Below are 137,715 nucleotides of genomic sequence, written 5' to 3'. Positions count from 1 at the left end.
CCTGAAAACGCCCACCAGCTCCTGACCGCCTTGCGCGATATTCTCCAAGCGCTAGTGGCACTGCACGCAATTAATCTGATGCATCGGGACTTGAGGTGGGAAAATGTGCTGAAGTACCCAGGCGAAGGCGACAAGTGGTTTCTTATTGATTTTGACGAAGGAGCATCATCGCCGGCTGCGAAAGTAAAGCATTTGAAGGCGGAATCGCATGCTCCCGAGATATTGTTATCTTCGTCCCACACGGTCAAGGTTGACATTTGGAGCGTGGGCTTCCTTTTGATGACATCACCCTGTCAAGATCTCCCGCCTGAACTGGAAAGTGTTAAAGCGCAGTGTTTGCAGAAAAGTCCATCAAGCAGACCCACGGCTGAGTCACTCCTCAAGGTCGTCGAATCGCTAATAGAAAGTTGATCCCTTCGCCATGCAGGAGTGGAAGTTGTATGGGTGTTTAGGATTGTACGTTTTGCCTGAGCAATACCAAGCTAGCAAGGAACGTATCAAAGCAGCGCAGAAGCGCTACTCTTCATCAAGCAGGGGCTGACGTTTTAACTTTATATGTTTGGGAACCGAACAGACGATGTATGCCGCATGCATCATCGAGCTCGCCAATCTAGAGTGTAAACTATCATGACAAAACGTGTTTTCGAAGTTGTTTCGGCCTTGCAATCGTCATAATCAATCACAGGACCGATCGGCCTTGCCTTGACAAGCAGAGCCCTATTAAAAATACAAGCCGTGCACAAACTCGAGCATATTGCCGCCCACGCTTGGAGGCGGCTTCATCTTTTTTAAAAGGCTGGTTACCTGGCTTGGATTACCGCAGTTGGTAGCAACCTGCACCAATCGCTTCAACCAGAGTTCGGTGATGGTCGCACGCAGCTTGTGAGGAGTGCGGCGCACTAGATCACAAAACGAGTTCATGTCCTCGCTCGGCTTCTTGTGCTCGGATCCGCACGCGTACAGCTCGTCGTACTCGGCATCAGTTAAGACTCCAGTGTCCTTGAGTGTGTCGATTCCATCGCGACCGTGACAGTCGTGGAACACGATGGCAATATACAGAAACACCAGCCGCCGCAGCTCCGTGAAGAACGTGCACTTCTCCAGTATATCGGCTGGAGCCCCTTGAGGGCGAGATGTTTGGACTCGTCTTCATCCTTCAATGGTTCTTCAACGTGCGTGTTATCGTCTTCGGCATCGAGCTCCGTCGTTTCCTCTTTGATGGTTGTGCTCACGTAGGCGCAACCAGAGCCGACGATGTCCCGAGCCACTTCGGGCAGCGCCCCAATTGTCACCATCCCCGCTCGCCACTGCGTGAAAGCGGAGTTCAAGCGGAAGGAGATGATGAGACCCAGGAACGTGTTGAACACCGTCAGCGAGTCCGTGAACGCAATAGATTTACTGGCCGACACTACGAACGGGTGGAAGTGGTCCACGACCGCGACGGTAGTGGGCGACGATAGCACCCGCCAGGTCGGCTACGCGCTGACACGGTACCTGTTGAAGACGGCACCTCGCCCCGCACTCATCCGATTTTGCGAGCCCGGCGTGTACTTTGAGTCCCTAGTATAAACCGGCACCACGGCCCTCACGCATCATAGCAATGCTTTCGTTGACTTCGCTCATGGGCATCTGCTGAACAATGGCGCGCACGTTCAGCCACATCTTACAATTCAACAACGTTCTCGTCCTCGTTCTGCTCTCCCGGGGGGTTCATTTTCGTTTCTTCTTCCTCGTCGTCGTCCTCCTCTCTCAAGTAGCACATCGTTGCGTCCTCGCCTTCGTCCTGCTCTCCCGATGGGTACTTTGATTCGTCCTCGCCCTCCCTCAAGTACATGACGCAAGCAGTACGCCTCGAGGCCCATTGAAGCACCCGTCCTTCATCCCAAAGCTGCTCGAACTCGCGCAACCTTCTGCAAGCGCCTTCAGAATGGTCTCACCAATGCGATCATTCGTAATGGACATGTTGCAGATGTCCAGCGAACCATGTGGTCTGGCGGCCAAGCCAAGGTAGTACACGACCTTGTCCTCGGCGTCGGCGTCTCGAGAAAACCACCGCACTGACGAGACGTTTCGGGCAGCTGCATTCCGACTTTCCCATAATATCCCGGATAAAATCAAAATTATCCACATACACTCTTTCCTGTGAGACTTGATGAGGTCAACAAATTCAAAGCGAAAAGTTTACCAAACCTGTCAAACCATATGCCAATCAAACTTCCATTTCCACAGGTTTGGCAAACAATCGCTTTCAATTTGTCGATGTCACTATACTTTGTTCAAGTAATTCTGAAAACAAATTTTTGTTCCGCTCTGAATTTGTCCATTCCATCAAATCTCGAAGGCTACCTCGTTAAATGAATAGAATATTAAATTCTGGCAGAGGGCCTCTAGAAAATCATAGTGTTGCAGAATGAGAGCGCACGCGAAACCGCTCTGAATTTGAAACAGAGGCCTATTTTTCTGGATATGTACTGATATTTCTGGATATTTAATGGATCTGGACCGCGTATTTTGTAAATGACTAAGATATAAAGTCGATCCTGATACAAAAAGGACAAATAATTATAAAGTCATATCTACGGAGAATAATTTAGCCAAGAATATATAGGCAACATGTTTGCATATATACGAACTCGAAGGATTAAAGAGATTAAATATCCAACCTATCAAATGGGGTAGTAGCTACCGTGTTAAGGTGCGTGGTAGAACGGGCAAGATGGTTTATGTTAGCAACGTTTCGCGTCAAATCAACGAGAGATTAGTAGCTAAGCAGTACAATGTTTCGATTGAAACCCTTGAGAAACACTTGTCGCCCGACTACAAGGCTGATCCTAAGTACCGTTTTTACACTGGTAATCACATGGAATCACACCTATATGAGGGTATCGAGGCTACTGATTTCTATGATAAGCTCGAGAACGTTCTTTCAACTCAGACAAGTGCTTTTAAGGTAAATATTGCTCTCGGGTACGAGCTTGTGAGCAAGACTGATCCTGATGACACTCGCTACTTCTACCCGAACCTCGCCAACACTTATGTATTCAATAAGCCCGTCGCAATCAACAGCAAGGCGGATATTCGAAAGAAGATGATTTCGGAAATTCGGTCTATGGAGTTGGCTGACAAGCTGAACTATCCCAGCTCGGGATATAAGCTTAAGGCGATCACTGCATTCATTTTTTTTGTCTACCATCGCGACCATGCTCTTGGGGATAGCGACGCTGTTATTCCTAAGATTATTCGCGAAAACAAGCATGTAATCAACTTCCCTAAGACCAACAACAAGTGCGTCTTCCATTGTATCGCCTGGCATACATTCCAGAGCCCTAAGAAGGATCCTCGCAGAATTCAGGCTCAGGTGAAGGAGGCATTCAAGCGCTACTGTTCTTTCAAGGGGTGAAGTATACGTTGAGTCTATTTAGAAGCTTCAAGCCTATTGACCTACTACAGCTCGATGAGGTTGAGGACTGCTTCCAACTCGGTATTAACGTATACAGCATGGATGTAGCTACCGGAAATGTAGAATGCATTCGTAGGTCGGACAAGGGATATGAAACGATGGATATCCTATCACACGAGAATCACGCTCTCTGCATCAAGAGCATCGATATGCTTCAGTCTAAGTATCAGTGCCCCAAGTGTGAAATGATTTTCGTGAGCAGTGAAAGACTTGAAAATCACAAGAAATATCAGTGCGAGCTTGTGAATATTGAGAGCTTCCCTGCTGAGCCAACTATCTACAAGCCAGCTCCTAACGCGATTCGATCACTGCTTGCAAAGTATTCCATTAAGGATGCCAACCAGTACATCGACCACTTCATTGTCTATGACTTTGAGGCAATCCTTAAGCCTACCGCTACTCAACACGGGGAAAGTACTGTCTTCACGAACGAACACATTCCTGTGTCTGTATCCGTAGCTGATAGCTTAACCGAGGAGGTGCGCTGCTTTGTGAATGACGATCCGAAAATGCTGCTGACGGATATGTTCACATACATCGGTGATGTATCGCTGAAGATCCAACAGTACAATGTCGATAAGTATAAGTCGCTTCTGCAAAAAATCATCAACGCCCACGGTCTGACAGGTTTGGAAATTCCAGGCGTCAATCTGGGTAAGAAGTGCAAGATGTCTGATGTGGAGGGTTGGATTAAGGAAGGGAAGTATGATAGCTTCTTCCACTTTCATAGCAGTCTTGGCTTTGGTAAGCAGAGGTCCGGCTACGGGCGTCTTAAACAGCAGATTGATCAGGTGCCAGTGTTCGGCTTCAATTCGGGTCGATACGATATCAACTTGATTAAGCGCGACTTATTTGCCATCATTGGTACTGACAACATCAAATCTGTTATCAAGAACCCCAGCTACATGTGCATTGCTACATCGAACATGAAAATGCTCGACATTAGCAACTATGTACCGGCTGGTACCAGCTACGATAAGTATCTTACGACATATCTCGGTGGCTGCAAATGTGATGACAAAATTAGATGTGTCTGTGGTCTTGGCAAGGGTCTTTTCCCGTATGAGTACATCACCGCGTTCAATGTACTCAACCAGACTACTATTCCGCCTATGTCAGCTTTTGACAGCAAGCTCCGTGGAACAAGCATCAGCGATGATGAATACGAGCGAGTGAAGTTCGTGTGGAAGTACTATGAGATGAAATCCATCAAGGACCTACTGGTCTGGTACAGCAATCTGGATGTAGTTCCTTTCATCAAAGCTATCAAAGCCCAGCGCGAGCTATTCATGCGATTCGATTTGGATATGTTCGCGGATGGAGTGTCGCTACCTGGACTTTCGGAGAAGGTTATGTATCAGACCTGCTTCAACAATCTCCGATATCCGGATAAGACACCTGCTAACGCATTCCAATTTCCACCCCAGTGTATGGGTGGCTACAAGAGTCAGGATGCTAAGGCAAAGCAGGAATTTGGTACGACACTTGCTCACTTGAATGCATTGCTGCAAAAGCAAACGTATCTGTGTGGTTTATGCTACTGCCCGCTGACCGTCGATACTGCTTCAGCAGACCGTATCAACAACAAGCTTGGACACATCAATGGCAACGTATTGGTTAGCTGTATCAAGTGCAACACCGCCCGTAAGGACATGTTGCTCAAGGGATTCCGTTATAAGAAGTTGCTTGAGTTCAACTCGGACAGATTGGTGTATAGCATTGATAAGGAGGAAAAGGACATCTACGCTAAGATGAAGGCCAACATTGCTGGAGGTCCATCTATTATCTTTAATCGCTACGCTAAGCGCAACGAGACGAAGATTCGCGGAGGTAAGGTCTGTAAGAAAATTATCGGCTACGATGCCAACGCTCTATACTTATGGGCACTTGGTAATGAGATGCCATGCGGACGATTGACTACGATCGAGGCTTATGACGGCATTGTCGAGGACATCGCTGCTGAAAGATTTTCGGATTCCTCGAGTGTGATATTGAAACACCAGAGCACTTGAAATAGTATTTCAGTGAGATGACCCAAATTTTCAAAAACACGCTAATCGATTGTGCTGAGTGTGTCATTGGTCATCACATGTACACGTACAACGAGGCACGTAAGCAAAGCCGAGCAAAACCAGCTCGTAAGCTTATAGGTAGCTACTTTGGTGAAAAGATTATTATATACGCACCTTTGCTCAAGTGGTATCTTTCCCACGCTTTGGAGATTACCAAAACTTACTGCTTTATTAAGGCCAGCTCTCACAAGGCTTTTGATCCGTTTATGGAGGCTGTATCAAACGCTCGACGAGAGGGTGATGTTGATAATGCGAAGGCGATGATTGCTGAGATGATGAAACTTGTAGGCAGCAGTGCTTTCTGTCGATCTGGAATGGATATGAGCAAGCACAAAGTGGTCAAGTATGAATCGAACGACAAAGCTATTAAGAGCAAGATCGAACACTTTACGTTCCACGGGTTGGAGGAGCTTAATGATTCTTGTGAGATTACGATGAAAAGGCGTTGCCTCAATAACAAGAACCCGATCCATTTATCGATTGCTATCTATCAGCTCGCTAAGCTACGCATGCTTCAGTTTTACTATGACTGCATCGACTTTTACTTTGATCGTTCAGACTTTCAATATCAGGAGATGGACACGGATAGTGGCTATATTGCGTTCAGCTGCGAGAACCGGCATCAAGCCTGAACTACGTGATCACTTCGACGAGCATAAGTATGAGTGGTTCCCGCGAGACTACAATGCCGAGGTAGCCATGTTCGATCGCCGCACGCCTGGGCTATTCAAGGAAGAGTGGCGAGGTGATGCAATGGTCTCTTTATCCTCTAAGAACTATATCTGCTACCTACCAGACGAAGAGCACAAGGTCAAAGTCAGTGCTAAGTGTATCCAGCAGGGGCGTGGCCGCAATGTTGATGTACTTAACCCAGGCAGTTTTGAGACAGTTGTACGGGACCGTATCACGCTTCGGGGTACTAACAAGGGTTTCAGACTATCGAAAGAAACCAAATCGATCATTACCTATACTCAAACCAAAACAGCACTCAATTACTACTATGATAAGCGTCAGGTAATGTCGGACGGTATTTCAACGATTCCGCTTGATGTCTAAGAGGATATATCGAGCTGATGGTTATTTTTTTCCTTTAAATATAAGATCATGTCTTCTCAAGAGCTACTAAAACAACTCTACTATGATCCCAAAACCGGTTTTATCGGCACTCAAGCTCTGTATCAGAAGGCAAAGGAGTTAGACTATCAAAATCGTAAAGGGCTGGTATGCTAACCAGCCCGATATTCAGCGATTTGAGGATCAGAAGAAGCGATTTAATGGCTTCAAAATAGCTTCATACAACCCCAATTCGTGGCAAATGGATCTTGCGTTTTGGGAGAAACGACCAATTTTGACTGCTATCAACATCAACGCAAGGTTGGGGTACGCAAAGCTCTTATCAAATAAGACGGTAGCAACTGTGTTAGCAGCGCTTAAAGCATTTGTACTCCTTCACACAGTTGATACCCTAACAAGCGATAATGGAAGCGAGTTCATGAACTCACAGGCTCAAGAATTCTTCCAAAGTAAGAACATTGAGCACTACAACAACGAACCAGGTGATCACGGAACCATGGGTAAAATCGAACGATTCAACAGAACCTTGAAGCAGAGACTAATTAAAATGTCCCCCAAGAGGATTACGCAAAAGCTTATTAGCGACGTTATCGAAAACTATAATAGCACGTTCCATCGCTCTATAAAAATGACCCCAAACGAGGCCAAAGGTAAAGTCATTGGGTCGGAGCTGGAACATAATCAAGGCGAAGCAGAGAGAGTTGAGTTCGAAGTCGGAGCAAATGTGCTATATCGACTTAAGAAGACATTTGATAAAGAAGCTGCTCGATGGAGCAAAGCCGTCTATACAATCGTTGGAAGGTGATATTCTTGAGGGGGAGAAGATCTTAGATCATAAAAGATGCGAACCGGAAAGTACAAATATCTGGTGAAATGGCTTGGTAATGAACCTGATTCCTGGGAACCGCAAGATACTCTCCGCTTGATCAACAAAAATAAGAGATCTACCCTTGAAAAGGAGTATTGAAATTAAAATAAAAGAGTCATAATTAGCTTGTAAATAAAGTTGATAGAGACATCCTCTGTAAGCTTTTGACTCAAGTATATTGTTCGATCTATTTTTGCAAAAAAACAAAAATGGAATTATATGACTTAATATATATATACCAAGAAGATAATAATATGTTCCAGATGTTTAGAAAAGGACCGTGAGCTTGCTAAGCTACGACGAAAGTTATGGATCATCCAGGAGGTAAGCCGAATCAAGAACGAACTAATGAACCTTAATGCAGCAGCCAATTTCCGGGAAACGGTTGCAAATTCTAAGTATCGCAATGAGTTAGAAGAAATATTTGGCGTTCCATTTCACTGCATCAAGGATCGTTATCTAAGCCTTCTAAATGAGCGAAACCATATTTGTCATTCATACTCTCAATTTCGTCATGACTCGGTTATGCCAAGCTATTGGTAAGAGTATTTAAGACTTATCAAAAAAAATTATGATTTCCAAGATATAGACACAATGTTTCCAAATTTCACATCCCTCGCTCAGAGAGAGCAAAAACGACAGGAGCTTCTTGAAAGAGCACAACGACGTGTTCGACAAGTTAATGCTAAGCGTGATATGTATGAAGGCGCATGGTGGGCGACTGATGTCAGCAATGGTATCACTACTGTAGCAAAGAAATCAACTGAATCAACCCAGACTGATATGAGTGTTGGTCCTGATGGGCCTGTTCCGACAGAAGTTAAGCAAACCTTGAATGATATTATTGATCAGGCTGTGGCTCAGTCAGACTTAAAAAAAAAGACTGAGTGATGAATCCTCCCAAACAAACCCTGAGGTATCAACCGATGCTGAAGAAAATGTTCGTCCCGTTATGATGGATGCTGAAGTACAGGTACGCCCCGATACAACTGATAGAGGATTTCAAGCACGTCCTGATACAGTTGAAAAGGGATTTCAAGTACGTCCCGATTCAACTGATCGAAACGTTCAGGCCCGCCCAACGACATCAGATGTTGGGGTTGGTGAGGATAAGGTAACAGTCGATGATACAGATGATATTTTGCTCAGTGATGATCGCAATGATGAAATAGATGAGCAGGAACGATCAAAACAAGCAGTTGCAGAAATATTTGAGGTTTATCCTATTCTTGCAGATTTGGGTATTCATCCCATCGCTGCTAATGGACGTCAGCTAATGAAGTATTATATTGGAAATGGAGCAAAGACATACAGTGTTAGATTGAACAAGCTTGTTTTAGTTCCAAGCATCAATTGGTCAGAGACATATGACCATATCGGTGTGGTACTAACTAATGACGCTCGATTTCTCAATTACATCAATGAGAAACGAGAACGTAATGAAATGGGTAAATAGGATAAAAAGGCACCGTTTCAAGTATGGCAGCGTATTGGATCCAAAAGAGCCAACGGTTCTTCTGGTGAGGATTATAAGCAAAGCAAACAGAGACTTGAGGATATCTTTCTCTTCGATATTTCAACTTCCACCACTTCCGATCAGACTTATAACAAATTCAAAATGCACTCGATCATTGATAAAAATAAGGAACTACTTGAATCGAACGGTTTATTAAAGAAAATTGTTCCTATCCTTAAAGAAACCAACAAAGTAACTCCTTTTGATGCGAATGGTTATGTATGGATCGATGGTAGTACAATTGGCGTTTTCGGCAAGGAAAGTAATAAAATCGAGCCCTCTATAACTAAGAAAGTCAATTGGCAACTTACGCTTAAATCATTTGTAGATATGGTCAGATCGAAAGGACTTGACTTAAAATGATTGGTCATGTAGATAAAGAACTTGATGCGAGCGATTTCACAGAAGGTGTAGGAGAGGCACGTCAAGGTACAATGGCTGGAGTTGATGAAGACATGGATCAAAACCTATCCAATGCTGACAACGATGCTAAAAAAGCTTAACCGATTACTACAGTGGTCTTAATTCTAAAGGTGTTAAACTACCGTTCAGACTCAAACCAATCGTTGAGTGTTAAAATGCATCCTGAATACTATTTTAGTGAGCCATCTGAAACCAAACCCTTAAATATTAGAAATGGGAAGCACAAGCAAGTATCTGGAGAAGCGATGAAGGGGTTGATGAAGATATCAGATGGATGGATACATTCATATCGATGCTCGATGGATTTGAGGATTTAGATAAATATCACAAGAAAGTTGAGTATCCCTTCCCATCAAATGAAGAGGAAGCAGCAAAATTGGTTAAAGATAAGAAACTTGATCAGCAGAGGCGCAAAAATCGCGATGATAATCTTCAAATATTAAATGAAGCAATACTGAATACGGGACATGATATCAGGCGACAAAGTACTGAAGCATATATAAAAAATACATTTGCAAAAGCTTCATGATGACTCTGAACGGGCTTATCAGGAATACGGCGAGTCTCAAAAGCGATATTATGAGGCTAAGAACGCTGTCAAAGGAAATAGCTCAAAATCAGCTCGATCGGCACTACAGGCAGCAAAATCAGCTATGAGAGCTACTAAAGTGGTATTCAACTCGAAGTCCGTGGCTTATAGCGATGCGGTCAACGAAGACAACGGGTTGAAGGGTCGTGGCCTAAGAGGAGCTGGTGTGGCTCCACTGGAAGGTGTTGTCAGGCGTGGAAGAACCTACAATCTAAATGAGATTCAGGGCTTAGCTATGCCAAGTGCCTACGTATATCGCCAGCTTGGTAGCAAGTATATTCGTATTCCTGACCTCGATGCTAAGACTCTTGTGATTGTGCAACCAAATCGTCGAAAGTGCGGACCGAAGTGTCAGATCAGTGATAGTCTTCAAGACATGATCAGAACTCTTGTGTATAAGCAGCATATTGATCAGCCAACGTATGATAAGCTCAGCGTCGACGATAAAAAAAAATGTTCAAGGAGATCCTTGCAATCACCCATCTCCAGTACAATTTCCACGATAAGCTTACGGATCCATTGGAAACCCTTCATGCTGAGTATGAGAAGCTCAAAGGGGAGATTGAGTTAGGAAATGATAATCCAAGCATTATTAAGCAGCTCAAGTCTCTCACGGTGGATATGTACAGCAATCGACTGATTGACGATAAGGAATTCAAGCAAATTATCACTCGACTACTATAAACATCATGTTCTTCTTCAACCCCCGCATTATTTCCAGCTCAGCTGGTAGTTATGGTGATAACGCTGATAACAATGTCGCTGAACTCAAATCTATCATGAAGAATCTAATCATTCATGACCGACCTCAGAAAACTCAGGCTGTAGCGGGGCTACACATTCGGTTCACCTCCTACCTTAGTGCAACATGCACTAAGGAATACATTCAGGTGACCACTCCACAGGGTGGTCCACATTCATAGCAAAAGGCATATGACTGGTAGAAAGTAACACCTTTCTACCAATGAGAGTCATTCAATAGATAGGGGTTCTGCCAGCCATCCAATGGCAGAACCTCTCATTAGAAATATCAGTTTTAGGAGGAAACACCATTTACAATCAATACAGTTCTCATTTAGCACCAAAGCTATCGTTCGGTCCCTTTGTCTTAGTTTAAGTATACTTGCGGATACAAGTATACTGAACTTAAGTTAAATACACCTACGCTTCCTCATACACGTGCGCACACGTGTAAGCTTAAGTAGTGGGTCTAAGCAGACCCATTATACCTGGTAGCACTTTGTAGTCCGTCCAACGACCGACTAACACGTTCGTATGGAATACGAACGCGGAGCTGAGAACCTGCCCTCGGACAGTAACATGTCCGTGGGTAGCCCAAACACGTCTGTAACGCATGTGTTGCGCGTGCAGACTGCTCCCACCTGTCGGAACCAGAGTGGGAGGCCTTCCAACGACTGTCAACAGTCATTGGGGAAGCGGCGGTAGCAACGATGTTGCGAACGCTATCGCCGACGGAGCAACACGGTGTTGCTCTGGGTTTCATCGTGAAGGAACAGCGTGAAACCGCTGCTCGAACTTCGGTGTCGCCATCGGCCACACCGCGCGTGGAGTCATTGAAACTCCACGTAAGTAGCTACGTTGGAAGAGAGGGCGAACCTCTCCTCCGTTGGCTTGTCGAGGTCGACACTGCCATTGCGGCTCGACGTATCGTCGACCCGTTGTCGAAGGTTGCGTTCGCCATGTCATGTCTTGGCGGACGAGCGAGGAGTTGGGCGTACGGACGCCGACTCACAGACCCTACGTGCTTTAGCACGTACGAAGAGTTCAAGGAGGAGCTCAAACTAGCGTTTGAGCCCCCGCAAAACGAGTTCCGATCGAGGGCGGAGTTCCTCGATCTGCAACAGGGCAAGCATGACGTGCATGCTTACGCCCAAAGAGCACGGTACTTGGTCTCGAATATCGTGGCCAACCCGATTGACGAGGCGACAAAGGTCGTCACGTTCATGAAAGGCCTTAGAGATTGGCCTGTGAAGACCTATCTCTTCCGAGAGTATCCAAATACTCTCGAGGCTGCAATTGCGCTTGCAATGCAAGAAGAGTTTAGCCTGCGGCAGGCTAAACTGCATGTGAACGCCCCACGGCTAATGCCACGACCGGTGGCAAGGCCGTCGGGAGGTCCCGAACCAATGGACCTCTCGAGTGCGACGGCTGCTGGTTCCCAGCAGCGTCGTGGATCAACGAATGTGCGTTGTTTCCGCTGCGGAAACATCGGTCACTATGCCCGCGAGTGCACAGCACCTGTGCACGCGGCGAGGAGCCGTCGTGGCGATACTGGGTATCGTCACGGACAATAAAAAAACTAGAGGGACCAGCAGGCGCGGGGCGCCTTGCTGGTGATGCGGTCGAGCGTGTCGACATCAGACACGCTGCAATGAAGATCGCTGCGCCCAGTGAGAGTCAATCTCACTGCAAGAAGCAAGATGACAAGCCGAACCTTGTCATCCTGAAGGTAAGCTCGAATAGAAAGAAGTCTCTTCGTGCTCTAGTGGACTGTGGTGCGTCGAACAACTTTGATCGACTGCAGAGCCTTCCAAGGCTTGACTTCGAGGAGGATAAAACACCTCGAGGTCTATTGGAAGTGAGGCTAGCAACGGGTGTCGTTGTTAGAACCGAGAAGCGTATCGTACGCGTACGCTTCTCGTACCAAGAGAAGGAGTTCGACGACGAGCTTATCGTCCTGGAACTGGACGATAAGTTCGATATGGTGTTGGGCATGCCGTGGCTTGCACGGCATGATCCGGTGATCGACTGGACGAAGCGCACGATCGTGCGCTTCGGGAGTAGCAGCAGCGCGACAGAGAGCGATGGCCCTGTCGGCGCAGCACATGCACCACGTGGTGCATGCGGCCCTCCACCAGAGACAGCGCGGAATGCGGCTGTCTCCGGTCACCCCAAGCGAACGCCAACGACTGCGAGAGTCGTTGGAAGAAGATGTGAACCGAATCAGCAGGGCCTGATTCGATCGGATTCGAGAGGGTCTCGAAGCGTCCGGGGCGACGCGGTCATGTCGACAGATAATGTCGACACACAATTTGTCGAAAGACACTCCGCCGTTAGGCGTAGAGGTAAAGAAAGCGCGTCGGCTCTGGGAGCCGACGCTGCAAGCAGTGCGGACGGTTGCAAACGTCCCGCACCGGAAATGCTTGCGAGCTCGCGTGCAGCCGGGCTGCACGACGAAGCGGTGCGCGATCAAGCCGGGCTTGAACGCGTGCGCCCGCGGGTAAAACCCGCCGGCGAATACAAGGAACAACTGTCCACGGCCGGGCCTGGACAAGAGGAAACTCGCGGAGCCGGGCTCCGCACGAGAAGTGAACAGCGCAAGCGAGAAAAGCTGCGCAAGTCTCGGTCAGGGACCGAGACGCTACAAGCAGTGTCTGCCGGGCAGACACAGGAGTTGGAGACGACCGTCGAGACATTGAGTGTCTTGACGCGTACGAGTATTGGTCTCCAATACAAGAAGATGAGGCTGGATAATCCTCCGACGTTAGCGTCGGAGTTGATGTCGCTCCCAGTCACAAGATGAAAGCGTTTCGCTTGCGAACTGCACGATGGACGCATCGAGCAGATCTGCATCCTCTCGGACGTCGAGAGGATGACGTGTGAAGCAGAAGAGCTGAATCAGCTCATCTCTGAGGGCGCGGACGCCCTCAGCGCGAAGTCGAAGAAGGAACGCTTCGACGAGCAAGGCTGGGACTCGCTCAAGGCGAGCCCCTTTTACAAGGTCTTGCGTGAGTACAAGGATGTACTCCCGGACGACATTCCTGCGGAGTTACCACAGGACAAGGGTGTTCAGCACGAGATTGATCTCGTGCCGGGAACGAAGTACTGCGTCACGCGACAGTGGCCACTGCCGCGTGAGCAAGTCAAGGCAATCGACGACTTCTTTGAAAGTCGTCGCAATGCAGGACAAGTGCGGGAATCGAAGTCCCCGCACAGCGCGCCTACGTTCTGTGTGAAGAAACCACAGGGCGGGCGGCGCATCGTTCATGCGTACAACAAGCTGAACGATGCGACGGTACCGGCGCAGACGCCGATACCTCGAAAAGATGTGATCATCGATTCGATGACCTCGAGTACTGTCTTCAGTACTCTGGATCTGAGAGACGGGTTCTATCATATCCTCATGCATGAGAGTGATATTCCTCTCACAGCGGTAAGCACTCCGAGCGGCATGCTCTGGGAGTGGCTCGTGATGTCGCAGGGGCTGAAGAACGCCCCAGCGACGTTCAACAGGTGCGTCACGCACTTGTTGCGCTCGGTGCGCGACTTCGCACCGAGCTATTTCGATGATGTGTTCATTCACAGCCGGGCTGTGAATGGGAGATCGGATGTGGAGATGCATGCAGAGCATCTCCGCAAGTTTCTTGAGCTCATGCGAAAGCACAAGCTCTATGCGAACCTGAAGAAGTGTATCTTCGGGGCGACCGAGATACCCGTACTTGGGTGTCTCGTGGGGAAGAACGGCGTACGCCCTGACCCAGGAAAGGTCCGAGTGATCAATGAATGGCCTACGCCTTCAAACGTAAAGGAACTGCGGCAGTTCCTTGGACTCGCCACGTACTTGTGCAAGTACGTGAGCAACTACGCGGGCAAGATTCGCCCGCTGTCGCAGCTCTTAAAGAAAGAGGCTGCATGGGAATGGACTGCTGATTGTCAGCAGGCCCTTGAAGCAGTCACGCAGGGCTTGACTGAGGCGCCGATCTTGGCGGTGGCCGACCAAGATCGCCCATTCCACGTTGTGTGTGATGCATCCGATTTCGCGATCGGATGCGCACTGATGCAACTCGATCACGAAGGTCGTGATCGTGTGGTTTACTACCAATCGCGTCAGCTGAAGCCAGCTGAGCGCAATTACCCGGTACATGACAAGGAACTCCTTGCCATGAAGTATGCACTCGCAAAGTTTCGAGTGTATCTACTTGGGAGTAGACCATTCGTGGTCTACACCGACCACGCATCGTTGCGTACGGCGATCAAGTCGCCGCACATATCACAAAGAATGGCACGGTGGCTGTCATTCTTTGCTGAATACAACTTCCAGGTTGAGTACAAACCTGGAAGGTTGAATGTCGTGGCCGACGCGCTTTCGCGTCGACCAGATTATGCGGTGCAAGAGGCCAACTATTCCCTCGTCGTCCTTGTTGGATGACGTGAAGGCCGCATACGCACATGATGCGGATGCGAAGCAGTTGTTGGAGTACTTCTCCACACCTTCTGACAAGTCTCGTCAGAAGCTGGCCAAACACCTTCGTGCCCGTGTACACCGTTATCGTGTACACAATGGTCTGCTGCTTTACAGCGCAGTCGACGACAACGCAGATCACGTACGAGTACCACGATGCCCCGACATCGGGACATCCTGGCCGTGAGAAGACATACTTGCTTCTCACGCGTGACTTCTACTGGAGTCACCAGTACAAATGGGTACGCAAGTACGTTCGTGCTTGCGAGGTATGCCAGCGCGTGAAGCCTGCGCCCAACTCGCAGGCTCCGCTTCAATCACTACCGACTCCGTCGGAGTGCTGGCAGTCCATTTCAATGGACTTTGTTTTTGGTCTTCCGCAAGACAACAAGCGGAGGACTGGTATTGTGGTCTTTGTTGACCGCTTCAGCAAGATGGTGCATCTTGCTGCAGTACCAGCCGAGGTGACAGCCAAACAGACGGCATGTCTGTTTGTCGACATGGTGTTTAGACACCATGGTATGCCACTCGACATCGTGTCGGATCGGGATCCGCGCTTTACAGCGCGATTCTGGCAAGAAGTGTTTACACTTCTTGGGACGCAGTTGTCCATGTCGACTGCGGATCACCCGCAGACTGACAGACAAACAGAGCGTGTCAACCGCGTGTTGGTTGACACAATGAAGAGCTACGCGCACTCGTTCCATCAATGGAGCGACTGCTTGCCGATGGCGAAGTTCGCCATCAACAACTCGGTGCATGTCTCGACTGGACACACACCGTTCTACGTGAATGCCATGAGGCACCCACGCGTACCGAGCGTACTCGGTGCGGTAACTCCTTCCTTAAGTGGGGGAGGGTATCCGGTTAGTTCAAAACAACCGGATAAGCACGCTGATACAAGCAATGTATCAGCTGTGTCGACTCGCGCACGTACTGCGCGCAGTCATGGCGACGACAAGACAGTGTCTACGACGGGCGTAGACACTCCAAACGACAATGAACAACACGCGCAGGCCGGGCCTGCTGTGAACAAAGAGCACGAACTGAACCAGGGGTTCAGCTCGGATGCAATGGACTTTGTCAAGCGCCGACAAGCCGTAATTCGGTTTGTCCAGGACACAATAGCAGCTTCTGTCAATCGACAGAAGCTGAATGTCGATAACACCGGCAGGGGAAACACAAATGAATTCAAAGTTGGTTCATTAGTTCTGTTAGCTACGCAGAACCTAGCTAAACATGCAGTTTCCGATTTCGGAGCAAGCAAGCTTGTTCCGCGCTTCATTGGGCCATTCACCGTGTTGGCGAAGCATGGCAACGCGTACACACTGGACATACCGTCCAGCATGCGCTTGCACCCAACGTTTTACGTTGGGCGACTGAAGCCGTACGTGCAGCACGAGTCACCTACGTCTAGTGACTCGCCAAAGCGCTCTCGAGCGCGGCGACGCGCTTCAAGGCGGCAGATAGCCTCGTCCCGACCTCGACCTTTACGTTCGAGGTCGTCTGCGCAACCTCCGCGAGCTGAGCCTTCAACAAGCTCAGCTCCTGACGCAGAGCAGCGAACTGCGACGCTTGGAGACGTTCAACAGCCTCCAAGCGAGACTCAAGGTTTGGTTGACCAAACCCGGGGCGTCTTCCCCCCCCCCCCACCCCACCCCCGTTGCGAGACGCACGCGGGGCAACTCGCTGGATCGTCCAGCGAATTGTTGGTCATCGGAACCAGACCCGAGGTCCGGTTCATTTTCGTATTCGTTGGAGAGGATTTCCTCCCCAACACGATACGTGGGAATCACGGAATGTCCTGATGGAGGACATTCCGGAAATGGTGACGGCGTACGAAGGCCGCCACCACCACCTCCGCCGAAGGGCGTAAAACTTGGGCGAGCGCTGTAGTCGCCTACAGCACTAGAAGACGCCTGCGCCTGAAAACTGGCGCGCAGGGTCTTGAGGTCGTCAGGTACACACATGGACGTGTACCCGTTGACATCCCGCTCGGTGATGCGTACTGCTCCGGGGTAGCAGTACTCACAAGCAGTGTCGTAAGGCACTGCGCAAGGAAATCCGATACCGACTGCACCATGGTGCAGTCGTTCAAGTTTACCACGCTTCGAGAACTTCTCGTAGCGCTCCCGCACCTGGCTAATCCGGTCGCGATAGCCAGCGGGGTTCTTGTTGAAGTTTTCAACAAAGGCACTCCAACTCTGACAAAGTGCCTGCCACTCGGGCACTTTGCTTCTGCGAGAAGTCTTCTTGCTCGCAAACCATCGGAGCTCATGGAAGAGCCCGATGTAGTAGTCGCGCCTTTGATTCGTCAGCGGATCAAAGTGCAATCGCTTCGCGACGTCATCGTCAACGATGGCGTTGCACGAATACAGCGCGTACAGATTCGGTGGCACGGTCGCACCGAATCGGCTGCTGATCTCAAACTGAGATGGCATCCACGGCTCGCGCACTGGCTCAGTGCGCGAGGCTGCAACAACAGCGGATGCAGCGGAGTCATCTCCATCCCGCGGAGTCGTTAAGGCTCCAGCGGCAGCGATCGGTGTTCCACTGCCGCTGCGCGAACGCTTCGGGCTCGAAGCGTTCGAGTCGTCCTCGCGTGGACGACGCAGACCCACATTGGAGTCAGTGTGGCCCGGAGACAAGGTGTCCTTGTCTCCTTCGAGTTCCCCCTCCTCGACTTCGCTTCCGTAGTCGAGGGGAACTCCCTCTCCACCCGGAGAGTAGATACCCACTCCGGTTTCGATAGTAATGATCTTGCCTGTCTTGTTTCGGATGGCATGTTTCTCATGCCATCTCGAGTGGTATCCAGCGACAGAGAGGCGACTCTCTGTTGCCGCGCTTGTCGACATCGCCGTCGAGGCGATGTCAGTAGCGGTCGTGGCTGAGGCAGCGACCGTCGTCGCCTTGGAGGCGACGACAGCACTTGCTGTTGCCGAAGCGGCCGGCGTCTTAGACGAAGACGTCGTTGGCGTGCTCATTGGGAATGAGCGCGTGTTCTCCCGAAGAAAATACGGATTGACGTGTCGAGACCGGCACGTCAAATCCTAACGGGGGATGGTGTAGCGGGGCTACACATTCGGTTCACCTCCTACCTTAGTGCAACATGCACTAAGGAATACATTCAGGTGACCACTCCACAGGGTGGTCCACATTCATAGCAAAAGGCATATGACTGGTAGAAAGTAACACCTTTCTACCAATGAGAGTCATTCAATAGATAGGGGTTCTGCCAGCCATCCAATGGCAGAACCTCTCATTAGAAATATCAGTTTTAGGAGGAAACACCATTTACAATCAATACAGTTCTCATTTAGCACCAAAGCTATCGTTCGGTCCCTTTGTCTTAGTTTAAGTATACTTGCGGATACAAGTATACTGAACTTAAGTTCAATACACCTACGCTTCTTCATACACGTGCGCACACGTGTAAGCTTAGGTAGTGGGTCTAAGCAGACCCATTACACAACTGGACAGAAAAGTGTAGTTCCTGAATCGCTCCAAGACGCCGTAGACACAACCCTCCAGTCGCCTGACCATCACGTTAGACGTCAACAATACGAGTTCCCTCAGTGATGCTGCAAGTTGGTGGCATTCACTCCGGAGAGAGAGAGTTGGATAAAATCTAAACTTTATCGCCCTACCGGGATAGCATTCATTGTTGGACGTACCTGTCGGCAGCCGATGCGAGACAAGTTCGGCTCCCTGTTTGAAATTCGCTGGCTTGACTCGTAGTTCCAAAACGCGGTGGGGCACGTTAGTGTCGGCTGTGCTCAACGTGGTATCGACAATTGCGTATCCCTTATCCGATTGAAAGGCAACACCGACTGGCAAAATTCGTTACAAATGACGCCGATGATGATGACCACCTGCTAATTGCGGACAACTACGAAGAATATGATCCTGATGTGTTGCTTCCGATCAGTTTGGAAGAGGTCGAGGCACTTCAGAGTTTGCGATTTGAGCCTACGGGAGAAGTCGGCGTACCGGACGACCTCAACCAGTGCGCTGACGGCTTTAAAATGACGTCGCTGCTGCCTGAATCCGAGCACCTGTTTGAGCACTCGGCCACCTTCTGCCTTTTTTTGCGTACTTGACTCTGTACTTCTGGCGTCACGTGTGCTGTAGCTTACGAATCTAGGTTTCAACACCATTCACTAATGGATTTCCTAGATGTCATGTTCTAGACAGCTTTAAACGACAAGACGCGTATGCAAACTACTGGGGGCATCAACCAGAAGACATGGTAGTTGGCGGCAGCTCAATTTCGTTGGACAGTGTGATGACCCTCAATCGGTACAAACTGCTGCGACGCTGTTTCAATTTCAACGCGTTGCCAACTACGCTAAATCAGGACGATGCTGTCCGTATTAAACCTCTGCTGAATTTGCTGAAAGTGGCTGGCTGTCTATACATTAATGTTAGTAGGAATGTGGCTCTGGACGAAGCTAGTGTAGTCTGCAGATCTCGGCAAGGAAGACACATGATTGTATTCAACCCAATGAATCCAACAGGAGAGTATCACTTCAGATTCTACGCTGTCTGCTGTTCGTCTACGTGGATTGCACTCAACTACAAGTTGCACTGTAAAAGATGTAATGTTGGAGACTGCCTCAATGGTATTGTAGGTCAAGCAGAAGCGCAGTCGCTGCGGGATAAATTCGATTAGGTGTCGAAGATTCAACAGCACGTGCTAGAGGTCACGAGGCCATTTTTCAGAACCAAATGCATCGTCAATATGAAAATTACTATACGACAGTCCAATTGCTTCAGGAGCTCAAGCTCAAAGGTCTGCACGCTTGGGGCAGTCTTTAAAGTGGATATTTTGTGTATACTACATACTTAACGTAGACCACATATAATCCTTCCCTGAATAATATCAGTTAGGAGGATAGGGTTTATGTGTGGCTACATATGTGAGACCGTACCGTATAATACTTATTTGATCCGACAACTTCTTATATCCGACATCGCCCAGCAGCCAATTAAATCACAGCGAATTGCACTTGTGAAAACTACTTCTTTTATCTGACTGTACCACTAATGTACCAATATTGCGGCTGTCACCACCATTCACTGCGCTCTTGCAAGTGTAATGGCGAGCACAACTCTCTCACGATGAGGACAGCGACGCTGTACTGGGGACAAAGGAGCACTGATATGATAGATACGCAAGTAGGTCAAGTCTCAGATAGACAAGATGTGATCTCGTCGCTGCTTGGCACTAACTAAATATATGTAGCCACTCGTTTTCGCTTGACGCTATTTACTTGGGAACGCGCGTATGCATGTGCGTATGCACGCGTGCAAGCCCCTGTGCGTGGGTACTTTGTGGGCTCGGTGTTCGTTTTGGGAGTGTTCCACGGTATAACCCCTCCAGAACACGATTCTGACAACCATTTTTCATTTTGACGAGTTTTTTTTATCAAAACAGGCATATGGTACGAAGATTGCAATTTTGCCAACGTCCACTTGCCCTACACCTATCCGAAGATTTAGTGTCGGATCAAAGAAGTATTATACGGTACCCCCATGCATTATCTCAACAGAAGTGAATCACAATTCATATCGCGACATCCCGATTCGCGACGTTGGCGGTCGGTCGTTTGTAGATCAACTTCGATTTGCGTTCTTAAACATGCAAAAAGGATCGGCATAACTCGAGCAAACGGTGAAAACGACAAAATCATTGCAAAGCACATTAAGTATTGATCGATGCCAACATGCCCAAGCGACGCTTGGCAAGCGTGCCGCTCGTATCGCAGTTCTTGAGAATTTTCATATTCGTGATCCCGCGAGAGTGAAGTGCTCAAACATGACCATGAGGGGGCAACAAGGAACTGCTTGGAGGTATATTGCACATAAGTTCATCGGGAGACTTGAGTCTGTCTGCTGCAGTACGCAGCGCTAGATGCCGTCGCCATCCAGCAGAGAAGACATGAGGAAACAAACGAGTTCGCTCGAATTTGCGCTGGTCCTGGCCGCGCTATAACGTTATTAGTCTGGATCGATCAGAGCGTGAACTCGCGCTCGTCCGCCTTGCGGGTGCCTCCGGGCGCGCGGTCCGTATCCGGGTCGTACTTGTACTGAGCCGCTCCGAGGTAGCCGCTGTCGGGGGTCACTTCAAGTGTCTCGACGTCGCTCTTCGGGGCCAAGTTCTCCTGGTACGCGGCCTCCTTCTTCTTGCGGCCCTGCAGGAAGGCGCGCACCGAGATGATGATGGAGAAGAGTGCGGCGACGCCACCTCCGATCGTCACGAGCCACTTCCACACGGGCCACCGGTCGCACTCGGGCGGGTTGGTCCAGTCGGACACGCACACGCACGTCTGCGTGCCGTCCACGACCTGCACACTGGCGCGTTGCTGATTGCACTCGGCCACGGTGTCGTCCGCGGCCACGGAGCTGGTGGATCCCCCCGCGCTCGAAGAGGTGGTGACCGTTACGTCGCTCGCGTCACACGTGGTCGTGGTCGAGTCTCCAGCCTTGACGGTGACCGAGTGCTCCTGCGAGGCCTCGCGACACGTGTCGCTGCCCCAGCCGCGGAAGTAGATGGTGCCCGCCGCCTTGGCGCAGATAAGGAACGTGTCGGACTTTTTGGACGCCTGCGAGTCCGACACGGACGGGGTCACGGTCTTCTTCTGGCCGCTCTTGAGCGAGATGTACGTGACGTTCTCCACGCCGCTCCACGTGAACGACACGTAGTTGCCGGCCGTGACCTCGGCCGTGACGCCGTCGGACCCGTACGAGACCGTGTCGCCGTACTGGGGGTCGCCCAGGCTGCCGCAGTCGAAGCAGCAGATGCCGCCGGTCACGTTCGAGCACTGCGCGTAGATGACGGGGTCGTAGTCGTACACCGCGTCCGACGTCTTGCCGATGCAGGTGCTGCAGCATTCGGACGTGGAGCTGCCGCTCGCCTCCCAGCGGGCCTGGGTCGAGCCCAGACTGAGCGCCAGCAGGCACAAGGCGAGAATTCCACGCGCGGATCGGGACATGGGGGTCAGTAGTGGGTCTCTATCTACTGGGGAAATGAATCGCGGCGGGGGGCTGCAGTGCGAGAGCACGAATGCGAAACTACCACGAAAACCCCCAAAGAGAGGCGGAGGGGCCTGTCTTATCCAGAAGCAACAGACGATCTGGGCTTGGGCCTGGGCGCCCAGTTCGCGGATTATTAGGCCGCGGCTGGAAAGGACAAGTGGCTGCGGCATCTGGGGGCGAGTTTTTACTGTTTGCCGGTTGTGATACTCGCGGACTTCCAGCTGCTCTGCAGTCGCGGCATTGTGTGTGGTAGGCTTGAAGTGCGAGCACTCGACGAGCGCCGAGCGAAGAAGCTTTTTCATTTCAAAACGACAGTGGCTGGACACTCTGCTGGCCTCGGAAACCGTGGCGACAGGTTGGAAAATCCACGCGCCGGTAGTTTTAATGCAGTGGCGACTGCAAGACCGTGCGGCTCGGTTTTGATTGTCGGCCGCGGTGAGCGCGGCGGTGCCGGCTGTGGCTGTCCCTTTGCACTATCCACGCGTCCTGCGCATTCCATGGCGAAAGATGCGAGATCAAGAGGGCGACAGCTGTGAGGCGCAGCGTGTGGCTGTCCACTCCGAGTGTCGAGGTGTCACCGCCCTGCCTGTCACCCAACCTTGGCTGCGCAGTTTGTGGACTAAATAAATGAACCATGCATTTGTGTTTACTATTTGTCTGCAGCCATCGTCGTGGAGGACAATGCGCTGCGAGCTCTAGCTCCAGCCATCTATCACCTATAGTCTAGAGTCGAACGGACTGGGTCTCGGCGTGCAAATCGGCGTCCGGGTACTGCTGCGACTGCAAGAAGGTCACGGAGCGCGGCTGCCCGCGAGGGTAGCCGATCTGGCCCTGGCGCAAGTCCTCGACGTGCTCCGCTTCGAATTCGGCCTCAAAGTCGAAGGTGGACGACAACCGCGTCGCCATTTGCTGGCGTCGATCAAAGCCCGACATGTCGTTGGACGAGGCCTGCGAGCTCTCGTTCGCGCTCAGCCCCGTGCTCACGCTGTAGTTGAGCGCTCTCGCTGGGGACGTCTCCTCGACGCTCTCGAGACGGCGGAAGCTGAAGTGGTCCTTGTCGCTCCGGGACGTCGGGCCCGGGCGGGCGGAGCCGCCGTACTGGTCCACGCTGACGCCGCTAAAGCCGAACTGCGCGGCGTTGGCCTGGGCGTGCGACGCCGCGCTGCTAGCAGGCGGTCCGCTGTACCCGATGCCGCGTTTGCTCGCTCCCGAGAAGCCAAAGTTGACGTTCGCAGCCGACGCCGCCGGGTTGGACGCAGTGCCCGCCGAGCGGTTCATGGCGGCCGACGTCTGCGCGATGCGCGTCTGCTGCTTGTGCAGGTCGTCCACATCGTCCTCGTCTTCATCGGGTGCAGCCGCGAACTCGGGAGCCGACTCGCGCATGGATCTCTGGTACTTCTTCTCGGCCTTGGTCTGGATAGCACCCAACTTGGTGCTGGCGCAGAACATGAAGAGCACAAACGTGAGCGCGGAGCAGCAGCCGCACAGGATGAAGCTCGACAGCGCGAAGGACAGATCCAAGAAGTACACGACGTTCTGCACCATGTAGTACACGCACAGTGACAACGTCCAGTAGAGCGGACGACGAGATGCCGGGAACATCTCCAGCGCTGACAGCCACGTCACGCTCATGAGACTCAAGCCTGCCGATATGTACAGTAGGCACAGCAGCGCCTGCAGGAAGCCTCCATCAGCACTCGACACAGAGCCAATGACGCCGCAAGTGAAGGCCATCAACGACACGAAGGGCAAGAATTCCTTCAGGATGGTTTTGCGGCGTACGTTGTCCACCAAGAAGCTGCCGAACGCAAAGCCGGTAGCACAGCACAGGGCAAAGTACACCTCCCAGTAGTTGTTTGCGTTGCCGCTGTCGTCCGCGTTCACTTGGAGCGTCCGTCGGACCAATATCGACTGAGACATAACGAGCCCGTAGACGGCTTGCAGCGCGAACACAATGGACAGACGGAACAGGAGGTGGTTCTCCCTCGTCTTTTGAGCAAGCTCGGCCTGAATCAAGATGATCTCCGGATTCACATTCTGGCGCCGACGCAGCCGAATGAGCACAGCACGAGCCGGCTCCTCCTGCTTGTGCGCGAGAAGCCATACCGGGCTCTCAGGAACGAACCACAGGATGCCGTAGAACGCGAGGATCAATTCGGGCTGCACGAATAGTGGCTGGAATCGCCACATATTCGTGGGCTTATTGTCCCAGTCCTCAGTTATCGTCGTAGCGTTCGTGTTGGCCATCAACAGCGAGTGCGCAAACCAACCCACCATAGACCCCATCAAGAAAATAGTCACACTCTTACCGCGCCAGCCCTTCGTACAGATCTCGTAGCTCCAGAGCAGGTAGTTCATCGCCAGTATCGCCGCACCCATGGCCGCCAGGCCGCACGAGACAACAATGATAGACGTGCTTGGGATGAAGTTGAGACCAATCGAGATAAAGATCAGAGAGCCACCGATTGCCATGTTGATGCGTCTGCCGAGAACGCGGCCGATAAGCAGCGAAAGCAAGACGGCAACGATGCTCATAGTCGCGCAAATCATCTTCAGGTAGCCGTTTTCCATCAAGTTCAGCATCTCCGATCCATTGTTCGACAGCTTCGTGGTCACGAAGTAGTAGAACGACCGGTTCATGAAATTATCGTCCGGGCCGTTGATGTATCCGAGCGTGAACAGGAATGACGTCATGAAGCCGTGGATGAAGCCACCCAGCAAACCAAGCAGGATGACCAACGAAGCCGCCACCTCCGAGCCAGAGCTCAGTGCACGCGAGAAGCCTCCGTTGTACATGGCACGTGTCTGGAGGATACGCATGAACGGCAGCAGCGACAGCAGGAACAGCGGGATAACCAGGAACAGGCCGACAATCATGTCCATGAGGAAGCCGAGCGCCATGATGGGGCTCCACATAGCCACTTCCATTCCGAAAGCACCGTTGAACGCCATGGCGTACTGTACGACCGAGTTGAAGCCCAAGAACATCGAAATGGAGAACGTGAAGCACTTCTGCACAGACCAACCGCCCATGGCCCCAATAATCAGCGGCACCAGAAGGATGCCTCCAATGACGCAGATCATGTACAAGATTCCTTGGATCGCGAGCGAATTCAGCTTGCGGTGCTTCGAGACGCAGTGGTGCACGCGGTTTCCGAACCAGAGCAGCACCCACGTAGCACCCATCGCGCCGAACAGCAGTGCAAGCCACGGGAGTGTAAACTCCGTCAGGAAGACGTAGTACATAGCCAATGGGTGACGCAGCTCACGAATGCAATACGTAAGCCGGCCCATTCCACCCAGAGGCACCATTAAGTCCACGTCCGACTTCCACCAATCGTCCCATCCATCCTTCGGCTGCAAAGCAGCACTGCTTGCGTCCTTGCTAGTGTGTTCGTCGGTTCCGTCTTCCTTGTGGCGCGATCGCATCATCCACGCGAACCAGTTGGCGATATCCACCCTGGACTTTTGGAGAACCAGGCCATCCGTGTTGAAAACGAAGGGTGCCATCAACCAACACGCACCCAGGAACAACACAGCAAATGAGGCAATTCCGTAGCTCTGAGACGTGGTGCTGAAAGCTGCAAGCGACGTGATGTTGGCAGGGATCAAGTCCGGGTCGGTATCGCAATCGAAGTCCGCTGTCGCGCAGTACTCGTCACGCGCATCAGATCCGATGTTGAACGAGCCGTAGATTCCGAATAAAATCATCACACCGATTAGCTCGACAGCCTTGCGGAAGTGGGAAACACCATACTCCTTGAAGAAGTTCACCATCGGGTCACGCGTGATCGAAAAACCACGGCCAGTACCTCGATACTTCGAACCACCGCGAATAAGTGCCACGTCGTAGAAGTGAGCCTTCGTGCCCGTCAAGAAGACGTAAAACACAATGCCGAGAGTCGAAACCAACTCAATCACCTTCAGGGAGGCTTGTTTGAAGCCAAACTCAACAAACAGAGTCGCGAATAGAGGAAGCGTGGTCAGCATGCCGAACTGGAGCAGATACTGCGTCGTCATCACACTAGCAAGCGAGTCGAGACTGCCCGTTTTCATGATAGCCGTGATCTCCACCTCAGAGTGTGTTGCAACGTACAGCTTGCAGTACGCGTACACGTACACGCATAACACCGTGAGGGCATTGCAGATGTAGAAACCAAAGTGACCGTAGAACATCGAATTCAAGCGCGAGAAATCCAATGCGTTGGTCAGGCGGTGACCCTCACGACTCAGACAACTCTCAGCACAACCATTGGACAGCTTCGCTTCGAACGCATTGATCTGACTCAGCGTCACATCACGACCCTTGCCACACTGCATGAACTCAACATGAGTCACCAAGCCGCCACGAAGAGTGACGTTGTAGCCACTGAACACATCTTCCGACAAGTTGATACCCTTACTAGCCTTGGACACACCGCCGCTTGTAACAACGAAAGACTTCTCGAACACATCGGGGTGGCCGTAGTGCATGCGCGAACGAAGCGGCTTAGCCAGCACACGCTGGGTCAGCGTCACGAACACCAATTCCTGGAGCGTCATGAAACGCGCCAGCGATGAAGCACGGCCCGTGAAGACGTGCTCCTTCATACCGATCACAGTCACTTCCTCACCGGTGCTCGTAGCAGTCGCCAGGAAGTTGGGCATCTTTAGGCACTCCTCCAAGTAGTGCTCCTGGTTCATATCAATCGTTTGCAAGTACTCACCACGCGTAAATGGCAATGCCACGTTCTGGTTTTCGGGCTTACCCTCGCCCAGAATCGGGTTACCAGGCAGTTCGTAACGGTAGACTTCAACAATTTCTCCCTCTTCGGCCTTAACGAGCACACAGTCAAAGCGGTTGATTTCCTTGTCGCCGTCTTTTTCCGTTATAGAGTCCACAAAGCTGACGCGCCAGCTCGGGAACTTTTTCATCAAGTAGTCGATATCTGCCGCACGAGGGTCACCGTTCGCAACCTGCTTGGAGTAAATCTGGCAACCCGTGATGTAGGAGAATTTCAGTGCAGAAATGCGGTTCATCTCCTCCAGCTTATCTTGGATACTCATATCACGGAGAGAATACACCTCGAGCCAACGTAAAAGGCGGATGGCGTCTTCGTACAGCATCATGCCGTGAACTGTTCGGGCAAGCGTCTGGCCTCGCATCGAAGCCCACAGCCGCACTTCGGTCGGATTGATTTCAAGAGCCTCATCCAGCGAGGTAGCACCCATTCTTTCCAGAAAGTTACTCCACTCCTCAGCGTGGAACGTGATCAGATACTTCATGATCGTCAGCTCCGTCCAGCCCTTGGCCTTCTGCTTCTTCTCGAGCTCTGCGAACAGCGGGTTGGAGTGTACAGGGTCGTTCAGCTCGTCCAAAGTGAACAATACGGTTTCAGAGTAGTACGGAGTCATCACGGAGAATGATGGCATGGCTTCCATCGAGTCCACACGGGGCATCTCCATCGCCAGCGAGTGGAGGAAGAAACCCATGCGACGCTTGGCATCCTCACAACGAGGAAGCGAACTCGCAACATCCAAGCGGAGCAAGAAGAATAAGCGCGTGCAGCTAGAAATGAAATCCTCCGGGTTAAAGCGCTGTGGTGGCGTAGCAGGTCCCTCCCGTGGGTGAACAGCGATCAGACCAGTTTCAGCCATAGCATCAGCCTTGTAGAGGTATATCAATTGCTGGGTCTGGAACTCGAGGTCGGCCGTGGTCTGCAAGAAGCGGCAGTTGTGCACTTTGCGCGAGACGGTATCATCGTTCAGCATCAGCTCTAGTGTCAGCGCAATGGCGCGCAGGCGGTCAACCACTTGCGCGACTTGCACGTGGAGTTCCATGCGCAGTTCCTCGGGTGTAGACTCCAGTGTGTCGATCGCCGAAATATCTTCCGGCATATCCAAGATCACGGCAAGAAGCTCGACCATGTTATCCGCAAGCTGAGGCAAGTAGGTCATGTCGACCAGGCTCACGACGTCCGGCGACGAGTAGATATACTCGAGCACTTCTAGCGCACCCTTCTCGTCCTCACCAAGCAGCAAATAGAAGATATCTCGAACAAGCTCCAGCCCACTTTTCATGCCTTCCAGGGCGTCTGCAGTAGCGATGTTTTTGACTAAAGTTGCGGTGTCCCACTTGCTAGAACGCGACTTGGCTGCAACATCGACAGCCTTTGACAACTTGCCAGCCAGCAGGAAGATCGGCTCCTGGATCCGCTCACCCTTGTCCAGGATACGGTACTGCAAGATAACAGTCTCACGATCGTCGAGCAGATCATTCAAGCGGAAATTATCGACCACCTGGTTCCAAATGATCGCGAAACGAAGGCGCACAACGTCGCGGTGGCGGAGCTCTCCAGCATCACCACCGCCAGGGACAGGCGTCACTGCTTCCGGGTTGGGCGTCTTGGTTTTAAGAGACACCACCTTCTCATCAAAGAGCTTCGGTGCCCCCGACATTCCCTTCTTTAGTTGGGCCAATCCCACGTAGTGGCCAAGGTGCATGCGTTTTCCCATCACGAGCCCAACAAGGGACTGATACAGGATAAACCAAATCTGCGAGTCGTACATGTACACGACGAAGATGGGGGCCCACAGCGCGATGATGAATATGATGTTGTGCCCCGATTGGAAGACGCCATCGTCATCGACAGTGATATCATAAATCTCAATCGACGGCGCCATCAACGGCCGGATCATGAACTGCAGCGCGAACAGGAACTTGCAGAAGAAGATGATGTACCACGACATCGAGTACCTTGAGTAGTCCTTCCAGGGTTGCGCCGTGTCGCGTCCCACATACTGTCGGCTGGTACCATCCAGCGCGTTCACAATGCGAATTCCCCAAATCGCGTTCGGGAAGAACGCGCGGATCGTGGCCGCCAGCAACACCGGAATGCAGTAAATCAGTATGTACATCAGCCCCATGGACAAGTACGTTCCGGCAGTGCCTCCTCCTGGCAAAATGCTGCTCAGAGATCCCAGCACCGCCGACCCGTCCGGCGAAAAGTTGACCGCCATGAACAGCGCGAAGAAGAGCGTGTGCCAGAACAGCCTGCAGAAGACGCCGACGGCCATCCACACGTCCTTGTAGAGTCTCAGGCCGAAGAGCCAGATCTGCATCACCACCTTCATGGCCAGCAGGCCCGTGACGGTGATGAAAATGGTGTAGAACGCGTGTGCGCGGATCTTGTTCTGGCCGCTGTCAAAGATGCGGAAAAAGAAGCCCAGGCCTCCGTCGTCGTCGCCCTCGGCCATGTACGCCACGTACGTGACCACCACGAGGACGTGAAAGACCACAACCAAAAAGTACCAGACCCTAAAGAACGCCAACACGGGGTTGAACACGCTGCGCTTCTCCTTGAACGTCTTGGGGTCGTGCACTTCCAGCATTTTCGCGACGTTCATCTCGTCGCTTTCGAGGCATTTATCTGTCCAAAAGAACTCGTTGATATCGTCATAATTGGTCGTGTCTTGGTGGTCGAACGGACGCTCGCCCTTGGGTGCCGTGGCTGTACGCATCTTGGCAATCACGCCGTACACGGGGCGCACAATCTCGTTGAGGTAGAAACCCTCGTCCACGTCCTGCAGCGTGTCCAGGAAGTCCAACTTCTTGGCCATATTATGGTACAGGAAGCACACGCACTCGGGCATGAAGCGCAAATTGCCGGCCTCCCCCCAGAGCAGCAAGAACAACACCAGCTCCTTCTCCGTCTTGGCTGTGGCGTCCTTCTCTGGGTCGCAGCAGCGCGGTGGCGCGCGGAGGAACTTACACCAAGCCACGTAGTTCTTGAAGAACTTTTTGTGCACGCGGGCGAGCGCGGTGCGCGTCACGAAGTCGCTGCTCTCGGCGGCACCTTGCGGGGCCTCGGCGCGCACGCGCATCTGGTAGTTGGTGATCCAGCAGCCCAAATTCTCCTTCTGGTTGGCCACGCTGCTGCGCTGGAAGCCGAACTTCCCCTGCAGCAGCTCGAACGGGCCGCGCGCCGACGCGTGGAAGCTCTCGAGGCGATGCAGCCCCAGCTCACGGTCCACGTCCAGGTAGTTGCTCTCCGCCTGCCGCCGCGCGGGCGCGCGCGCGCCGTCGGGCCGATGTGCCATGAGTGATGGTCAACGGGTTTTGTGATCTGCGACTGCTGGAGGATTTTGGTGCGGGCTTGGACGGCGAAAGGTGGAATGAAGGATGCGGGTGGCGAGCGGGTGTTGGCCTTTTTGGCTGGCAAATCTTGGCAACAACTGATTTCTTGTGAAGAGACGGGAGGGTGTACCTATGTTGAGGATTTTGTAAGGTACATGGATGGATGGAGCCAATAACAGAGGGTGGGGGGAGGTTATAAGACAGTAAAGAGTACTGTGGTTGGAGGTTTATAACGGACATGTTGCTACCGAAAATCCATCGACTGAAGTGTCTAACGGTTTTGCTGGTCGCTGTTGAAGTCTGAAGCCATTCGCTGTTTGACTCGCTGGCTGGCAGTGCACGGCTATCCTGATCGGCAGGTGTCCCAAGGAGACCCATTACCAGTTGCTATCCTTACCGCTTCATTCTGCCGTGCACAGTCGCCGGCAGGGGCTTTGTCAGGCTCGCAAAATCTGATGGGTCGTTGCATGTATTAATACCTTATTATTGTCTGGCAACCTGCGCTCGCATTGCGCTCGCATTCCGCTCGAGCCTTGGTATCAGGTGACTGCGATTTTTGCTCGGAAATCCCGTTCGCGCTGAGTCAGCATCTGTGTCACACAGCAAAACTAGCATACTGTCGCACTGAAAACTTTATCTTCAGTTGCCAAGTGAGGTCCATTGCCATGGCAATGCAAATATCCACTGCAACCTTCTACATGCATTCGGCAATGTTGCTCGGTATTGTCGTAGCCATGAATGCTGGATAATATTCGCACACCGTGTGTGCCAGTTGAAGCCACCTGTGTTCACTATGATGCAACTTGCTGTCAGAAATGTTGCTATGCATGTATCCATGTGTATTGACGCATATGTGAATCTGCTGAGTGGATCCCAGGACCATCAATGATACTTCAGAAGTAGTTTGCAGTAGTCTAGCAACCGTCGCCGCCAGCGATCTTAAGGCAGGAGGTGGACGGGAAGATGGACATGATGTTGGTCATGATCGTCCACACGTACGTGAAGGCGATGATGATGACCACGAGGATGCCCACGAGTTTGCTCTTACCGCCGTTGCGACGCATCTCCTGCGTCTCGGCCTTTTGGCGCGGGATGAGCAGCACGAAGATCGTCGAGAAGATCTTGCACGCGTACGAGCACAGGTACGCGTACGTGACCTGCTGGCGGACTTCGGTGTCGTCACGCTGGAGATCGGCCGTGGCAATGTCGAAGTTGGCGTCGATGTTCTTGGTGATGACCGTGGCGAACGGCGACGCCAGACTCGACACAGCGACGACGAGACCGTAGAAAGCGGCTTCGTTGCCCTCCTCCATGATCTCGACCATGCAGTAGGTGGACACAATGAAGCCGATGTTGGTGGGCACCTGCTCCAGAAGCGGCACGCCCAGCCAGAACCACTGACTACGGACGACGTCCCAAATCGTGAGGAACGTCGGGAAGCAGTCCACGAACACGACAGCAAGCTCCGTGACCACGATCATCCAGCGCCAGTTCCAGTTGAGCCCCCACTGACGAACTGCCAGAAGCGACGCAATCGAGATAAAGGTCGAGATGATGGACGCGACGCTGCTGTTCACGGGCGTAATGGTCAGCCAAACGCTCTGCAGCGGGGTCGCAGCCGTCACACTCACGTAGGCGAACATGTTGCCGAAGAACTGGTAGGCCAGCACTTGGTACACGACGCGGTATTGGATCAGGTCGAACAACTTGCCGACCTCCACCCTCATGGAACGACGCTCCACGCGCTCTTCATCAATGCAGAACCACGCCACCGCGCCGGTGACGAACGAGGTGACGGCGCAGATGCCCATGAGGCCTCCCACGCGGATGGAGCCCGAGAAGGTGCCGCCGTACTCCTCCGAGTTGAGACCGAATCCGACAAGGGCTAAAGCGACGACACCGCCAACGTCACGAGCGACCCAGATCATGGTTTGCAAGTCGCCGCGCCTCTTCTCTCCTTCACGCTGCGAGAGCTCGACAAGTGTGCCACCCGCAGCCGTGAAGGACAGCACCATGCCCAAATTGGCGACGATCATGAGCAGGATGAACTTGATGCCGGCGTCGGGGGCGCCGTAGTTGATCTCCGCGAGTTGCTCCGCAGTGAGCTCCGACTCAGTGAGAGACGCCCATGCGTTGTCCGGGTAGTACGGGTCGCCCTCAGGCAGCACAGCCATGACGAACGAGCAAACCGTGCACACTGCCCAGCCAATGACCATGTACGGGCGACGGCGGTAACCGAAGATCGGGTAGCAATCCGTGATGATACCGAAGAAGGTCTTGAGTGACCAAGGCAGCGCGATCAGCACGCTGGCGGAAGCCGTCGCAATGCCCGACATGCGCAGGTAGTTGTTCAGGAACGGGTACGTGAGACTGTACAGCACGCTGTAGATCAGGCCAGCGCCCGCGTACTGGAACAGGAAGCCGAAGTAGGTCTTGCTGCGCGAGTCCGGCGGCGGACCTTCACGCAGGGCGCCCTCCTCGACCTTGGCCATCAGGTTGGGTGACTTGGCCTCGAGATAGTCGCCACCATCTTCAACCTGCAGCTTCTTGCTAAGCCGAGGCGTCGACAGATTCGACTCGCGTTGGGACATGGTCGCGGTCTTCACTCGTGCCCTTTTGGTGGTGCTGTGCCTCGATGAAGCAGATTCAGAAATGGCCTTGGGAGCTCACCAAGCAGTAGTGCTCGACGTTCGACTTATCGAGCCCATCCAAGCACACTGTCGCCTCATGCCGCCCCTCAGCCAGCCATTGACATAGAGACACATCGGTAGAAGTGTTTGAGGTCAAGTTGGCAAGCTCCTAAGCGGCAGCTTCGCGCCGCAGCGCACGCCTCGCACCAATCACGACATTTCGCGGCGGTGAACCGTCACAACTTGACCCGCGGTGGAGAGTTGCAGAGGATGGTGTCAACGTCAAGACAGGCCACTGCGGCACTAAGTCGCTGCAAACCCGGGAAAGCTCAACGCGAAAGCGCTGACTGATGTCCGGGAGCGCCGACAATTGGCGTCGCAACCGAGGCATCGGTGCATCGTTGATGCCGTGATGGCGGGGTGCGCGCCTCAGGCCAATCATACGTTCGAACACTGAGCGGCATGTGCGGGGCGCCAATCATGTGGACGTCAACTAGAAACGGCGTTGCAGTCGGTGATGGATCGACTGATCGAATCGATCCGCTGGTAATGTTAGCCGCCGGAACGACAAAGGAGGCTTTGCGGCCTGAGGCTATGAGTAGGCGCTACTGTAACGGCGCTGAGGCTTTGCGGCGGACGGGCGAGTCCAGCGTGAAGTGCTGGTCCTGATATCTCCGGGTCTCGATGATTGTAAGGAACAAGGGGCATTATTGTGACTGCGAGTGAATGCGCAAAAAGTGTAGACTCAAACAAGCGATGATCACTTGATCACAGTGATCGCCCTGGTTCGCGTGAGCAGTTTCCAACGGCGCGGTGATGCGTCTTCGCCTCAGGTAATTGTCTCCATTCGAGTCGAATGGTAGGGATTTCGCCACCGCCTGGTATTTATCACGTCTGGAAGCTCGCTTGGTCCCGATGCAGTAAATAGCAATTGGCGCGTGGCTGTTTATAAATCTGGCTGTGCATTGATCGCCATGGGCAGCAGCATGAGCACCACCTTCTCGCCGCCACCGTCGACTTCGCAATTACAAGTCAAAGACGCGTTGGCACTGTGTGAAGATGGCGACTTGCTGCTCGCCCGCGAAAAGCTCGCGGACGCGGCCTTGCGAGTAGGAGTGGACTTTGTCGTAGCTCGAGACATCCAGCGCATGCAGCGCGGTGAGTTCCCTGCCCAGCGCGTGACGTCCTTGCCCCGTACGTGTCTTTGAGAGCGTGGGCTTATCTGCTGTCGAAGCTAAAGCTTGGTTTATCGGTTGCTGCACTGCTTATTAGCCTGGACAAGGTGCGGTCGACCTCGTCAACAGCTTTAGCCGCGAAAATGGGCTGACCTCACTCCTCTCGTTTAGCTGCGAGGTTCTACTGCGGTACGAAGGAGCATTGCACGCTGTGACAGTTGGGGCGAATGGGCTCCAGTTGTTACCGTTCGAGGAGAGAATCGCGAGCAGGATGCCTCAGATTCACGACCGAGTAAGGGTACTGGCACCAATTGCTACTCGATACTCGCTCACTAACGTATTTGTGGTAGTTTGCTATCCGCCGACTTCGCCACGATGCACGCAACGAGAGTCTCTCAGCAGCTTTACGAGACTTGGTGCTTCAAATTGCATCGGTAGCTCCGGTTTCATGGCAAAGCTTGTTGCTTCCCATCACGAAGGCGAAAATCTCGCCTAGATCTCCACGACAGCAGCCGGTTGATCGTGAGGCCGAAGCAGGCGCACCGAAGGAACTCCCTCCACTGGTTCAGCACATGTTAAGGCGAATGCTAAAGGTAAGCAGCTACTTGCAAGAGCTCTGAAGGCAGGCTTGCTCAGTTGTGCAACGAACTCTAGCTCTTCTGTCAGGGATTGAAGCCATGTGAGGCCAGGGCGGATAAACTGCAGCAACAAAACCCAAGCATTAACTCGTCGGACCACACGAATGCTCCGTCCAAGGGTGAAGATGAAGCTTCCACTGCACTGCGTGCGGCTTTGGAGACGCTGGGGGTCGCTGAGGTTACTGCTCGTCTAAGTGCTGCGTTCGTGGCCGCTTTGTACGAGCATATTCACCTCGTGGACCGCATCAGCGCCACCAGGAACGATGCACTGCTCCCAGCTGCCTTTTGGTCAGGCTGCAACGAACATGAACGTCTGGTCTTCACTCCACCCACCGCCGTGGGCGCCGAGATGGCTCTCGCCAGACCAACACTTGAACAGAACACGTATTCATTAGCAAAATGAGTGGCCGAAGCTGCCAGCTAAGCGACTCGAGACCACATCCTATCCTAGTTTTCTATGCCTACCTACTACTACGTAGTACTACTACTCGCTATCGATTCCAAGGCTGCTTCCTTGCCTCTTTCTCTCTTCATAACGTGGGCGTCGGTGGGACTCAACACACTGACACTACCCACTACTCCACGACACCACGCGCACTCCACCCATCTGCTCGCCTACGAGGCCGCTGCGTCCTTGGTCTCCTCGCCGGTTGCAGGAGTCGTAGCAGCAGAGGCAGCCGCAGCAGTGGCGGCGTTCGCCATAGCCTGCTGCTGAGCCTGCAACTGCCGCGCGCGCTGGAGCTGCTGTTGACGAGCTTGAACCTGCGCCAAAAAGTGGCGGCGGATATCGGCACAACGAGGCACCTTGCACGACGCGTAGTCCTTGGTGCACTGGCGAGCGTGCGCGGACAGCAGTCCGATGATGCGCTTGCACAGCACACAGGGGCCTGCAAGGCGCTGCTCACAGATCGCTCCGTGCTTGAGCATGGCTTGCATGCGGTTGCAGTTGAAGAAGGTGCAGTTGGGCGCCGTACAGCTACTCGCGTGCTCTAGCTGAAGCAGGAGCTGGGGGTCGATATTGTGGATCCGTCGCTTCTTGGCTGCATCGCCATCGGAGGTGTTGCCGTTGGCGCCATTTGCTGCAGAATCAGCGCTAGCTGAGGCGGCGGCGGCGTCTGGAGCAGCGTTGGCTTCCGCACCTTCAGGCACGGTCGCAGGTGCTGCCGCTACCTCAGGCTTCACAGCTGGCGTAGTAGATGTCGGAGTCGCAATCAAAGAAGAAGGCTGATGCAACTTGCGCTTGCGAGAACCGCCAGCCTTCTTCCCAGCCCCCTTTGCGTGCTTCGCCCGCTTTAGATCAGAGCTGCCCGCCTCACGCTTAATGGCACGACCTGCTGCCCCGCCAGCAGTGGATACAACACCCTTGACCTTCGTACTCACCGTCTCGTTGGACACCTCGTTGCCAGGTCTCGGGATGGACACCACCTTGAACAAATGTAGCTGATGCTCGTGCTTTGTCTTCGTATGGCACGTATCGCAAAGGTTGAAAACCGGGCAGATAGAGCAGTTCCAGCGGTTTCCACTCAGCAACGTGGTCTTGCAGTTAGAGCAACTGAACGTGAAGCCAGTGGTGCCCTGGTTGAACAAGTGATACAGCACCATCATTGACGAGTGCTTTGCGCGCCGAATTTGGTCAAACTGGCAATGGTTGTTCTGGCAGTACAACAAGAAGGCCTCGCGCGTATCAAAGATTTCGCAAGGCATGATCAGGTCGTCCAGCTCGGCACCAATATGCTTGTGCTTCTTCGACACCGCAGCTGTTACTGCTATCGTCTCCTTGGTCTGCTCTGTCGCCTTGTGGTTTTCTTCCGTTTGCTTCTCTTTGTTCGAGGAAGCATCAGCTGCCTTCTCCGTGGCAGGTGCAGCTCGACTTTCCGCATTTTCGTCGGCGGGTTTGTTGCTAGCCTCAGTTGCTGCGGTGTCGCTCGCTTCTGTAGAAACATTAGCATCAACGTCACTTATCCTTGTCTTGTCCTCCGATTTCTCGGTTTTCAATTCCTCGGACTGCTTCGTTTCCGCCATCGATTTGTCATCGTCCTTGACCTGGGTCTCCTCTTCCACCTCTTGCTCGGTATCAACAAAATTCAGAACCGCCTCGAACTTAATCTCCTGCAGATCTAACTCTGCCAGCTCGGCCGCGGCTGCTTTCTCGTTCAACGGCAGAATGCGCTCGCTCAAGTCTCTGGCTCGCTTAGCGCAGTTGCTAGACACCTCAACGCGGTGCAACAACTGCGTTTTATTGGAGTCGTAGCACGAGCCGCAGTAGAAGTAGTGATAATGACGCGGCGGCGAATTGCGTGAGCTCGACGACGAAGAACGAGTCTTCTTGGTAGCCTCCAGCAAGTTGTTAACCGATGCAGGTGGGGGGATCGTTTTCAACTCCCAGTAGCCCTCGTGCACAATGGGCACCCCGCACTTGTGGCACTTCGGATACAAGTCCACCACGAAGAAGTCATCTTTTTGAGGCTCGAGGATGCCCTTCAGCTTTTGCATGAGTGGATCGTTATTGATCACGTTCTTGGAGCTGCTAGCGGAACGCGACGACTTATCCCCCTTCTTCGAACGCGCTTTCGAAGCACTACTCCGTGTCACTGACGGTTCAGTCGGGGCCCCCTTTTTACTGCGCTTGCTTTTGTTCTTCGAACCAGGAGTCATCGCTCCTTTTTTCGATGCTGTAGCCTTGACATCAGTTGCACTGTCAGTCGCGACGTCATTTTCATTGCTAGCGTCACTTGGCGAAGGCGATCGAGTAATCGGCGTTTTAGCGCCATTCGCTGGCGTGCTAGCGCCAGAGGCGCTTGCCATATTCCCAGCAGCATCGACTTGCCCCGGAGTACCAGTCTTAACTCGATTGCCGTTGTCTTTTTCTTCCAGTTGCTTAATAAGATCCTCAGCGAGCCGCGGCCAGTAATCGCCCTCGAAGTAGGGCAGCTCGTGGGCTGCTTTCTTCTTCATATAGTATTCAGCGTACAAGTTGGACATATTGGCTACAAGGCCGTCATGCTTCGCTTGCTGCAACAGCTTTTGGTACCACTGGCGCAGTCGCGCTGACTTCGGAATCTTTTGGTTTTCTGGCTTGCAGAAGAAAATGTAGTCGTCGCCCTTCAGTGGTGGACAAGACCAAATGTGGCACGTGTGAAAGCCACGATTCTTGCAATCCTCGAGAAAGCCCAGCATCACCTGCTGATGCATCAATGTGCGCAGCTTCTTCGGTTGGAAGTAGTTCACCGAATCCAAATATGACACGTACACACGCCCAGCGTTGGGCGATAGGGAGTCTGCACCATACTCCTGCACGTACAGTGTGAAGATCAGCACATCCACACCATCCAGTTCTTGAAAGACGCAAATGCATCGCGAGCGATACGTCAGTTGCAGCGACAAAGCTGACGAAGCTGAGGCAGATGCAGCAGCCTTTTTGTCGGCAGCAGACATTGTCGATCGTGGGCGTTTTAAGGACTTTGACTGAGTTGCCGTGGCGCCGGTTTCAGCCTTTTTGGTCTTCCCATACTTCGCCGCTAGTAGCTTAGCCATTCTGGGTTTGACTTGCACTTGTTTATCAATGCTGAGTACTTCGCGAATGGTAATTCCAAACTGTGTGTCAGACGCAGACTCCTTGACACCATTAGAAAAGCCGATACTGTCGGAATTGCCCATGCTACCCATGCGCACGGCCTCGTCCTTGCCTGCCTTTTCAATGGCCTCCATTACGCGAGTCTCAATCAACTTCGCCATGCGGGTGATCGGAAGCCGCTTAGCCTTAAGACCATTGTCTAATGACGGTTTGACGCCAGTAGCACGTTGCTTCTTCACACAGATGGGACACACAAATGGTTCTTGTTCGCCCGAGATCGCGTGGTTGCGTTCATTGAACAGAGCGCAAATTTGGTGGTACCACAATTTGCACGAGTCGCACTCTACCCATGGCTCTTCGGCGACCTCACTGTTTTTCCGCTTTACCAGCGACGACTTCTTCAACACTCCGTCGAACAGAGCAGCACCAGCACCAGGAGGAGGTGCCACTTCTGTAGCAGCGCTCGATAGTTGGGGAAGAAGTGACATGTCGATCGGGCCTTCTTTCATCTGCTTGTAGCAACTTGAACACCAATGATGCTCTCCCCGAGGATCACTGTAATAGTGCGTGTGTCTTCGAATCCGACCAGCACACGGACCGCTGCAGAACAGCATGCATGGAGCAAACTTGAACGAGTCCCCACCGCACAACTGACACATCTCCTCCCGGCGTTGCTCGCAACGCTTGAAAAGTTGTTTTTCCAGCTGGTTTTTGAGCGACGCCAAGGACTTGTTAAATGAGGCGAGTAGCTGCTTCGCTGCGATGTTGAACTTGTTCGTGCTGCTATTGTAGGCAATGCAGTTCTCGAAGACCAGACGCACATCACCTGCAAACGCCTCAACGCTGTTGTAGTGCTCGCTTTCCAGTCGCTTTTTGATTGTACCGAGGTCCATTGGACACTTGATGATATCAAAGTAATCTGGGATATTCCACTGCACGGGATCGACTGGATTATTGAACGTCCAGCCATATTCACTATCCATGAGCTTCGTTAGCAGCGGCATCAGCCGGCTCTTCAGCTCCGCAATCGAGATATGCCCACAGAAATTGAACCTGAGTGACCGAATGTGTTCATCCAGTTGGCCTTCTGTCATCGAGTCTAGGAACGAGATATCTTGGTGCGACACATGGTGGTCACCACGGAGTTCCGCCTGGGTACCACGAACCACAAGGCCGTTGTGCATAACGGGCTGAGCTGCTCCAGGCGTTGCCAAGGCTCCGGCGACAGGCCCCGTTAGCGCAGCTGCCGCCGCTGCCTTTGCCTGAGCACGGGCCTTTGCGATTTTTGCTTGCTCTTTCCGTCGCAGCTTTTTCTCTTTTTCAGTTTGCAGCTTCAGGGGCTTCTTCTTCATCTCGTCGAGCAGACTCGACTCCTTGGAGGCTGTCACGCTTGCCCCAGCACCAGACTTTTGACCCTGGTCACTGCCACCTACAGACACCCCCTCAGTCTTCACGCTCGCACCATTGTTTTGCTGCGCGCTGCCTGCCGGTGCCTGCTTAGCAGAAGCTGACCCACCTGCAGGAACCGCTGCAGTAGTAGTGTTCATAATCTTGATCAACCCACGCACACCTTCCGGGCACTGACTGACCGCCAATTGGAGTTGAGAAGGATTTCCTCGGCATGAATCGACCACTTTGATGGCTTTTCGCACTGGGCCACAAACTTCACAGATCATTTTGTTGCATTGCTTGAAGTGCGAAAGCACGTAACGTGACGAAATACAATGATCCGTTCGGCATTGGCGTTGATGACACTCGCAGATGTGCTTCCACAGAACCTTCATTCCAGCGCAATACGGAAGAATGCATTGCTGTGCTGTGCACGTACTGGCGTGCCGTAGCATGCAGAGCCGCTCTTGTTGCCGTCGAAGTACCAGTTGCTGCTCGTTCTCGTTCATCGGAGGCCGAATAGCGCTGCATACATCGCACTGCAAATTACGGCACTTGCGAAAGTGCGACAGCAGCTGCCGAGTCGACTTGCATCCAAGAGTTGAACACTGGGCATTTGCACATCGCGACACGTGCGAAAGCAACGCTTTCGTGCGGCTGCAGTAATCAATGGCACACTCGCCAGTCGTACATGTTCGCGCGTGCTTCAACTGAATCAGACGCCGTTTAAGCTCCTCCCGCTTTTGAGCAATTGACACCTCGTTCATCTGAATCATCCCAGGTGTAACTCCACTCCCACCCGCTGCAGACGTTGGTGTTGTTGAAACACCGCTGGTTGGCACAGTCGCACCAGCCTGCAATTGGGCAGCGCTAACTTTCCCGTTCAACTGTTGTTGTTGGAGTTGCTGCAGCTGCTGCATCCGCCTGAGCTGCTGCATTTGCTGGATTTGCTGAATTTGCTGGATCTGTGGGCCCGTCAGATTCATTCCGTTGTACATGGTATTTGTCCCGGCAGTAGCTGAGGCGGCACTAATCATCGCAGGAGTTAGTTGGGCCAGTCCTGCAGACGACGAAGTCGCAGGGGAAGCAACGCCAGAGCTAATGTCGGGTGGCATGCTCAGCGGAGCCGCACTAAACGAACCCGTTCCAGCAGCACCAACTATCGTCGGTGAAGCGGACGTGGGCGTCAAGTTCACAAAGTTGTTTCCAATTGCAGCATTCAGCGTCCCCGTCGGCGTTGTTGCAGCTTGAAGTTCCGATTCCGGCATGGATAGCGGCTGATCATTCACTCCATTAGCCATCTCATCTGCCTCACGTTCTAATTCATCCAGAATCGAATTTCCCGCGGCAGCTCCATTGCCGGAGGACAGCGCCACAGTTCCTGGGGCCGTACTCACAGCTGCAATTGACCCGGGGGTTTTCACGGCCACCTGCGACATATTGACCGGCATCTGCAACGGCTGACTAGCCAAAGCTGACTGGCTCATAGCACCAGATACTCCAGGGAACGGAACGGCCTGGAAATTAGCCCTCTGGTTGTGCAGCGCTGCTGCCATTTGCTGCTGCTGTTGTCTCTGAAGTAGCGCCATTTGCCGCTGTTGAAGTAGTTGGGCTTGCGTTTGTTGCTGAACAGCATCGGCAGACGCTCCTGGCGCCTGGAGTTGCTGTTGCAGCCTTGCCTGCTGCTGCTGCATTTGCCGCCTCCTCGAGTTGTCCAGCGCTTGTTGTAGCCGGGCTTTTAAAGTTTGCACATTACTGTACTCTTGCTTCGATGGTGCACCCATGTACAGTGTGTGCTCCAGTCTCCTTGCGATCTCTCGTGGATTATAGTTCGCGGAGGTCGGTCTATTCGCACTCTTCATTATCAGCGTCAAGCTGTACACGATCACCACCAATCCGGCAATGTTCAGTAAATCAAAATTCAACCGCCCACAGAGAACAAATTTCCTTCAAATACCCACATGATCCGAGCAATTTGCTGCCTCGCGCCTCGGTCGGCGTCTTTATCTCTCCAATCCACCGTCGTGCCCACGGTCGCACCTGCAACCCCTCCTCCGGTTCCTGGAACTGCGGCGGTGGCGGCGGCAGCTGCAACGGCAGCAGCGGTAGTGGTATTTGTTGCAGTCATGGAGCTCGTACTCGTTGTGGATGCTGTTTGCGAAACTGGAGCTCCCGAACTGCTTGTGTTCATGGCCTGTTGACACAAATAAAAGGAGAACAATCCACACCGAGTAGCATACAGACAGTCACACCCACAACAGCATTAGGATTGCAGCCCTCTTGCAAAGTAGTTGCAGCCACAACAGAGCAACGTACGTTGCTCGCTGGCGTAGTAGAAGTGGAATCAGAATGACCAGCTACTGTCGGCTTTGGTGCATACTGAGAAACAGGGGGCATAGATTGCTGGGGAACGGACATGGGCTAGTTAAACTGACTCGCGTGTGCCCTCCCAGTAGCTACAATGCTCTCAGCGTCTGCAGTTGCAGTTGCCTTGCTCCTGCGAAGGATTCCCTGGCGTTTCCAAGCTGCAGAGTCCGCTTGAGTCCTGGGCAGTTGATCAGTCTTCAGGTCTTCAGCTCTAGGGCGAACTCCTGCAGCACCAGCTACGAATCAAGCACAAGAGCACACTAGTTAGTTACCCCACGCACTGAGCATCATATATTCTCTACTTTTGGGGGCGCGGCACGTCTCCAAAGCTCATGTTCATCGCCCGCATAATAAATTACCGTATTTCAAGGTAATTTACTATGCGAGGAACTTCCATACGCCCACTTTGAGCCCGGGAAGCCGCCAAATGCGCCCCCGGCACTCAACTAGGATGACAGACCTGTTCCCAAGGCTCTGGAGAGCATAGGGGGCTGGGAAGTGCAGAGGCGGCAAGCCCCCCCCTCGGTAAATTACGGATTTCTTACCTAGGTCTTGTGGCAGCCAGAGAAGCGCGCGAGTTGTGGGCGTTGGCTGGGACGGAAATGAAACCACGCAGATGATAGTTTTCAGGGTCGCGGCGCAGAGCGCGGGCCGCGAACCGCCGAGCGAGCGCGCACAGGAAGCCGTGGAGCGACTGTTGCTGAGGGCGGGCGAGTCTTCCGCCCAGAGAATTGTAAAATTTTGTAAATGGCACCAAGGGAGCGGTGGGCCACACCAGTCTTAATCTTTTTGGTCTATCTTAGATTGCATGTTTGGGAACAAGCCATGCTACGGCCCATATTATCTACTCTGTGAATTTCCCAAGTCAAATTTCTTAGTTTTCAGTGGTCGGAAAGAAAAGGGCATTACGTGTGGTACACACGTGATAGACATAGGAGGCGTACTTAACCGGGAGTGAAATGTGAGCAGAAACGATTATCTCAATCATGGCGGTCAAGATGCGCGTTGTCCAGGGCGATGCGGACGTCTCGGAGGACGTCTCGGGGGACCGCGGCAGACGTGTCGAGGCGCAAACGGATTTAAACGCTGGCGACCTGGCACTGCAGGCGCAGGCACTGGCCGCTGTGCTGCTTCCCGAGCTCTGGGGCTCGCACTGCCACAAGTGCTTCAGCTCGGGAACGCGCCTCAGCCGCTGCGGACGCTGTCGCACCGCCTTTTACTGTGCGTGGCATTAAGAGCTGGTTCTGTTAGTTCAGATTAACTGATCGCCATTGTTGACAGGCTCGCGCGCGTGCCAACAAGCGGATTGGCAGCCGGACCATCGCCAGGAGTGCAAGAGCCTGGCGCAGTTAGCGTCGCTCGGGTTGCGCAGCGACCAAGTGGCGGACGTGCTGCTATTGGGGCGTGTCATGAGGCGCGAAGAAGCGGACGGAGTGAAGCCTCAGGAGCTCGTGTGGTACCAGGAGGACGTGGAGGACCAGGAGCTGCTGCTGCTGGCGGCGTTGGCGCAGAAATTGAAGCTGGTGGACGGTGCGACAGGACGAGATGTCGGTGCTGCGGTGAACGTGGAGCTAATGTGTTGGTCCTTTTTGGTGCAGATTCGTACTTGATGGAGGAGCTGCAGCGCATGCTGAGTCGATTCCGGAATAACAACTTCTCGATTTGTGACGAGTTGCTGTTAGAGCTGGGTGCGGGTTGTTTCCCATTGGGCGCGATGATCAACCACAGTTGCGATCCCAACTGTGCCGTCACGTACGTGGGTGTATGTTGAAGGTGTTTTAGCTGACACACACTTACGTTTTCTGCGTTTTCGTGGCTGTAGGTTTGTTCCCAGGACTCTTGTCATGGAGTTCCGAGCGATGACGCCTATCAAGGCTGGCCAAGAGATCACGCAGACTTACGGTGCGTCTACTGCGATATTTACATGTGATCCGTTTTAATGTTCTGCTAACGTGGATCGTCGTGCTCTGCGTGTGCAGTTGATATTGCACTCCCACGCCGAGAAAGGCATCAACGGCTTCAGCAAAAGTATCATTTCCTCTGTGAATGTGCTCGCTGCTCACTGCCTCTACAGAGACCAGGGAATGTGGATGCTTTCCTGGATGCTGACATTGACGGCGTTCCGCAAGAGCAGTGGACACAGGAGCGCCAGGAGGCTGTACAACGGGCTCTCAAGGAATTTAGTGATGATAAGGGCCGTTCTGCTGCTGGTGCAACTGACCCTGCCGGCCAGCAGCACATCGATGCGCTACAGAAACTGCTAGAGCAGCAAAGTGGTATCCTCCACCGCGATAACATTGCGCTGTTGCAGACCTTATCGACGCTTTTTAGTGCTGAGATGGAACGTGGCAGCGTTGAAGAGGCGATTCAATACGGAGAGCGCGTCTTGGAGTTCTATCGACGGGTGTATCACTCCAACCACCCGATGACAGGGCTTCATGTGTTTACCCTGGGCGATCTGTACGGCCAACTGGCACAAACCGGGACTGGATCTGAAAACAGCAAGGCTAAATCGTCGGAGTATCTGGCTGAAGCACAGCGTATTCTTCGCATTACGCACGGCAAGAACCATCGGTTTGCAGAAATGCTAGCAGATAGATTGCATAACGCACCAGTACCAGTTTGAGCCACGTGCAATCGATTATGAAGTAGGAACATGATATAGTGTTGTTTCATCAGTTTTAAGCTACAGCAGTTCTCTTTGTGCTGTCCGAGCCACTGGCGCGGGTTGTTAGCAACAACCAATAATGCATTCGTTGTGTCGGTAGAATCACAATGCGGACGGCTTCAGGACATTCAGGTGTGCTGGTGTCGATTCAACCACACGCAGTCGGCCCTCCTCTGTTGAATAGTCAATTCGATTCCGCTGCCTGATGAAATCTTCAACCAGGTCACGTACCATCGGTCCAGAGCGTAATTGCCGAGCTTTACCAAAGAAGTGCCACCCGTCCATGCTGCTCAGCAGCGGCATCGCAACGGTTATCGATTGATCCATGCTTGTCTCCTCCAGCTCTTGGTGGAATTCTCCTCCTGTAGTATCCTCACTAGCTTCATACTCTTCCGCTGACAACCGAATCGAGGAGATGTCGGGCTTTGTGGTGTCTGTGAGGTCGTAGACGACACGAAGGCCGGAGAAGTGCGGCTGCGACGAGCTCATAGCGGGGTATCGGCGCAGCCAGTACGTAAGCGCATCCTTCAGTTCGCGCAGGGATAATTCCACGACGATAGTAGGCTTCACTAGCGGTAAATATTTCTCAAGCCACTTGCGTGTGATAACAAGCCCAGGAGCATTCAGCTGGTCACCTTTAATGTACCCCGCGTTCACGAGCCCGACGTTCGCTCCCAGCCCACAACGTAGTGCGTCTGCCACGAGATTTCCCATGTTGCTTTCTTGTGTGCGGCACGTGACACGTCGTCCATCCAAGGCCGTGAGAGACATCCCCAGCGGCTCAAGCTTTCCTTGCGCAATTTCGTCCTGCTCTACGTGGTGAATGTACTTGTCCAGGATTGCCAGACACCCTGGATCTGCATCATATCCGCGGTTTAATAGCATATGCCATTGATACCCCACTTGGACCTTTATTGCTTCATCTCTCACTGCTTGGGGCGCCGTTGTTGGCGAGGTCAAAGTCATCTCAACAGCACCCAGCCAGAGTGCATCCATGCCTGACTTGTGGATGAGCGTCTCGCTGCCAGCTGCGCATGTCACCGGAAAGTGGTCATGGCCTCCCAAAATGAGGTTGATGCCCGGAGCTTGCATAGCAAGACGCACATCATCCGCCACCTTGAAGTGCGTGAGTGCCACGACAGCGTCTGCTCCTTGTGCCTTCAGTTCCTCAATACAGCGACGCGCATGGGGTCGCTCGTCGTCAAAGACGACACTGAGTCCAGCAAAGGGGTCCTCACCAGTGACGGTTGTCACGGCCCCGAACAATCCAAGCCGCAACCCGTTACTTAGCGGGATCACGCACGTATCCACTAGCCCAGGATATAGTTCTCCATTGCTAGCAGACCGCACATTTGACCCGAAACATGTAAACTTGGCGTCCGCGAGCAAGTCGCGCATGTGCTCGGCCCCAAAGTCAAACTCGTGGTTGCCCAGCACCACAAACTCGATGCCCAAGTAGTTTAATATCTCCACCATCATAGCTCTATCACCACAAGGACAGAAAATGTTAAACTGCTGAGAACAGTGCAGCATTTAGTGCTAGTGACGCACCCTTTGTCTTTGCGATCCAGTTCTGAGCGCCACAAAAAGTCTCCGTTCAGCGTGACAATCACATGGGTATCTCGTGATATCCTCTTCTTGGTCACCTTGAGCATCGTAGCGAGCTCTGCGAGTCCTCCGACGCCATTCGCGGCTGGAAAAAGCTCGTACACGTCGTTCACAGTAAGGAACACCACCTTCGTCGTTGAGCCGTGTGCAGTAGGAGCCGACCCAGACGCTGTACTCTCGCGAGGGAACAGCTCATTATCTATACAAGATACTGATGCATTCGCATTCAACACAGCAGCCTCCACTTCGTCGCCCTGCAGCTCCGCCTCCTTCTTCGTCTCCATCTCCAAATAACTTGATAATAACAATTTTGCCACAAAACCTTCCTTGCGTAACCAGGTGAACACTTTCGGCTCTCACACTACTACCCAAAAGTCCTATCGTCACTTTACAATAATGAACGTGGTGGCGGAGATCCAGCGCTTGAACGAGCGCGAGCTGGAGCTCAACGTGCCGCTCTCGGGCTCGTGGCACCACAAGTACAGCGAGTCGGCGTGGGCCTTCGTGGGCGGGCTGCCCTTCGAGCTGTCCGAGGGCGACGTGCTGTGCGTGCTGAGCCAGTTCGGCGAGATTGAGGACATTCACCTGGTGCGCGACGGCAAGACGGGCAAGTCCAAGGGCTTCGCGTTCCTCAAATTCCAGGACCAGCGCAGTACCGTGCTGGCTGTGGACAATCTCAACGGCTTCAAACTGCTGGACCGAGTGCTGCGCGTGGACCACGTGCTCAAGTACAAGCTGCCCAAGGAGCTGCAGGAGGACAGTGACTCGGAGGACGAAGGCGCGGACAGGAGGCCGCGAGGGCTGCCGGGCCACGCCTACGAGGGCAAAGAGCTGGCATCAGGCTTCGACCTGCACAAGGGCGTGGACGTGTTCGCAGCGCCCCAGGAGACGCGCAAGGACAAAAAGTCGCGCAAGCGCGCGGAGAAGAAGAGCAAGAAGGAAGCCAAGAAGTTGAAGAAGATCGAGAAGAAGCAGCTCAAGATCTTTGAACAGGTGCAGAAGAGGAGACATGAGCAGAGAGAAGCTACGCAGAAGGAGGAGGACGCAGCGGCGCCGCAGCCGAGTGCGACCGGATGGCGAGGCAGGTTGGAACCGTCGGCTCCTAGGCCGACACGGGATGGAGATAGCAGGAGGCAAGATGAGGGGCGAGAGAAGCAAAAGGATAAGAGCTACGGAGGTATGGGTCGTGTACGCTAGGACGGAGGATGGGCATGCTGGATTAGATGTTCAAAGCTTCTGCATCATGGGCTCCAGGCAATTGATAGCCCCACTCTTCAGAAGATGACGGTTACCTACCTCAGCTTGAATGCGCTCGCACCCCGATCAAGCTGGATATGACTGGCAACGCGAAACTCGCTTATTTCATCTCAATAATTCGAGAGTTCTTGGCCGTGTTTGGGCTAATTCGCGAATATGGCTGCCTAGAACGAGTTCAATCGACTTGAAAATTTGCGTTATTCCTGCACCACGGCTACACGCGATCGTTGCTCAATGGATGCTATTCATTGTTTGAGCTACTTGAGTGTTGGGCCGCACCGTGGCTTCTTGCTCCGTGCTGAATTAACTAAGTGCGGCGTGTACCAAAAGGAGACTTCAGCGGACAGCACAAATTTATATAACAGCCGCAGATGCACTGTCAGGCTTGTTATTGATCTCATCGTGTTGAGGCACTTGAAAGTCATATACCTGCAGCAAATTCGCTGCGCTCTTGGCCCTCTCAACCCCGTTGACAATGCCCTCCTCTTCCTCCATCATGTCTTCCGGTAAGTCGTAGTGCCGCTGGCCACTGGAAACAGCAACCATTGCTCTGGTCGGGTCAGGGAAGAACGATACGCCATTGGCACAATCCGGTAGCTGGATGCTCTCATCCAACAGGGCACCCGTCAGCACGTCGTACAACATCACACGACCGGTACGATTGCCTGTCGCTAGATACCTTCCTCCACAATGTAAATCAAACTCCACGCGCTGGTTCGAGTCAGCGACGCGGTTGAAAGAGTGCAGAATCTCGTTCGTCGCACGAATATCCCAGCAGTGGATACGAGCATCACGACGTGCAGCGGTAAAGAGAAACCTCCCACACGGCGAAAACTTAACCTGAGAAATCCCTCGACCGTCATGATCCCGCAGTGCCAGCAGTTCTTCCCCTTCATCCTCCGTGTACACACACGTAGTCCCTCCATATGACCCCGCCGCATAAATCTTGGAATGATCCGGGTTAAAGTGCAGTGTACTAATGAGACCTCGCTGTCCTTTACGAGCGCGTCGTGTCTTGGTCAACGGCCTCGCCCTGAAGTCTCTGCTGGGCTGCGAGAGGTCGAAGAACCGGATCATCCGGTCGAAACCTGCGAAGAGTTTGGTACCCGTGGAATTGAAGGCCAGACTCTGCGCGCTTGCCAGCTCGTCTAAGTGGTCGTAAGCTCGATAGGAAGCTCGGAGTTCGCCTGTGTAGGCGTCCCACAGATGCACCGGCTGGTCTCGACTGGTGCTCACGAAGATGCAGGAGTTGGGGTCTGCGGACGTCATGAACGGGTACCACTGGTAGTCGTAGACTGTGCCGCCTTCTTTGGCCTGTAAAATGCTGGTATCGCAGCCAGAATCGTCGCTGTTCGTCTCAAAGAGGCGGAGGATGTGGTCGTCGCTGTTGGTCAGCAGGCAGAGACCGTCGGGTGAAACCTTGACGCCTTTCGTGAAATTGTTGCTACAGGATGCGGACACGGCAGAGAATTCCTTGCAGGCGCTGAACTGGAGCTGCGGACGCATGGCGGCGCTGTGGGTGAAGACCGGGGCGGACGTGGCATCCGTGGACACCGACGGCGGACTCATTTTGGTTGGTGATATGAATATTGAACGCGATTATCGCAATAGAGCGCCTATGCACAAAACGATTGTATGATAAAAGTCGAGGGCTTGGCAACCAAAATTGTACACTCCTGGCCAAATTAATCCGGCCACCCACATTTTTGCGCGTAACTCACTCAATTTTAAAGCTCTAGCGCTGCGCTTTAGATATACTGTTCATGGCGTGTGGAATAGCACGGTGTTTGTGCTAACAACGCAGGTTTTGCGGTTTGAGGGGTAGCTCCCATATACGTCCTCCACATCGTTTTGATTGTTACAATCGACTTCAACCAGCTCTTAAGAAAAAAGTACTGTACGACACGCTCATCTGATTGGATAAAATTAATTCCCATCGCTTCCGCTATTCGTTGATATTCGATTGCTTGCAGGCGGAGTCTAGAAGCAAAGCTACTGGCTGTGAGAGCTCGTCAATTCGGCCGTCGACCACCAGCTCGACCCGCTGCACCTGCCACCGTCATTCTCTCACTTCGCAACCTACCCTGCACCACCCTCATGCCCATCTTAGATGATTCAACACGCCGTACCATCGTCAATGCTGTTCTTCTTCAAACGGTAGGCGGTAATGTACACCACGTCCAATATGGAGTTTTTTCTGAGCTTGGTTGCCAATATGAGTGTCATGAGCGAACGATAGCTCGTGTTTGGAAGCGTTTTAAGGATACGGTAGCCGCCGGAGTCGTGGGAGGCGACGTTTCCAGCAGAATCAAAGGGAATTCCGGCCGTCGAGGGTACGACAGAGACGAGCTAGTTCTTAAGATTCGGGCAATCCCGTTGCAAGAACGACGGACGATAAAGACGACGGCGAAGGCAGTTGGGATCTCCACAGGCGTTCTACAGCGTCTTCTGAGCGGAAAGGTTGTGAGCCGCATCACGTCTAGGATCAAGCCTGCCTTGACACCGCAGAATATGGCCCGTCGGGTTGAATACGTGTTGTCGTTTATTGACGAAATAGGTTCGTCTTCGAGCCCATGTACGACATCGTACACGTGGACGAGAAGTGGTTCTACGAGGATGTGGATAAGCACTCACACTACGCCGTAGAAGGCGAAGAAGCGCCACCGCGCCGGCGCCGCAGCAAGCGGTTCATTCCCAAGACAATGTTTCTCGCGGCTGTGGCCAAGCCCTGGTAACCTGTCATATTTTGTGTTTACTTATGTGTCATTAACATTTTTTCCCGTATATTATGCAGGTACGATTACCATACAAAGTACATGTTTGACGGCAAGATTGGTATCTGGCCGTTCACGGTGGACTCTGTTGCACAGCGCTCAAGTGTGAACCGGCTCAAGGGTGACCCCATCACCAAGAATATCGAGTCTATCGACAGGAACGTCTACAAGGACTACCTCATTGGTAAAGTTATCCCCGCCATCAAGGCAAAGTGGCCCAGGGGTGAGAAGTGGAAGGTGAGTTTCATCCAACAGGACAACGCAAGACCACACCTCTCGCCATTTGATCCTGACGTTCTTGCTGCTGGTACGTCTGGAGGCTGGAACGTCCGACTGCACTTCCAGCCGCCGAATTCGCCCGATTTCAACGTGCTTGATCTCGTTTTTTGCCTCGATACAATCGTTGCAGTTGACGAAGGGGAGCCGAGGCATTGCGCAGCTGGTTAATGCTGTTGCTAGCGCGTACAACGACATCAGGATCGAGACTCTGGAGAATGTATTTTTGTCGCTGCAGGCAGTCATGATGTGTGCACTTGCGTGCAATGGAGGAAACGAGTACAAGCTTCCTCACTACAACAAGGCGCGGCTCAGACGAGAACACAAGCTACCCGAGTCGCTGCCCTGCGCTAAAGATCTGTACGACCGTGCAGCGAAGGAGGTTAACTGGCCGTTCTTGGATAGTTAATTCCCCTCTAAATAGATGATACTAATACACTGTGACTATCATAAAAATATCCTATCATTCTTCATGGTAACAATCAAAACGATGTGGAGGAAGTAATAAACCATTTGGCTAAGTGATCCAAAATTCTGACCACTTTTAACATAGTAAAATCAAGACAAATGTATTGAAATGATCACAGCTAATTTGCCATTTTGCAGTCTAACCACGGAATTGATGGACGACAGCGTTGTTGTTATTAGCTTATTCAGGTCAGTCGCATTTGCGGTTATCCCAGGGTATGCCAGCTTGGCTAAGCGACGAGGAGAGGGGGCGTATCCGCGGGCTTAAGCAAGAAGGGCTCTCAATTAGAGCCATTGCAAGGACTGTCAAGCGATCGCGCGACGCGGTCGAGTGTGGAATAGCAGCACCACGTCGAAACTGCCGCCACCCAGGCCGCAAACAAATCGGCCGGCTCGGCTGCTGCTGCGCAAGAGGGCTAGCGGCGACTACAACGCTGCCCAGCTGAAGGTCGAGTGCAAGTGTGAGTGCTCGGCTCGCACGATCCGACGTCTCCTCTCTGGTATAGACTGGCTAGTCTACACCAAATGGAGAACACGCTGGCGCTCACGGCGTGCATCGGCTCGCGTGGGCCATACACATGGCTGCCACGCCGCAGGCGGAGTGGGAAAGAATCATTTTTTCTGATGAGAAAAGTTCAACCTAGACGGACCTGATGGGCTTCAGAGCTATTGGCGCGACGTGCGACGGCCTCCAAGGACGACAATGAGGCGGGAAAATGGCGGCGGTTCGGTGATGGTTTGAGGCGCCTTTAGCGCCAAGGGCAAGTCTCATCTGGCGGTTCTTGGTGGGCCGGCAAGTTTCAGCACACTACACCTACACGCTATCAGAGTTTTTGCTGCCATAAGCTCACCTAAACTACGATGTAGACTTTGTCTACCAACAAAACAACGCATCGACACATACGTCTAAGGAGACTGTAGCGTTTTTTTTTTACAAGCAGGAGATCAAATTGCTCGACTGGCCTGCCCGCTCACCCGACCTTAACCCAATAGAACATCTATGGGCGTTATTGACTCGGAAGGTCGGAAGGTATGCCTAAATGAACGGCAGTACGCTAATATAGTTGAGTTGACTGCTGCTGTATTAGCTGCGTGGAATATCATCGATCATACGACGCTGGTAAAGTTGATTACGTCGATGCCACGACGCTGCATTGAAGTGATTGAGAAGAAGGGTACTATTAATACAATCATTTCAGTACAGTTTCTTGATTTTACTATGGTAAAAGGACCGGAAGTTTAAACCACTCAGCCAAATCGGTTTATTGTTTTAGAGCTACCCCTCAAACCACAAAACATGCGTTGTTAGCACATACACAGTGCTACTCCACACGCCAGGAACGGTACCGACTTCCTCGGACACCTATGTTGGAGTCCTGCTTCCGTCTGCTGTCGGTGACAGCCTCTGGACTGTAACCAGACCCATGCTGAACTCATGCTGGCCACACGTGTGCATGGACCAACCAGTATTCCGTACTGAAGGCAGAAGTCAACTTGATAGATTATGCAAGTGAAGGTTGTTGAAGTGCACCGGAGTGATTGCTAAGGGTCCTGGCGCCAAGCCGCTCCTCTGCCCATAATCGGCTGAGCAAAAATGTAGGTAGAAGTAGGTAGCGCTTTGGGTAGCTCGGTTAGCACGAGAAGAGATCGCTCACTCCAAATGCACTCACTTTCCAAAACATCTCAAACATCACCAGCGTCCTACAACAAACACCTCATTAGTACCTACATATAAGATCGTCCTACATTTTACAGTATTTACCCCCTCTCAACGCCACGGTTTATAAGTTAGTAGCAATTATTCCGATACAAAAGTACTGGTATATATACCGGTATGCAAATTTCCGTTCGTCACCGATTCAGAGATGCACTCGGCGTCCAGCAAACCGTCTTGCCGTAAACGGCGGACGTCCTTCCCCGCACGCGAGAAGCTAGAAGTGGCCCGAGCCTTAGAGGAGTCCAAGGACGTTGCAAAGGTTATTAATGAGTATTATCCTGACCTTAGTAAATTAACTTATTAGTCTAGGCGCAAACAAGTGCTGCGGTGGCTATTTGAGAAGGGAAAACTTGAGGAGCAATGCTCTGCCAAGAACGGCAGCAGCAAAAGGAAGGCACGACCGATAGGCGTCGAAACAAAGCTCCCCCTGGATGCTGAAATGACGTTAGTGAAGTGGGTCAATGACCTTCGGATAGAAGGTGTACCGATTTCTACGTTAATGCTGACGCTAGAGGCCAAGGAGGTAAATGACCGGTACAACATCAAGGACTTTGATGCGTCCTGGAGTTAGCAAAACGCATTTAAGGCTCACAACAAGTTGTCCATACGAGCAAGAACACACGCAGGGCAAAAACCGCCGCATGAGCTTGACAAATTGCTGCTGCTTTTGCACTAAAAGTTCGCGAGGTCATGATTGATCCCGGCGTGACCAAACAGGTGCATTTTATATTAAATCATTATTTTGTGTGACAGTGTATATGTGACCTAATTGTTTTTTTGTAGCTGCCTTTTTCGATCTCCTTCCTACCAGAACAATAAATGCGAAGAGACCGAAGACTGTCTGGGTGCGTTGTTCAAACAAGACCAAGGAGCGCGCGACTGTAATGCTTTTGGGAGACTCGGACGGCGTCAAGTACCACCTTTTTGTCGTTTTCAAAACTCAGACGTCAAAGATTCCAGAAACAGCAGTCGAAAGTACGCGTCAGCCTTCACGGTTATGGCAAAACGGTATGGGAAGATGTCAGTGTTGTACATCAGGAGCAGCTGCTTGAAATCTACGGAAATCTGAAAGGTATGTTTATCTTTGTTCTGATTTAAAACACTGATTCTAACTTTATTCTTGGCATTTCAGCTTGGTGGAATGGCTACCTTTCAGTGCAGTTTCTACAATTTCATTTTAGTGTTTGAAAGGAAATGCACGTCCTGATATTATTGCTGTGGGACGACTTCTCGGGCCACTAGACCGATGATGTCGTCTCATACGCCAAGTCCATCAACGTTGTGCTCATGAAAGTGCCCCAAACTGCAACATCAGTCTGTCAACTAGCTGATGTTGCATGGAACTACCCGTTTAAGGCACGGCTGCGCGACCGTTGGGTGGCAAGCTTGCGCCAGCAGCTTCGCGCTCACACGATCTGCAAGAAGTTCGAACGGCACGCCCCAAACAAAGCTACGATAGCGCGATGGATACGATCAGCATGGGACGGTTTGTCCGCAGCGACTATTGCTAATGGTTAAAAGAAAGCTTATGGCACGCTCCTACACGAGGCAGATATGGTAGCAGCAGATCTGATCGAAACACTATTGAGAAAATTGAATGTTACCGGTTTGGTATCGATCGTTGACCGTGAACCGGTTAGCCCGATCCGAGCCCACGCCGATTACGCCATCGACGATTACTCCACTTTCGATTACGCCACCTATGGTACAAGATTGTAGGTACAAGATGGGCATCGACGTGGATCTCTATGATTGGCTGAAGTAACTCAGTATTTAGTAAAGAATCAAGTAGGGTGTATCCAGTAGGTCTAGAGGAGCGAGAAGGCTAGCGAGCTAAAGACCTCAATCAATCACTTTTCGAATCTTCGTTCTACCCCTCAAGTGGTTTCCAGTCTCCGCTCCGGTCTCGCACAGAGTGCTGCCCTCGTCAAGCTTACGGTGTCAAGATCCATACCTTCCATCACGCATCTACAATGACCACGCAAAGGACGTCAAAGCCCTCCGCACACAACGCAACCACTTACTTCACCAGATCCGTGAGCGCTGTAAAGCACTCGCTAACGCCTTCATTGATGAGAAACTAACCGCCATCGAGCAGTCGAGCCCATCGGCTCGACCGTTTGAGGCAACTCGGGCACGTTTCCGAGAGCGCTCGACTCTAACCTCTCTATGTGATTCTACAGGAAAATACATCCTCAGCCGCAAACAAACAGGTATCAAGATCAAACAACACTTCCAAGAACAATTCGCTGACCCAACTCGACAACCGATCGCAGACGACGGGCTCAAACAACCCCTGACCAACCCGATTACCGCTGCAGAGTTCGCCCCCTCCTTCAAACTCCTACGCAACGGGCGACGGGCCCTGACGCATTTCCCGCCGAGTTAATATGGTATGGATCGAATATTTTAGCCCAACCACTCGCCGACATCCTGAACCATGGTTTTTCAATCGGAGAAAATATCCATCTGGGCGACGGGATCCTGCTAGGACTCCTGAAGTCAAACAAGCCGGCTGGCCAATGCGCCAGTCTTTGACCTATCGTTCTACTCAACAGCATCCGCAGGGCGATTTCACTCGTGGTGCTCCATCGCATATCACCGAAGGTCGAACGCTTCCTGTCCCCACACCAATGTGGGTTCAGGTCTAGTCGCAGTTCTGCTGATGCAGTATGGGCCCACAGATGGATTGCAGCACGTGCGCAGAGATACAAAGAACGGTTCCACATCCTTGGAATTGACCTCTCCCTCGCTTTTGACACCATCAACCGCGACAAACTCCTAACCGTGCTCAAGGACATCGTCGACGAAGATGAACTCCGCTTAATCCGATTCCTCCTGAGAGACACAAATATATATCTCCGACTCGGCAATCGCTTGCTCTCTCCATTTGAGAGCAACACAGGTACTCCCCAAGATGACTCATTATCCTCTGTTCTCTTCGTTGTTTATCTTGAAGCAGCTTTACGCGACCTAGCCAGCCAACTCGACGTCCCCCACGACCTTTTAGCAGACATGATCGTATACGCCGACGACGCTGATTTCATCTGCAACCACGCTGACATTGCCTCTCTGATCGAAACGCATGCCCCAGCCATTCTGGCCAAATGATCACTCCAGATGAACACTTCCAAGACCGAGCATACTATCGTACATCGCAGCCCAACGGCATAATCAAACCGGATCTCCCGCGACAATCATGAAAACTGGCGCAACACGCGCAAACTAGGCTTCCTTCTAGGTGACACAGAAGACCTATCCCGACGCAAGAACCTCGCCACTGCAGCGCTACACCGAATGTGGAAGATAATCGAAGACCTCTGAAGCAACACGACTTCGTCTCTACAACAGCTACGTCCTGCCAATGCTGCTCTAAAATAGCGGAACCTGGGCCCTAACACAGACCGACCTTCTTGCCTGGAAAGCTTCCACCGCCAACATCTACGGAAGGTGATAGGTGTGACCTACCCGGACATAATTCCCAACGACAAGCTCTACGACCGCACAGAGACGGAACCGCTCCGTTACCACTTATTACGCAACCGATGGAGGCTGTTTGGTTACATCCTTCACCGCCCAGAAGGGATCCCAACCAACCGCTTCATGGACGCTTATTTCAGACCCAGCGAACACGGCACATGGCAAGGCAGACGAAGACTCACGCTTCCTTTGGTACTCGATGCCGACCTCCAGACTCTTTCCTCAGGACACAGACTTCGAAGGGCCCCCGACCTCTACCTGCTCCGCATGTGTGCCCAGGACCGTGACGGCTGGAAACACCTAATCGAAGGGCTACTCGCGTACGCGCCGCTAGACGGACTCTGGCCCAGAGAAGAGAGAACAGTAGAAATTGAGAGATAACCCGACGCATGCGGAAGTTGAACTACTACGGTGGCTAGACGGCTCGCGAAACGCGTTCACAATACAAAATACAAAAGGAAAACATAACTTTGGACCTGTTACGAAAAGTGGTATGGTTTCCTCGAAATGTTATTGTTAATAGAACTTATAAGCTCTACTGTAAATACTGTAGTACTAAAGCTTCCTGATAACGTTACAGCAGAGCTGATGTGGAATAACTTTTGTTTGAAAGCCTAGCCCCTCCGAGCTGGACTGGTACACCGTTGTATTTTCCCCCACCAAAGTCTAGTTTCAGCGAATCACAGCGAAGTGTTGTACGCACCAAATTAGGAATCAATTAACTCGGCCCAAATTCACCATTGAATCGTCGGGACCACGTGCGATTCGATGGCTTCAACATCCGAGCTCCATGCAGCCTCCAGCGGCGAGCAGGATGTGGGCATGACGCTGTCGATAGAGTCCAAGGACGAGGAGGAGGAAGCGCTCGCCCTGCCATCCGAGATGATGGCTTCAGCGGCCAGTAGCAGCAATTCCCACCCGTCGGCTCCAACCGCTGCACGGTCCAACCCCGGCGGCTCCAACAACGTGTCGGCCGTGTATCGCTGGTACGAAGTGGAGGAGAGCATCAGCGCCAAGAAGCGCGAGGAATCCTCCATCGCCAAGTGCAAATTGTGCCGCCAACAAGGCAAACTCGAGCGCAAGACGTGCGTGCGCTTCAGCAAGAGCGTCACGTCCAATCTGTGGCGCCACCTCAAGGAGAACCACCCGGACGTGTACGAGAAGCACGCGGGCGAGAAGAAGAGCGTGCAGATGCATCGTGTCGTGGGCATCAAGAAGAGAGGACGCAAGAAGAAAGTGGTGGCGCCCACGCCCCCAGCCACAGTCGCTGCAGTGCTCGCAGATGCGGCCGCTGGGTCGATAGATGAGACGACCGGTGATAAGGTGCAGACTCAGGTGCAGGGTGATAAAGGACGCTCGGCGACGGCAGTGAAGAAAGCCAAGCGAGGGGACCACCCTACGCATTCGTTCCCAGACTACCCGCTGGGCAGTGCCTTGCACCATCAGCTTCAAGCGGCTAGTCGACAGATGGCTCCGACTGTAGCTGAGGCAAACGCTCGGGCTTCTACTGCCGCAGCGAATTTCAATCCGGAAAAGGTGCGCGAGGCGATGGGGTACCTCTGCCTGTACGAAATGCTGCCGTTCGAGCTAGGTTCCAGTCACGCGTTCCGGAGTTTGATGGTGGAGTGCTCGGGTGGCCTTAGTGGGCTCATAGATGACTCCAACAGCTTTGCGCTGTTTGCAACGGAGATAACGCTTGGATACGCCAAGAAGATGGCTGCGGAGGTCAAAGTGCGCACAGTGATGCAGATGAAGATGACGGACTTCTCGCACCTCATGATTTCTGAATGGTGTTCTTCAAATTACGGGGACACAAATGAAATGAATGTGTCGGCATCTACTGCATCTGTGGGCTGCTGCGTTCCTTCCAGCAATAATGACGTGGTTTTCCTCGCGCTTTTTGCGGTTGGGCTGGACCAGGAATTCAATCCATTCCGTCGGTGTCTGCACGTCTCGTTGATTGGTAGCTATCGCGCAGGGCGAGGTGATTCAATTGCAGCTGAGCTCACAAGAGACAAAGAGCTGAAGAAGGCAATGGAACGCGTTGCTCCTTCCAGGTACATGCCGGAGATAATCGCAGTGGAGCCACCCTGCAGCAAGTATCAGTCTTTCTGTTCGGATCACAAGCTCCACTTCTTGGAGAGTGTGCCGACGCTGCTGCAAAACATCATGATTGCCACCATTAATGGGGTCGGTATAACCGACTGCTACTGCCTCGGTAGTGAGGCGATAACAGACACTGGTGCCTCCGATTTTCTTGGGTTCCGGAACAGGCGATTGGATAAGGGGGAATATGTCGAGAGCAGTTCTGCTGCAGTTGCAGCGGGCTCGTCTAGTGATGCCTTTTACGGCTTATCGGCGGTGGAGATTGCTTCCAGTGTTCTCGAGGAATTGCCGACCAGTCTTACGGGACACACGTATCGAGACCTTATGAACAAAGTGATGTATCTGCTAGCACACTTTAAGCAATCACCAAGGTCTCGACGGGTGTTACGGAGGCTAGCATTGGAGCAGTGCGGTTTGAACGCAGAATCATATGAACGCTTGTTTATCGACCGCCTTCGAGATATGGTGATATCGGTGAGCGGGATCTGCTCAGTGCTCTCAGTCGTCGAGAACATGATGCTGACTCTCAAGAAGTACTTCTTGTTGCACAAAGACAGCGACTCCGATTTCTCCAAGTTAATCCAGTTGTCATCCCTATCGCGGTATGAGTGGTCTCGCGTTCGCTATCTCACAGTGATACTGAAGCCTTTCGCCGAAGCCACCGCCAAGCTGGATGGTGAGCAATATGTCGTATCGTCACTAATCGTGCCCTCGGTGTTTACTTTGATCGATAAACTGCGCGAATTACATCCGGCCAATGCTGGATTCACCGATGGATCGTCCAGCAGCACGGGGGTGGCGGAAGGTCTGCCAGAGGATATCGAGGCACTTAGAGAATTAGCTTTCACGAACTTGTCGGCGTGTTTTGGGCATCTGTTTTCAGCCCCGGGGGCTACCTGGAGCATGGAGAAACGTCAAACGTTCAACCTGCTGTGGTCTGCTACAATATTGGACCCTCGAACGCGATCGTTCATTATCAAAGGTTCTTTGCCGCAACACGACTTCTGGGAAATTGTCAAGTCGGAGGCAGCGAACATCGCTGGCACCAAGGTGAAGGATAAAGATAGCGGAAATGATCTCGGTGAAAGCTCAATTTCTCTTGAAGACAGCAGCCACCTTGACGGAAACGTGGGCAAGACCTTGTGGGACGACCTTCAAGCTAACCTGGCATCTTGCGCACAAGAGGAAATGCTGCTGAGTTCTGCCAAATCTTCGTTGGAAATCAACAAGTCCAGCAACTTGCTCGAAGTCGAGGTATCATTCTTCCAGGAAGAAGGGCGTATCGCACTGCGAGCTAACCCCTTAGAGTGGTGGCAAAATATGCGCATGAAGTATCCTTTCCTAGCGCGATTAGCACGCTACGTGCTATCGATCCCGTGCAACGTGAAGGTGGACGACAACCCAGTTCTGTGCGATGGCGGACTTGTGAAGCGTGCGCCGTCCCAAATGACTGTGGCAGATTTGTGCGACCTCCTGGCGGCATCGATGAACCTTCGCACAGAGAAGAATCCCCACTTTGAGGCTGCTAGCAAGCAAATGTGGTCGACCGTTTGAGCTACCGCGCAGCCTGAATTTATTACTGCCGTCTTCTGGCTGCCATTTTCGCGCGCAGACGTTCTTTTTGAGCCACCAACAACTGCTTCTTTGCGTCGAATGGGTTTGGTGTCTTCTTCTCATCGTCCCGAGTGTTAGGGGCCTGTGATGAAGGTATCACTGTGTTTTCGCGGTGTACATATGAGAGTAGCTCAACAGGAACTGGTACGCTGCCTACAAGGTCTTGAGGAGGCAATAATTGCGGTGTCTGCGGTGGTTGTGGTAGCTGTGGTAGCTGAGACTGGACAGGCAGCACGCGTTGACTTGGCGACTGCACAACATTTGCCTCCGCCGGACGAGGAGCTCGATCGCGCGAGGGCTTTGCAGTAGCTATTGCCGTCCTGAAAGCATGCTTCGTTTTAGAGCGAGGCCCGTCCTGCCAGACTCCGCCAAAGTTTGGCAGCCAACCTGGGCCATTGTCCGATTTCGATTGAAGCTCCGAGAAGATATCTCGCCTCTTCTTGACTTTCTTGTGGTTTGTTTCATTCGATGGTGCCGAGACTGTTGCAGCCTGATCTCGACGGTTGCACTTCTTGTACTCCTCTTCCGTCTGCACCATCCAAGGAGGCACTGCCGATGTGTGTACGTTTCCCACGTTAGCACCCCAGGACACCAACGCAATGGAGCTGAGTCCTTCACCACGGGCGAGCTCCGTCACACGATGCGAGAAAGCGGCGCCCTCTGTACCAGTCTGCTGCATTTCAGGGTGCTCCGCCTGTTCCTCCTTTACCAATTGATCTATCGTCCATGGTACCCACTCGGCCTTGCGCAGCTTCACAATGCCGCCGCCCCACACGCGCTCGCCTTCATGCCGACCCAGCGGGTTCTGCAGTACTCCTTCCGCGGACGTAACCGTCTTGCAGCGTCTCGAGCCCGTCGCCACCTGCGGGCCCAGCAGAACCTCCTGTTGCTGCTCCCTCGTCATCCCCACTGGTGCTTCCTCCACAGCTCGCCTCCTGTCCGCCTGCACCTCTTGCAACCTCGTCGCAGCAGACGTCAGGAACGCCTCCACGCGCTCACTCGCTACCTTGTCAACGTCCGTCACCTCCTGCTGCCCCGCATCTTCATGCTGCCCTTGCTCCGCTGTATGTGTCTTGCTCAGCGCCGCCTCAAGCTGCTCCACGTAAGGCAAACGCCGTGAGATCGCGCCGCCTCACGCCCCTCCGTAGCAAATAGCGTACCTCTCGCCGCCGCGCCGCCCGCAGCCACAGCTGGGGCCTCATCTGGCGGTCCGCATCGCAGCGGTTGTGTCGGCAGAATGCCTCCACTCTCGCCTTGTGTTGCTCGCCGCCGAAATGCGCCAGTGCGTCGGCTGCTGCCCCCGCGACGTCGCAGAACACGCAGCGCCACCAGTTCTCAGCGTCGCAGAGGTCCTGGAGCCGAGTCGCCTGCGAGAGCAGGAACTGCTGCGCCGCCTGCTGGTGGCTGCGCGAGAAGACGTGCTTGCGCCACTTGACAGCGCTGGAGCGGCGGCACACGGCGCAGAACGGCGCCTCGATCACGGCGTCGTCGGCCATGAACGGAGGTGCTCAGCGATCAGGTTTGGCGGGGTTACGTGTCGATTGTGTACAATGCGCGACTAGTCTTTCAGCATACGTTGGGCGAGTATGATGTGCGGAATTGACTGCGCCAGTTGCTCGTCGTCTGGGGGTGCTGTCCAGATCATGGCTACATGCGTTGCACCATGGCCTGTCTAGCCGGAGCAGCAGAGAGTGCTCTTGTCTTGGTGTGGAGGCGTCGATCGCGGCGGTCGACAGCGCTGGCGGTCAGTGAGCAACCAACGGACGCGTCCGTCCAGCATGGCATTTGACCACACGAATACGGTACGAGGAGGGTCCACCTCGGCGTTGTTGATTACTTGTACACCATCGATCGGCAGTTCTAGTCTGCAACGGACACCGTCACGGTGACGGCAGCCGAGACGCCGCGCAGTGCAGCATCTCGCCTCACTTCAAGCCGCGACCGCTCCTTGCGTCTCCAGCTGAGCTCGAACACCGCCGCACCGCACGCTTTGAGACGTGCCTGTCGGCAGTTCAGAGCGCCGGCCGCGTTACAGCCCCCGCCCCGAATGACCATCTCGTTGACGCCGAGAATATCCAGTCGTTTTCGATCGGTCAGCGACCAAAATGCTAGCGAAATGAACGAGCAGATTTGGAAGAGCTGTCCGGCACGACAGGAGATTGCGCCCCGTCGGGCGCATCGGGCATTTCGGCTGCCACAAGCATCTTGGCGAGGCGGGGACGTCATGCTCTGACCGCCAACGTAGCAAGACTGTCCAAGCCTTGGTCTCTGCAGCTAGGGGGGGTTGTGGCATCATAACCACCGGCTGTTTCGTCAGTCAATGTTCCTGAAAAAGTAGTTTCCAAACTTGAGTTCACTATGAAACACTTAATTTGGACTCGCGTCTATTTCTGGTCGTCCCATCCCCCTTTTGAAAGTTGACTCGACTAAAGTATAGTCCGAACCTCGACATGTTGCTTTCACTATGCCGACGCCAGAGAGCGGAACTCTTTGCGCAGACGGGCGTGGCCCAGAAATGACACAACGCGCACACAACAACGGGCCAAAGCCAGATCAGCCCGAAGCGAGGGAGAAGCTGCTCCGCTGTCACTCGCCTGCTTCCCAGTAGGCCGAGTACTCCTCGCTCCCGCCCATTGTGGGCTCCTCAGCTTCCTCGGCGATGGACGCCGCATACGAGCGGCCGGCGTCCTCTTCGTCGTACTTTGCGCGGCCGCCGCAGGTGCACCGCCTGCTCCTGCGCGTGTACGCGGCCGAGGGGCTGCGGCACGTGTCCAGCCACGGCACGTACTGCAAGCTCTACGTGGGGGGCACCGAGATGGTCCGCGGCAGCGGCGCCTTCGCGCGCCGCACGCAGAAATTGGCGTCCTCGTCGTCCACGCACAGTCTCGGAGGGTTGCTACACTCGCCCTTCAGCAGTCGCGGCAATACAGCGCAGCCCCCGAACTCGGCGCTGCCCCCCACGTCGTCGTCCGAGGGGGACCTCGGCGGTCCCAGCTCCAAGATGCGCGTGCTCAAGACGCAGGTGCAGACGGGCAAACGTCCCGACCCCGTGTGGAACGAGAAATTTGACATCCCCGTGCTGGACCCGAACGAAGACATGCTGAGCATCCGCGTCAAGTCGGCGAGGCTCATGTCGTCCCCCGCCATTGGCGCGTGCTCCATCCGGTTGAAGCACTTGACGCTGCAAGGAGGGTCGACTGTGGATCGGTGGGTCGATTTGCGGCACGGCAAGAAAGACGCAGGCAGGATTCGACTGCAGCTGAGACTCGTGGATCCCAGTGCGAGGATACCGAATCCACGGCCGGAGCAGGACGACGACCCGGCGGGCACGCCCACATCGACCACCCGACCACGTAACCACCAGAACAGCGACACGTACTTGAGTCTCCCTGCGGAGGAATCGCCTGAAGAAATTGCGGCGCGGACAAACGCATTCAAGAAGACGTCGCGACGAGACCACAAGTACCACAGATCGGCAAGACGCTTCGACGGCAGGCCGGTCACTTCGACTGTGTTGGGCAGCAGTGACGGCAGCAACCGCTCGGCTAGTGACAAGGAGGAGGACGAGAAGCGGGCGGCGACGACCCCGATGACACCTCGGGACAATAGTGCTAGCGCAACATCGAACGAGTCCATCGACGACTCGGAGCCTGCCAGTGATGTGTCCGTCTCCCCAGCGGCCTCTCCATTGTCCAAGCGGACGTCGAACGCAGACGCCTACCCAGAATCGACTTCTGCAGTGGCCAGACCGCCCCGGGCGTCTCCTCCAGAAGTAGCCGCTACAAATGGGGAACTAGACGCATCGTACGCACATCGTGGCACGATGAGGAGATCAGAACTTGGTACGTGGTGATTGTGATAGTGTCTCAACTTGTGCTGTGAAAAGAAACTAACGCTGTTTCTTCTGTACAGAACGCTCACGGATGAAAATGGCCGAGATCTCGCGGACGTCAAGAGCAGCAAGGAAGTCGCATCGCGAGGTGCCTCAGGAAGAAGATGACGATGATTCAGACCTGGACGAGTATGACCACCAGCATAACACGACCAAGCGATGGACTGGTAACCACACAAAGCTGAGCGTGCTGTCGAGCACCCTGGATCCGCGCGAGAGTTCACTTGTGGATTTTGACGATGATGACGTCGAGGACTCGCTGGACGACAGAAAAAAGTCGCTGAACCACGGGTCCGCATCGGTTGGGCTGTCGAGCACTGCCACCAGCACCCTTGACCCGCGTGACAGCTCTCGATTCTACTTCAGCGACAGTGAAAGCGACGAAGAGGAGGAAGAAGAAGAGGATGACGAGGTGAAATCGGAGAAGGCGCGTGAGCAGCAGCGACAACGGTGGCAGATGGAGCAGCGACAGATGCAGCTCGCGGGTGTGAAAGAAGAGTCTCAGTCGATGTCGGATGACGATAGCGATGATGACTCAGTTGATGAGGACGAGTATGACGAGGAGCTGGAACGGGAGTCGTCGCGCATACAGTTCACCCCGACAATCGCGACACTCTTGTGCCGCGAGAGCATGAACGTCCTGATCGAGGAGGAAGATGATGAAGAGGAAGACCTCGAGTCCTTCAAAATGAGCGAGGAGTTCGTGCCCATCCTCGAGGCGACATCTCCGATGTCTGTCGCGTCCGTGGACTGCGCAATGCGTCGGTCAAGTTTTGACTGAGCTCGTTCTCAGCCTTATTTACCAGCACAACACCCTGACGAGAGCAGCTCAGTCTCACTCATGGAGTACTTAATAGCGTTGCTAGTCCGTGCTGCTGTGCAGCATCCCCCCAGAACCCAGCCAGCTAGTTGTCGAAGTCCGGTGCGTCAATTTTGATGTATGTGTGTCGCCTGGCGGACGACGGTGAGCTCGCGAGAAGATAAGCTTCTCGCCCACTTATTATTTCGTAGATAGTATCTAACAGCCACCCCAGCCAGCAAGTGTGCATGCTTGGGCTGCAATTGCCAGTCGAGTCGGTCCGAATAATATTATGATGACCTTTGCCCAAAGATGTAGCCATCTCGCTCCAGCGGTCGCGTCGTTTCGAGGCCAGAGTTCAGCTGGCATTGTGCTGGCAAGGAGACTATGTCGACGGAAGACCGGGCAGCCACTTGTATTCAGGCGGGATTTCGTGGCTTCCAGTGGCGGAAGAACCAGCGGCGAGGCATCGTGAGAAATTATTGATCGGCCCAGGTGCTTGCTGTGGAGTGAGCTCACCAAATTTATGTGTTGCATTGCGTGTGACAGAGAGCAGTAACTAAGCTTCAGGCTCTGCAGCGTGGACGTTTCACAAGACGCGAGTTTGTTGAGCTGCGTGATTTTTCAAGAGAACAGGCAATGCCAAGTCTTGACGTATTTGTGCTTGTGGCTCCGTGGCTAACTGAATTGGTCAACTTGTAGGAGAGCTTTCAACAAGCTACACGACGTCGACAAAATCGCATCTGGCGAAATGAGCAAGAGCTTTACTTCCTTCAGCACACGAATGCAGCGGATCTCGAGAGAGTCCGTGCTTTTCAGCGGCAGCACTCTGCTAGGGTGATTCAACGGGCTTGGCGTCCCACGAACCAGTCGACAGCGCCGAGGAAAGAGGTTAAGACAGCGATTCTCGACCCGAACGACCGGATCTACCTGTTTGACCCTTTTGGGTTGGTACATGCTGAATCCAAAGCACAGTCAGCTCGATTCGATCATTGGAGTCGCGATAAACAGCACGCCAAGGCCTCTCAGCTTTCTCCGTCGCTACTTCTGAACAAAGACGAAATTCGTGCTTCTGCTTCAACCCTGAAGCCTCCGTCTGCAACTGTTGACGACGAATCGTTTGCCACAAGACGAAAGGCGATTCAAGAACGGTTCGTGCATTGCAACGAGTCTACTTATTGGCGCTATTGTGCTCAACTAATGATGGCTCCGGTGATGCGTGCAAACAGAATCAAGCGTTTGGCGGCGCAGGAGAAAGCCAAATCGGAGTCTGTTAAAATGCCCAAGACTCCAGTTGACAACAATGCGACGGAAGGGTCAAAGCCACAAGTGAACCGGCGGCGTGAGCTGTATGAAAAAGTTATGGCGATGAAGTATACCACCGCGCAACGCGTACGTCGCTACGAGCGTGGAGCGCGTGCTTCACGGCCAGATAGAGAGCTCTTGTCAACGCAGCTCATCGTTAGTTGCGAGAACAGACTCAAGCACCTCCAAGCGGAGACAACTGAGGGCATGACACCATCTGAGGAAGACAACCAGCAAGATCACGATATGGAAAAATGGGATCCGGCGAGACGCGTTCGCGCATGGAATCACCATCGTCGGGCTGTGTGCTCAGTGCTGGACAAGCGTCATTGGTGGCAAACGCAACTTGCTGGTGAACAGCGAGATATTCGTCGCGTGATAGTAGCGAAAAGCCCGTGGGAGGACGAGAACAAGATTTGGATTTGGCCTCGAGATGAAAGTAGCAACCAAGAGGCTAGTGGTGCCACCGATCGAGTCTGCAATCCGTCCTCGGTTTCTCCGTGGCCTTCAATGGAGATTCACACCTTCTTAGTTGGTGGCAATGGCTCAAAGGGGCAGCAGAGCCAGTCAGTGAAGCCTCTTAATGACGACGAGGCATCGGACTGGTGGCGAGCTCATTGCACACAATCGCACTTGGCGACCAACGGGGCACTACTGATTCTAAATCCTTACAGCGCCGAGTTCAGCAACAATGTCACCAACGAAGGCGACATCTACCCGGTCTGCACATCGGAGGTGGTGGCAAATCGAGACTTGTACGAGCTTCAACGGCGCGCTAAGAGTGCCGCGCGTACGAAGAGCCTAGAACGCGATGTTGAGCAGCGGATGAAAGCCTTGACAGCACAAGTTGAGCGCCGTGTGCATGAGATGGAAGTTCAAGTCGAGGCCAACACGCAGTTAGCACTGGAAAATGTGAGGCGCAAGGAGGAACAGCGAGCTCGCATTTCACGCGAGCAGCTAGCAGCGATGACGCTTCAGCGGCATGCGCGTGGAATGCAAGGACGGCAGTGTGCTCGTGAACGACGTGCCGAGTTCTTCGTGATGGTTCGTGGACGTGCTATTCGCCGTGGCAGGTGCGAGGAGTGTGGCGATGAACGTGCTGTGCTCGAGTGCCAGCAGTGTGAGGAGAGTGTGCATTTTTGCCCCCTGTGCTGGGTGCACGTGCACTCGACAAGGAGACGGAAGACTCACGTGGCGATGCCGATGGCGACTGTGGTTGCTCCAGCACCCGTACAGGAGAACAAAAGTGCTAAACCTCAAATCTTGGAGACAGTCACTAAAGTTGAAGAGAATGCTGCTCCCAGGCTGCGACCACTTCCGATGCCACACAAGCAGAGCTACACCCGATCAGCCGAACGTGCTCCAGCCGAATTGAAAGGCTCCTTGATTGACACCAACAAGCGCAATGCAATGGTCTCGAAAGAGGACGCTGTTCGAAGTACAACAACAACAACAAAAGCTACCGACGTGCGAAAGAGTACGACGCCTGAGCTAGCTGAGGCTTGTGCGTTAGCACGTCGAGTGAGGGCGAAAGTAGGACACTCTACAGACAAAACGGGGGTTGTTCCTGTGCGAAGATGTGATGCGGTGGCAGCGACGGAAAGCGGTCCAGACTTCCCGGCTCAAGAAAGCTCAGAAGACAACAACGAAATAGACTTCTCATCTATGGATGGCGATGGCGCAGCGATGATCGAATCCGAAGTTCCCTTGGAAGAGCAGCAGATACCCATCGAGTCAACGGAAGGCGTCGAGGCACCAGTTGAGGCAGTGCAACCGATAGAACCAGAACCAGTGAAGTTATCGTCAGAGCCGTGCTCTGTGCATGCTCCAGAGGAGAAATTACACGCTGATGAGTTGCTACCAGATACGTCAATATCAGTTGCGGCCCATGCATCCACGACGAACTCGGAACAGCAGGAAGCAGAGGCTATCGAAGTAGGCCCGGACAACCGTCCCAGTTTGGAGAGCAACAAGTCTCCCGGTGGAGATCAATGCGTAGGGAGAACCACGGAGGCTTCGTTCACTGAAGTGACCGGGCCCGAGAACGGCCCCGCAATTTTTGAAGCTGCAGCAGAAGCTGACACCATACCGAGCGTTGAACGACCCACCTCAACTCAACCAAGCGAGGCTCAGGAGATACCAGTGACGGCAATACAGGTCAATGATGTGAGCTCTACCGATGCAGGGGCAGCCCATGACGATATGCCTCCTTCCGAGGGGTCAACTGGAGAAGTCGATCACAACCAAGCAGTTGAAGAAGCCGTGACGGAAACCTGAAGACCAATAGACTAGATCAATATTGGGTCAGAATGCGTGTGAGATGGCTGGGCCGGTCAGCTAAATATCTACGTTAACCGTTGATCACCCTCGCTGCCTCCTCCTCCTCGACAGCACCACTGCGTCTAACACTTCTTCACCGCCGTCTACCCTTCCCACGCTCAATTAGGCAGAAGCCTCCTTAGCAGCCTTCTCCGCGTCCTTCTCCGCCAGCACCTTCTTGAAGCGGTTCACCTGCGAGGCAAATGCCTGGTTGCACTTCTCCGTAAAGGGCATACGCATGTCGTAGGCGTCTTCTCCATCGGCGTAGTATCCCTTCTCAATGTCGTACACCCTGTCACGCAGTAGCACATGCACTTAATAACTTACCAACCACAACACCCACCACAGGGCGGCACATACTGGTACTTGAGCGTCTTGCGGTACAAGTGAATCGCCGCCACATTGCCCTCACGGACGTGCAGCGAGACGTACTCGGCGCGAAAGCTCTCCACCATAGCGCGTTCTGCACCAGCAACACAACACCAAGAAGTCAGCATCTCCTCTCTCAACAAGACGGAAACGGGCGACGCACGGGCAGCCTTCATGAGCTTGGTGGCGAGGCCGCACTTGCGGTGCGTGCGCAGCACCGCAAGCGACGTGATGTGGCCGTGCGGCACGGACGCCTCCTCCTCCCTGCAGTCACACAACGTATATCAGCACCGTGAAAGTTAACAGGAAATGCCTCTCGTGAGCGTACATCTTGGCCAGCACGTAGCCGACGATCTTGCCGCCGCGCTCTTCGGCCACGTAGAGCAGCTGGGGCCACGTCATGATGTGGTAGTAGTAGTACTTCATCTGGTAGTTCTCCGGCAGGCACCAGAGGTTGGAGTTCTGCACCTGGAGCAGGTCATCCGCCTACAAAGGAGGGAGGAAACACAACCACTCCAATCAGTCTTGACGATCTCATTACGCAGCCTCCAGCGCCCATTCCAGCTCGCCACGCCGCGTAGCTGTAGAATCGCGTGTGTTGAATCCAGACACGTTGGACGCATCTCCTGGGAATCCTCACAGATCACGCACCGTCGCATTCCGGATCGACACCATGGCGCCTCGCGTTTCTTCTTGATCGCTTTGGATTGTGGATGGCCTGGAAGGAGGTTCACTAATGCGGAAGCCACTAAGTACGAGTTTCACCCCTTCCTACAAACATCAAGTCAAAACCATTCCGCACTCGCGAGCGTCGCTTTAGTTTTGAATTTCCCCTTTCGAGCACAAGCCAGTCTGCGGTCCAAGCCAAGTCCCCCACCCAGCCGCAGCATGAGCGAGGCAGCAGGCGACGCCATGAAGCTGCGGCTCAAGCTCAAGCTGCCGCGCTCCATGTCCACGTCCTCCGTGGCCGAGGAGATGCACAAGAACCTGCTGATCGGCGCGCGGGGCGGCGCCGCCGTCAAGGAGCTTCTGAGCACGGCGCCCAACATCGAAGTAGCCATCCGGGACTTCCAGGCGGCCCACGGCGTCGCGGAGGCTCACGCGCAGCTCTTTGTACGCAAGAAGGAGAGCAAGCGGCAGATGGAGAAGCCCACGACCTTCACTCCTGCCGTGCAGCTGCTGGATCTGCTCCAAGTGCCACGCTCGAACGTGTATCATTCGCTGTTGGAGCAGATGAAGAAAGAGATGCTGCTGCGCATCGCCGACTTGCCGCAGAGCGAGCTGCCCCGGGTACTGGAGCAGACCTTCCCGTACATTGAGTTCCGAGAGCTGCGCGCGATTCCGATTGCGGTGCTGGCCAGACAGGAAGACACGCCCGAGCTGTATCTGCGCGAGTTGACGGAGAACCGACGCATTCTGGCGGAGCTGCCCGTGCATGTGAGGAGGAAAATATTACAGGTCGATAGAAGAGAACTGCAGCTCCTGGTTGAGGAGTGCACGCGCGAGTATGTGAGTGAGCAGCTGGAGTGGTATCTCAACCACCCGACGTCGACGTCGGCGACTACCCACCGTTCCTTGTCGAGGAGAAACAGCCACAGCAGCGTGCGCGCTGGCAACCAGAACAGGAAGCGTAGTCTGGATGAGTCGGCAGGTGGGAGTCTCTGGAACGTCTCAAGTCACGTGCCATCGTCCGCTGATTCTGCCAGCCCGTCAGCGTCATCATCCGGATTTAGTAGCGAGCGACGCCCATCATACTCACCAGATGAGCGCCGGCGCAATAACCCAGCGCTAATGAAGCTGGTGGAGATGCTGGGTGACTCCGAGTCGCTGTACTTGTCGACACTGGAGATCTGGCGCAGCTACGTGGTGGCTGCGAATATTCCTGGTAGTGCTACGAACAATCACCCGAAAGAGTATGTGGACTATGTATCGCTTCTTGGTGCTATGCGCAGTGATCTCGCCAATCTTCAGCGTGACAAGACTACACCACTTCTGCGAACGGACCCACTGCATAAGTTCATCTGGTTTTTGGATCGTGCACTGAAGAATCAGACGCTAGAGATCGCTCAGCTTCACGAGCTGCTAGGATTTATTGGTCGGCTACGGACGTCGGACCTGCCTGCCAACAAAAAGTTCAGGAAGAAAAGTGGCGCCGAGGAGGAAGAGGAGAGTTTTGAAGTCGTATTTGGCCCCCCGACTGTGGATGAGCTGCTCGCTGTGCTGGACAAGATCGCTAAAATCGATGCCCGCTTAATTTTCGCTGAACCCGTGCCTGATGATGTACCGAAGTATCGAGATATTATCAAGGATCCGATGGACCTGTCAATGATGCGGAGAAAAGCCAAACGCGGCAAGTACAAGACCCTAGACGCTTTTGTGTCAGATTTCAACCTTATGATCCGCAACTGTATGACGTTCAACCCCGACACGACTATTTTCTACAAGGAAGGAAAGCGCATTGGCAAGCGCGGCAACGAGTTGATCGAGCGAAATGCTGCAGCGTTGCGTGGAGAGCCACAACGAATTCGCACCAAGAAGCGCCGCAAAACCGGAAGCGGTCCTATCAGCGAAGCTCTTAGCATGCTCACCAGCACAGGTGTCGTGACGATTAAGGACTTCGGTGATGTGGACCAATCCGGAATGATTCCGGAAGGTATGTGCGACGAGCTGTTGGCGGACGTGTCACTGGTTTTGTCGGACCCGCTGGTGAAGCAGCTTATCTGTGACGCTCTTATGAAGAATCTGGTGGTGTGCTGGCAAAGGCAAGAGCTACCCACGGACAACCTGATCTGTCGCGCTCTCGTGCAACTTCTTCAAATTGGGAATCCATCTAGTGTGCGTCGCATGATCCGCAAGCAAGACTTCGTTTTGCGCGCTCCACAGGTGGTCACTATGCGTGTCGTGCTGCCGCTTCTCTTGCGTACGATGGTTGGTTTCCGCGTGTACTATGCCTTTCCAGCAGGATTACAGCACGACGTCAAGGCAAAAGCTAAGGAAGATGTATTGGGTGCTATGCTTTGGGACAACGTTCTGCGTGCAAGCTCGGCAATTCGGGCCATGGCCAAATCGTTTGCTGTGCAATGTCTGGTAGACCACCAGATCGAGGCAGGAGCCCAGTTGCTGCATCATTTACTCTCAGCTGAGGACGAGGCATTGTTACGTGATCGTGTGCTACTCCATGCAGTTGCCGAAGTTGTGTTGGAGCAGGTGAAGATGGCTGCTGCGTCTAGTATCATCAGCAATGGCGGTGGTGGTGGGTCCGGTTCTGCTGAAAATGGTGAAGTGACCATGACACTCAGCGAACAACTGCAGGCCCTGGCAGTGTGGAAGCAGATTTTCGATATATTCTTCGTAGACGCTTTGGCAATGCGTATTCAAGGGGCCAAGGAGGCAACTGGGCGTGTTGTGCATTTTACTGATGATGTATTTGAGCCGGTGGATGAAGAGCACGGCGGCGACATGTCTGGTGAAACCTCGTCGAAAAAGCGCAAGCGCCATCATTTGGTTAAGAGCTTTCCGACCCCAGTCTTCCACGAAAAAACAGTGATGGTGCTATCGTCGCTGTTCGCTATTATTGAGAAGGGAGGTTCTACGTCTGGTGCCGGTGCAATGCTTATCTCGTACCTCAAGAAAACCTTAGGCATACTGCGCAGCTGCTGCTCCACGTTGGAGGAATTTGAAGCACTGTGGAATAGCCCGGTGTTCGCAAGCTGCCGGCAGTTGTATGAGCCGATGTTGTCCAAGTGCTCTGCGGTGCAGAAAGAGTTGTTCGCTGCCTTACCATCGGATATGAAACCTGAAGATGTCATTGCACAAAATAAGAAGGCCGAACAGGTTACCGCTGACGTTGATATGAAAGATGTCAGCACCGATGTGAAAGCTGAGTCTACAACTGTGGCAAACAAAACTGAAGGAGTTGTTTCCGTTACCAAGCCGGAAAGTATCACCAAGAGTGGAGACAGCAACGGCTCCGCTGCCAGCGTAGAAGATGTCGCTGCAGCTGCCGATGCTGAAGTTGCAACCGGAGCCACGGAAGGGGAAGTCATCAGCCCCGCTGCCAAAACAGAAAAGGGTGATGCAAAAATCGAAGACCCAGGGACAGACTCGCAGGCCACTGTGGAAGGTAGCCATTCTGCTTTGAAAGCGGCCGACATGAGTCCAAACGCTGGGGCAGAAAGCAACGACGTTGCTGCCAAAGCTGAAAACGCTGAAACAGATGCAGAATCGGTTGCTACTGCTGGGGAGTCCAACGGGGAAAGCAACGACAGGGATGTCAAGATGGAAGATGTCGAAGCGAAGCCGTCCAGTGCTGCTGAGGCTAATGACGATACCAGCGGCGCTGATTCAGAGCCAGTTGCTGCTGCTGCTGCAGACTCTGCCCCTGCAACAGCAACGGCTGAGTCCAACGGAGACTCTACGGCTGAAGTTACAGCGCAAAATGGCGAGACGATGAACGCGGAGGGCGGAGTAGATGATGCTGTGAATTCTTGTGGAAAGGAGGAGGAAGTCGTAGAGACGTCCGTGAAGGAAGGAATTGTGGAAACACAAGCGCTTGTAGAGAAGAATAAGGAGGTGGCTGAGACGTAAAGAGCAGAATATCAAGCTCCCCCTTATGTTCGACATGCGTGAATTACTATTGCTGCGGTCGCGTGTACTTTACATTGTAGTTCGGTTTGCTGGCTTACACTGAGGCCGCTGCAGGCCTGTCCGATTGACCACATGCAAAGTTACTGGTGTAGGCGCCGACAACACCTGAAAAAGCGTGTACTGGCGCAAAATGAGAAGACGCTGAAGCAGAAGTGAATACGACAGCTAATCGATGACAAATCGGCGAAGCATGCGGTGGCTCAACACTAATCTGACACGCGGGTCGAAAACTTCAGTGCCAGCGCCGTCCAACCGGATTAGTGCAGCTAGATCCTAGAGCGCATCGCACGTGAGGTCTGTAGCCGAGTAGAATGGAAAAGAGCATACATTATCAACAACTAACGAACAAGCTAGGAAAGCTGGCATACGCGTCTTTCTCGACGCCAATGTGTACGCGCCAGCCATGCGTTTCAAGCCGCCTACAAGCTGTACATCTTGATCTTGAGGAAGATAGCGGACACGAAGAAGCCCAGAGCCGACATGACACCGCCCAGGAACACCGGCAGTTTGTAGCCGAGCGAGGTGTTCACAATGGCTGCGCCAATAGCGTAGTTGAGTAGCTGGCCGAAGCAGTTGGCCGAGTTCAAGGCACCAACGTACATGCCGATCTCGATGTCCTCGCCCATCACGTGGATGATGACTGGCACAATGCAGGAGAACCAGATCGAAGAGGTCATACCCGTGATGGCCACGACGAACACGTCGAAGCCCTTGTTGCTGACCCAGGCCATGATGAGCAGGAACATCTGCGGGATGGTGGACAGCGTGAGCACCCACTTGAGACCGAACTTGCTCACGAGGAACGGGATGCACCACGAGTAGATGTAGCCGACAATGTTGTACAGCAGGTCAGCAGTTCCGCCGGCAAGGCTGACACCGTCGTTGTAGGCGGTCTGTTCAGCCGTGCAAGGGTCGCAGCTATCGGCGTTAGCGGAGGTTCCGCCGTACACTTCAAGGCCGAAGAACTGTCCCTTGTTGCCGTTGTAGGCTGTGTAGCCGTACTGCACGAAGAAGAAGCCGATACCGTAGATGACCAGCACCTTCGGCAACGTCTTAATGCCGAGGTAGACCGAGTAGAAGGCACTCTTGACCTGGGCGACGGCCGACACCTTCTCCACCGTGTTGGGGTCGAGAGGGGTCTCGTGCGCGAAGATGCAGGCAACAGCCACACAGATGATCATAATGACAGAAAGCGTTCCCATGAACCAGTGCATCGAGCGGTAAGCAGCACCAAAGGCGTCGATGTACACAGCGATGACGATAGATCCGAGCGTCGACCAAGCCTGGCCAAGAGCAGCGCCAGTCGTCTGACGGTCGCCGGCAAAGTCGGCAACAAGAAGCATGGCCGGCGTCTGGACGACGTTGACGGTGATGTCCATCCAGGCGTAGAAGATGATCGTGAATACCGACGTCCACGTACGGTCGGTCTCTCCGTTGGTTCCGTCACCGTGGTCACCCAGGGCTTCACCAATTTCGCTCGTGTAGCCCATGGCAATCCAGCAGACGACACTGAGGACACCAGCGGTGATGAGGTACGGGCGACGACGTCCGAGACGGGAGGTGGTGCGGTCGCTGAAGACTCCGATGCTGGGTCCGACAATGACGCCGACGATGGGGCCGATGAACTGCGTGAGCTGGACAGCGGAGTTGGGCAGCATCGTCGACAGGTACGGGCCCAGAGCAGCCCATTGAGCCGACCAGGCCATCTGAATGGCCATACGCGGCATCGACACGGCGAGCAACAGCCAGATTGACGGGTGCGGCAGCGGTTCCTTGCCCGTGTCAGCTACGGAGCCAGGCTTGGGCGACGCGTGCAAGTCGTAACCGGGGGTTCCGGCCTCGATGTCCTTCATGGTGTTGTACTAGCAGTCGTTGAAAAGCTTAGACGATTGAAGGAGGAGGCGGTTGCTGTGGAAAGCAAATTGAAGAATGAGAAGTGATGTCCAGCTTCAGACGCGCCGGCGGTGTTGCAGCGGCAACCGAGCGCAAGACACTCGCTTGCAAAAGCCAGGCGACGTTGACAGAGCGGAGACAGTGGAGACCTTGATGTTGTCCAGCTGGGGAGTAGATTTATGTGCAACGTCGAATAGGTTCTCTGCAGATGGTGTCTGCGGTGCTGGCGGACGAGCGTCGCGACGCAGACGCTTACTGACGCACTTTTGGGGAACTAAATGTTCGGCTAATTCAAAAACGGCGACCAGCGGCTTCGACTTGGAGCTTTCAAGCTGCGACTCGCGTTTGCTGCTTGGGAGCTTTAACTTCAGCTTTGCGAGAGGAGCTGAGGGGGGCTCCCATTTCTGAACCATGTGGGCTTCTGCTTGGGCTCCGCCGCGAAAGCTCAGCTTTCTCATTAGATAGTTCAACCACGGCAGATTAGGCTCGGGTTTCCAGCTGTGCCGACGTAGGGCTCCTATTTCCCAGCCCAAATCCACCGATTGTAACGCAGACAATCGCCAGCAGGCATCTTTTATTTTGCTGGCAATCACGTTTGAGTGGAAGCGCTTTCGGCGCTTCAACTTGAAGTACTCGGCCGCGTTCAAGCAAATCCGGCGGGCAAGCGAGACTGAACTATTTGATGTCGTTGTAGACCTTGGCGGAGGCCTACCCAAATCAGTCGTGCTCTCCGGCGGTCTTGCCTGCGTGCAACTGCAGTGAGATCCCCACCCACCCGAGTCTCCGGCGGTGCTGAATTTGCCGGGCAGCGTGTTCGTCGGGCAGCAGCGGCATTTGTGTGAACTCGTTCGTCGATGCTGGCGCTATTAAGCAGGATAGGCGCGGTGAAAGTCCTTCCTGCGGTCACAACGTTCCGCTGGATTTAACATCTTCGCAGGAACCATGATGGCTGATGAACAGCGAGCAGCGCACTGCACCGGCGACAACGCAGGTTGAAGTGATCTGTTCCAGCCTCGCCGTTGATGCATCAACGAATGGATACCCAATAAGGTGGTCTCACTCAACGGCACGGCACGTCTTCTTCTTCAGCGCCGTTTTTTGCAGAACTGGGGATCCAACGGATAGGCAGGTGGACATATTCCTTCGTCATCCCGGAAATGAATGGACACAGGCATCAGCAAGCGAAACTTCGACGGTGGGCAATTACCATACTGCTCAGCTCGCCGCCGATAGAAATCGGTAAGGGATTGCAGGTGGACGCCGAGATGCAACTCAGGCACCAACCCAAACTGAAGCACACCTACAGATGGGAATGCATAGCACCCGGAAGAGCCAAAGGCGTACGGTGGGACCAGCCTGATCAGAAGAAGGCCGCTATAGAAGTCGCACAAACCGCCAACGGGATTAGTTGGACGGTAGTGGAGACAGGAGCAGAAGACAACGCCACAGAGGCAGATCGAGCCAAGTTGCGGAGATTCCAGGATACGGGGAGCATTGTGTTCTACGCGCACCCTAGCGTGCATAGTATTCAATGGAGCGTACCGGACAACATAGCGAACAAGCACGTACTCACAGCCCTCAAGCAACAACCATTCCGCAGATGCAAGGAAGCCCAAGCCGGACTAGCAGCCCAAATTGACAAGTTGCACGCGCTAGCAAGAAGTAGTCCTTGGCAAGCGGCGACGCTCCACCAGTCTCCGAAGAAACTATGGACTCACAGGCGGGAGCTTACAGCTTACCAGGTCTGGGTCTCTTATAGAGTCGCAACAGCGCAGTTGAACCTCTATCACAACGGGCGCCAAGATGACAACAGTTGCCGCAAGCTGCAGGCATGCAAAGGAACAAAAGAAACGTTAGTCCACGTGATGTGGGGCTGTCCGTGCGCTAAAGCGTGTTGGCAGAAGCTCCTCAGTAACTGGACGGGCAAGCACTGGGCAGGAAAAGACATCGAGCGATTCGTCACTAACTGTGCAAGTCGGACAGCACCGGAGCTCGCACAAGGCATAGCAGACCGCTTCAACCGCGAACATCCAGATGATGCACAGAAGTATGCGGCGATCTGGAAAAGGATATGGCACATACTTTGCAGCGTATGCATCACAACGCTATGGATCCAGCGGAACCGCGTCGTGTTCCAACAAGAGGATGTCACAGAGGAAAGCAGTGTCCAGGAATTCTGGACCACAGGAATGAGGCAGCTCAAGGCGCTTGCTAAACGCGAGCGCCGAAACCCAGACACAGTCATTCAAGGAACTCGGTTGTTTGTGTGCCAGCAAGCACTAGAAGAACAACCACGAGAGCAGTCAGCAAAGACGATAAGCCCCGTACAACCACCGGATCTCCAGGAGACACCGGCGTTGCTAACCAGGCTTAGGCTGTACCAGACATCTAGAAGCTGATAAGGTTAAATAGACCAGTCTGTCTCTCTCTCTTCAGCGCCGTTTTGTGCATATTGTGCAGCGCGTTGAAGTCTCAGCGCTGCCGAGTCAAGTCGGCAGGCTCAAACCTATCGCCTACTGTATCATGCAGGAGATTTGCGGTGGAAATTAGTCGTCCTATGGCCCTTTTGCGGCTCAGGTCAATTGTCGAGTCGACCAGAAGGTCAACTTCACTTACTGACGGTCTGCAGAACAGTACAGGGGTAAGGTGGCCTCTTTCGGCGCGGATGTCACGAAGGTGCTCGGTGTATAGTGCACCAGATCTGTAGTACGTACATGACATGTATTATCGAGAGAACTTGGCGCGATGATTATCTAGTTTTCCGGTAAAAGCTGTTTCCTGGCGAAAAGGATAATCACGCATAAAGCGTGCATTTCCAACTTCAAGGGCGCGGTACTCTCAGTACACGCAAAGCGCGTCGGCATTCAGCGAAGAGTGAAAAGCTAGATTACAATATAATTATGTATCCCCGGGTTTGATGATCAGAATTGGAAACTTGGAGTCAGGTCTTCATTCCCCACATGGAGGCTCAAAATTGTGCCGAGCGAAGTAAAGCTCGGTGTTGCAGCATTTCATTTCGAAGCTCATATGTATTTGAAAATGCCCTGGATTTCTGATCACTGCTGCTGGTCCACGGTATGGGTTTCTGGGAACGATAATCGTTGCGATTGCGTTTTGAATCATTCAGTAGTGATGTGGTCCGGATGTCGACTGCCTGGGATCGAATTGGGTGCAGCGTTTGTTTAGGATTTCGGATGCGAATGCTCGAGACGCTGGGCAATGCTCTATGGTGCCAACGATACGATGAGGCTTCGTTTGCGCTGGACTGCAGAAGATATTGACTGCGGTGATCGAGTATGCGTGGAGTCGTTTTGGGGGTAAAGTTGAAGTTGAAGCGAACTTGATTGTTGTTTAACGCTCGAAGGCAAGAAGTCTGTGGACGTGTAGTGCACATGTACATCGAGCCCAATTGCTTCGGCCGTGGGGCTGCAATGAGGACTGCAATGCACTTGCTGCATGTGTAGGGAAGCGCCAACAACCTGAACAAAAGTTATCCCGAGCGAGCTGGTGCCACCTCTTCCTGAGGATGGCCTTCCGCTAGTCGATTGCCTATGCGTTGAAGCACACAGTCGGCGCCAGCTTGACATCACTACTGGCGATATATAAAGGTGAGCCGGCTCAATCGCAGCCCAGATGGAGTCGACCATCTCACCTGCAGGTGCTAACTCGAGAAGAGAGCGCGGGTATTCCAGAGGTCTGCACAGGCAGCAGACCGGCTGGAGACCCCCCCTGTATCCCCGACTTGGGCCCTCAACGATGACCGTTGCTCCGAACGGCTTTTCATGATCCAAGTCGAGCTTCGAGGTGTCGACCAAAACATCACGCCATCCATCGAGGTTTGCGCGCGCAACCGAGTTGATGCTCCACTTGTGCAGAGAGCAAGGAGCCGCGCGGCACCGCAATGCGGTCCGATACAAGCTTCAAGCCTAACTGCAAGTGCAAGGCGTGTGCGGCCTCCACAAAACAATGATTGTCCGTCGACGACAACCCGTCTGTCTGCGCGTAGTCCCACTGCGCGTTAATCGCTTGTATCATGGCTAACGTGGTTCCGAGTGCAAGTGGCTCTGGTCTCGTGCTCTAGGCTCGGACTTTCCGAGTCGGTCGCCCGGAAATGGCCAGCTCCTCGGCACGGCTTCAATGATGTGCACGACCGCATCGCTGCCTTGCTTCCTGCAGGGTCCTACAGCAGGACGCGGGACGCATCGGACGAATCCGGCGATCTAGTTGACCTACACTTGGGTGAACAGTCTTAGCGACTTACTGTAGGAACTCGGCTGTTTAGCCTGAAATTCAACTGAGTTGGGCCTGTTTGATTGCCAGGAACGCTCCTCTTTAGTCCTTTAGTGATCTGCCGATCGATCGAGCCGCCTTCCAATTGACGCATGCTGGCGCTCATTCCTCAACTTGCTTCGTTCAAAGCACACCGCTCCGCTTTCAACTGATCAACTTTTGCTGAGCTTGGGGCCATGGTGAAGGACATTGAAGCCGCCACGCCAGGCTACGACCTGCACGCCTCGCCCAAACCCGGCTCGATCAATGGGGACGAGCAGCCTCTCGGCCACCCGTCCATCTGGTTGCTGCTCGCCGTGTCGATGCCGCGGATGGCTATCAACATGGCTTGGTCCGCGCAATGGGCCGCTCTGGGGCCCTACCTGTCGACCATGCTGTCCAACTCAGCCGTGCAAGCCACGCAGTTCATCGGTCCCATCGTCGGTGTCATTGTCGGCCCCAGTATCGGCGTCTTCAGTGACCGCACCACGTCTCGATTCGGCCGCCGTCGCCCCTACCTGGTGGTCGCCGGTATCCTCAGTGTCATCTGCTGGATTGCCATGGGCTACACGCGTGAAATTGGCGACCTCCTCGGAGACACGGGCGATGGATCGAGCGCCGACAGCGATCGCATGTGGACGACCGTGTTCACCATTTTATTCTACGCGTGGATGGACATCACCGTCAACATTGTCCAGACGCCGGCCATGCTTCTAGTCGCCGACTTTGCCGGTGACCGCCAAACTACCGGCGCTGCTCTCGGTCAGGCTTGGTCGACACTGGGCTCGATTGTGGTGGCCGTCTACATTGACGCGTTCGGCGCGGCTTACCTCACCATGCACTGGTTCATGGGAACGCTTTCTGTCATTATGATCGTGTGCGTTGCTGTCGCGACGGTTTTCGCCCACGAGACCCCTCTCGACCCCAGCAAGGTGGAGCAGGTCTCCGCTTGGACACAGGTCAAGGGCGCCTTCTACTCTGTCTGGCTCGGTATCAAGACGTTGCCGAAGGTGCTGGTCATCTACGGCGTCGGCTTCTTCTTCGTGCAGTACGGCTACACAGCCTACAACGGCAACAAGGGACAGTTCTTCGGCCTTGAAGTGTACGGCGGAACCTCCGCGAACGCCGATAGCTGCGACCCCTGCACGGCCGAGCAAGACGCCTACAACGACGGTGTCAGCCTTGCCGGCGGAACTGCTGACCTGCTGTACAACATTGTCGGCTACATCTACTCGTGGTGTCTGCCTTTCCTGGTGAGCAAGCTCGGTCTCAAGTGGGTGCTCACGATGTCCACCGTTCCGCAGATGTTCCTGCTCGTCATGGCCTGGGTCAGCAACAAGGGCTTCGACGTGTTCGTCGTGGCTATCTGCGGCATGACCTCCTCCGTGTGGTTCTCTTGCATTGTGCCAGTCATCATCCACGTGATGGGCGACGATGTAGAGATCGGCATGTACGTTGGTGCCTTGAACTCGGCCAACTGCTTCGGCCAGCTACTCAACTTTGCCATCGGTACAGCCATTGTGAACACCTCGCTCGGCTACAAACTGCCGGTGTTCCTGGGCGGAATTATGACCGCTTTGGGCTTCCTCACGTCTGCGATCTTCATGAAGATCAAGATGTACAGCTTGTAAGGTGTCGATGCAAACCCAGCTACTTTGTATGCGTAGTGAACAGCCTTCCTGTCTTTGAAGTTCCTTTTTAAAGCGATAACTGAGTAGGCTTGCACCTTACGCTGCGTGTTCAATTCCTGCCGCTACCATCCCACCGGGGAAAAGTTCGATACTTTTTAGTCTATGTGGGATCGTGTGGAGACCTCGGACTTGATTTATTAGACTGAACCACTCTGGTAACTTCTGATGCATGAGCTTCAACCAGAGCGCCGATAGCGGCTTTCCAAGCTCAAGGAAACTCGCAAACGCTCGCATGATGTCTTTTCAGTTCTTCAGTGATGTCAGAGCTAACATCACACATGAGCCGAGTGGTGCATCCTCTTTGATATCACGGTGGTGTCAAAAGGTATAGCTGGCTGGCATCTGTTTCACTAATGTCGGTTTTGTGCGATAGTACTCTGTTAGGGGTTCCCTTAGAAATGATAAGAGCACGACGTAAAAGTCCCCGAACGAAATTCTACAAGACTAAACGCAGATGGCGTGTCGTTAACCACTTATCTTCATTGTCATGCTTTAATAACGTTTACGGTGGCTGGAGCAGCGGGCTAGACTTATTGGCTTCAAACTCCATTGATAATTCTGCCACGATAATTCTGTCGTAATTTCACTCATCTCACCTTAATGCTGCCTTCTCTTTGCTAACTCTACGCTTAATTATGGATAAGCAGACTTTGGACAATTTTAAGCTCTCGAGAAGCAGGGTCGATTGGCGGTTGATTATCCGCCATTATATCTCTACACTGCCTTATTTATACTGATCACAGCTATTGTGCCTTTCTATAATTTTGGCTAATCAGACCATAAAAAATATGTTTTTAGCTCGCCCTCACTGTCACTGTCCGTGACGGTTGAAAATATTTAGAGTCCGTTTTACAGTAAAACACTCTATTTTACCTAATATCTCATGTTAACGCTGAGGCTTTGTCAGCCAGCGAAATGACATTCTTGCTTGATCTGAGGTGACGTGGATTGTTTAGTGTATCGAGTCTTGTGGGGACTTTACTTGGGATTTCTGATCGTAGTACTACAAGATGGTACCAAAGGTTTGATCTGATAGAAAATGTAGACACGAAACCACAAGCCCAGAAGAGCTCGACGTGGCCTGAGACTTTGTTTCTGCATATGTAGAGTCATCCATGCTTTTATTTCGAAGAGCTGCGTGCCGCTATACTAGAGGAGTTTCCCATAGGGAGTATCTCACTGATGCAACCATATGTAGAGATTTACGGTTTGTTGATTCGAAAAGTTCTAAGAAAGCGTGCCGCTAAACGTTCGCCACATGAACGTAAGGAGTTCATTTCTCATCTTTTATCGTTCTACTGCGGTCCAGATCAGCTTGTCTTTATCGACGAAACTTCGAAAGACGGAAGGCAATGTGTGGATTGTTTTTGTTTTTTTATAATGGAGCCGATGGAATCACAAGCTGAGGCGTTAACAAAATTCCGATGTAGATATGTATTGGAACGTCATGGCTGGTCTGCACGCAACATGGCCGCCAATGTTCGTGTCCCATTTTCAAGAGGCAAGTGGATATCGGTACTTGCTGTAATGGGTGTTACTGCCTTATTTGCCTGGGACTACGTGGACGATACCTTTCACGACAAAACTTTCACGAGATGAAGATTACTCCATTTCGTTACCCGTGGCCACTACCTCGCTTAATTGTCGTGCTCGACAATGCCAAGATCCACATGTACAATGAGTTGCAAGCCCTCATACATACCGCTGGTTCGCTACTTTTTTTTCCTGTTGTCATACAGCCCCGACCTAAACCCGATTGAAGTGGGGTTTTGCTATTGAAGCAGTGGATGCAACGCCATGCCAACATGGCTTTTCGAGAATGCCCGAAAGCAGTACTAGATGTTGCCATGCGTCAATGCACACAAGCTAGTGAAGATGTTGGATTGAATTTGCATGGTCACAGCGGATACAGTATTAGCGAAATCAACCTACGTAGTCGTTAATGCGCTTCATGGTCCATCATCCGGCTCCGATGCATGCTCAACGTTATCTATATAGACTGCTGGAGCCGGCGTGTCCATTCTCTTAGCGAGCGAAATGGAGGGCGGAGTCTGTAGAGGGGAAGACCGAAGGCGCCGGGCATGTCCACATGCAAAAGTATTGGCACGATAGCCCCATGCAACATCGCACGGACGCGATGATACCCTTGCATTCCATCTTCTTGTTGATGGAGCTCTTGTTGGACGGCTGCTGCTTGGTGATCGATGTGCTGCAATTGTCGAAACGTTATGTTGTATAGTACCTCAACGGGTGTCGTCTGGTAGCCTGGCCTGGTTACTAGTAGCGTACCGTTGAGTAGAAACTCCTTCATCAATTTGATGTTTTTGCATGTAGGAAATAGCACGACGGATCTGCTCACGGATGCGGCTGTCTGTATCTCGTCTTCGCGACGTTTGTCTTTGGGTTCGACGCCTCGGCAAGTAGATGAATAGAAGCAGAACAAATCCTGCGTGACCGTGTTTCCGCAGCCTTGCCTTGTGCCAGATTGCCTCCAGCTGTAGCCGCATGTCAGCAGTGTCACTTATCAGAAGCACATATTTTCTTTGAGGTGCATAGTTGGTAGGCTTCGCGTTGATCTCAAATCGCCCTGCCACGGAAGTTCATCCGTGCTCGCGACGGCGATAACCTCCAGAAGGGGTCATATACGGTACAGATCTGCTTTTGGGACATATGACATTTTTGCGCGGATCGGCTTTGAGATCTGAAAATGCACGGTAGCACGTAGGCAACGTGGAGCCTTGGCCGGCGAAGCGCTTGTGTCGGGGAGGGTTCATTTGGTAACATGCAGACGCCAGCGCATTCTCTCCCGGGCACTGCAGGATCTCCAGGCAACGTCGGCCCTCTGGGCAGCGCCATACCCGGCCGTACAAGGGGTTCAGTGCGGCAAGAGGTCAGCACGTGCTATATAAGTACACAAGTGCTTGGGCATCCTCCAGGAAAATCTCCTACCGCTGCAGCCATTGGCGCCAGGGCTGTCCCGGCACGATGGCGTTCTTCATTGCCACCATGGGGTACACCGCTGGCCGCCCCCACACTTGCCGCAATGTCGATGCTGCTGGCACGAGTCTCGTCGACGTCTCCAGCGCTATGAAGGACAGAGTCGACACCCTGGCCGTCGAACAAGTCGCGCTCCCTGCACGTCGCATATGGGAAGCTGTCCGGAGCGAGTTTTACGGAGCTGACAACGAGCATGTCGTCCGCGGGCTATCTGAGCCTCAAGTGCTTCGCTGTGTGTACCAAGCAAGGAGCCAGCACTTTAGCGGAAACGTGCACGGGGCCATTGAAATCCCGCCACTTTCAACGGCACTGAACGAAGCTGTCTACTTCTTCCAGTTTCATTACGTCACGGTGAACCGCGTGAACCTCAGCAAGCCTACCTGACTCATTGGCTGGGCACACCCCTCCCTCATCAACCTACTTCGCTACAACGGGACTACCATTTTTGTCGATGATACATTTCGCTGTGTACCCCCTGGGTACAAGCAGTGTGTCATCTTTATGGTGCACGACCGAGCCTCCGGACTATATGTACCTGTCTACTATGTATTGAGCATTGGCGATTCATTCTGGGACATGGTGCATTTCGTCGTGCAAAGCACTGACCAACAGCTTGAGCCGGCGGAAGTCGTGTGCGACTTCGAGAGCGCCATAATTGATGCCGTGCAGACTCAGTTCCCCAACGCAATCGTTATTGGGTGTCTGTTTCACCTGAAGCAGGCGCTCAGGCGTGCGATGAAGCGGTTCCTGATCCCGGAGGAAGAATGCGGCATTGCGATGACCCGTGGGGTCCTCGACATGCTAACGGTGGTTGACCACAGCCTGATTGAGCGATGCATCAAGTGGGTTAAGCGCGAGATCCGACAGCGCTGCGACGTCGCTGGGATTGCGAGCTCTAAAGCTAAATGGCGAGGATTTTGGGGTTATTTTCAATGGACATGGCTGGATCAGTACGACGTGAGCGTGTGGAACGTGGCCGACCTGAACAACGAGCTCGTAGCGCGCACGAACAACCCTCTAGAGAGGTTTAATCGCGAGCTCAACGACCGTTTTCCGAAGCCTCGCCCTAGTATGGCGACTTTCGTGGGTGTCATCAAGACACTTTCAGCTGAATACATTCAGCGTTTGGACGACGTTCCACGCGGGCGCGCGCGACGTCCTACACGCGAACGTATTCAGCTGCCCGTACCCGTTGATCTACCGGACGACATCCTCGATGACTCGAACGACGACGCGCCTGCGGTTATCGAGCTGCCGTCGGACAGCTCGTCGGATGAGGAGGACGAAGAAGCCGAGCAAGAGCTTTAAAAGGGGAAGCCTTGGCCGGATAAAATATTCACGAAGAAACAGATAGCTTAGTGATAACAAGATCTTACCGGGAGAGATTAATACACGTCTGCTTACCTTACTATTCTACTGCATCATGCTGGTTTGATCTACTGATCACTGTCAGAGTAAGTTAGTCTGATCCAATACCAGATCTGTACCGTATATGATCCCAACGAGGTTTTACCGCGAAGGCATCCTTGGCATGGGCAACCAGAACCTTGTCGCCGTCTGCAACCATGAACGCGAAGTCGTGACCAGAAACATGATCGTGATAAGGGGTCAAATGTTTCCCAGACTTCACGCTCAAACGGCAATGCAATTGTGCAGGTAATGGTAGCTCACTTCTATTGAGTATTGCTACTTCGTTCATGATGTAATACTGTATCAATTCATGCACACGTAGACACAATAGTTAATGGGACATGGTCAAAACAAATTGGGAAGCGAATATGTCTAGTATACCGCTCATTACCTACAAGTCACGCATACTCCCCGATCAGCTGCCGCTCTGCGCCGTTAACTGAACTAGCTGTTGCAGCAATACACACACGAAGGACAGTAGTTAGCAAGATACAGACACATTTATGGGGGCAATTTAATTTTATTTTGGCAGCATGACGCCGGCGTACCTCTCTTCGCCCACAAGCCACACACACACTCCAGTCACCTGCCGCTCTGTATATTTGTCCTGTACACCTGTTGCACCAACACACACATCATGAGCCATCGTAGTTGGCGAGGTTAGAAGACCGTGCGAGCAGGTATAATGCTGCTTACCCTGAGTGTTCTTCTCTGACTGGCGGTCAACGACTCGTCTCCTTAGACGGATGATAAGTCAATAAAGTGCGCTTTATTTTAGATCACGCGCGGCACAATTTTAAACTGCTCATCACAGAGACCACAAACCCGATTATTAATACGAACTCCAATTAGGCAGTCAAAAAAGGTGAAAGGCACAATAAATGCTGATCGAAGGAGTTAGCGGAAGAGCTCACAGTCCTAGGCATAATTAGCCCTAAAAAGAGGTAGATTGACTTTTCATAGATCGAATTAGACCTGAATTAGCAACCCATCCGCCAAAATGGGTGCAAGGTATAATACAACTTGTATTATTGTGCTTCATTCTGTTAGTGCAACGGGTACGCTATACCGTCAGCACAATAGGGATTAATTCACACTGTGTGCACAGATAGTATGTATTGGTTCATTACAATGTTCAAGTGGTCAATCCTTATATAAATTTTCTATTTTGAATCGACTCTACAAAGCGTGCTATTTTTCGACGGATAATACATCGTTTTTTTAATTTTTAAATTAAAAAAAGAGGATTTGGAAGCTTAAGCGGTTTCTTATGTTAGGGACAAGTGTTGTTCGCACACGCGGCATGACCCCTTACGTTCAAGTCAATATTACGACCTACATTATCTAAGAATTGCATGGTGTTTGTAGTTCACGGCACCCAAGATCCTACTTGGTCGTAGAGAAGGCTTTTCAAATACCCGTGCGATTGCGCCCAATGATTCATTTGAAATGGCGAAGAGAAATTTTGTGCGGCTGTGACTAGCTGTACTAAGATATCCGTCGTAAGGATCTTGTCGACGGCGTGCGCATCCACGAAGTAGACTACCAATAAGTTGGAGGACAACCACAATGAGGAGCTTGTCAAAATGGTACCAGCGGACTTCGAGGTGACCAAAACTACGTGGGCAAATTCTAACTCGATTTGCTAGACCAGCGTGCACACCGTCACCACCTTACTTCGAAGATGCATGAGATAAATCAACACAGCTGTATTCAGGAGCTAAATATAACCATGGTAGCGAACTAAGATTCATATCTCTTTGAATTCATTCTACAGATTTTCACCGTGAACACAACTCCTCTTCCTGCTCCCTGTTTTCCAACCCTACTAGTCACATCGTCCTCTATCAACTTCCTCTCGACGTGCTACCAAGTTGGGATCGAACCGTGCAACTCAATCTCAACATTTGGTATCACTTGTTGACCAAGCGTCCGAAAAAGTGTGGTACACACTATTTTTGGTAATTTTGACAATAACTTGTGCGACATCACCGGTTTCGGTAGTGATGATGACTGGGCGCCGTGTCTTTGTGTCCGCCTAATGAAAAAGTTTTGTGCCGTCATGCCCACTGTGAGAATCTAACAAGTGGTGGATGCAGAAATGGGCACCCACATGCAAAATCAAAGGCACTCCACTGCACATTATCGGCATCCATCACGACAAATTGAATTGTTGGTGCACGCACTACTAAACGACGACACATCTGTAGCATGGAGCGAAAAGCAGATTCCCATTGTGGCTGTTGTAAATCCGACACGAGAAGAAAGCAGATAAAATGGAACTGCCGCCAAGTCAAACGCTATAACCGGGTACCCTCGACTATTCAGCTTGAAAGCAGCATCAATATGCAAAACAAAATTGCTTGCGTCGTCCAGTCTCCGAAGGGTAGACTTGGTAGCAAAACCAACAAACAGTGGGTTATTTCCATCCACACGACCGAGAATAGGCTCGTTGTTTTCATTAAAGTCGAAGCCTAAGGCAAATGATGTAGTGTCATTCATGTTTTCACGATAGCGATGTGTTGATGCGAAGCTTATCATTTCGTCCATGTAGTCGTTATCATGCAACGCTGTACGACGGTACGTGCGAACGCAGTTCTTGACACTGTAGAGCAACTTATATCCGTCAACATTTTGCAGGTCAAACGCGAGGTCATTCATAACCCTGGCAGGCTTCGTTCCTGATTCAGCTCCTTCACAACATACCGCTGGATCATGAGGTTCAGCTTACCCAGTCTCGGGAACGACGACACGCCAAGATATGCAAATTGTGCTGATAAATTCTGCTTTCATCGGTAACTTGGTATGCTAGAATTTTGAGACGTCAGGAGCACTTGCAACCAGATTGGATCGCCTTACAGGTTGTCGCACACATCTTCGCGCTGCAAAGGAAAACAATTTTGCGCATATGATGAATGGCGAGGTTGACCAGACACACCTGACAACGTCTAGCTGCTTTTCCGCCATTTCTGCCCATCGCAGAAGACATCGGACTGTTCTTCGATATGGCACGCGAGTACGAAGTTCCACGCGTACTCGATCTTCATCAGCTTGTCGACGATGTCTTTAATGGTATGCTGCCGCAAAATAGCTGTCTCTATTTAATATATTGTGGCGTGCAACCAATCCCCGTCGATCGCTATGATGTCATCACGCTGTTTCTGGATTTAGCGCTGTACTTCTGTATATAGGCACGACTGCTCTGTACATGTGGAGCTGCTTGTGTAGACTGCCGCCCCCCTTTGTAGATTTGCACCACGTTTTGTATTTTTAGAGCACTTTATGTAGAAACCCAAACATTATCTGTATATCCTACCCTCTCTCATCAAAGAGGAGCTCCAAGCTCTTTCCAAACGTAACGCCGTAATTAGGCATATAATTGCCGCCCACTCGCTTTCCCGCTGGCGGACGATCCACCAACATATCCATGAGTTCTTGTTGCTGACGAAACAGCGTGTTGTACAGGAGCTCTTGGATCCTCAACCAACGTTTCTCATGTGTTTTTTTCATGTGATGACTAACGGTCGAAAACATAACACGAATTTTGCTACTGAAAACAAGCAATTGGCGTACCGCCATATTTACTGGATTCATTATGCATAAACTGAATTCGACAAACAGGCACGTATCACCGATGCGCGAAAAGCCTGGAAGTACAACAATGAATGCAAAGCATTCAGTACGTACTTTGTAAAGCAGTGGTTGACAGGAAGATACGTGAATGGCAGTGCGTTGAAACTAGCACGGGTGTGGCAACAACGAGCAATCCTGTTGAAAAGTTTAATCGGCAGCTCAAAATTCAGCACACCATGCGACCATTGTTGCGTTTGAATCCCTTGTTTTTCAACTTCTTGAACGTTTGCATCATTCGAGCAGCGTTGACAACGTCGTACGCGACTTCTACAAGAGCTGCACCACACGCCATTCGTGTATTTCGAAAGCTATATCAAAACCTACTCAGCGTAGTGACCGTCAAACACAACTTGTTCGCTACACGTGCTGCTCCATCTACTCGAAATCCAATCGCTTTCCTGTACGCTTCTTCTTCAGTCTCCCTCGAACGCAGTGCAGACTCGATGACCCCGGCTAATAGCATATGAGACGGCGTGAAACAAAATAATGCTAGTTAACCATTTAGAAAATTACGAGCTGGGCACACCATCGTAAAGAGGAGAGTCTCAGCTACACGTAGAGCTCCCCAGCACCAAAATCCACGCAGTCGTCGCTGAGTGGGGGTCTCTGAAAAAATGTGTTGCCTCGAGATCTGGCCGAACTCGATTTTTTTTTATTGATTGACTGGGGGTAAACTGAACCAACGGAGCCGTTGCGCCTATTCCGAGCTCCTAATTCGACTTCTTCTTTGTTTTAGACGCAGTATTATGAGCACCAAATTCAGAAAATCAAAAATCGAGGTGTATATTTAGGATTTTGATAGCGATGGAAACAAGAATCATTTTGATTTACCGAGAACAAAACACTGCCCGGGCTAGGAAATCGCATCAGTCACGACGTTTCCTTACGTGGTCTTTTCTTCACATGTGACGGCTCCTTCGCCATGGATGCTTCGTCTCGACCACTGCGATCTCCTTCTGCTGGCTGCTGCTCGGTTTGCATTGCCTCGGCTTCATTACCGGCACTGTTCCCTGCAGCTTCACTTAGTGGATCACGCTTCGTTGCTGCTTCTCTTTCTAGCTTCTTTCTCTTGGCGGATGCCTTTTGACGTGCAGCTCGAGCCCTCTTGATCTCGTTTGCTTTCCGTTCGTCTTCGTCGTTCGGCGGAGCGTACAGTGCATCGTTCACAAACTCTTCTGGAACGTACGGACGCACTTTGTTGTACAGTTGCTGGATCTTCTCGGAGTTTGGCGGGGGGGGAGGGGGGGGGGGGGGGGGGGTTGGGCAGCAACTCCAAGTGGCTAGTGAACAGTACACGCACGCGATCCGCATCCACGACAATTCCATCGTATTTGCGCCGCAGATCTTGAAGAACTGGTGAGGACCTTGGACCTCTCTGGCAAGCCACAACCCCGGGGGAATCGCTCTTCATGACGAATATCTGAAACTTCTGGATATCCTTCAGGTCCTTGTAAGCCTCCTTCACTACCTCGCGGTACTCTCTGATCGTATTGTTCTTATTCGGCACGTGCACGAGTGCTGACGTAGCCGATGCGTCGTTGACCGCTTCTAGGAGGCGATCCATCGTCCATACATCCACCCGACTCAAGCGCTTTCGCACGTGCCCGAACCCGCGGTCGACTGCGTTCTTGGTGTGCCCCTTAACGAAGAATTTCAGCTCCACAGTCTTCAAGTCACCCATGTGTGCCAGTGCGAGCAGCGCCTTCAGCACGTAGTTGTTTTTGTTCTGACCGCCACAATTATCAGCGTAGATCGTTAGCTTCCGGTGGCCGCCTGGTAACACGATCTTGTGGATGAAGTGATGCAGCAAGGAGTTCACCTCGTCTGTACCCTTGCCAGCTACCGTCTCGTCGTAGATGTAGTTGTATTGGATGGTCTTGTTCGCGTAGTAAATACCAAACATGTTGACACTCCGCAGCGACAGGAAGTACCACTGCGACGGCGTGCTGGTCACACTTGGTAATGTGAGGTTCTGACTGTAGTCTATAATGAGCACCGCGTGGTCTTCGCTTGCAGAAGACAGATCCTGTTGTACGCTTCCCTTAAGTCCCGAGTAAATCAAAATGATGTTAGTTTCCATTAGTCTAAATCAAAATGATGCTTGTATCCCGCAGGTACAACGAACCTCATGTGTCGAGCTGCTTCGGTGTGTCGCCCCAGTTCTTCTGTCAGCTCAGCAGTAACCCCGCTCCGCATCCGCGCGCAGTAGATGCTACAAACGTCGCAAACGTTGCTGCGCTGGGACCTGATGCGAATTGTCGGACAATGCTTCTTCAACAGCTGCCTGAAAGTACTCGGTCTTGGCTGGCGTACTCGCAGCCGAATCTCCTCGACATAGTTGTGCATCTCCATGTAGAGCTGCCCCCACGTGAAGTACGCTGGTAGCAGGGTGTAGTCAGCCGAGGAATACTGCAGCTTCACCACACCGTCCACAGTCGATTGTTTTCTCACCCGGACGGGCACCACCTCCCCCACGCTCTTCGCGAAGTCCTTGAACCAGGAGATCAACAGCACTGGTGTTCTGGTTCAGCCGATTGCCGTGTGCCTTCACAGAGAAGATGCCGTTATTGATGCGGTTCCTGAAGCGTGTTACTGTTGGGGTTGATACCCCGTACGCCGCGCACCAAGCCGCACGACAGACATGCCCGACGAGAGGAAGGTAGTAGTGATACTGATCCCGTACACCGGTGCCACGATGGCGCTGCACTGTATCCGTCTCCTTGAGCACCGCTAGCGCCGTCATAATGCTCTGCTTTCGCTCGCCACCAGTCATCTGGGACAGCGAGCATAGGAACTGTTCCAGCTTAGCTGCTTTTCCCTCAAGACACCTCTTCGTGCAAACGTCTTCGCGAATCAGACGAGTAACCTCGGATGTCAAGTCGCAGTCAATCAAAATTATGCTTGTGTCCATGTCTTCGCCCCCGCCTTGATCCTCTTCGCGCTCGTCCTCGTTTTCCGCAGAGCTTGCGTCGTCTGGGTCAGGCTCCCAGCTGCTGTCTGCACTACCGTCACTGCTGTAGCCACTAGAGCTGCTGGCGGTCTGGTCTCCCCCTGCGGCGGCAAATGCGGCGAGCTCTTCCATGCTTCGTTGCTGATACACTCCAGTCAAATTTAGAGATTTTGAAAAACCTCCCTCCTGAAAAATTTCACTTAAGTGCGGAAAGAGAAGCGCCAACTTCCAAGCCATTTATCTCGAAAACGTTTAAAGGTTAACTAGCATCGTTTTGTTTGGCGCAGTCTCATATACAGTATGTATCAACCCATACCAACTGAAATTAACTCAACAGTGAAGGAATCAAGTGGGGAAGCACAAAATACGACAAACACATCAAAATCCCTGATCAACACCATAAAGACCAGTTCACCACACTATCAGAAAACGGTCCGCGTTGTGAGGACACAACAGCGCATGCGACACTTGATTTTACCTGCCCCTCACTGGGAGTCGCTGGCATTCAAGATTTAGCTCGGCGCGGACACGGTGGCGGCGGACACACGGCGGCGGACACAGTGGCCGAGGGCCCTCGGGGCCGGCAGCTAGGCGGGAAGGGCGTGGTGGCCCACTTGGCGGCCGGTGGCAGCTGCGCGCTCGGAGCACTGGTCGATGGGACTCGGCGGCGGACTCGGCAGAGGACTTGACAAAGGACTCGGCAGCAGACCTGCAGGACTCACCCTCGGCTCAGTGGCTGGCAGGACTCGGCGCTCGGCTCGGCGGCTAGCAGGACACGGCCCTCAGCTCGGCGGCTGGCTGGACTCGGTAGCCGGCATGACTACGTGATCGGCTGTGTGGTGGATGGCAGGACTCGGTGATGTACTTCATGATGCGTATTGAGAGGAAGGAAGCTTACCTCAAGAGCTAATGCCTTGTGTTTTTACGGTTGTAATGTATGTAGATAATATGGAAAGAATGACATATGTGAGCATTATCATTATCATCTCGTTCATGTTGGATCATTGGACGATGTTGTTCCTGTATCAGGTACTACGACGCGCTGAGCTGTGGTGTTGCACCACGTTTGTTGCCGTGGCAAGCGCCAATGAATCACAGATGCTCAAGGGCATGGCCAGCTTTCTGGGGACGACCAGCCTTCGTGAGCCGCTTGTGGTTCACGAGTATCTCGTCACCGGCTTCGTCCACCACCATGCGCGTCTGCTGGACGAAGAGCAAATGACAGCAATACTCCATCTTCAGGTAGTAGCGGCACGGGCAGTACACGGTACGCCGATTGACAGGCCAGCGCGTGCGCGGCTGACCTTCAATCTCCATGCGTGCATACAGCACCCCAAACTGGGCCGATGTTTCCATCTCTGCGCGCGCGCGGTTCAGCTCAGGAATGAAGGACCGGGGAGGACCGACAGCTCGGACATGCACGAGCTCTAGGTCAGCGTCCCCGAGAAGGAAGTCAATGCTGCTGCGCGTCACGCCGTTTTCCTGCAGCAAACCTCGGCGTCGGAGGCCAGTCGTGCGCGTCCGTAGCGTCACCGGGCACGTCACAGGGCACGTCAGTTTCTGTGAGAATTTCGGCAGGGCCATGGATCGGTGGTTGCAGCATTCAAGCAGCTGAACGAGCAGCAGCCCCATCTTGAGCTGCCGGTGTGCGTGTAGTCGCGCTTAAGTGCCCTATTGAACTGCTCGACGGGGTAGTTGGTTGTGGCTAATCCCGTCGGCGTGTGGTAGCACTGCTACTTCGCGATGTGGCCTTGCAACCATTGCGCTTGCACGTAGGTGCTAAAGGACAATAAGTCCGTGTGCGCAGCCCACGTCTTGAGCATTGCCGCCTTTCGGTCCTCGTATTCAGCGTCACTGCCAGAGAAGTGGAGATCGTAGATCCCCCCTACAAACTAACGCCGAGAGCTCTCCATTCAGACCCCGTGACTTCTCACGTAGCTTAGCAACGACGTGGTAGAAGCACATAAAGTAGTCAAAGTCATAGTCAGCACCAAAACCTTCAACAAACGCGTCGCGCTGCGCCTTCTCAGCATCCCCAAGGATATACTTTACGATCATCTCAGCGCCGTTCACGCGCGCATACATGCGTCGCAGCGCTACCAGCGCTGCAACAAAATGAACTTCCTGCAGCTGCGACGTGATGAATAAAGCCACAGGATGAAATGTTCGCGCAGCATCGGTAATGCCGCACACAAAGACCGGGTAGCTGACTGCATTCAGCTTGAATGTTGTATCCAGATGCAGCACAGAAGTACCCGGGTCGCGGGCGGCATTCTGGAGGAGTGTCTTGGTCGTCATGCCCACCAAGAGCGAGCGAGCATCCGATCCATTGCCCACCTCGGGCAACCCAGCCTCATCGTAATCGCTAGTGAACGTGTAGGCGTCATGCTCACCTTCACGTCCACTAAATACGAGACGGCGGACGGTCTCTATGATCGCCAGGTGCTTGTCGTTCCTCCCCAGACGGGTACAGCGGTAGTGATGCTCAACGTTTTGCACCGTTCGCAGGGATGGTAACGCAGCGGGCCGGAGGTTGAATTTGCGCCCCAGAGCGTGCGGAATACGCTGAGGCATGAGATTATCACGTGCGAGCTCCTTGATGTAAGCACGCTGCAGCGGAGTGAGACCACGCTTTGACGTGGTTCTGGCTTGCGAAAGATGCTGGCCGAGCTCGTATATATCAAATCGTATCGGTTCCTTGGCACACCAACACCTTCAATCGCCATGGACATTGCATGTAGGGGGGCGCGTCCTTGCAGTGCTTGCAGGCGCAGCGCAGCAGCTTATAGCGCATCGAGTGCGGAGCGCTGCTGCTGCAAGAAATGCACGGCATAAGTTGACTCTTCACAGCCTTCCACTTTTTCATGTCTTGCAGCAGCAGTGCTGCGTCCTCGTGCGAAAAGCTGCCGCAGAGCAGACTCCAGGGGCGAGGGCTTGGCATTCTGAGAGCAGGGGGGAAGGGCTTTGTTTCAAAGTGAGTGGCGGCAGGCACTCGAGCAAGCACTGCCTGTTGATCGACCCCTAAACCGAATTCTGATTGGCCAATAATGGCTAGATATCGATCACGGATTGGCTAGTATTGCCCATGTGGTGCTCACTCAACGTTCTTTTGTGGTTCCCCACAAGTTCGTGTGGTCACTTGGAGGTTCCTTGTGTTTGTCTTTGCGATGTTGTAGCAAAATCACACTATTTTGTGTTTGTCAGGTGCCATAGTGTTTTTCAGGGATTTTGTAATGGGTCTGCTTAGACCCACTACTTAAGCTTACACGTGTGCGCACGTGTATGAGGAAGCGTAGGAGTATTTAACTTAAGTTCAGTATACTTGTATCCGCAAGTATATTTAAACTAAGATAAAGGAACCGAACGATAGATTTGGTGCCAAATGAGAACTGTATTGATTGTAAATGGGGTTTCCTCCTAAAACTGATATTTCTAATGAGAGGTTCTGCCATTGGATGGCTGGCAGAACCCCTATCTATTGAATGACTCTCATTGGTAGAAAGATGTTGCTTTCTACCAGTCATATGCTTTTGCTATGAATGTGGACCACCCTGTGGAGTGGTCACCTGAATGTATCCATTAGTGCATGTTGCACTAAGGTAGGAGGTGAACCGACTGTGTAGCCCCGCTACACCGTTGTTGACTTGTGTTTTAGCTCGTTTGTCGCATCCGCATTGTCCTTTTGCCATTACCCCCTCCCTAGTATAACCAGCCACTTTTCCACTGGGGCTCCATCATCACCAGGAGGGTTGGAGCCCATGCTCTGACAGTCGTCCGTGTCTGCCGCATTCTATGTCCTCTGAGTGGCTGTATATTTTGTATAACTCTGTATTTGTTGGTTAGTCGGAAGAAGATCTGTCTGTGGTCTGCCATTCAGTTGTATATCTTCTTCCCGTTTTCAGTTGGTCTGGACGAAGCTCGGTATTCATTTTGTATTCAATTTGTGTAACTAACAACTCGTTTTCAAGCGGTGAAAGTCCGGGATACCCGAAGGTAAAAGATACATGTAGGGATTGCCGTAAGGACACACATCACACTAGGTGAGAACCTCATTCAGTACCCCATTGTGGTGTGGCTGGGAGCATTATACACCTCTGGATGAAAAAGGCGTTCACCCTCTTCGCCTCACTTGTATGTATTTGATTTTATGTTGGCGTACATTAGGCGGGTTACGTTTGTGTTCTGTAGCCTATTGGTGTGGGTCCTCTGGAGCCTAATGGTGTGGGTCTTTTGTAACATGTTGACGTGGGACTTGTAGCCTGGTGGTGTTGGTCCTGTAGCCTGTTGGCATTGAATGCTAACCTACTATGCATATATGACACTCGCATTTTAAGTTGCATGACAGAAGAGTTGAGCAATTAGACCAAAGGTACACACAAGTTTATTTGTGTTCGCCTTTAGAATAGCCGCGTATACACTTAGTAAGTGCCTAGATTGCCTTGGGAAGCGCTGAGCGCAAAGTTCGATCTGCAATGCTGCAACATCAGCTTTACTCAGGTTAACGACGGGCTCCAAAGTTGATGCCCTGGATCTGCACTTCGATCTACCTTCGACGAAATGCTGTCCCAAAAGCGCCGTGAACGGGTATGTCTCTTCACCATTTGCAGGGAAACACTGGGCCTCGAACTGTCGCGTTTGCGTCGGTGGTCGAGGCCCGGTGGAGTGCTTGGATACGTAGCTGGTGGGGTTGAAGGCACCGGTGGGATTCTTGGGCTTGTCACATTGGTTTCGATATGTAGCTGGTGGGGCTGCATCTTTGGGTCGGTTTGGGTATCTTCCGCATCTTGAGCTTCTTGGGGTCCTCGCAAAACCTGGGGATTTAGAAAGCGTTTTAACGAGTGTAATGTGCCGTAGAGGAATTTGGTCGAGAATCGCTCTTGCCGACCCAAGAAGCTCACTATTGTTGGTAGTATTATCAAGCTCTCGTAGAAGCCTGCTCCGCAGGTATCGACTACCTTAGTCAGTCATTTAATGGCCTTGTGACCAAAGGCGCTGGACGCAAGCTTGCCGGGATGCCTTTCAATCTGACATGAGCAGACGGGCGGGCTAAAGGCGAATGTGTAGTTTCCGCGACCAGCAAAGTCTGCGTAGTGCAGAAATGGGTGGATCAGAAAAGTCAAATTTATATAGGATTTAATTATACTGCAACGCAAAGATATATTTTAAGGCCGCAGCTGTTATAATTGAGTATAGTCTACTGTATATTCCTGGCCAATGGTAAACTGTATATTAAGGGCGCTGATTTTATATTTGATTATTTTATACTATATATTTCGGGCCTGTGCCCGTCCCTCTCGACGTGAGACACGACATTTCAGTCCATCAGCAGCGTGAGCCCGAGGGTTACAGATTTGGGTCACCCAGTCCGCAGTTCGACTATCTCACCCACCTTGTCCGGTATTATGCATTTTTTGTGGCTGCTGGCGCCGATTTCCAGTGCGGACATCCACAAATTCGCATGATTCTGAAGGGCATCCGCCGCATTGGTACTCCTGCTCAGCACAAGGCGTCGGTCTCCATCCACCAAATCGAGCTGCGCTTCACTTCGCTCAACCTGGCGTGTCCTTCTGACCAACCTCTTGGGGGGGGGGGTCTGGCCTTCTTCTCCGTCGATCGGAGATCGCGTCATTAGGAAGGGTAAACTGTGTTTGGTTTACCTTGAAGGCCGAAGATATCGCAATTCTCGATGTCGCGCACCTTGTCGGGAGCTGGGCGTGCCTGGAGGTCAAGTCAAGCATTCGCCGGTTGCCGCACCCGTTGGGGCCTTCGGGACCATTGCAGTGTTACTCGACGGGATGAGCAGCCCCAAATGATGACTTAATACGTGATGAGCTGATTCCGAGAGCGGGATAGGAGTCCGCACGCTCCACTGGAAGGGGAAGACCAGAACAGAGGACACGGCGGGGGCGTTCAGCGAGGAGGGGTGTCATTACTAAGGACGGGGAACACGCAACGGCGCCAGGTGAGTGTACAAGGAGTGGTACCATGCATTTGGGGGTGCTCGACGTGGAGCCGGTACCTGAGAACATTGCTCAGTCGCGATTCTTCCTTACAGCAAACAAGTGAAAAACAAAACAGAGCTTTACCCTTGTAACACTTATTGGTACAGCCTCAGCACTCGTCCTACTCAAGCCCATACTCCGCTCCAAACAGCAAAGCGGTTGGCCAAAACTCCACTGGAGAGGGAGGTGCGCGACACTGGCAACCGCCAGAGACCGACTTCAACGTCAAGCACCGCATCGTCGGTGCACACTCACCTGATCGGGTCTAAGGTTAGCCAACGCTCCATCCCAACGCAACGAATGTTGAACTGCTCCGGCCATCACTTTGCGTGCCCAGTGTTCGGAGCGGTATGCCTACTCAAAGCAAGGAAGTCGCTGCCCCATAACATTCCAGCAGCCGTGTATCTCAGTGAACACAGCATCCCCGAATGTGTGTCACTTCAAGAGTATCCAACGCGATTCAGCGTGCGGCAGCTCGTGTTGGCACCAACCCGGAAGCATACAGCTCACGCTCTCTTAGATCTGGAGATCAACACACATGTATCGCGCAGGTGTCGATACCTTGACCATCCAACTCCATGGTCGATGGGTGTCGATACATTCAAGCAGTACTCGCGATTCTGTCCGGAATCCATGTCGACACTCGCAACTCGAATCACCAGCGGCTCAAACCGCCTGAACAATCTTACAATTTCGGCCTACTCTTCGGGGTCATTCAACTTATCCCCACCGGGAAGGCGAACACTGGGACCCTGAAAGGTTGGCGGGATCAGGGATGCCTACATGTACTAAGAACGGCTATTAGAGTTCGGGTCCGAGTGCAGGATCTGTAACACAATACATCATTTTAATAATAAGTTACTAATAATAATTTCGATAACTCTCTTCGCAATTTTTTCTTAAATATGCGAAGAGAGTTGGTGTCTGGAAATCGCTCAAAACTGGAGTCGCTTGACCAGCATACTTATTATGGCCCTAAAACGGTACGAGCTCAGCACAAAACAGGCCTAGAAAAGCTGCCAAATCGCTTACAAAACTGCACTGACCAGATCCTTCCCACACGTATTACAGGGCTTACTTGTTTGCACTTAGTTGGTAACTTATCGCGCTCGGAACCCCAAAGCACCACTTTCGAAGTCAACGCCTCGTTGGTCGTATCCACACCTCTACCTACACGAAAGCTAGCTGCAGATTGCGCCAACCATGGGCCACTCCTCGATTTCGCACTATACTGTTCAATACAGCTTGGATAGCATATCATCGCCGCTTGCTTCCATCGGTCACGCAAGTCATGAGGCCGAAGCAAGGTTGCACTCCACACCCCACGGAACGCTCCCTTCCCTTGGCGGTATGAACCGACTCCTCTGGACTGTTGTCCTTGTATTTCACGCGTCATCTTCGTGGGTCTGTCCCCACGACCGCACGAATCCTCGAACCCACTGACCGTGGCGTTCACACCTCAATTCACCCACCCGTGAGCAACACACTCGCTTCCAGCAAGTTTCCAGTCCGACCACTCGATGCCCGCACCCGACACTCGACAAAGCGGTGGCTGGGCGCCTCTATCCATGAACATGCACTTGAAATACACGGGGGCGGTTTTTTTTCATGCTTTCATCGGCTATTTTTTATTGCGTGCATTTTCGGTTTCTTTTTATTCCCCGCCAGCTATTTTCCATGCGGAGGGTGATATTGTATGCCACCGGTGTTATTGTATGCCACCGGCTAAATTGTATGTCAGATTTTAACACAAGATTTTTTTGGAGAGGTGGGTGGAACAACTCCTTTTTTCTAGTGTTTTCTGTTTTATCTTCTTTTTCTGAGTTTTTTGCTTTGAATGAAATGCAGGCATACAAATGTAGACGCGGTAGTGCACACACTACTTACCGATCAGCTTCGAACAATGATGTGCCCCATCCGAAACGAGTAGTTGATCATAGTGGCAAGCTCTTCAGCCTCATATTCTTCCTCTTTCTCAATTTCGTGAAAATCCACATCCCAGTGACGTTTACCACCGCGCAAAAACGGTGGCTTGATTGTTCCGACGAAGTCCCGACTGATTTCAACACCATCGTCACCTGTGTTGGTCCAGGTTCCCAGAACACTCCAGTTGATAACACTCGCGGGCTTATCGACTAATCTCTTGATCAGTGCGGTCATACTATATTGTGACCTCCTGAGACCGTCGCGTTCCAGACACTTAGCTTTCTTTCGAGGACGCCCAGGCGGTCTACGAGTTGGCAAACCCCGGAGCATTGCGCTCAAATCCACTGCGTCCACTAGCTTTAAACAAGCTAGTACGTGTGCGCACAGCCATCCAGATTGGTAAAACGACTTGCAGTCGCATTTGAACTTTTGGCGAATTGTCTTGATTTCATCCACACACCAAGACGGAGAATCCCAGTTATGCTCAAACGACACTCGCTCGAGAATTGTCACGCGGTGGAGAGATAGATATCGAAGCTGAACGTTTTCGATCTTCTCGTGTGCTCTCATATTTCCGCCGAGAGAACGCTTATACAGCTTTGTTCGTGCTGTATCGACGTTAAGACCGTGCACGTTGTCATCTTGAACCACGTAGTAATCAGCGTTGAAGTAGTACTCGCCGATGCAAAGGATTGCTCGTTTCGATTTTCCTCGGTGCTTCGGAAAGTGGTTCTCATGAGCACAAAGGTTCATTGCAGCTTGGAGTATCTCTGCTCCGACCGGGCCACTTGCGTAGTGACATATGATTTCCGAGCCAAAGTCCATGGCGCATTGCGTTAGAATTCTTGGCAACGTCCCGGCTAATACATGGCCAGTAGCAGCGCGAAGGTGCATGACACTACTTGCTTTGATGGCGTGATGATGGGACTCTATTGGGTTTTGGTTGGGCACGATCCCAGGCTCGTCACTGGCTGTGTAGAACCACAGATCCCACGGATCAACGAGGTATTGGTCCTCTAACCAATGAGCGTATTCCGTTTCCCCTAGAGCAGCCCAATTCGATGTTACCAGGTTAGATAGTGCTTCGAATTGGTCGAACGACCGCGACAGACTCAGATAGTCGAGCTGCGGCTTGATGATGTTCTCGTAGCGGTCAGAGTCTGTTAGAAGGCTCTTCTTTCGTCGAGCATTTCGATCCAAATGTGGCCAACAGTTCAACAGCTTAATGTCCGGCCACACCTGGCGGAATGCATTTGCAATCTCCGAAGAATGATCCATTGATCCAAACGGTACGTCCAGGATTCCCCCGAAAAATTCCTTGGTGCGATCCTTGACGACTGTAAAAAGTCGAACGTATGCGTACGCGGTCTCAGTCCGAACGAACATGAACGCAGCCGGGTAAAACTTTTGCTGATATTGGTGTGTTGCAGTATATCTCACTCCATATGTTCCGAAGGAGACAAGGGTCCAACCACCAAAATGAAGCTTGTACGTTCCATCGGTGGCCATGAGTACTTCTTTCCGTTGGCCCAACAACATGCGAGTAACCGTTCGAAATAATCGCCTCGATGTGAAGATAATCCCCACGGAAGTCTGTCCAATCTCCAATGCGTCCGTAAAGATGTCTAAAACGAGCAGTTCGTTCTGGTATTGCAAGGGCTGGTGGCTAACCCGGAGCGCGTCATCCTCCACAAAGTACCTCATATCCTTGAAAAATGTGGTCTTGGTAAAGCACATTCTTGGCGATGCCCACTCCATGATGTCTGCATATGTCGTAATGTCAAAATCACCTCGCTTTCGGAGTTTATGCGCTCGGTTTTTCAGTTGTGTAACTGAAGGCAGCAAAGTCAATGTATCTTCATTGTCGATGTACTTTGTTTGCAGTGTGATCAAGCACTGACGCGGGCCCTGACCACCAAGAAGTAGGTTGTCAATCTCCGAAAGGAACGGCTTGTGGATGCCAGTGCGCTGCGCCATCACAGCCACTTTTGCGGTAGTGTGAATCCCACTTCGAAAAAGGCGGAACTGTCCGTTGCGCTCTTTCTTAATTCGAGCTTCTGCAGTGCAATCAACATGAGTTGTACACGACAATCGCGTGGAGAAGCGACTGTTGCCGGTTACAGAAAATCGAGCGTTCTCCAACCCGTCGAGCTGCGCCCGGGCTTCGGCCTTCGTTATGAATGTGACTGGGTGAACAAACTCTTCTCGACTGTGAGGTATGCTGGATCCGGATTCCATGCTCGCTACGAGAGATACACCTTCGTGTTCTTCGCCACCACTCGCGTACGAATAATTGCTGTCACTAGCCGATAGTTCAGCAGCACTTGCGCTTGTATGGCTCTGCAACAGTTCATTACCGCTGCCACTGCTTCCAATTGATGCAGGTGGTTGTCGTCGCGGGGTTACTTCACATGCAAAGTCCTCGCTTTCGCTGGATGACGAAGCTATCACAGGTTGGCTAGTCGGAGTCGGTGTACTACTATCTTCACGCGCACTTTGAAGCAATGGCGAGGGCACCGTGGTAGCGGGTTGAGTCGTGGGAATGTCGCTGCTGCTTGACGACAGTGACCGCCGTGAACTACTTTGAGCATCACTGACACGGGGCGGTGATTGCGAGGGTACGGCCGTCGCCGGTTGAGTGTTGGGGACGTCGCTGCTGATAGCTGACACCAACCGGCGGGAATGCCTTCTTTGAGCTCTACGCGAGCGTATGGAGCCTAGCGGGTCACAACAAGCGGAGCAACTTGACAGCAAGGGAAGATGCGGAAAGCTGATGTGGTGGGAGGCTTCTGTTGTGGCTGGATCGGTTGGAACTTGAGCGGTTAGTCTATAGGCAGACTGCTTTGAGGCTAATTTGAAAGTGAGCAAGACTCCAACGAGAGAACACAAACGCATGTCAGCGTGAGCAGCCGACGGAGACGTCAGCTGCAAAGGCGCTCTATATTGGAAGGATAGCGCACGAATGTCATTTGTTTTCAGTTATTGAGCTTCAGAAAATTCTTTGTGGTATATTATCTGGATTTAGTAGAAACCGCATTGTAAGCAGCACAGATAATTTTTTAACGCCAGAAAGAAATTTGACTTAAACGTTACTACCCTACAATGTACTGAAACGAACAAAATGAAATTTGCAATGAATGAAATTTTCTGGCTACAACCCAATCAGAATCAATCGCTATCCTCAGATTCGTCGTCGCTTGATTGGCTATAATAGCCTGCAAGATTTGGGCTTGGCGTGGTGGAGTTGAAGTTGTCGACGAATTCCGGTGTCCTTGGTCGGCGCGGCGATGGAAAGCCCCACATCTCTTCGTCCTCCGTGTCGGAAGCGGATTCAGAGACCAGCTCGCGGCCCTGTCTGATCCGGCGCAGCGAGGTCGTTAGCATATCGATCTCGCGCGCTTGGCGTCGGATCGTCTCTTCAGCATCGCGAAGCTGTTGTCGAAGGCGCCGGATGCCGTCGTAGGCATCGTTGACGGCGGAGCGAATGTGCCTGAGAGCTCGCATGGCAAATGCGAAGTGAACATCGCCTCCGCTCCGCCGAGCAGAGATTTCATAGAGAACATATCGTCAGATAAAGTATGATATTATCAAGTAATTTCTATGTAAAATTCCAATCAGTTTCCAAAACGTGCACTTCTTGCCCTTTCGTCTCTGTGCATCCTCATTTGAACGCTACATCAATTTCGTACAGCTACGAAATCAATAATAGTCATCGAAATACAATGTAACTGCACTCATGGAAAAAAGCCACCGGTAATAGAAAGTAGCCGGTGGCGACATGAAAAGAAGCTTTTCCCGAAATACACGAAACTGAGCCGTGGCACGTCAACTGAGAAGGACCGCAGAGCTTCTCGCCAACTCGCAGTGGCTCGGACCCAGTCGGAAGTGCTCCGAGTGCTGAAGGAGGAGGGGTTGGCTGCGATCGACGCCAGGGACGCCAATACGTACGCTGCAGCTCTGGTTCTAGCAGCAGGGAGGGGTCACGCAGGCAATGTCCGCTGTCTTTTGGATCGAGGAGTAAGCGTCGATGCTCCAAACTCCGACGGGAGCAGTGCACTGCACGTGGCTGCTACGATGGGTCAGTTGGAAATAGTGGAGCTGCTGGTGAACGCTGGGGCTGCAGTGGATCGCAAAGATCGCAGCTCCTCGACGCCACTGATACTGGCAACTCGAGAGGGGCATACGGACCTTGTCAAGAGCTTGGTGACTCGACGTGCATCGCTCGAGCTGCAGAATTCCAAGGGGGAGACGGCACTGAGTGTTGCGGTGCAGTGTGGTCGGGGGGCAATCTCTCGGCTTTTCCTTAGTGCTGGGGCCAATGTGGACACGGTGGATGCTGACGAGATGACGCCGCTCATGTACGCCTCGAGGAACGGACAACTTGCATTCGTGGAGCTCTTGGTTGCAAGAGGAGCGGGACTTGAACTATACAGCAAGTCAGGTCACTCGGCTCTGCATTTTGCAGCGGGAAATGGACGTCTGGAGGTTGTGCGGGAGCTGCTAAGTGCTGGAGCGGATCTGATGACCCGTGATCGAGTCAAAGGCTTGACGCCGCTCATGTATGCGGCAGTGCACGGCCACACGTTCATTGTGAAGGATCTGCTGCCTGCCTCGTTCCAGCGTGAGGTCGATGTTGTGGAGACGAAGAGCAGGAAAGGGTGCACTGCTTTGTACTTGGCTGCGTCGAAGCGCCATAAAGCGGTGTGTGAGTTGCTGCTGGATGTGGGTGGAGCTGCTGTAGACGCTGTCGAGTGGAGGGGATACACGCCACTCATGGCTGCCGCCAAGCGGGGGTTTGTGGAGATTGTTCATTTGCTATTGAGTCGAGGAGCTACCGTTGAAGTGGTTAATGGCGACGGCAATCGAGCACTGGAAATCGCTGCTCGCAACGGCCGAGCTGGAGTCGTTCGACTTTTGTTGGAGAACGGGGCCTTTGTTGACGCCCCGAACCGTACTCGCGGGTACACCGCGCTGTCCACTGCTGCTTTACGTGGTCGGATTGAGGTCGTCCACCTTCTTTTGAGCCACGCGGCGAACGTCCACGCGCAAAGCTGCACCGGTGATACGCCATTGCTGCTCGCTGCAACTCAAGGACGTCTGGAGGTTGTCCGTCTTCTCCTGGCCAGAGGCGCGTCACCACATATCAAGAATGCAATGGGGGAAACGCCATTGTCACGGGCAGTTGCTGGGGGCCACGTCGAAGCTGCGGCGCTGCTGCGAATTGCAGCGGGTGATCGGAGTCGTGGTGCTCTCACACCGGCGCAGGTTCGACCGATCTCCAGGTCGATCAGCAACAACTTCCGGGGCAGTGTATGCGTCCGACCTGTGCGTGATACCAACGATGAAAGGGAACCAAGTCAATGAATGACCTTGCAGATGAGGCTCTCAGGTATGCCATGAACGCGTACCAGTATAGGAAAATATACATGGGAAACCAAAGGTACGTCTTAGCCCGGTTTTCTCGAGTCGGTTCCAGTGTTGGAGCTGCCTTGCCTCGCGGTACCCCATTTTCAGCCAGCTTTGCGTACTTCTCATTCTTGAACCACGCCGGATCTTCGCCCCTCGCCGTCACTATTGGAATGATGAAAGCCACACGCAGCTGCAACGTCGTCGCAGTTTGTATATTATAATAGGAGGGCTCCTACAGAGGGAGAATGGTGATTCCAGCTTAACGTGTTGCTCCCAGCTTGCAGACGGTGTACTGTTTTCACCTGCGTAGTAAAGCGCAAACGTGAACTGAATTGTAAAGCTAACGCTACATTTGTATTTGGATCGATAAACAATTGTATATTTTGCCGCGCATAGCGAAATTATCCAGAAAAGCAAATGGTGGACGACAGCTGTAGCTGGAAATGGGACTTCCTGCTGCCTTGGTGCCAGCGCCTTTACGGGTGTCTGCGGTATGTGAAGGGGGTGTTGGAGGACGCCCCCGGACAGAGCTTTCGAGGAATTCTGGTGCAGCTGCCAAGTTTCGCCAAGGAAGGTGGGAAATCGTCTTTCGTTCAGCAAATACGCGAGGCCTTGGGCTTGTTAGCTGCAGTAGCTCACGTCGACAATGCGGCGTGGAAGAAACTACTTGTGCAATACGTAAATTTGGACGTTGACGCCCAGGAAGAACTTTTCGAGGATGAAGTTTGGCCCCGCTTCCAGTTTGCACTTGTGGGCGACGGACCTGACGAAGAAGGAGAATTGTTGAAAGGCATCGACGCATTTTGCGGAACGGGGCAATATAGTGTTTGCAGTGCAGAATACAGAGAAGCACTGGCTAAAATTGCAGGTATGCGTGGCAGGAAGGCGTTTACCGGGTCGACGGAGATCGAGATTCCAGTCACGGTGCAGTTGGGGCCGTGGCTGACTAGCAGCAGTGAAGAAATGCTCGCATATCTCCGGAAACTGCAGGAGACGGTGAGGGCGGTACGGATACAGTGGCGTGAGTATTGGGACGTAACTCCGTTAAGAATCGCGTTTGTGTTGGAGTCGATTATGGTGGACCTGCGAGATGTCAGTGTCAGCGTTGACCTGGCGGAGCTCGTGGAAAGTTTGGCCCACGATGGGATTCGAGTATCGGGATTGGCGCTGAGGCACGAACTCTGCTCTAGGATCACGTCGAATGGCAGTCGTGAAGAAGCTCGACAGGTAGTTGGGCGGTTGACTTTTGGTTTGTTTGGAGGTTCAAAGAACCTTGAAGCGCCATCAGGAATCGAGTGGGCAGATTTCGGCTTGGGGGTGACAGCTATGACGGGCCCGCTCGTTTCCGACTTCGGACACGCAAACGAGCTCACGCTAAGTTCTGTGCACTTCGACTGCGAGGCGATGCGGAGCTGGGTCTTTGAGCGTATTTGCTCAGCTGTTGCTGTAAACCAGACAGCTAGGCATCTTTCGCTCGGGCTGGAGCTAAACGATGGAGAAGAAGACGATGGTGACTGGGCACTTTGCCGATGGACATGGCAGTGGATTATCTTCGCCTGCTTTTCGGAGAAAGCTCGCCTCCACTCGCGGCTCGAGAGCTTGACTCTTCGCAACGTTGTGATTACAGCGGACGCCGTGCAGGCGATGGCGGAAGTTTTGGAGTCCAGTGGACCAGAAGAAGCGTTGCTTGGTTTATCGTCTTCTCCATCCGACGCAGCAATTGACATTTGTATCAAGGCAAACTCGCCGATTACATTGTCACCGATGCATCTGGACGAAGCGGTCGATACTAACCGATCATTCAAGGTTGCAAGGGAAATAGCGGGCGTGAAATTGGTGACCGACGACGATAAAAGTGATTGGGTCGACGCCTTGGTACCTGGATTTGGGAAGTGCCAGGTACAGCGCAAGAACCTTATTTATCGAGAGCTCACGCTTCCACCCACTGGGCTTGCCGGTGTCACATCACTAGCGATTAAGTTTGGTGACGACCCTGACCCAGAAGTGCTCCAAGGCTTGCTTTTGCTCATTGGTGCTTCACTAGCGCATCTTACCCTCGAATTCGAGAGCTTCGATACGGGTGACCTGGAGGGCATTGTAGCCTGCTGTCCCAAGCTGTTGCAGTTAGCGGTGTGCACTCACACCATTGAGATGCGTTTTTGCCTCCGTGACAGCAATTATCGGGATTTGGCACTCTACTCCGCGTCTAACCCCTCTTTTTGGGATGTAGAATCAATTGCTGAAGCGCTCTGCGATTCGGAGAATCCGTTTACAAAATGTGCGCGACACCTACGAGTTCGTATGGATCAGAGGGCAGTGTACCACCCGTTCGACGACTGCTACGCCGCTCTGTTGAAATTGCTGGAAATGAACCGCACCTTGGAGTATCTAGACATTGTTGCCCAGCGCTCACACATGGCGCACTATAACGATTTCAAGGCGCACCACCTCGAGCCGCTGCCCGTGGCTCTGCCTTTCCCTGCGAGTTGCAAAGCTGCCATTTTGAGTGTGATGGGTGGTGGACACGAGGAACTCATCGACAGCAAACGCAGGAAATGTCCGTCGTTGATGCCCGTACTCGATCAACACGTGCTGATTGACATCTTTGAATACGCGGCACCTCATGTCAGTCGTCGAATTTACTTCCGGGAGTACGACTTCTTCGAAACTGGGCGCTACTACATGCCAATTTAAGCGGCGAGGTGTTCGTGCTGTACGATACTGAAGAAGTAGTCTGTAAATATGTTCAAATGGTACTTGCCAGAGAGCATCTGCCATTTTTGTTGTTGATGTTTGACGTAGCAAAGTGCCAGAAGCGTAGGGTTTCCCCGCGACGCCGTCGAAACTCGACTGCTGCGCAGGGAGTCGATAGTTTTGCTACGACACTACACGTGGAGGTTGACAATTGTTTCAACGTCGCGACTGACTCAAAGTGCTCCGTGCAAATACATGTACACATCGAGGAGCTCTACGCGCTACGCTGACCAGGTGGCGACCCCATAGCGAAATGGCCAGATGAGCCGAGCGCGTGGTGCTCATTTTCGTGGCCTGTCGACCATGTCATGCTTGTCAGGTGGCGCAATTCCTCGTCGGCTTTCCTAAGCCATGTGGGGGCATGAATGGCGCCGACGCCGCAGCGGTGCCACCGCCACCACGACCGATGGAAGGCCCGATGCGCGATTTCAATTGGGATCTCGACGAGACAAGACCGCGGGATCCCCGGCCCAAGGAGCCTTTGGAGCGCGGCACTAAGGACCGCTGCCAGCACATTAGCAAGTACTCACTTCGACGTAGTAGTTATAACCGCATGACACGTGCGTGTTGGACAACTGAGAGAGCGACACGAACCGGTCGTCGCCCCATGTGCCATCGATTCACAGGTGCCTCGCAAGCTTGGTTGGCCGCTTGAGGCTTCAAGTGCCGTTTTTCAAAAATGTGAAATCATCACAATTGTGAGTAACGCTGAACCTACACCTGGGGTGGCTCCAATCTGAGCATGAAAGGCATGCAGCAAGTTGCAGCCACGGCCTGGAAACGGCGTACGAACATGGCGATTGAGGCAAGCACATACTGCATGGCAAGGTGGGGCACACGCCTTTCGCTCGCTACTAGCGAGCCCGCCTTTCAGCGGTTTCGGTGCCGCCGTTGGTAGGTACCGGTATCATTTACGACATATAGGATAAAAAGCTATGTGCTAATGTGCCCAGCTGGATGTATGCAGTAGTCCTGTCTACTGTACCCATCTACTACTGATTTATACACGTCCGGATAATATATCATTTGCTTAGGAAATAACCTCCTGAATGTGTGCAGAGTCTATCCACCTGGATTAAAGTATACATGGGGATGCTCCAGCTGGGCACAGTAACCACTTGCAAAGGATAAAGCACGCCATCTGGTCTCCGATTCTGAAATTTCCTCCCACATACAAAGCGCAAGTCAATGCCAAGCACAACGGGACGACGACCCCTCTCCCCCGGCCGGCTCTTCGAAGTCTCCCGCACCTCTGCGCCATTCCCTCTTTTGCTACCAAAGAGACTCAAGAGCTCCCAAAGATGCAGTCAGCGGCGTATATTGCGGCCATTGCGGCCCTGCTCGCGGGCGCCAAGGCCGAGTCCGGCTCGGGTCAGGCCGGCTACTGCAAGGACGACACGTCGTGCGAGGCCAACTACGTGTGCGTGAGCGTGCAGACGACGCGCTCGGGCATCGAAGACGTCAAGCAGTGCCTGCCGTACAGCAGCGAGGGCGACGTGTGCTCGGGCACGTTCCCGGGCCTGTGCCCGTCCTTCTCGACGTGGGACACGGCCTTCCAGTCTATCAGCAGCGTGTGCGCGTACCAGCTGCCGTCGGGCACGGACCAGTGCCTCAACGGCTCGTTCTCGGGCTCGGACACGGCCGGCTACGTGTCGTGCATGGACATCACCGAGGGATCGGGCTCGACGGCCGAGAGCATTGGCGTGATCTACGGCTGCGTGGACTTCGACGGCACCAACCTGCTCTTCGAGGAGGACTCGGACAACTGGCTCATGTCGGAGCAGATGAACACGACGGCCGTCATCAACGATGGCTGCACGAACCCCAACAACGCCGACGACTCGGACGTCGTGTGCTCGGGCCGCGGCACGTGCGCGCCCGTCTCCTCGGGCTCCATGGACTACTACTGCGAGTGCAACGTGGGCTACAACGGAACCTACTGCCAGAAGGTCGTGTCCAACAAGTGCACGCTCGAGTCCCAGTGTCAGGCCGGCACGTGCAACCTCAAGACGCAGGAGTGCGAGTGTGATGCGGGCACCACTGGCGACCAGTGCGCTTACTGCGACCCCACGTCGTCCAAGGCTTGCAACGGCAAGGGCACGTGCGTCGCCGCTTCGGCCTCGGCCTCGGGCTCGTCCGCTACCACGTCCGGATCGTCGACGGGCTCCACGGCCAGTGCTGGCACGGTGGAGGCTGCTGGCTCGGGCTCGTCCGCCCGATTCCTCATGGAAATGGTGGGTATGGCCTCGTCCTCGGGCTCAGGTTCTGGCAACGTGTGCGAGTGCGAGAGCGGCTACGCTGGCGACCAGTGCACGCGCAAGGTCGCGTCCAGCAGCAGCAAGTCGAGCGACAAGAAGAGCAGCGACTCATCCTCAAGCGACGCCACCTCGGTGGCCATGTCCATCGCCCTCGTGGCGTCGGCCTTCGTGGTTGCCCTCCTGAACTAGACGTGTCTGTCACTCGCTGCCCCAGCAGAAAGGTTGAAGCAGGCGGGACTTCTTGTTCGAGACCCCGTACTGCGAGTGTTTTGACTGTGTGTTTTTGAGAAACGCCTTGTCATTTCTCCCTTAATGCATTTTTGCCTTTCCTTATAAGCTTTTCACCACGTATTCTTTTCAGTCTTCTTGTTCTTCTCGCTCTTCTTGCTCTTATCCTGTCTGCATGTTCAAATCAGGGTGTGTGGCGCACACCATATTCTCCATTTTCTGAGGCGCGACACACTGGAAGAAGACGAGTGAGCATGAGCCGCTACAGCTCGTCTGTGAGCCGCCGCTCGTCTGTGAGCAGCAGCGTTGCGGGGGCGCCCACGGCGCTGCGCAACGACGCCATCCTGTACCTGACGATCCTGTCGGCGCGTGACCTGAAGAAGGTGCAGACGCTGGGCGAGCAGGACCCGTACTGCAGCGTGTACCTCACGACGGGCGGGAGGGAGCAGGAGAAGGCCGCGTTCAAGACCGACACGCACGACAACGGAGGTGAGTGATGGTCAAGATTGATTGTAGAGTGCAGGCAATGGAGATGCTGACGCGTGGGGAGCAGGCACGCAGCCCATGTGGAACGCCAAGGGCCACATCCTGATCCCCGACATCTCGTCGGACGTCGTGCGCTTCCGCATCAAGAACAACAACTGGGGGAAGAAGTGAGTGCTGCTGCTCTGCAATAATTGATACCCCGTGTAGAGCTGACGTTTGGTGGATCACTTGTGCAGTTCTGTCATTGGGGAGATCGCGCTGGCGATGCGAGACTTGTCCCGTGGTCGGTCCATGGAGAAGGAGTTCGCACTGACCCCCACGGGCTTCCTGAAGGTGCTGATGTATCTGTCGATGGGCCATGGTGCGTCGATATGCATCGCGCTGTTGAGGGTATTGGCTCATGTTGCTTTGCTTTCCATTGTATCCTTGCGCAGAAAACCCGACGTCGCAGCCTCGTGCCAAGTTCGGCGAGTACCCGCGGCATTTCATCGCAGGGAAGACGAAGATTTACCTTGGTCTCATTTCCGGTAGCAAGCTACGCGACATTCAGTCGTTCGGCACGCAGGACCCGTACTGTGAGGTGTATGTCGGACGTAGCCGCACGCCGTCGGCCAAGGACCTAGTGTACAAGACGAGAACCCATGACAATGGAGGTGAGAATGTGGCACCCTTGAAGCTTTCCATTTGGAAGCAAGGATTGACCTTTGGCCGACGTTTTTGCATAATGCAGGCAAGAATCCGCGTTGGATTGAAGGAATCACGGTTACCGTGCGTTGCATAGAGCACGATTTCCTTGTGGTTCGCGTTATGAACGACAACACTGTGAAAGAGTACGTCGGCGTCGCGGTCTCTACTGATGTGTTTGCAGTCTCTAACCTTTGTCCCTTGCGTGTGTGCAGCACCCTTATTGGAGATCTCTGCTTGAAGGCAGAGATGCTGATCGGCCGCAACTTCGAGGACAAGAGCTACCCGATCGAGGCGGACGACACGATCGTCGGGCAGGTTCGTCTTCAGCTCGCGCTGTTCAACGACGAGATCATGGATGAGGACGAGATCCGCGACTGCGACGTGGACGGCTGCTCGTGCGCGTCGACGCAGCCCGTGCGCGCCACGAAGGTCGGGGACGTGCTGATCGACGGCATCTCGCCCGAGGGCGTGCAGTATCTGGAGGCCGGCACCGCCGTGCACACTGGCTGCGAGCTAGCGGGCGACTACGTCATGGAAAAGGACGTGTACGAAGGCGGCGGCTGGTCCGGCGAGGAATACGACACTCGCCGACTGGAGCAGCTGGACAGCGACGAGTGGGAAGGCGACGAGCTGTAGGGCAACAGCAACAACATGAACCTACACTTGCAGTGATGGCTACATTTTGTTTTCGTTGTCGCTTTGTTGTGGGTACACTGTACCGCGTATCAGGTTCGAGAGGGAAGCCCCGATAGTGCTGGAAGGGGCGGCCAGTTTTCCTCTTTCAAGCCCTAAGCTGGAGCCTACTTGGAAGGATGCGTGGACCGAGCAAGTCGCTGCTCGCGGCGCTGGCGGTGGCCGCGCTGGCGTCCCCCAGCGAGGGCTTTTCGCTGCCGGGCGTGCAGATGACCACGTACTCCAAGGGCGAGACGCTGCCCATCTTCGTCAACAGCCTCAAGTCGGGCGAGACGCTGCTGCCTTTGGACTACTACAAGCTGCCGTTTTGTCAGGTGGGGCGCACTAGGGTTTCTTATTCTAGGGAACATTGCTCTAATGAGGGTTGGTGTTTTACCTGTCTGTACAGCCGGAGAAAATCGAGTACAAGTCGGAGAACTTGGGCGAGTACCTGACGGCCAACCGCATCCAGAACTCCCCGTACGAGCTCAAGTTCCTCGAGGGCCACGAGTGCTCCGTGCTGTGCAAACAGGAGTATGAGGACAAGGAGGTGAAGCAGTGGGAGGACAAGATCAAGGACTCGTACCGCGTCAACTGGATCCTGGACAACCTCCCGGCCACATCCGTGTCGTTGGAAGGCGGCATGACGGTGGGCTTCCCGCTGGGCAGCTTCAACCCGGAGGTGGAGGTCGTGCCGCAGCTCAACAACCACGTCAAGATCCTCGTGGGCTACAACAACAACCCGTTGGGCACGGCCGAGAGCTCCGAGGACGAGGGACGCATCGTCGACTTTAAGGTCATCCCGTACAGCTTCGAGTACGCGGCCAGGAGCTACGACGAGGAGAACAACCGCATGGACGCGTGCGAACACTCGAGCGAGCTCAAGCGCCCGCTGTACGTGCGCAAGAACAAGGACGGCAAGATGCCCGTCTTCTGGACCTACAGTGTCGAGTGGGTGCTCGACAACGAGCACGACTGGCGCACGCGGTGGGACGTGTACTTTGACGCGGGCTCGGGCGGCGACGAGGTGCACTGGTTCTCCATCATCAACGCGCTGGTGATCGTGCTGTTCCTCAGTGGAATGGTGGGCATGATCCTCATGCGCAGCCTTCACCGCGATATCAGCCGCTACAACCGCGTGCCTACCGAGGAGGAGCGTGCCGAGGAGCGTGAAGAGTCTGGCTGGAAGCTGGTGCACGCCGATGTGTTCCGCCCGCCGTCGAAGAACCCGATGCTCTTCTGCGTCATGGTGGGCACGGGCTGCCAGCTGCTTGGCATGGCGCTCGTTACGCTGTTCTTCGCTGCCGTTGGTGTCTTGGCCCCGTCGAACCGCGGTAAGCTGGTGATCGCCCTGTTGGTGTGCTTCGTGCTGCTGGGTATGCTGGCGGGTTTCACGTCGGCCCGCACGTACAAGATGTTCAAGGGCAAGCGCTGGCAGATGTGCACGGTGCTCACGGCTGTGCTGTTCCCGGGCATCATGTTCTCGCTTTTCTTCTTCCTGAACCTGTTCGTCTGGGGTGCTGGCTCGGACGCCGCTGTGCCGTTCGGCTCCATCCTGCTCGTCTTTTTCCTCTGGACGTGCATTTCCGTGCCTCTCGTGTTTGCGGGCGCCTACTTCGGTTTCAGGTACGCGCGCGTTTGATGCGCAAACCGCTTTCGTAGAGGGAGATTGGTGACAACATCGTTTGTATTTGTCGTTTACAGGAAAGCGCCTCTTGCGTTCCCCGTGGCGACGAGCAACATCCCGCGCCCGGTGCCCCCGCAGCCGTGGTACATGACCCACATGTCGGCAGCGGCCGTGGGCGGCGTGCTGCCGTTCGGAGCCATCTTCGTGGAGCTCTTTTTCGTGCTGTCGTCGCTGTGGACGGACAAGTACTACTACGTGTTCGGCTTCCTGCTGCTGGCCTTCCTTATCCTTATCAACACGTGCGCGGAGATCACCATCGTGCTCACCTACTTCCAACTCTGCGCTGAAGACTACAACTGGTACGTGTGCGCCAGGAGATCGACCTATCTACGTCTGCAGTAGCTAACGGGCGACTTGTTTTACTTGTCTTGCGCAGGTGGTGGCGGTCGTTCTTCGTGTCGGGCGCCTGTGGCGGCTACGTGTTCCTCTACTCGACGTACTACTACTGGACGCGTCTGGACGTGGCGAACTTCATCGGTGCGATGCTGTACTTCGGCTACATGGCGGTCATCTCGGGCGCGCTGGCGCTGCTGACGGGCGCCGTGGGCGTCGGTGCCTCGCTGTGGTTCACGCGCAAGATCTACGCGTCCATCAAGGTCGACTAGAGCGAGCAGAGAGACAGAGGTAGTGTATGCGAGGAAGTCGCTTGCCTGTAGGCCCGCCCAGCTCCGTCCGCTCGCCATAAGGTGAGCCGATTCATGCAGCAACTGGAGCTGGGGACAAGTACGAGACGAATACACCTTTTCTTCCTAGTGGTCGCGACTCGGCAAGCAAGGCGACAACGTCGTCGTCTTGCATTTGTGCGGTTGTGCTGAGACCGGTGGGTTGTCGTGGCATCGAGGGGCTCACTTGCCCTTCCTGATTTATTTCCGCGGGTGGGGAAGGTGTCGATGCATTTTGGCGTCAACTTGCTGCATTGGCTGGAGACCACCACCGGATCAGCCCAAGGGGGTTCTACGGTCCCTCCTTATTAATACTGGAGCTGGGCATCGTGTGGTGCTGGTGCTGCCGATGTGGCGCCAGCTGGCGGCAAGTTGAAGGGTCAAGCGGGGAAGTGGTAGAGACAAGATCCGTTATCGCTGGCCCCGGTGTCCTCGCTTGGGCCATGATGGATACAGCAAGTATGCCATGCTGCTCCACTGAGTGGCGGGAAGTCCGACTGCAGAAACACGCACAGGTCTCGCTCACCATCGGCATCTCCACCACTAACTGATCCTATAATAGTATTCCTTCCTAGAGGGAGCGTGAGAGCGGCTCTGGCACGACTTCTTGACACCTACAATATGCTTATATAGAGGTACCAGTCGCGTGTTGGTATTCTTACTTGGAGGATCACAACAACTCAGACATTTGCTAAGTACGAGTGGGGAAGCGTGAGTGCGAGTGGTCTCCCACACTCCCAGATCGGCCGACTCAGTGACAGCGCAGTGGGCGCCCGTCTCGACGCTCATCCCGGAGCCATGACGCGCAAGGAGCGGCTGCTGCGCGCCAAGCTGAAGAAGAAGATGGCGGACGACGACAAGTCGCCGAGCTCTGGCGCCAACTCGTTCGAGGACATTCTGCAGATGTCGGACCTGTCGGAGCTCTCGCTGCTCGAGAACCTGCGCAAACGCTACGAGCACGCGCTCATCTACACGTACGTGGGGTCCATCCTCATCGCCATCAACCCGTACAAGCAGCTGGACGCCTACAGCGAGCGCCAGATGACGGCGTACTACGGCAAGGCCATGGGCGCACTGCCCCCGCACGTGTTCGCGCTGGCCGACCACGCCTACACGCAGCTCATCCAGGGAGGCGCGCTGGACCCAGCCAATCAGAGCATCATCATCAGCGGAGAGAGCGGCTCGGGCAAGACGGAGACCACCAAGATCATCATGCAGTACCTGGCTCGAGCCACAAGCTACAGGAAGGGTCCTGACGGCGAAGCTGGAGCCCCATTGGTGGAGCCTACAGCCAATAGCGGCATGTCGGGCGCGCTGGGCAAGCTGGAGGAGAAGGTGCTGGAGAGCAACCCGCTGCTCGAGTCGTTCGGCAACGCCAAGACGCTGCGCAACGACAATTCCAGTCGCTTCGGCAAGTTCATTGAGATCCAGTTCAACCACCACGGCAAGATCGTGGGCGCGCAGATCCTGAACTTCTTGCTGGAGAAGACGCGCATTGTGTCGCAGAGTTTGGGCGAGCGGAACTACCACATTTTCTACCAGCTATTGGCGGGCGCGGACAACGCGTTGAGAGAGAGGCTGCAGCTGCAGACGCCCCATGACTACGAGTACTTGCGGAAGAGCGAGTGCTTTAGCATCCATGAGTGTGACGACGCCAAGGAGTTTATGACTACTAAGAGGTGCATGGAGACGATTGGGATCACAGGACAGAGACAGGAGATGGTGTTTGAGCTGCTGGCCGCCGTGCTGCAGCTCGGCAACTTGCAGTTTGCCATGGAGAACGACACGTGCGTGACGCTGGGCGACGACTCGGCCGACGGCATGAAGCTCGTGGCCTCGCTGCTCAAGGTGAGCGAGGACGCGCTGTCCAAGGCGCTGCTCACGCGCCAGCTGTACGTGGGAGGCAAGGTCATTGTGCAGCAGCAGAACTCGGAGCAGGTCCGGGACAAGCGCGATGCGCTCGCCAAGGGCATCTACTCGTCGCTGTTCCTATGGCTCGTGTCCGAGCTGAACCGCACCATCTCGCGCACCCAGGACAAGTGGGGCTTCATTGGTGTGCTGGACATCTACGGCTTCGAGAAGTTCGAGTGGAACACGTTCGAGCAGCTCTGCATCAACTACGCCAATGAGAAGCTCCAGCGACACTTCAACCAGCACATGCTGGAGGTGGAGCAGAACGACTACGCCAAGGAGGGTATTGACTGGAAGCACATTGACTTTGAGGACAACCAGGAGTGTCTGGACCTGATTGAGAGCAAGGTGAACGGCAAGCCCGGCATCTTCATCTCGCTTGACGACAACTGGCGACTCAAGGGCGAGGAAGCGAACAAGAAGTTCGTGTCCAACCTGCACAACTCGTTCGGGCGTACGTCTAGCGGACACTCGAGCAGCAAGAACAAGTTCTACGTGCACCCGAAGATGGACGCAGACTTGCACTTTGGTATCAAGCACTATGCTGGCGAGGTCATCTACGACGCGAGCGGATTCAACGACAAGAACAACGAGACCATGAATGACGATATGAAGGAGCTCATCCGGCAATCCGAGAGCGACTGGCTGCGCGGGATCTTCGACCTTAACATGCAGTCGATTGAGGCCATCCCTGGAAACAAGCCTCAGCAGCAGCACTCGATCTCCCGTCGTCCGAACGAGATGAAGAAGGGTTTGCACCAACAGGGCAACAAATCACGAAACATCCGAGAAGTGTCCGTCAGCGCTCAGTTCCGGTACCAGCTCCAGGAGCTTATGGCCAAGATCTCGCTCGCGAACCCTCGTTACGTGCGCTGCATCAAGCCCAACGAGTTTAAGCGACCAAGCGAGCTCAATGATACCGACTGCGCGCGCCAGCTGAAGTACTCCGGTATGATGGAGGCGATTCAGATCCGCCAGCGCGGTTTTGCTCTCCGCGAGGACCACGACGTGTTCTTTTACGATTACCAGTCGCTTGCTCCGGAAGCGGAGAACATCAAGGAGCTCGTTGAGGAAATCTCGTCCATCCTGGGCGCTGGCAAGGAGGAGTGGCAGCTAGGTAAAACGAAGGTGTTCCTGAAGAGAACGATGGCGTTCAAGCTGCGCAAACTCGAGGTGCTGCGTTGCAAGTCTGCTGCACGAGCCATCCAGAAGTGGGTTCGCAACATTGCCAGGACGGAAGCTGCTGTCAAGATTCAGACGAAAACGCGGCAGTTCGTGGCAAAGAGGAGGTTGCAGCGGCTACGTCGTAGTGCGTACCGTGTGATGTACATTCTTCGCATGCGTGTAGCCATGACCAAGTACCAGCATTTGCGTGCTGAGTACCGCTTGAAAAGCGAGAAGGCGGTGATAGTGCAGAAGATTGTACGTGGCCATCTTGTTCGCAAGCGCGACTTGCTTCACCCGTTCGGAGATCTCGGCCCCAAGGAGCTAGACGCGAAGATTGCCGAAATGGAAACCGCTATCGAAGCGGCAGCGCAAAGCAAGCAATTTGAACTTTGCGCGAACTTGCAGCTCGACTTGGAGAAGATTGTTGAGGCCCGAAAGAAGGTGCGCACCGCGAAGGAGATCGACGCAGAAATCAAGAAGCTGAACGAAGACATGGAGGCGGCTGCGATGTCAAAGCAGTTTGGATTGTGTGCGGAACTTCAAAAGCAGCTGGAATCACTGCAAGAAGCCAGGAAGAACGTGAAGGAAGACCTCAACGAATTGGAACCGGAAGAGCTGGACGAACGCATTCACGCGATGGAAACTACTATTGCTGAGGCGATGGCTGCTCGGGACTTTGGCAAGTGCGGTGATCTCCAAATCAGCTTGGACGTGCTGGTGACTGCGCGAAAGAAAAAGCAGACTCCGGAGGAACTAGACACGGAGATCGCGAAGCTGAACCAGGAGCTCGACAACCTGATGCAGAAGAAGCAGTTTGATAAGTGCGCGCAGCTTCAGAAGGACATCGATGTCTTGAAGAAGAAAAGGGCGAAGTTCCCGGCTGCTGCTCCGAAGGCCCCGACTCCGCCACCCTCTCCGAAGAAGCCCGAACCGCCTGCCGAGCCAACTCCGCCTCCTTCCCCGAAGAAAGAGACGCCTCCGCCAGAAGAACCAGCTGCACCGGCCCCTCCGTCGAACATGGACCGCAGCGGAATTCCTGCGCGTGAACCTGTTGCTGCTGTGGAGGCGCCGAACTCTTCGCCTGCAGCTCTACCTGGCGAGAAGCGGCCTGCGGTTGAGCTTCCCCAGACAGCTCCGGCTGCACAGGTAGCCCCGGTCCCTCAGGCATCTCCGGCTCCTCTGGCATCTCCTGTTGTATTAGCCCCAGCGCAATCGTTCGAGGAATATCCACCCGCCGCAGCCGCTCCGGTCAACGAATATGTTGCTCCCCAGGAGGTACCTACTGCTCCTACTCCGATGCCCAAGCGGCCCCCCGCAATTTACAACGGCCCCTCAAGTGTTACGTGGGGGGCGTCGAAGTCATCTACTATGACTCCTGTGATGCCTCCTATCAAGCAGCCGACTTTCGAGCGTCGTGCTCGGTCAGGCTCTAACAGCTCTGCAACTTCTGGGCACTCGTTTGCGAGGTCGCATTCGTCAATGATGTCTACGTCTTCCAAAACCAAGAAGTCGTCTTCAACGGTGGACCCGTCGCGCACTGTGGCGCGACTCCGCCCGGCCAAGGCGATCACGGTCAACGAAGATTCGACGGTTTTGGAGGCTGCGAGGTTGATGAAATCTCACCGCGCCGCTGCTGTGCTGGTGACCAACTGGGAAGGCGCGCTTACTGGTATCTTTTCGGACACGGATGCTGCGCGTCGTGTTGTGTCGAAGGGCGTGGACCCAGCTAGAGTTAGTATCAGATCGGTGATGACGCCGAACCCCAGCTGTGTTAGCTTGGAGGACAACGCAGTGGATGCGATGGACACCATGCTCAGCGGAAAGTTCCGCCACTTGCCGGTGGTGAGCTCTCACAGCGGGAACATTGTTGGACTGCTCAATGTTGCGAAGTGCTTGCACGATGCGATTCGCCGAGTGGAGAACATGTCGACTTCTCTTCAGCAAGAGCTTGGAGCGAGCAGTAACAACGTTTTACTTCGTGGGATGCTAGAGAAGATGCTGTCCCCGTCGCTCCAGGATGTGGTGTCGGCGCCAGGCGAGGTTATGCCACCGCTTGTGTATGGAAACATGACGGTTTATGAGGCGACGACGTACATGGCTGAGACCAGACGACCAGCTCTTGTGGTGTCCTCGAACCCGGAGTCGCAGGACCTCGTGGGTATTTTCACCCCGAAGGATGTGCTGCTCCGCGTGATTGCGGAGGACTTAGATGTGCACACCACAGTGGTCAGCGACGTGATGACTCCCAATCCGGAGTCGGCAGCTCCAGAGACGTCGGTGCTTGATGCCTTCCACATCATGCACGACGGCAAGTTCCTGAACCTGCCCGTCGTGTCGCCCGATTCTGGCGAAATTCTGGGCGTGGCAGATGTGCTGTCCATTAGCTTGGCTTCCTTCGGAGAGTCCCGCGATATTGGCAAGTTCTTCAACGCTGCGTTTGACTACCACGACGACGATACCACCTCCATGACGTCGGGCAGGTCTACGTCGAATTTGTCGGTTGCTAGCAAGGTGCGTCAGCAGAAGGACCGCGACAAAGGCGTGAACATTCGCCCGGTGTCCAGCCTGCGGCCACTTCCTGCTGTCACAATTGATGAAGTGGCCTCAGTGTTTGAAGCAGCCCTCCTGATGAAGCAGAAACGAACGGATGCCTTGCTTGTAGTGGATGAAGCGGGTGGTCTGAACGGAATTCTGACCGACACGGATATTTGTCGCCGCGTGCTTGCGTTGAACCTGAATCCCGAGGAGGTGCCTGTGTGCAACGTGATGACGAGAGACATCAAGTATGTGTCGCCCAACGACAGCGCTATCGATGCGCTGCTTTCGATGCAGGAGGGACACTTCCGTCACCTGCCGGTTGTCGACGGCGGCGGTATTGCGGGCGTTCTGAACATTGGTAAATGCATCTATGACGTATCGAAGCGGCTCGAGCACGCTACGCAATCCACGGACCAGCTGAAGGCGTCGTTGGAGAAGAGTGGCAAGTCGTCCACTCTTCAGCAACTGCTTGCTCCGATGCTGGAGAAGCTCTCGACTCCTACTCTGGGGTCTATCCTTGAAGCTGAGTCTCAGAACGGCTCCACGCCAGCCCCACGTATGCCGAAGTCGTCCCTTGTGAGTGATGTGGCAAAGGCGATGGCATCCACAAAGAAGGCGGCGCTGATTGTCGACGATTTCAATTTCGACAAGCTGGTGGGTATCTTTACCCCGAACGAGCTGGTGATGAACGTGATCGCCAAGTCGCTTAAGCCCTCAGCCACGTACGTGGAGGAAGTGATGCTGAACGACCCCGAAATTGCTGCTCCGTCGACGTCCGTGTTGGATGGCTTGCACATCATGCACGACTCTCGCTGTCTGAACCTGCCGGTGCTGAAGGAGGACTCGTACGAACTCGTTGGTATGGTAGATGTGCTTGATCTCAGCTACGGCACTATCGACGCGATCTACGGGGAAAACCGCGAGCAGATGCAGGAGTTCTGGAACACGACGCTGCAACTGGACCAGCCTTCGCTGCCGTCAGAGGCTGGTGACCGCGAGCGCACGACGCTGCTATCGAGGGCAGAACAAGAAGAGAAGAAGCGCACAGTGTCGAAGCTGCGTCCTACTAAGGTGCTGACCGTCTCGGAGACAACAACCATCGCGGAGCTGTCGCGAACGATGGGACGCAACAAGATGGACTGCGTGCTGGTCGTGTCTGAGGAAGGTATGCTCAACGGTATCATCACGGACACGGATTTGACGCGCCGAGTCGTATCAGAGAACCGACCGCTCGATTCGACGCTAGTGGGCGACGTCATGACCCGCAATCCTGTGTTTGTGTCGATGGATGATCCTGCCATTGATGCCCTTATCAGCATGCTGGAGGGTAAGTTCCGCCACTTGCCGGTCGTCGAGCGCAATGGCCCCGTAGTTGGCATCCTGAACATTGCCAAGTGCCTGTACGATGCCATTCGGAAGATGGAGAAATCGGAGCAGTCATCGGCTGCGCTGCGGCACACACTGGAGAAGGAGATGAAGAGCCGCGTGAATGGGAATGCTCGCACTGGAGGTGTATCTCAGCTACTTGGCTCTATGGTGAACAAAATGTTCTCGCCGGACATCAAGACGGTGATTGAAGAGGAAGGCGTCGACCCCCCTCGGGTGCAGCGGTTCACGTCTGTGTTTGAGGTATCGAAGCAGATGGCCATCACGAAGAAGGGGGCTCTGGTTGTGAACAACCGCGGCCAATTCTGTGGCATTTTCACACCCAAGGAAATGCTGGAGAAGGTGCTTGCGCGTGGACTGCCCGTTCACACAACACCCGTGTGCGAAGTGATGTTGGAGAAGGACGTGACCGTGAACGGAGCCACGTCGGTGATCGACGCTATGCACACGATGCACGACCACAAGACGCTTTACCTGGCGGTGATGCAGTCGGAAGTGAACAAGCAGCCTATTGGCCTCATTGACGTGCTCTCACTGAGCTACGGATCGTTCGCGAAGGGCAAGCCCAGCGAGTGGAAGTCATTCTGGAACGCTTCGTTTGAGGCTACCGACGACGACGATGTCTCGTCGCACCACAGTTTCCGCAGCGGACTGTCACACAACCACGCGGCAAGCAGCACTGGTATGAGCCAGAAGGACAAGAAGCCAAGTTTGGCCAAGGGGGACGTTCGCCCAGTGTCGAAGCTGCGACCATCGAAGGCAATCACAATCTCGGAGACGTTCTCTGTTGCGGATGCTGCCAAGGAAATGAGCGTTGCGCAGACGGACGCGGCACTGATTATTGGACGCGACGGAGGACTTCTCGGTATTCTTACGGATACGGATGTGACTCGACGTGTCGTGGCTTTGGGCAACGACCCGTTCTACGTGAGCGTGCTGGACGCGATGACACCGGACCCGAAGTTTGTGGATGAGCGCGACAGTGCCATGGACGCGATGTTCATGATGCTCGAGGGTAAGTTCCGCCACTTGCCCGTCGTGGACGAGACTGGTATGGTTGCAGGTATGCTCCGTATTCAGAAGTGTTTGTACGACGCGATCACACGTATCGAAAAGGTGCAGCAGTCGTCGAGCGGCTCGCTTCGTCAGCGGCTAGAGAAGCAGCTGCATGCCACTGGCATTGGTTCGGGCCAGGGTGCTCTGAAGCAGCTTGTGGCTCCCATGGTTGATAAACTTCTTTCTCCTACTGTGGACTCCATTCTGGAGGACGAGACGTTGCCCCCGCTGGTGAGCGAGCACGACACGGTGATGGAAGTTGCGCGCCAGATGGCTGCATCCCGCAAGGCTGCCCTTATCGTGGAGGACCCGAACGCAGACAACAGCTCCTCTGTGAGTGGCGGACACCGCTCTTCGATCAGCGGAGGAGGCTATGACATTGGTACTTCTGCTTTGACGAGGAAGGTTCTGGGAGTGTTTACCCCCAAGGACCTGTTGTTGCGTGTGACTGGTGCCGGCCTGGATGCTGCTGAGACTACTGTTGGACAGGTGATGACTCCTAACCCGGAGACGGCACCACCCAGCACGAAGCTTGTCGAAGCGCTGCATATCATGTACGAGCACAACTTCCTGCACTTGCCCATCGTGAACCCTGAGACCAGCACTATTGTTGGTATGCTGGATGTGTTGTCGCTGTGCTACGGCACCTTCGCGAGTGGTGCTGCTGCTGAGAGCGGCTCGCCCATCGACGAGGACTCAGACTGGCGCGCGTTCTGGGACGTGTCATTGGCTCTCGGCCACGATGATGACGACTTCAGTGAGCTTGCTAGCATGACTGGCTCGCGATACTCGCGCATGTCTCGGAGGCGTCCGGGCAAGTACACGGAGAGCCACCACTCGTCGATGATGGACCACGTACCCGAGCCGGAGGGTGCAATGCGGCCTGTTTCGATGCTGCGGCCGCAGGAGGTGACCCGGATCAACGAGTTTATTACTGTGGCGGAGGCTGCGAAGCGCATGCGGCAAGCGCGCGTCGAGGCCGTGGTGGTGACCACGGAAGAAGGGGAGCTTCGTGGTATCTTGACAGACACCGACATCACTCGTCGCGTGCTGGCTGAAGACATCGACCCTGAAAGCTGTTCGGTGGCGTCGGTGATGACTACGAAACCGACCTGCGTGTTCATGGAAGACCAGGCCATTGAAGCCATCACAAAAATGCTTGAGGGTCGCTTCAAGCACTTGCCGGTGCTCGCCTCAGATGGTACGCCGCAAGGCATGCTGGACATTTCCAAGTGTCTCTACGACGCCATTACGTGTCTGGAGAAGGTGCAGCAGTCGACGGAGGCGGCGGCATCCGAGTTCTCGCGTGATCTTGGTACCGGTTCGAACCTGCAGCGGCTGCTGGGTCCCATGATGGAGAAGATGGTGCGACCTACAGTCGGAGACGCTCTTGACGGCGAGCTTATGCCTCCTGTCATTGACATTCACACCACGGCGGCGCGTGCAGCGAAGCTCATGTCGAACACCAAGAAGGCTGCGATCGTGCTGGGCGATGAGCACGAGCTGTGCGGTATGGTGACGACCAAGGACCTGCTGCGCAAGCTGGTGGCGAAGGGTCTGTATGCCGAGACGACTACCGTGGAAGAGGTGATGACGATGGACCCCGATCTGATGGGCCCGGAGATGAGCATTGTCGATGGTCTGCGGGCCTTGCACGATGCCGGGCAGTTGTTCATGCCCGTGCTGGCGGACGACGGCGAGATCTTGGGCATGGCGGATGTGATTTGCCTGAGCTACGGTCAGTTCCAGACCACGTCTGGAGGTACTTCCAACGGTGACTGGAGGCAGTTCTGGCAGACGGCTATGAACCTGCAGGAGGAAGTCGCAGGAGGTGCCTATGGCGGACTGAACGACGACGTTCGCTCGGTGGGCACCATCGAGGAGTTCGAGCGGGACGAGTACAATGCCGACAGCGTGTCGACGCCGACGGCGAGTGCGGTTGGCCTCAACGGGGCTGGCCGGTACTCGAACTCGCTGGGTGCGTACGCGGAACTTGGCGAGAGCGTGTCGGTTGTGAGCGGAGCCAACACTGCCACGACGAGCGTGATGATGAAGAATATTACGGACGAGAACACGTTCGTCTTCAAGGTGAGCGATGGCCCGCAGGGTCACTTCCACCGCATCATGTGCCGGTTCAACTCGATGGGCCCGCTTCTCGAGCAGATTCGGTTCAAGATGGGGCTGGACGACAACGAGGCGCTGCGCCTGAGGTACGAGGACGACGAGGGGGATATGGCGCTGCTGACGTCAGACGAGAGCCTCGTGGAGGCTGTGCACATGGCCCAGCGCGCCGGGTGGAAGCGCCTGGTCCTCGAGTTGGATGTGGTGAAGCGCCAGCAGCACGACGGCAACGGCAGCGTCGTGTCCATGGCCAGCTCAGCTGCTGGTAGCGCGACTGGGTCGAACGTGGCGGGCCCCAAGCCTCGCAACCGGTTGCTCACCAAGGTGGACGAGCTGTCGTCGTCCGACAGCAGCGACGACAGCAGCTCCGAGGAGGAGGTCGTGCGCAAGAAGAGCAAGAAGTCGCGGCGCAAGAACCGCGACCGCGGCTTCTCCCTCAACAGCAACGCGGGCCTGATCGCCGGTGGAGCGGCCACCCTCGTGGTGGGTCTAAGCGCCGTCGCCCTCATGTTCATGCGGCGCAAATAATGGGGACATGTGTAGGATGAGGAGGTGGAGGCCCACGTAGGTAGGTCTCTTGTGATTGAATAAAGAGCTACGGATGCGTATAGAACGCCACTTTGGGCTGCTTTGCTTGTACTCGCAAAAGTAGCACTTTAAATTCTACATGAAAGGTGCTAGACGGAGGATAATTCGAGGTGGAGTTTCTGCTGTGTGTTGCCATGCGTAAGCTCGAGGTCTCCTTCCCCTGGCTCACTGCACTCGTCGTCCGTGGGCGTCCCCGGACTTGGTAGTTTGCCATCTTCGTCCAAACTGCCCGCGGGGGACTGCGTCGCCTGCGTCACGACGAAACTTTCGTCGCGAACGTCCTTTTTCAGGAAATTGTCCTGCACCCAGAACTGCAGCGCGTTCATGAGGCAGGGACACGCGATCATGACGAGCGCCAGTTCCACCTCCGGGTGCTTTTCTAGCGGCTTGAAGAGCAGCACTGCAAAAGATCCGAGTGGCTTCTCGAACGCCACGATGAGCGACGCGATCAGGAATTTGCAGAGGAAAATGACGATAATCCACGAAATCACTTGCAACACCCACGTGCGGACCCGGACGGGCGTACCGTAGTCCCCCGGAGTTTTGAGCGACGACCAGCCGAACCGCAGCGCCAGAAGCACCACCGCCGACAGCAAAACGTAGTTGAGGAAGACGCCCAGCGTCGTGTCCAGCGTAAAGTTGACAAAGTACAGTGCACACTTTAACAGAGTTAGATACACTCCTTTGCGCAAATAATATCCAGCTTTTTGTACCTGGTCCGCTGCTTCTTCATCCGTTTGCCGTTGCGCTTGGTACGAATAGAGCGTGATTGCAATGAGCAGGTTCGCCACATGTGCAAACGTCGCGCCGATCATCTGCTTGGACGCGTCAAAAGCCCACACCTGCAAGCATTTTTGCGCAAATGTTTTAGTCAGACCGAAATCTTGAAAAATGTTTCAAGCATTTGCGCACCATCAACGGCCGCCTTGGAACTTCGCGCAACCGCTTGACCACGAGCACAGACATGGCGATGAGCCCCAGAAGAACCTGCAACAACGCCGCGAAGTTGCCGCTCAGCAGTTTGCACTCCTCCGGGTTGTCCTCGTCGTCGCCCATGCTGCCGAGTTGCGCTAAAGGAGACTGCATCCAGACTGCATTCGCGCAATTGCACGTGATCGCGAAAGTGGGATGTGTTGGGTCGTTATGATTGGTCGAAACTATTTATAACCAATCATGTAGCTTATAACAAACCATAATCAGAACGTAACGGCCAAGTACGTGGCAAAATGTACAAACTGTACAACTTCGTTGCAGTTTTATCTCTTCACCGCACCACTTCTCCGACCGTGATGCGTCTTTGCGGGAACAGCTCGTTGCAGCCGCGACTTTCGTGCCGTTTCAGGTCGAAATACGACTGCAAAATCTCAAAGTCCTGGCTCATGGACGCGCCCAGGAAACAGCCCACGCCCGTGGTGGAAAACACTTTTGCGTCGCTTGCTGCGGTCGGATCCTGGTCGCTGCACGGAGTTTGCAGCGTCGTGCGGCTCTCGCCTACAGGCGTCACGCTCAGCAGCACGCCGTCCTCATTCTCGTCCTCTTCGTGCACCAGCAACCCGTTGAGTGTGTCGCTGTACACCTCGCCCTCCAGCAACCGGTGCAACTGCGCTCGTTCGCGCCGCAACTGCTCCAGCTCGCTCTGCAGACCCGAGTTCTGCTCCACCTGGCACTGCAGCTGCTGGTGCGCGACGCTCAGTTGGTCCTGCAACTCGCGCTGCGTCACTTGCAGCTCCTTGGCCCACGCGTCCTACAGAGCGACACAATACCCAGCGTGAGATGAGGATCTTTGCAGCCAACTGCAACACCACGGAAGCAAAATGGGACCTGGTATACCCTTGAGTCATTCGATTCCAGCGAGCGCAGGTAGAACGCCGTCCAGATTGCCAGCGAGCTCGTGTGCCACTTGAACTGCAGCACCGTCGGAGATCTGTCCGTGGACCCGTCGCCACTCAGCGGCAGCATGTAGAACGGATTCCTGAAGTCCGCAGCATGGGGATGTGATTCGAGCAGCGTCCACGCACTGGTGCATCGGGTGACTGTCTTGGACGCCTGGTTGCACGCACAGCATGAAAGGTTTAGAGAGGCTGCTAACCTTGTAGCAGGTGAGATCAGGAACGAACCATTCGGGCCTCTTCGCAATCGTGGAGGAAGGTGCCGCTGCGTTTGTTGTAGACTTCGTCAAGCAGAGCGATGAGGTACCGCTCGCTGAACTCGAAGGAACACGGGAATTGGCGCATGAGCTGCCACACGGCATCCACGAACTGCATGAACACCGGCGACGTGCTGTCGTCCTCCCAGTAGGCTGCTTGGGTGTCCGTGTGTCCTGATCGTGCGCGGAACTGGTGTCCGAACGCACACCACTCCTGCTCAATCAGCACCTGGACAGCGGTAACGATGATATGAGGATCAGTCTTGCAGCATGAAAAGAATTGCGATCGTCCTTACCTGGAATCCCTTGACTGTGCGGTAAAAAGGATCGGCGCACAGCTTCACCAATGCGGTGATTTGAGCCGTGCGGTCCCATCCGTCAGAGCAGTGGATCATGAGGCTGGTGCCTTCAACCAGCTTTGCCACACAAACGGAGCACGACACTAAGATGGAGCGCACGTGTTCTAGCCATCGCGTACTCTTCAGCGACACAGCACATCGTTAGTCTCAGCTCGTACCCCCAGCGAGAAGGAGCAGCCACGCACCTCGAGACACGACAGCCAATTCGGTCGCTCGTTCCCGCGCACTTCGTTCTTGATCAAATCAAAGAGTTTGCGGATAGAATCTCGCATGGAGTGGATATTCTCGATACCCATAAACATGATGTTGGTATCCTTGTAGTAGTCCAGCCTACCAGTACACGACTTCCAGTTAAGCTAAAATATCTCACATTTTATCTTCGCTCAGCAAGACACGTACACTTCAAAGCCTCCACCCAGCGCAATGTTACCATAGGCGCTCGTTTGGCTCCGACAGTCGATAAACAGCAACTTCCCCTTGCACTCTCGTCGTAGTGCGACCATAAACGCCTCGTCCGAAGTGCACCTTTTCCTCCTCAAACCTACTAGAGGCTGAGCGCATCTCGCCACCACCGCGTCGTTCTTGTGGCGGTAAGTTACGGCCGGTACGCGGCCCCGCGCGCGAAAAAAACTGATTTTGCGCAACTCTCCGTCCGACATGGATGCAGGCACCACAAAGGCACTTGGATATGTGGGGGATATTTTGTAGTTGCTGTTCACGTGAGTAACTCTAAATCCGCCAATTTGCGCCCCCGTTTTCGGGGTTTTAAACCCCAAGCGAGTGAATTCTGCTTGAGGGTCGTACGCTGCCCATCCTGAGATATCCGGTTGACGCGCAAACGCAAATGCAGCAGGGTGCAGTTTGCGCAAGAGCAATTGGTTCAGTTGCACGTACACATCTCCCGACACGGCGTCCCCAGGGAAGTTAAATTTGACCAACGCGAAGTTTTTGCACGAAACTTCGAGTTGACTCATGGGCCCCGCTTTGCCATTCACGCGGAACTCGGCCAGCTCTGCAATGTTGTGCAAATGAACTTCTACCAACTCTTGCTCGTGGTGCTGTCGTGCAAATAGTACACACAAAAGTTAGCGCAAAAAGTATCCAGATTTGTTTTCGGCAAAACTTTTTTGGCGCAAAACGCACGTGAAAAGAGCGAAACAGCAGCCTGTAGTTGGTGAGAAACAGCGTTCCGTGCAAAACGCCGTCGTCCTCGTTCTTCTTGACTCCGGCCACGCTCCCGAGCGTTGACTGGTCGCACAGAGCGTGCACCTTGAAGTGCACAGTCTCCCCCACGTACAGATCCCCCGCGGGGTTCTCCATGACCAGGTACATACTCTCTGACACATACGAAGTCTGCAACACAAAAACACAAATAAGAATTCTGTTGCACAACTTTTAGCGGATACTTTTTTGCAGCCTGGCGTACTGCGTGGTCCAGCTCCTGGCGCTCCACCTCCGTCCACGAGTCCTCCTCCACGCTGCGTCGGCTGTTGAAGGGCAGCGCTGCTTCGCCGATTCGCGCCACTGCGCCGCCGAACATCCGATCCATCGCTGTGTTGCACTGCAAAAGACCTTCGCAACCAGCGGCTTTTGCGCTAAACGAAGGCGGCGGTTTCTTCACTTTGGTGGCTGCGTTGATCTGATAAGGTCGCCTCGCCTAAGTACGATTAGCACTGCTGAACTCTTTTGGCTGGTTGCGAAGCCACTTCAACTTGCCAAAAACGCAGCCATGTCAGAAGTTCTACTGCGCGAAATACGCGTCGCCCATAGCTGCTAACGTGGCTGCAAGCTCCTCGGGCGCGTCGGGGCTCATCCCGGCGCGCGTGAACTCGAACAACGTTCGCTTGTCGCTTTTTGCAGCTCGTTGCGCAATTGCAGTCAGGTAGTCGCCCGCTCGACTGCCCCACGAAAGTTGCGAGATGGCGTCCACCGAACTGTTTTGCAGCGTTTGCAGTCGGTAGGTGGCCGGCAGCACGAGCGGCAATGCCTCGGACCACTGCAACGCCACGTCGCGCGGAGACGGCGCAAAATTCTCCACCACCGAACGCAACGACGCGAAGTTCGCGAAAGGTCCGCGCAATTGCAAACGACGGTAGTGCGTCTTGTTGCGCCGATCTTCGTGTTGCGCAGCAGGAAGCAGCGAGAAATGCTGCAGCGGGTCGGAGCTACTGCCGCCGACTTCGCGGTCGCAGTCGCTGACATACCGCAACAAAGTCGTCGGGTCGCTCGTGTGCGGGAACGACGCGCTGAGCGCTGCAACTTTCATGTTGGACGGGAACCCTCCCGCCATTTCGCGCGAACGGCTGCGGTGCACCAACAGCGCGAGCTCCAGCGCAGTGGCGACGACGCCGCTGACCTCCGCACAGCTCGACCGATCGAAGCGCAGTCGAGAGGTCGGCGCCGCCATTGCAACAGGGAGGAACAGGTGTGCGACTTCGGACAGCAGCGCCACGGACGACGCCACGTTGACGCGTTTCCTGGCCTCGACCTTCGTGCGGTCGCGTACGCTCGGATCCACTCGAAAGGCGGCGTCGTCGCTGGCCATGGGGTAGCTCCAGTCGTTGCCCACGACCATCACCACTGCACCCGGACACTCCTCAGCCACGTACGTCATCACCTCGTAGGCCAGGCCTCCCCACGACGAGTCCATGTCCACGAGCGTCTGCACGAGTCTCAGCTGGTCGCAAGCTTCCAGCACCGTCCGCACCCGATCTTCGGCGGCTTCCAGCGTCGCATTGCCGATGCTGCCCCCGTTCGCCTCCGCGCGACCTTCGTAGAAGTTGTGCAGCGGCAGATGCGGCCGGAACTCGTCCACCTCCACGAGGTGGCGCTCCTCGAGTCTCGCCCAGTCCCACAAGCCGTCGCTGGAGCTGGAGGTTGACGCAGTCTCCGATTGGTCGTACACTTGCACGCCCGCAGTCCTGACGATTGTAAAGCCATTGCAAAGTGAGTCGCAAACGCGTGGAATTGGGCGTGGGCCATTGGCGGGTGGAGTTTTTTTCACTTTACCACGTTGAGGGGTCTTCTTGTCGATTGGGAATCGCTCCAACCTGTCTCCTCACGCGGCCTTTGGCCTCGAACGCCAGCACCTGCGGCTTCTTGACGACTCCATTGGCGCCTTCCAGCGCCAGCCACTGGGTGCCGATCGTCGTGGCGGCCGAGCCGAACTGCAGACGCAGCGTCTCCTCCTCCATCGCAAGTGTATTGATTGATACACGAGCAGCTCACACTAATACGTGGTGTGTCGTACACGAAACTGAAGATGGCTACACTCCAAGATGGCTACACTACACTCCAAGATGGCTACAGTTTTGGTGCTCGGGCCTGATGTCTTGGTGTTGGAGATGTTGAGAATGGATCAGGCGACGCTGGCAAGAGCAACTTGCAAGGACGGCGGTGGTCTGCTCTACGAAGCAACGAAGTACCGTCCTTTGCAGGTGACTCATTTTTCGAGAACGACGCTTTCCGGCTTTTAGTTCATATGTGTCTTGAAGCAATTACTCGCAGACAGAAAGTCACGCTTAAATGAGCCCCAGCTGCTGAGAGAGCACCCCCGTGCGTGCGGCTTTGCAGGCAGCACAAACGCACGGAAGACAGACACCCCAATGCGATTGTATGGCGTCGAGTCCTCCGCTATGCGGCTCGCCACGAGACGACCGACGGGTGAGTCAAAGTCTCCGGACGCATCGTGGTTAGTTCCGGTGTGAACCGGGCGCAACACCCCCGGACAGCAAGCAGCTTGTTCAGTGGCCATAGTGGCCTGCTCTCCTTCTCGCGGTGGGGCTGTATGCTACTTACCAGGCGTGACTGCGTCTGACAGAGAGACTCGCTCGCCAAAGGCACATCCGTCATGCTCTATCGGAGACGGTGCTCGATTATCCCGGCAAGTTTCCAGGACAAGGCCTCATGCACGCTCTGAAATGTGAACCCGGCGCTAGCGAGTTCGGTGGATCATGCATCGAGTTAATCCGTGTGTCACGTCTAGACTTGAGGACAGGCGGCGCATTAAGGGGCACAGAGGCATCCCTATCGTCCGGCGTCGAAGATTTCCATGCGTACCGGACTGCGCGTGGAGATGAAGGCCTCCCCTCGACCAGCTCGTCGCTCCGACCGAAAGCTCATTCCCCAATTTGCCTCTTCGACTCAACAACTTGAGTACAGCAGCCTCCCAGCTCCCCCCCCAATCCACGACACCATGGTCCGCGTTCTCAAGCCTTTCAGCGTCGTCGTCGCGGCCGCGCTTTCTCTCGGCTTTGCTGCCGCGGACACCCCCGTGTCTGTGCTCGGCGACGCCACCTACTCGATCCCGGACTCCCGTGGGGTCATCTGCATCGGTGCAGGCGCCGCCCCGACTGGAACGGCCTGTCCGTTGAAGGGCGAGGTGGCCTCGGACAACTGCCGCGAAGGCATCCCTTCGTTCAAGGACGGCGAGTGCGTCGCGCCCGAGGATGCCGAGTGCGTCGTTGTTAGGGACGACACGTGGGGCTGCGCCTACCCGTCCGGTGACGCGTCGTACCAGAGCACGGAGCAGACGTCGTACGGTGGCGTAACGGAGGCGCCCTACCAGAGCACGGAGAAGCCGTACGGTGACGTTGCGGTCGAGACGCCCTACCAGCAGACTGCTTCCTCCACGTCCACGTCCGCCTCCGGTTACGGCGACGTCGAAGTGACCTACCCGGAGCAGGATGAGGAGACGTACTCGAAGGAGGACGAGGTGACGTTCCCCGACGACAGCGAGACCCCCGCTACTTACGGAGGTGACAAGTCGTACGGATCAACGCCGTGCCCTACTAAGGTTGACGACGGCAAGGTTGACGAGGCCACTCCGTGTCCGGCGCTTCCGTACAGCACTGGTGGCAAGGACTACACGACTGAAGGCACCCCGTGCCCGACGCTTCCATACAGCACTGGTGGCAAGGACTACACGACAACTGAGGCCACTCCGTGTCCGACGCTTCCGTACAACACGGGAGGTAAGGACTACACGACTGAAGGCACCCCGTGCCCGACGCTTCCATACAGCACCGGTGGCAAGGACTACACGACGACCGAGGACACCCCGTGCCCGACGCTTCCATACAACACGGGAGGTAAGGACTACACGACGACCGAGGACACCCCATGCCCGACTCTTCCGTACACGTACAACCAAGGAGAGGAGACTCACCAGGGAGACTACCCCAAGGGTGGCGATAACCACAGCCAGAACGGAGGAGACTACCCCCAGAACTACGATGGATCCGTTGATGACACGCATGATGGCAACTACGGACATCAGGGATCGGACAAGGCTGACTACGATGGTAGCAACAACCAGGTAACCCCGTGTCCTTCCTCGACGGACAACACTGGAAGCTACGGACACCAGGGATCGGACAAGGCTGACTACGATGGTAGCAACAACCAGGTAACCCCGTGTCCTTCCTCGACGGACAACGCTGGAAACTACGGACACCAGGGCTCTGACAAGGCTGACTACGATGGTAGCAACAACCAGGTAACCCCGTGTCCTTCCTCGACGGACAACGCTGGAAGCTACGGACACCAGGGATCGGACAAGGCTGACTACGATGGTAGCAACAACCAGGTAACCCCGTGTCCTTCCTCGGCGGTCGACGACGGAAACTACGGACACCAGGGCTCTGACAAGTCTGACTACGATGCCAGTAACTCGGTCGATACCCCGTGCTCTTCATCGAAGGACAACGCCGGTGTCTACCCCCAAGGAACCAAGTATGGACAAGATGATTCGGAGAGCTACGATGGCAGCAAGCAGGGATACGAGGGCAGTGCTGCCAGCGGCTCCGTGGACACCCCGTGCTCGTCGGACGCGTCTTCGAGCAATCACTCCTACGAGGCTGTAGATGGCAGCAAGCAGGGATACGAGGGCAGTGCTGCCAGCGGCTCCGTGGACACCCCGTGCTCGTCGGACGCGTCTTCGAGCGATCACTCCTACGAGGCTGTAGATGGCAGCACGGGAGACAAGTACCCGTCCAATTACTTGCGCGGCAGCAGCTACAGCCACGCGGATGATGAGGTCCAGTACCCCGCCACGTCCGGCGACAAGAGCGGCTACGGAGGTGAGGTCGGCGACGTCGGCGAGGCTGAGTACCCCACTCTGGATCCGTACCAGGGCAGCTACAGCCACGCGGACGATGAGGTCCAGTACCCCGCCACGTCCGGCGACAAGAGCGGCTACGGGGGCGAGGTCGGCGACGTCGGAGAGGCTGGGTACCCCACTCTGGATCCGTACCAGGGCAGCTACAGCACGGCGGGCTCTGTGACTGAGGCCAGCGACGATGGCCAGTCCGTTGAGGACAACCAAGAGGAGACCGAGTCGCCGTACCAGCAGTACACCGATACCCCGACGACCGTAGCTACGTCTACCATCAACTCAGCTCTGGCTACCATCAACGCTCCGACAACCGCAACTACTTACAGCGAGGACCCATCGACAGCTACGCTTGCGTACGCCGTCACGGAGGCTCCGACCACTGCTGCTTACACTACTGCTCCGGCCGATAGTGACGACTCCACGGAGAACCCGGGCTTGATGAGCTTCGTCGAGGAAACTTCGACGCCCGCGATGGAGGACGCGTTTATGATCTAAACTTTGTTGTGAGCACGCTGAACGTTGCCACTTTGCATGAAGAACTACATGGTCCAACGCTTCCCTGCAGCCTGGTCGCGAGGGCAGCGGGTTTGGCTCGTTTGTATGTACGCTTGTCGTCTTGCTACAGCTACCTATGTAGATAGATGTTTTTGCTGAAGGTACATGTAGGAGGAAGACGAGCATTGATGTTGACTGAATAACTCTTTTACCATTTCATGCTTTGCCTGCTTCGTTTAGTAGCCTGCAACGTAGCGATATCCTTTCCAGTCTCGCGGCGTCTCGAAGTTGTTGGACTTGAGGACGCCCATAAGGTACTTGCAAGGACCATCTTGTGGTCGGATCTGCTGCGCGTGGGCGAGGTAGTGCCGAGATTTGGGCCAGTCTCCGCTAAGGTAGGCCTCCACGGCGCTACCAGCCGCCTCGAGGAACGCTGGCTCGAGTCCTTCGCGAATCTCGAGGTACTCGGGGTCGTTTTCAAAGTCAACGGGGGTCTGAAGCCCCGTAGCTGGGTCGACCCTGGGGGTACCGAAGCCAACCTTCATGACGGTCACATCGAACGTGTACACGGTGATAGGCGTATCAACGCCTCGAATGCTCATGCGGTCCATTTTGCGCAGGAAGCGCCGAGCTCCAGGCGAGATAAGCGCTGCAAGCCAATGGGAGATGTTGATAGGCGTCATGAAGATCTTTGAGCCAGCTTCGAGGCGGTCGGCCATCTCGACGTGGGGCGAGATATACGTGGCGTCGATCTTGAAGCGCGAGCCGATGGCGCCTTCGACGGCCCAACCCACGTGCATGCCAAAGCCCATTTTAATCCGGAAATCTGGGCCGAACCGCTTGACCACAGCCTCCTTGGTCAGGTACTCGGTGAGCGGGCCGTCCGTGTTGGCGTTGTCCAGGTCAATCATACACTTGATGAAGGCCGTGAGAGCGCTGTCGGCCATCTCTGTGGGCGTGATGCGGCGTAGTTTCGTGCCGGTGCCAGCGTTCGGCGGGCACGTGATGGACTGGTTCACCTGCACTCGGTCCTCTTCGGTCGGCGAGTCTGTAAACCGCGAAAAGCAGGCAAGTTCCCCGTCGCAGATTTTCCACGACAGCAAGAAGGCGTCTCCGACGTTCTTGTTGGCCATTCCGTAGTAGTGGTGCGTGCCCGAGTGCATGATGTCGCCCAGCTTGTTCACGTACACCATGACCTCTTCCTGCAGACACTCGGTGGTGTCGGTGAATTGCCGGATATCGCAGAAGCCGTAGATGGCCGTGATCTTCTTGCCCGGCAGCATGGGGTCCAGATCGCCAGAGCCCATATTCTTGCCGATGATGTCTGCACCAGCCGCACCGAAGCCCACTTGCATGAGCCGCCCGACCTTGGACAGTGTGAGCTCCAGCAGCGCCGTCTCGAAGCCCTCTTCCTTGGCGTTCTTGAGGATTTGAGCATCGTCACCGGCCGTCTGCACACTGGCCAGCGGGTTGTCCGCCAGCTTCTTCACCACGTCCATCATGCGCTCGATGGGGTCCAGCACGAGAATGCGCGCCGTACGGATGAAGGACGTGGACGCCGCCACCAGGACGATAATGATGAAGCACGTCTTGAGGATGTTGTAGGCCGCAGAGGACGAGCTCGTGGACGCAATGTCGAAGATGGCGATGCTCACGCACGCGCTGGAGCTGCCAGCCGAGTCGATCGCGATGAAGTCCTTGTTGAAGCAGCCGTACGTTTTCACAATGTTGACTTCCACGTCTCGATACGCGTCGGTCACGGCCGAGTACGTTGGCAGCAAGTTGTCCGCAGACCAGCCGTTGGTCGGGTTCACGGTCAAGTTGTGCACCGCGTCCGGCGAGGCTTGGAACCGGAGCCCTGTAACGTCCGCCAGCAGCTTGTCGCTGGTCACGTTGGTCATTTGGATGAACACGAGCATCCCGGCGTCGCGCACGTAGCCAAAGAGGAGACGTGCGTACTCGGTGGAGTCGAGTACGGAGCCCTTGATCATCCCTGACGACACGAGCATGTGGATGATGCGTAGACCGTAGTCTTGATAGCGGTACTCCACCTGGGTGTAGCCTCCGTCGAAGACCGGCAAGAGCATGATGAGGAACAGCACGAGGATCACAACCCGCTGCACCGTCACCTCGCCCATCTTGCTGCCCACTTTGCTCTCCTGCAGCTCCTCGGTGGGCTCTTTGCTGTTCTTCCACTTGAGGATCTTGACGACGCGAAAGAGACGCACGGCGCGCACCACGCGCACGATTCGCCCGGCCTTGCTGCCGGCCCTGGTGGCTTTGCTGGCCTTGATGGCGGACGAGCTCGTGTTGGTGCCGATGATCTGGCTCCAGGCCCACCCGATGTCGGGCAGCACGGAGAAGGTAGCGATGAGATCCAGCAGGAAGTAGAAGCTGAAGAGGTAGCCCGGCTTGGCGTAGCAGGACGCCAAGAACTCGAACGAGAAGAGCACGAGGCAAATGGTGGCCAGCGAGAAGAAGCCGTTGTCCGCGGAGATGGCGAAGAGCGACAGGCGAATGTCGTCTCCGAACAGCGCGTACACCGTCACGACGAGCATCATGACCGTGAACCACTTGGAGTCGAGTAGTCCGAGCACGAGGCGCATGCGAGCCTCGCGGAGAGCGGCCTGCGCCGGCGTCAAGGGCTTCTGCATTCCTAGAAACGGGAACCTGCGCATGGGCGCATTGGAGCCGTTGACCGAGTTGGACGAGAGCACTTTTTTGCTGGCCCCGACGTTGGTGGGGATTTTGGGCGTCAGCGTGGCGTCCGGATTCGGGTTTTTGAGCG

At 53.8% G+C, this 137,715-nt stretch overlaps 29 protein-coding genes across 29 annotated transcripts in view; 16 read left to right on the top strand and 13 right to left on the bottom strand.

The window, feature by feature from the left end:
* KRP23_11471 (Crinkler effector protein 8) overlaps positions 1-411 on the top strand; it is a gene marked incomplete at both ends in the record, with an annotated part of 1,785 nt that extends 1,374 nt beyond the window's left edge. Inside the window, one exon of the mRNA XM_067895794.1 lies at positions 1-411. This exon is cut by the window's left edge and continues 1,374 nt beyond it. Coding sequence (XP_067740308.1) covers positions 1-411 — 411 coding nt within the window.
* Positions 412-21,219: 20,808 nt separating this feature from the next.
* Positions 21,220-22,200, bottom strand: KRP23_11470 (uncharacterized protein; the record flags this gene model as incomplete). Its single annotated transcript, XM_067882020.1, has 1 exon — positions 21,220-22,200. One exon carries the CDS (start codon positions 22,198-22,200, stop codon positions 21,220-21,222), a length of 981 nt encoding a protein of 326 aa, XP_067740307.1.
* A 766-nt stretch (positions 22,201-22,966) lies between these two features.
* On the bottom strand, positions 22,967-30,322 carry KRP23_11469 (Callose synthase 7; the record flags this gene model as incomplete). Its single annotated transcript, XM_067882019.1, has 1 exon — positions 22,967-30,322. The coding sequence occupies one exon, from the start codon at positions 30,320-30,322 to the stop codon at positions 22,967-22,969; it is 7,356 nt and encodes a 2,451-aa protein (XP_067740306.1).
* A 3,641-nt stretch (positions 30,323-33,963) lies between these two features.
* KRP23_11468 (uncharacterized protein) lies at positions 33,964-35,205 on the top strand (the record flags this gene model as incomplete). The annotated part of the gene is made up of 5 exons (XM_067882018.1): positions 33,964-34,183; positions 34,262-34,271; positions 34,336-34,456; positions 34,515-34,757; positions 34,831-35,205. The coding sequence occupies 5 exons, from the start codon at positions 33,964-33,966 to the stop codon at positions 35,203-35,205; spliced, it is 969 nt and encodes a 322-aa protein (XP_067740305.1).
* A 212-nt stretch (positions 35,206-35,417) lies between these two features.
* On the bottom strand, positions 35,418-41,321 carry KRP23_11467 (Histone acetyltransferase p300; the record flags this gene model as incomplete). Its single annotated transcript, XM_067882017.1, has 1 exon — positions 35,418-41,321. The coding sequence occupies one exon, from the start codon at positions 41,319-41,321 to the stop codon at positions 35,418-35,420; it is 5,904 nt and encodes a 1,967-aa protein (XP_067740304.1).
* Positions 41,322-43,118: 1,797 nt separating this feature from the next.
* On the top strand, positions 43,119-44,758 carry KRP23_11466 (Histone-lysine N-methyltransferase ASHR1; the record flags this gene model as incomplete). The annotated part of the gene is made up of 5 exons (XM_067882016.1): positions 43,119-43,353; positions 43,414-43,662; positions 43,731-43,884; positions 43,955-44,034; positions 44,112-44,758. 5 exons carry the CDS (start codon positions 43,119-43,121, stop codon positions 44,756-44,758), a joined length of 1,365 nt encoding a protein of 454 aa, XP_067740303.1.
* A 144-nt stretch (positions 44,759-44,902) lies between these two features.
* On the bottom strand, positions 44,903-46,692 carry KRP23_11465 (Protein 5NUC; the record flags this gene model as incomplete). Its single annotated transcript, XM_067882015.1, has 2 exons — positions 44,903-46,283; positions 46,352-46,692. 2 exons carry the CDS (start codon positions 46,690-46,692, stop codon positions 44,903-44,905), a joined length of 1,722 nt encoding a protein of 573 aa, XP_067740302.1.
* Positions 46,693-46,804: 112 nt separating this feature from the next.
* KRP23_11464 (RNA-binding motif protein, X-linked 2) lies at positions 46,805-47,605 on the top strand (the record flags this gene model as incomplete). Its single annotated transcript, XM_067882014.1, has 1 exon — positions 46,805-47,605. The coding sequence occupies one exon, from the start codon at positions 46,805-46,807 to the stop codon at positions 47,603-47,605; it is 801 nt and encodes a 266-aa protein (XP_067740301.1).
* A 414-nt stretch (positions 47,606-48,019) lies between these two features.
* KRP23_11463 (Telomerase Cajal body protein 1) lies at positions 48,020-49,234 on the bottom strand (the record flags this gene model as incomplete). The annotated part of the gene is made up of 1 exon (XM_067882011.1): positions 48,020-49,234. One exon carries the CDS (start codon positions 49,232-49,234, stop codon positions 48,020-48,022), a length of 1,215 nt encoding a protein of 404 aa, XP_067740300.1.
* Positions 49,235-57,148: 7,914 nt separating this feature from the next.
* KRP23_11462 (uncharacterized protein) lies at positions 57,149-60,040 on the top strand (the record flags this gene model as incomplete). The annotated part of the gene is made up of 1 exon (XM_067882010.1): positions 57,149-60,040. One exon carries the CDS (start codon positions 57,149-57,151, stop codon positions 60,038-60,040), a length of 2,892 nt encoding a protein of 963 aa, XP_067740299.1.
* Positions 60,041-60,062: 22 nt separating this feature from the next.
* KRP23_11461 (Centrosomal AT-AC splicing factor) lies at positions 60,063-61,596 on the bottom strand (the record flags this gene model as incomplete). The annotated part of the gene is made up of 2 exons (XM_067882009.1): positions 60,063-61,193; positions 61,261-61,596. The coding sequence occupies 2 exons, from the start codon at positions 61,594-61,596 to the stop codon at positions 60,063-60,065; spliced, it is 1,467 nt and encodes a 488-aa protein (XP_067740298.1).
* A 364-nt stretch (positions 61,597-61,960) lies between these two features.
* Positions 61,961-62,326, bottom strand: KRP23_11460 (uncharacterized protein; the record flags this gene model as incomplete). Its single annotated transcript, XM_067882008.1, has 1 exon — positions 61,961-62,326. One exon carries the CDS (start codon positions 62,324-62,326, stop codon positions 61,961-61,963), a length of 366 nt encoding a protein of 121 aa, XP_067740297.1.
* Positions 62,327-62,759: 433 nt separating this feature from the next.
* On the top strand, positions 62,760-64,773 carry KRP23_11459 (uncharacterized protein; the record flags this gene model as incomplete). Its single annotated transcript, XM_067882007.1, has 2 exons — positions 62,760-63,942; positions 64,013-64,773. The coding sequence occupies 2 exons, from the start codon at positions 62,760-62,762 to the stop codon at positions 64,771-64,773; spliced, it is 1,944 nt and encodes a 647-aa protein (XP_067740296.1).
* Positions 64,774-65,991: 1,218 nt separating this feature from the next.
* KRP23_11458 (uncharacterized protein) lies at positions 65,992-68,373 on the top strand (the record flags this gene model as incomplete). The annotated part of the gene is made up of 1 exon (XM_067882006.1): positions 65,992-68,373. One exon carries the CDS (start codon positions 65,992-65,994, stop codon positions 68,371-68,373), a length of 2,382 nt encoding a protein of 793 aa, XP_067740295.1.
* Positions 68,374-68,538: 165 nt separating this feature from the next.
* On the bottom strand, positions 68,539-69,459 carry KRP23_11457 (N-terminal acetyltransferase A complex catalytic subunit NAA10; the record flags this gene model as incomplete). The annotated part of the gene is made up of 5 exons (XM_067882005.1): positions 68,539-68,707; positions 68,776-68,878; positions 68,948-69,048; positions 69,113-69,270; positions 69,436-69,459. 5 exons carry the CDS (start codon positions 69,457-69,459, stop codon positions 68,539-68,541), a joined length of 555 nt encoding a protein of 184 aa, XP_067740294.1.
* A 213-nt stretch (positions 69,460-69,672) lies between these two features.
* Positions 69,673-73,371, top strand: KRP23_11456 (Bromodomain-containing protein 1; the record flags this gene model as incomplete). The annotated part of the gene is made up of 1 exon (XM_067882004.1): positions 69,673-73,371. The coding sequence occupies one exon, from the start codon at positions 69,673-69,675 to the stop codon at positions 73,369-73,371; it is 3,699 nt and encodes a 1,232-aa protein (XP_067740293.1).
* Positions 73,372-73,850: 479 nt separating this feature from the next.
* KRP23_11455 (Sucrose transport protein SUT3) lies at positions 73,851-75,284 on the bottom strand (the record flags this gene model as incomplete). Its single annotated transcript, XM_067882003.1, has 1 exon — positions 73,851-75,284. One exon carries the CDS (start codon positions 75,282-75,284, stop codon positions 73,851-73,853), a length of 1,434 nt encoding a protein of 477 aa, XP_067740292.1.
* A 4,506-nt stretch (positions 75,285-79,790) lies between these two features.
* On the top strand, positions 79,791-81,224 carry KRP23_11454 (Sucrose transport protein SUT5; the record flags this gene model as incomplete). Its single annotated transcript, XM_067882002.1, has 1 exon — positions 79,791-81,224. The coding sequence occupies one exon, from the start codon at positions 79,791-79,793 to the stop codon at positions 81,222-81,224; it is 1,434 nt and encodes a 477-aa protein (XP_067740291.1).
* A 23,052-nt stretch (positions 81,225-104,276) lies between these two features.
* KRP23_11453 (Ankyrin-1) lies at positions 104,277-105,566 on the top strand (the record flags this gene model as incomplete). The annotated part of the gene is made up of 1 exon (XM_067882000.1): positions 104,277-105,566. One exon carries the CDS (start codon positions 104,277-104,279, stop codon positions 105,564-105,566), a length of 1,290 nt encoding a protein of 429 aa, XP_067740290.1.
* A 462-nt stretch (positions 105,567-106,028) lies between these two features.
* On the top strand, positions 106,029-108,305 carry KRP23_11452 (uncharacterized protein; the record flags this gene model as incomplete). The annotated part of the gene is made up of 1 exon (XM_067881999.1): positions 106,029-108,305. One exon carries the CDS (start codon positions 106,029-106,031, stop codon positions 108,303-108,305), a length of 2,277 nt encoding a protein of 758 aa, XP_067740289.1.
* A 1,361-nt stretch (positions 108,306-109,666) lies between these two features.
* KRP23_11451 (uncharacterized protein) lies at positions 109,667-110,812 on the top strand (the record flags this gene model as incomplete). The annotated part of the gene is made up of 1 exon (XM_067881998.1): positions 109,667-110,812. One exon carries the CDS (start codon positions 109,667-109,669, stop codon positions 110,810-110,812), a length of 1,146 nt encoding a protein of 381 aa, XP_067740288.1.
* A 293-nt stretch (positions 110,813-111,105) lies between these two features.
* Positions 111,106-112,660, top strand: KRP23_11450 (uncharacterized protein; the record flags this gene model as incomplete). Its single annotated transcript, XM_067881997.1, has 6 exons — positions 111,106-111,340; positions 111,405-111,504; positions 111,574-111,698; positions 111,772-111,990; positions 112,068-112,167; positions 112,237-112,660. 6 exons carry the CDS (start codon positions 111,106-111,108, stop codon positions 112,658-112,660), a joined length of 1,203 nt encoding a protein of 400 aa, XP_067740287.1.
* Positions 112,661-112,836: 176 nt separating this feature from the next.
* Positions 112,837-114,988, top strand: KRP23_11449 (Transmembrane 9 superfamily member 7; the record flags this gene model as incomplete). Its single annotated transcript, XM_067881996.1, has 4 exons — positions 112,837-113,031; positions 113,106-114,322; positions 114,401-114,682; positions 114,760-114,988. 4 exons carry the CDS (start codon positions 112,837-112,839, stop codon positions 114,986-114,988), a joined length of 1,923 nt encoding a protein of 640 aa, XP_067740286.1.
* An 855-nt stretch (positions 114,989-115,843) lies between these two features.
* Positions 115,844-125,752, top strand: KRP23_11448 (Myosin-I heavy chain; the record flags this gene model as incomplete). Its single annotated transcript, XM_067881995.1, has 1 exon — positions 115,844-125,752. One exon carries the CDS (start codon positions 115,844-115,846, stop codon positions 125,750-125,752), a length of 9,909 nt encoding a protein of 3,302 aa, XP_067740285.1.
* A 149-nt stretch (positions 125,753-125,901) lies between these two features.
* Positions 125,902-126,868, bottom strand: KRP23_11447 (Store-operated calcium entry regulator STIMATE; the record flags this gene model as incomplete). Its single annotated transcript, XM_067881994.1, has 3 exons — positions 125,902-126,471; positions 126,526-126,654; positions 126,725-126,868. 3 exons carry the CDS (start codon positions 126,866-126,868, stop codon positions 125,902-125,904), a joined length of 843 nt encoding a protein of 280 aa, XP_067740284.1.
* A 208-nt stretch (positions 126,869-127,076) lies between these two features.
* KRP23_11446 (Myotubularin) lies at positions 127,077-129,866 on the bottom strand (the record flags this gene model as incomplete). Its single annotated transcript, XM_067881993.1, has 8 exons — positions 127,077-127,556; positions 127,643-127,858; positions 127,930-128,187; positions 128,255-128,437; positions 128,503-128,647; positions 128,717-129,375; positions 129,461-129,670; positions 129,744-129,866. The coding sequence occupies 8 exons, from the start codon at positions 129,864-129,866 to the stop codon at positions 127,077-127,079; spliced, it is 2,274 nt and encodes a 757-aa protein (XP_067740283.1).
* A 192-nt stretch (positions 129,867-130,058) lies between these two features.
* On the bottom strand, positions 130,059-131,511 carry KRP23_11445 (uncharacterized protein; the record flags this gene model as incomplete). Its single annotated transcript, XM_067881992.1, has 2 exons — positions 130,059-131,238; positions 131,327-131,511. The coding sequence occupies 2 exons, from the start codon at positions 131,509-131,511 to the stop codon at positions 130,059-130,061; spliced, it is 1,365 nt and encodes a 454-aa protein (XP_067740282.1).
* A 1,001-nt stretch (positions 131,512-132,512) lies between these two features.
* KRP23_11444 (uncharacterized protein) lies at positions 132,513-134,927 on the top strand (the record flags this gene model as incomplete). Its single annotated transcript, XM_067881991.1, has 1 exon — positions 132,513-134,927. The coding sequence occupies one exon, from the start codon at positions 132,513-132,515 to the stop codon at positions 134,925-134,927; it is 2,415 nt and encodes an 804-aa protein (XP_067740281.1).
* A 236-nt stretch (positions 134,928-135,163) lies between these two features.
* Positions 135,164-137,715, bottom strand: part of KRP23_11443 (uncharacterized protein) — a gene marked incomplete at both ends in the record, with an annotated part of 2,601 nt that continues 49 nt past the window's right edge. The window contains one exon of the mRNA XM_067881989.1: positions 135,164-137,715. This exon is cut by the window's right edge and continues 49 nt beyond it. Coding sequence (XP_067740280.1) covers positions 135,164-137,715 — 2,552 coding nt within the window.

This window comes from Phytophthora ramorum (assembly GCF_020800215.1).
Source record: "Phytophthora ramorum isolate Pr-102 chromosome Unknown Phyram_PR-102_s0012, whole genome shotgun sequence".
In the NCBI taxonomy this organism is placed as follows: Eukaryota; Oomycota; class Peronosporomycetes; order Peronosporales; family Peronosporaceae; genus Phytophthora; species Phytophthora ramorum.
The sequence above is the reverse complement of the archived record's forward strand: the minus strand, read 5'-3'. Positions and strand labels throughout refer to the sequence as shown.